Source organism: Leopardus geoffroyi, chromosome B1 (assembly GCF_018350155.1).
Source record: "Leopardus geoffroyi isolate Oge1 chromosome B1, O.geoffroyi_Oge1_pat1.0, whole genome shotgun sequence".
Lineage (NCBI taxonomy): Eukaryota > Metazoa > Chordata > Mammalia > Carnivora > Felidae > Leopardus > Leopardus geoffroyi.
Window position 1 is genome coordinate 161649583 of NC_059327.1, and position 144179 is coordinate 161793761.

The 144179-nt window shown below is 44.4% G+C and overlaps 1 protein-coding gene and 1 long non-coding RNA gene across 3 annotated transcripts; one reads left to right on the forward strand and one right to left on the reverse strand.

Annotated features, from left to right (window-relative positions):
* Positions 1-15021: 15021 nt before the first annotated feature.
* Positions 15022-103409, reverse strand: KIT (KIT proto-oncogene, receptor tyrosine kinase). Of its 2 annotated transcripts, none has more exons than XM_045474026.1 (21): positions 103004-103409; positions 65554-65823; positions 62188-62469; positions 60950-61086; positions 56199-56370; positions 50949-51138; positions 48642-48757; positions 32620-32734; positions 30899-31080; positions 29552-29658; positions 29328-29454; positions 28941-29045; positions 28741-28851; positions 27426-27576; positions 25511-25602; positions 24893-25020; positions 23707-23829; positions 19151-19262; positions 18940-19039; positions 18471-18576; positions 15022-17367 (listed from the first exon to the last, which is right to left on the reverse strand). In XM_045474026.1, the coding sequence occupies exons 1-21, from the start codon at positions 103392-103394 to the stop codon at positions 17236-17238; spliced, it is 3249 nt and encodes a 1082-aa protein (XP_045329982.1). In that variant the 5' UTR covers positions 103395-103409; the 3' UTR covers positions 15022-17235. The 2 variants fall into 2 exon arrangements, with proteins under 2 accessions (XP_045329982.1, XP_045329981.1); XM_045474025.1 differs by having other exon boundaries at positions 30887-31080.
* An 11779-nt stretch (positions 103410-115188) lies between these two features.
* LOC123595977 lies at positions 115189-117248 on the forward strand. The gene is made up of 2 exons (XR_006711457.1): positions 115189-115251; positions 116918-117248. It is a non-coding gene; the product is annotated as an uncharacterized LOC123595977 (long non-coding RNA).
* Positions 117249-144179: the final 26931 nt, after the last annotated feature.

The window sequence follows — 144179 nt, forward strand, 5'->3', positions numbered from 1 at the left end:
TGGGAAAACTGAGACCCAGAGAGGTGAGTAGCTTGCCGGAAGTCACACATCTGATGATCTGAGGAGCTGGGGTTCAATTCCAAGCAGTCTAGCTCCAGAGTCTATATTTCTCAACCATCCCTTCATTCAATAGTGAGGAGCTACTCTATTCTAAGCACCCTCACCTCCCTTCCACCTCCCCGGGCACAGCTAATTACCCCATTCCCTGTGCTCCCGAGGTGTTGTGTATTCCCCAGGTCCGGCGGTAATAAATTGTACCTGTGTGATCTGCCTCCCTCAGGAGCCCTGACATTGCTTGAGGGCACTCGTTAGACCTTCTTCCTCACTGTGGTGCGTGGGCCTCATACAGAGTAGGTCCTCAGAAAATGTTGGATAATAAGGAGTAAGTGATTGATTTATTGATGGTATCTGCCGTGAGTTTGGAGGTACTGCCTCAGATCCTAGAGCTGCAGGCTTCCCTCGGCTGGTATGGAGAATGCCAAAGCAGTGGTCAAGGCGTCCGAAAGGCAGTGTGCAATTGCCCGTCTGTGTCCTGATTCATTTACCTCAAACTTGCGCAGCCCAAGGTGAGACTGGGGCGGGGCGGGGGAAGCAAGGGAGAAAATCACCAAAGCTGGGGCGGGAGGCATCGCATTGGCAGGAGCTGAGCACCTCCCGGGACGGTTCAGTGCTGACGATGCGTCTCTGGGTTGCGAGCCGTTAGCGGGGGCTTCAGCTGTCGTTTGCTCACGTCTAAGAGAAGGCCTGGTGGGGGCGACATGCAAGAGAAAGGTTCCTCTGTTCTCAGCAGATCCGGCGGCATTCACAGAATCACAGACCCCAGAGATCAGCCAGTTCGGTGGTTTGTAACACCTCTTTCTTGCTATGAGTAGCGGGACTCTCTTCTAACCAGATATACGCACCAGATAAACGTCAGGTAGCTCCGGTTAAAGCAAAGGGTAAAGACTCAGAATCCCACCCACTCCTATCTTCACATCACTGAGCATTCTGAAAACCACTGAGATCTCATGACCCGCTCATTTCAAAGAAAGCTGGTGAATTCCACCCCCACAGAGCTTACGTGACCCATAGGAAGCGACCTAGGTGCTGTGTAGCTTCGAGGTAGGATTCACCAGATCTGAAGAAGAGTTTCCCCCATTTTGTCCCTCTGCTTCTTTTCTAGTAAATACAAATCCACTGAAAATAGTGATGAAGGGGCACCCGGCTGGCTCAGTCGGTTAAGCATCCGACTTTAGCTCAGGTCAAGATCTCACGGTCAGTGAGTTTGAGCCCCGAGTCGGGCTCTGTGCTGACAGCTCAGAGCCTGGAGCCTGCTTCGGATTCTGTGTCTCCCTCTCTCTCTGCCCCTCCCCTGCTCACGCTGTCTCTTTCTCTTTCTCTCTCTCTCTCAAAAACAAACATTAAAAAAGAAAAAAAAAAAAAAACAGTGATGAAAACGGTGCTCTGTATTTTTTAGTATGTCGTTTTCAGGCCACTCTCTGAAGCCTGGCATGCTGCTGCTTGTTACAACCAGCCTACAGCCAGACTAGACAAACGGGGAAGCCCTGACGTCTATTCCGTGCACTTGTGTAGCACTTGACAGAAAACTTTTTCGGATGTGGTGGCGTAATTTGTTGAAAGAGTAAGTTGTGTGACAGGCAAATGTTGCCAGAAGACAGCATCAGCACCCCCTCCCTTTTGTCTCTTGTTTTCTAAAGGCCGGGTTCACGGAAGGTGGAAGGCCTTATGCAGGTTTGCCCAGAAGGGGTGAGGCAGGGGCTGGGGATGTGTAGGGGAGCTAGGGGTATTTGGGGAGGCTCTCTGGGACTCGCAGGGCCTAGCAGCTTTGTGGGACGGCACATAGCTAGGACTCGTGCTCAACAGCACCACAGACTCCTGAGAGGAGGCAGGTCCTCAATGGACACAAGAGCCAGACCCAAGGTGAAGGTCAGTCCCCTAGTGGGCACCAAAGCAGCGAGAATGCCTGGCTTCCAGGGGACCGTGCGTGACTTTCTTTCCCCAGCTTTCCCGAGGTATAATTTACAAATAAAATTGTACTATATTTGAAGTATACAAGGTGACGATTTGATATAGGTACATATTGTGAAAGATTCTCACTATTGAACTAATTAACACATCTATCACCTCACATAGGCCCTTTCCCTTTTTTTTTTTTTTTTTTTTTTTTGGTGAGAACACTTAAGATTAATCCCTCGCCAGCTTGGTAGGATAGGGGTGGGGAGCAGATAAAATCTGATTTAGAAAAGTTCATTGTGACCTGTGTTTTAGAGACAAAAAGATCCTTGTCGTAGACAAACTTGAGGAGGCCAAATATGCTTCACGCATTATCTTCTTTGATCTCCGCACTGTCACGTAGGGTAATTAGAGCACATGTTGTTCCTATTCTCATTTTCTCAAGGAGAAAACTGGCTCTCGGGGTGGTTTAGTGTCCCACAGCTATTAAGAGGGGGAGCTTAGGGGCGCCTGGGTGGCTCAGTGGTTAAGCGTCCGACTTCAGCTCAGGTCGCGGTCTCGCGGTCCGCGGGTTCGAGCCCGTCGGGCTCTGGGCTGATGGCTTGGAGCCTGCTTCCGATTCTGTGTCTCCCTCTCTCTCTGCCCCTCCCCCGTTCATGCTGTGTCTCTCTCTGTCTCAAAAATAAATAAACGTTAAAAAAAATTTTTTTTTAATAAAAAAAAATAAAAAAAAAAGAGGGGGAGCTTGGAATCTTCTCTTTTTTCCTTTGAGTAGCACTTCCAAGATTGTCTCAGAAAGAGAAGGCATATCGGATACGATGTCATGGGAGAAACTGCTACTCTTATTTTTAAGAAAGGAAAGGGGTGGGAGTATTTTTCTAATTAGATTCCCTCAAGCTTGTACCGGGAAGGATGTATGGTGACTCACAAAAATATTTAAAGTGCAGTGTCGGGAATTGGCCCTCTGCATTCATTGCAACCTTCTTCAGTGATTTGCAGCCCTGCAGAGTACTTGGCTAAAAGTATTTCCTAGGCTCTCTTGAAGCTAGGGTTCTGGCTGGGAATTCGGTTCCACCTGTTTGAAGTACTGATGTGAGGTTAAGAAGGTGGAAGTGAGCAGGGCCACCTTTTCCCTCCTTCTCTGGCTGCTGCTGTTGGCTAACATGGGTACAGGACCATGTTTCTCTGCTGTAGTGTCCTTGTCTAGCCCCTAGCGGCATGGCTGTGAAAGTCAGTAGCAGCAATCCAGCAATAGCCATCTCCTCATCCCTGCACTGCCTCTCTGAGATGAGCTTTTGAAGTCAACAATTCCAGTGGTAGCCTCCTGAGTTTCATTTCCTGGCTGCTCCAGAGACCGCAGCTCCTTTGGTGGGTCAGTTCGGTAGTGTTTTACAGGAGGCATATTTGTAAGACGAGTCTAGAACCCACCTTCCATGCATAAGTGCCGAATCCCCTCTGCTTGAAATAGAATAGTTATAGGTTTTGTATCAGTACCTTGAATGACACATAAAGTTCCGTAAAATCACATAAACCTTGCAAAAACGTCCTGGAAAATGAAATGAGAGGGAAACAAGCCATGATATCGGTACAAAGTGTGTATCATCAAAGTGTCTCCATTTGCAGAGGGTAGATCACTAATTTGGTTTCTAACCTTTCTACGGGTGACTACAAAGAGGAAAAACAAATATTTGACTTACAAAATCCATTAAGCCAAAACATTCCGTTTCATGGAAAAGCACCACGTGTTCCAGGATGAGAAAGAAATTTCCCTCATGGGTCTTAAAAATGCTGTGAATGATAATGATATAGTAGAGGTGATCTGGGCACAGTAACTCACTAAATGATTTAAAAACAAAACAAAAAGCCAACACTGGTTAAAGTGGTTGCAATTCTTTACAAAAACATCATGATGCAGGCACATCTTACACCTTTTATTTAAATTAATCCTATGAATATGAGTTCCTTCCCCAATCTTTTGGTAGGGCAATGCTCTTTCTTTGATTCTAAAACCTGGTTTGAGTTATGCTGCCATTTCTCTCTTCTATAAATCACATCCACAATATATCATCTATGATTTGAAGTTAAATTGGAGTGTGAAATTAAACAAATTGTGAAACATTGTGAGTATGTATTTCTTCTAAGTTTTTTATAGGTTTTTCTCCCATTTTTTTTGTAGTGGTTATTATACCCTTACCTACTTTGAGAGCAATTTTTCTTGGCCACTCACCTTTATGAAGTTTTTCCAAATATTTCCCTTGATTTTTATTGAAATAACTCCAGTCATACATTTTTGGGGTAGTGAATATAAATATCAAAATATACTACTGTTATAAGTTCAACTGACATAAATATGTTTGCAACAAGACAACTTGGCTGGCATGAGCACAAGAGGGCAGACAGACTGGAGAATAGCCCTATTGAGTCAGAGTGTCCAGTGGGTCTGGACATCAGTCTCTACAATCCACAGAGGGTCTAGAGCACTCTGGTGAAAGTCATGTCAAGTAACACGAGAATTGAGTACTGTACTGCCAGAACTTAAAACGGATTATCTCATTTAATTCTACGAACAGCCTATGAGCTAGGAGCTCTTCTTACTTCTACTTAATAGATGAGGTAGCTGAGGCTCAGAGAAATTACATGACTGGACTAAAATCTTATAGTTAATTGATGGCAGGGCTGAGATTAAAACTAGAGTCTTCTTAACTCGAAACATCAGCCACAATAATGTTCTTTTTACAATATCCCTAATCTAAAGTGGAAACTGATGGGCTACCCCAAAGTATAATTCAGCAAAAGCATTTCTGGGGGTTATGATATAGTATCAACCTAGTCTGTGCACGCAGCTTTCTTCTGTTCATGGATAGAACTTGAGTTTCAAACAAGAGGCGAGATGAACTAATTATTCTTTAGACAATTGTGCATAAGCATGGTTTCTATCAACGAGGTTTTCAATGGATTCTGAATGTCAGGGAGTTGGAGGTTATACTGCCTGACAAGTACCCGGAGTGCAGCTATTTCCATCATTGGGTAAGAGCAGGCTAAAGCTTTACTAATCAGCCCAAAGAGGGGTAAGGATTGACATTCTTGGGGGTAGGGGAGTTGTAATCATTGGACAGCAGTCCGAAGAGAAAGTGACAGCCTATTTTATAGTCTGTATCTAATGTAACACTGGCGTGATTTGCCTTTATTTTAATCATAGGCAACTGAGCTATAGAAATGTGTATGATTGAGAAATAACTCCTTTCTCCCAATTTCCTTTAGACATCTAAGAAAAGCTAATAATCTTCTAAAATATATTGAGATGCCTGGGTGGCTCAGTCGGTTGAGCGCCCGACTTTGGCTCAGGTCATGATCTTGCAGTCCTTGGGTTCGAGCCCCGCATTGGGTTCTGCACTGATGGCTCGGAGCCTGGAGCCTGCTCTGGATTCTGTGTCTCCCTCTCTCTCTGTGCCCCTCCCCTGCTCATGCTCTGTGTGTCTCTCTCTCAAAAATAAACATAAAGAAAATTAAAATACATTGACTAAAAACCAATCCAGACCAATTAATATTCCTTCTACTTTCTTAGTCCTTTTTTAACTTACTGAAGTATATTATACTTTCAGACTTCATTAACCTTTAATGAACACATGTACCTGCCCAGCACTGCTCTGTACCCTCTCCGATGGATCATCTTTATTTAATACACTGACTAAGATCTATTATCACATACTTCCCCTTGATTTAGCTTCAAACTCTAACAAACAAATGCATGCCACCCTCTACATTTGTTATGAGTGGACCAGAAATGTTAGGTCTTAGACTTCCAGTAGCCAATGTGATAAGTTCTTATCTGAAAACATCAGGCTTTTGGTATGTCCATACTATAGGAAATCCTAAGTTCAGTTTATGTGTGATGCTCTGGAATGATCATCACAATACATGAGAATTTAAAAATGTAAGTTGCAGTTCCAATAATATTCCCATTTCTTTAAATAACAGAAATAGGTGGATAGACAAGTAGAAAGGCATGGGAGGAACCATACCAAACTTATTGATTACCGAAGGAGGAGTAACAGTTAAACAAATCTTTTCAAAATGGTAGTATATTACCTACAAATTAAAAAGAAAATTGGAAACAAATTGGTGCTGGAGAAGACTGGAAAACCTGCAGACAAGGAAGGTGTACTTCCTTCCTTATTTCCCTGTTAAGTCAAAAGAGGAGTCTGTGGTTAAGTGGCTGGGGACTGCCCCCAAAGTGCTTCAGGCCAGGAAGTCTTCCAGCAAGAGAAGGCATGAGCCATAGCCAACCCCAGCAGGCGGGATGGGATTTTAAGCTGCTGAAATGCAGGGGACTTTCAGTGCTTCAAAATGTGGTCTGTGTAAGACTAGAGAGTCTGGGGGTAGCCATGGAATGGGGGATGAGAGCCTGGCAGGTGGACTTCTGGGACCCCCCCCTTGCCACGGGTTTGCTTATTGGGATTCTCGTGTACCTTGGGCGGCAGCAGTGACAGCAACAAAAGAAGTCAAGAACTTCCAATTCCATTGAGAGGGACTTTGGAGTCAAAAACAATTTACTTAATCTCACTCTTACATAGCTTCCTCATTTGTGTAACGCAGATAAATTTATACCTTCTAGGACTGTTATGAGCATAAGATGAAATAATGCAGTTAGGCACTTAGTATTGAATACGTGGTCACTTAAAGGGAAAAAAAAAAGGGAGTCAGCCACATGGTAAATAGAGGCACAGGGCAATGGCGGGCTTGGAATGCCTTCCACTAGACCATTGTCTTCAACCTTCCCTGTCACCTTTAGACATTAAGCATTTCAGAGACCTGGGGTAAATGGTCACCAGCATGTGCTCTGAGCACCTATTCATCCTGGGGACTTCCTCTCTCCCTTTTTGAAAAAGCTGTCGCATTTTGCAAGGTTCCAACCTAATTGCTCATCAGCCCAGGAGGAAAGAAGGCCAACAGGACATGAAGCTCACTCATGTCTAGGGAGCGTTATGGGAAAGACCCCTTCTTTCATCCTAGACCAGGACAAAACACAAGGCCTTTACTGACCCAGGTAGTCTGTCTTGATGAAAACAGGATAATAAATACACAGCGAGGCAGTTTGACATAATGCTCAGAACCCAGACTCTGAAGCCAGACGCCCTGAATTCAAACCCTGCCTCTGCCACTCACCAGCTGCCTGACCTTGGTCGAGCTACCTGACCTCTCCGTGCCTTAGTTTCCTGATCCATAAAATAATAACTACTGCATATGGGTGTTGAGAGGATGAGATTAGTTAATGTATGCGAGCACTGAGAACATAAGAGCTAGGTAAGTGTGATCTGGAAGAATTAGCACACACGCTCCATTTCTCATACCCATGTCCCTACAGCCATAAGTCAGTGACAGCACTGTTTTTCACTGAATCTGTTTGAGGTCTCTGTATTTTTCTGAACAAAGCCACTTCACGTAGTTGTGAATTGATCAGCTCGCCAAACGAAAACTACCTTCACGTCCTATTGTAACGTCGACTGGAATATTTAGCGGTAGGCAGTAGAGACAGTCAGTTCACCCATACCAGTTTTCCCTACCAGACCCTCCCCCAAAGTAAAATGTGTTCTGATTAGGGGCAAACGATGCCATACGAGGGGGATTGGACACTCGGGCCGGGCAGCCTGTTGTGTGGACGCAAATGTTTTCAGCTGCCCCAGAATGCTTATTCACATCCTGAGGCAAGCAGCCATGAAAACGTCCTCTTTGCCTGTCTTCGTTCTTCATTTGCTATAGAATAAGAGAGGCTGCTAAGCCACAGACCACAAAGAAAAAGGTCAGTCTCATAAACTACACCACAGTCCTGCTGATGTGCTTGAAAAAGCACGCACACTTCAAAGCCAACCATGGACGGAGACACATAGGCAAGCCGCTCGAGAATGTTTATTTCAACTAGGAACATTTACCCTGAGGACCCAGCCCTTGTGAGGTTAAACCCCTCATAGAAGAACCCACATCATAAAAGCTGCATTTAACCAACAAAAGTGGAATCAACAGTGAAGGAGACATATGGGTAACAGCTTGTTAATTTATAACCAACAATAACAACTGTTGAAGCAAAGGCAAAGTGTTGTGTTCACCCCCACTCTCACTGAACCGAAATCCTTGGATTTGCCCTCTCTCTGATGCTCTTCTCTGCACTTCAGACCCCACTCCCTCTGCAAACCCAACATTTTGTTTTGTTTTTCTCACGAGGCTCAGATGAACAAGACTGTTCTTTGAAACACAGAGGGAAAAGGGGAAACGTTCCTGGAGGACGCGGGGGAAGTTCACATGGCATATAAGGAGGCGGACAGATCACGAAGCTGTGAGAGCGATAGATAATTCTGGAACTTCATTATTAATTTTTACTTCAACCATCATCCTCACCCAAATTTAGTAGCGTTGGTAATAAGTAGCAAAGTGGTTGATTTGATTTCTTTACCTTTTCTTCCATTTTTGAAGGTGAATAAAATGGCTAAAATATCATCCAAAGCCCAGAAAAAGACAATAAAGGGCTTGCCCATGTACCAACTAGAACAGTGACATTACTGTTTAAAATCCTAGGATTCAGGGGTCAAACAAACTAGTGTGTGCGTTTCAGCTCCACTGCTCTTAAACATGAGATTGAGGGCAAGACAGTGAGCCTGAGAGGTAAAGTTTTTTCATCTTCAGATGGAGATAGGTAATATCTACCTCCTGGTGTTATCTTGAGGCTCAAATAAGGAAATAAGTGTAAAATAGCCAATATACATCCAGGTACATAGTAGACATTCAATAAATGATAGTTACCACCATCATCGTTATCACCATCATCATCACTGATAATTATCCAAATAAGGTAACCTATTAGTTATATGACCAAAACATCTAGAAAGATCCCAGAGACAGTCAGACTCAGTGAGCATGTGTACACTCTCAGAGAGTCAGATATGTGGTGTCATCTTACAAGGGAAGAGTATTGAAAAGTAACTCATCAAAATTATCTGAATATCTATTAACTATAAACAGGTATGAGAGAAATTTGGGGGATGATAGCAATGTTCTAAAACTATATCAAAGGGATGGATGTGCAACTCTATAAAGTTAACAAAATAACTGAATTATACACGTACAGGGAATGGGTTTTATGATATGTTAATTGTACCTCAATAGAATTGCTGAAAAATATTCTCCACGGACAGGAGCTGAAGGGGAATTCAGAAAACAGGAAGAACAGAAACTACCTTGCATGTAGCATGGAAAGACAAAAAGATGAAAATATGAAAGCTGGATTAAAAGACACAAGGGCAGAGTGAGAGTCTCTATGGTGCACTGAATTGGACCTAGAAGGAGAAGAGAAACACAATGGACAGAGGCAATTTAAAAAGGGCTAAGAATGGTCCAATATTGATGAAAGACACAAATCCACAGATTCTAGAAGTCAAAGAATCCCTAATAAGATAAACAAAAATAATTTGAGCTTGGACATATCATAGTGAAACTACAAAGACCAAAGACAAAGAGACAATGTTAGAATCAACAAAGAAAGACAAATAACTATCTTCAAAAGAACAGACTGATCTGACTTCTCAACGTCAATGATGGAAATCAGAAGAGACTGGAAATAAATGTGCTGAAATGAATGAACCAAATAGAATTGCTGTCCTTGAATTTTATTTCCAGTGAAAACACTGTTCAAGAATAAAGGTGAAATAATCCCCTTAAGGCTTGCCACCTGCAGACCTTCCTGAAAATCAAATTCTTCCTGGTTTTTGGGGTTTTTTTTTTTTGGTTTTTGGTTTTTGGGTTGTTGGTGTGTGTGTGTGTGAGAGAGAGAGAGAGAGATCACTGAAATTCTACATTTCTTCCATGGGTTGGGCCTTGAATAGTCAACAATTAATTAGGTGCAGTCCCTAGCTTCAAGATGCCCCAAATCTAGACCAGGGTGATTAGATTTAGCAAACAGAATACAGGATACCCAATTTAATTTGCATTTAAGGTAAATAATATTTGGTATCTGTGAGTCCCAAATGGCACACAGAACATGTAACTGGGTGTCGTCTGTTTTACCTGGCCACCACAGTCTATCTGAGGGGATAGATGTCAGAGATATTGTTGGAAATTGTCAGCTGGTAGGTGACATCCACATCCCAGGGACTGGATGAGATAGACCAGAGCTTGGGGAGAGCATGTCAAATGAAAACAAAGGACCAGACCCAGCATTCCAGACTTTAAAGGGTGATGAAGGAAAACAGGTGGACCAGGGAGGGCAGGCCAGAAGGCAAGTTGCAACGAGGAGGTTTCCCATTTCATGAAGCTGCATTCATTCCATGAGTATTGAGTGTCTGCTACAGACCAGGTACTGTTCTAGACACTGTTATAAGCAATAGAAAAATGGAAAAGGATGCTTTGAAATTTTTACTTTGGAGATCACATTCTTAAAGCTTTTAGAGAGCCATTTTTCCTACTCTAGTGACGACCAGGCCACCTGCTACAATACAATCCCTTCTGGTATGGATTGATTACATCTCACCAAATTCATATGGAAGTCATAATGGTAACCAACTCTCACTACCTCAGAAAGTGACCTTATTTGGAAATAAAGTCATTGTAGATGCAATTAGTTAAGGTGAGGTCATACTGGAGTAGGGTAGACCCTTAATCTGACATGACCGGTATCCTTATAAAAAGAGGGGATTTGGACACAGACATACACACAGAAGGAGAACACCATGTGAAGAAGGCAGAGATCTACAAGCCAACGAATGCCAAAGACTGCCAGCAAACCACCCAAAGCTGGGAGAGAGGCATGAAACAAATTCTCTCGGCAGCCCTCGGAAGGAACCAACCCTACCAACACAGTGGTTCTCAGACAGCTGACCTCCAGAACAGTGAGACAACGCATCTCTGTTGTTTACGCCCAGCCCCGCTCCCAGTGCTCAGTGCTTTGTTCCAACAGCCCCGGTGGACTAGTACTTTGCTTCACAAAACTTCCCTAGAAGGCTGACCAGCTGGTACTTCCAGATACAGCCCAGGTAGCCCCAGGTCCCCTCCTGGACGGGGGGTGGGGGGGTGACTCTCCAGGCAGATGCTGCCCGCAACAACCTGCTCCCAAGATCAAGCCTTGATTGGGAGAGGTCTCCTGTCTGCAATTTCTGTACTTCCAGCCCAGAGACCTACTGGCAACTTTAGTGTCTCTCCCCACTCCGACTAAGGAAGAGAAGTTCTGTCACTTTCCCTTCCTCCCTACCCTTCCAAGTCACCCCTTTTGTCTACTTCTCGTGTCCTCCTTCCCACAAAGCAGGTGTGCATGCCTCAACAAGGCTGCCCAAAAGAACTTTCCTAGTTCCCCTTTCCCCTTCTCCCCCAAGCCTCACCCCCCAGTGAGTGTAAAATGAAGCTGCCTACCCAGGCCCCACTCTGGGTAAAAGTTGTGTTGTCTTGTATTTCCTGTCCTTCCTGGACCCATTTCTTCCCAGATGACTCTTCCTTGGCCCATGCTGATGGAATGTTGAAGTATTCATTAAAAGATATTAATTAATCACTCATGGGCACTGTGCTAGAAGCTTCAGGAGTATGTGAGACAGAGACCACTTGTGTGTTAATATGAACCGTGGTAATCATCTAAGGGTGATGGGTAAGTCTCGCCTGAGGCTAACTCCAGTGGATTTGTATGGGCTTCCTGGAGAAGATCGGGACTTCTAAGGCATTGTGGCTCTGTGAGAAGGAATGATAGATAGATGAGTGATGTCCATGTGGACATGGAATGGGGGACGCCAGCATGGGATGACCCATGATATTTGCCACCACGGAAGTACAGAGACTCCGATGTGGATTCAAATTCTGGCTCCATGTTGTACTAAGTGAACTTAGGCAAGTCTCAACCTCTCACGACCTTCTGAGCAATTTAACCCCTGAATGTTTGGGTAAATATTTTGACAAGTAGAGGATACCCAATAAAACTAGCGATCCTAGCACATACAGGGATTTTATGCTAATCGATTTTAAGACAGGAGAAAGGGGGTGTGGGGAGCAGATGTAAGAACCAAAATAATTACAGCATAAAGCAGAATAGAATTTTTTTTTTTTCAACGTTTATTTATTTTTGGGACAGAGAGAGACAGAGCATGAACGGGGGAGGGGCAGAGAGAGAGGGAGACACAGAATCGGAAACAGGCTCCAGGCTCTGAGCCATCAGCCCAGAGCCCGACGCGGGGCTCGAACTCACGGACCGCGAGATCGTGACCTGGCTGAAGTCGGACGCTTAACCGACTGCGCCACCCAGGCGCCCCAAGATTTTAAGAGCAGTAAGAAGTACAGGTACAGAATGCCATGGGAATTGAGAGGCAACTGCCAATTGAGATCGTTTCCTTGGTCTTGAAAGGTGGGAGCTGATTGGAAGGGAAGAGACCATATGAAGTCTGAATGGGTGAAGGCAGAAAGAATGGGGTGTGTTCACGGGTCTACGGTAATATGAGAGAAGCTGGGAAGGAAGGCTTGATCAGGGAACCTGCATTCCTGGCAAAAATCTACATGGGACACCAGCTGGGTTATGCTGGTTACAGGAGCATCTTCTTCGTTCCTAGTGAGTCAAATTAGTCATGACAAACGTTACCATTTGTGAGGACCATTTATGTGTTAGGCATATGAATGGGGTCTTGATAGCTTCATATTAGTATATTGAGTCAGATCCCACTATTATGGAAACAGATTTCCAGAGCCAATCTGCCCGATACCACACATCAGTAAGTAGTCGAGACAAGGCTGGAACCCGGATTTGAACCTAGTTTGAGCCAGGACAAACACCTGATACTCACTTTGTGACTAAAAGCTGGGCCAGTGAGGGAATAACTAGAGGCTAGTAATACAGGAGCCTTTGACAGCTTTTTTTTTTTCTTTTTTTAAAAGTTTACTTATTTACTTTGAGAGAGACAGAGACAGCGTGAGCCGGGGAGGGGCAGAGAGAAAGAGAGAGAGAGGGAGAGAGGGAAAGAATCCCAAGCAGGCTCCATGCTGTCAACGCAGAGCACGTCGTGGGGCTCGAACTCATGAAACTGTGAGGTCATGACCTGAGCCAGAACCAAGTCGGATGCTTAACCGACTGAGCCATCTAGGTTCCCTTGCCATTGACTGCTTTTAACTCAAGATTTCACACACATGAAAAAGTCTAAGTGACACTGAAAACATTCAGAAAGAAAGGACTCCTTTGTTCTGTGGTCAACCAGCTTTCATTCCTGTAATAGTGGAAAATGCTGGACAGAAATGTGGGTCTGTATTTCAGACTATTGATGTGTCCTAGCCACACAATTCCCCCCTGATTTTAAGAGGATTCCTCTTCTTCACAGTCACCTTTCAGCCCTCTCCCCTTTCCTTTCTGGAGGTTCTACTATAGGTATAGATGCCGTGTCAATAAAGAAAATCAAAACTGATGATCTTTTGTGTGCCTAACCCATTTTTAGTAAGATCGCGTGGTTAGTGGTCGTTCTTTGTTTCAGGCTGGGAGGACTCTCGGGCCCTGTGGAGGTTCTGGACGGAGCTTCCTGATCACAAAGGATGTTCTGGCCACAAGACAGTACCCAACCACCTGGCACAAATCAGCCACAAGACAGTACCCAACCACCTGGCACAAATCAGCTTCCTCCAAGCAAGTGACAGAACTTAATGTTCCAGAAGCAAGTGAGAATAAGGTCGAAGGGTGGAGCATGAACATCTCACAACGGAATAACCGCTCTTCAAAATCCAAGCCAACAAGAACACAAACCACTTTCTTGGGATGCCTCGTGTCAACCCTGTGAATTACTTTACAGTTCACGTTAATTTTTCGACAATCTCTTTTAGGAGGAAACAGGCCAGTTATATTAGACTGGACCACACAACACTGTTGCTGTTTCACCATCATTTTGCCTACAAAATGGGTCATTTCACATAAGTCAACCTAGTAATAATTGTAGCCATGTGTAGTATTCTCAAATTGTTTCATATACGTATTTTTCAATTTAAACGGAGACCGTGGGGTGTATGTGCCCCTTTGAAACGGCACACCTGTATCCCTTGGATATATACCTAGTAGTGCAAATGCAGGTAGCAGTGCTGACAACAACCAAAATATGGAAAGAGCCCAAATGTCCATCGGCAGATGAATGGATAAAGAAGATGTGGTATATATAGACAATGGAGTACTACTCAGGAATCAAAAAGAAGGAAATCTTGCCATTTGCAACTACGTGGATGAACTGGAGGGCATAATGCTAAGCAGAATTAGTCAGAGAAAGACAAATATCATAGGACTTCACTTAAGATAGAAAACAGATGAACATAAGGGAAGGGAAGCAAAAAATAATATAAAAACAAGTAGGGGGACAAAACATAAGAGACTCTTAAATACAGAGAACACACTGAGGGTTGCTGGAGGGGCTGTGGGTGGGGGGCACGGGCTAAATGGGTAAGGGGCATTAAGGGAGACACTTGTTGAGAGGAGCAGTGGGTGTTATACATAGGGGATGAATCACTGGAATCTACTCCTGAAATCATGATTGCGCTATATGCTAACTTGGATGTAAATTAAAATATAAATAAATAAAATAAAAATAAAAATAAAATAAAATAAAATAAAATAAAATAAAATAAAATAAAATAAAATAAAATAAAATAAAATAAAATAAATGGAGACCTTGGGTTGTAAAAATAAAATGAGAAAATATAGCACATTCTAAATTCTTAATAAGGGTTTGTGGAATCTTCAAGTATATAAACCCCAGTGATCTGATGGTCTTGGTTGTATCTTACGCACACTAGGTATAAACTTTTTTTTAATGTTTGTTTATTTTGAGAGAGAGATCAAGCACGAGAGAGGGGCAGAGAGAGAGAGAGAGGGAGAGAGAGAGAATCACAGAACCCAACACAGAGCTTGATCCCATGAACCGTGAGATTGTGACCTGAACCGAAATCAAGAGTCAGATGCTTAACCGACCGGGCCACCCAGGCACCCCTAGGTACAAATTTTCTAACGTCAGGCTGAATGCCCTTTAACGCTTTGAAGCTGAGTTTCACCAAGCTTGAAAAAATAATAAAAAAAAGTTCCACTTGATTTATATATGTACACTTTTATTAGAATTCTTCAGAACTGTCAATAGTTGGACAATACACCAGGAAAAAGACACATGGAACATCAACATCCTTTAAACTTGCACCGCGCACATATTTACACATAAAGTTACTGTATATATAAAAAATACTTTCAAGGACTCATGGGCTGGGGAATTATTCAAAAGACATTATTGCTACATTTCAATATTTACAAAAAAAAAAAAGCCATAAAATAATTTCAAACATTAAGCCACTGCAAAGAAACATCCAATGTGGGGGAAAAAAAAAAAAAAAAAACACAACTATAAAAATATAAACTTTCAAGAATATCCAAGACAAAACTCTCAGTGAAGTGCCCCTGAAGTACCTAGACACCCACAATCAACAGCCACGTATCTTACTATGGTCAAAGTCAATGGAAACACAAAGGAAATTCTCTGACAAAGTATGGCAAATAGCGACAATCTCTTACGCGATAACAAAACCCCAAAACCTGTTACCTTTGGAAAGGTGCGAGAGTATAGAACTCCAGTGCAAATGGTTACTTCCAGCTAAACGACCACAGTTCTCTAAATGTAGTCTAAGGGACCCAGGAGGGGGAACCGTGAGGGCGGCATACCTGAATCTCGCGAGACAACAAACATGGCCGCGTACACAGGGACCTCTGACGGTTGGGCAGGGAGTTATTAAAAAAAAAAAAAAAAAAAAAAAGTCAACTCTAAGAATAATATCCAGGCTACAGCCCAAAGGGTACAATTTAAATATGTTTCAGCGGGAGAGTAGCCTTACGTCTAAGGAACGGATACAGTATGTTGAGTATATAAACATCAGAGTGCTTTAAGTGTTGGTGGATTGCAAATAAATAAGTACTCAAGCACTCTGCTTCCTACATGGCTGCTATGTAAGCTTTCGGGAAGCTCCTCGGGACAGCTGGGTGAGGAGAAGCAAGAGTAGTACTGATGATGAAGGCCAAGCTGCTTCTTGAGTGTTGAAGGACCCTCTTGGGCTCAAGGCAAGAATACCCCCCAAAATATTTGTCTATAAGCATACACACACGCACACACACACACACACTTATATAGGTACTGGCCCGGTGTCCAGGATATGCCTGCAGAGGAGGCTGAATCTAAACTTAATGTCTGGCTACAGAAGGATCCAAACTAAAACAGCACTGTTTTGTCACTCCCGAGGGAGTCATGCAGTCAGTCAGTCACTTTCTCAAATGGCATCCAATCCATTGAGCACAATGCCATTCTGAAGCTGGTAGGCTTGTTCTGGAGCATCTGCAGAGCAAGTTCATAGGCTACAAAAGGAGATCTTTGTTAAGATTGTGCTTGGCAATTATGGTTTTTTTTTTTTTCTTAAAAAAAAAAAAAAAGCACTGTTTCCTTCAAATTTGTCTGGCCCTTAATCTATTTCTACACACAGCAGACTTGAGCCAGGGTCATATCCAGAAACTACATCTTGTGGGTTTTCTCTGCTCAATATATGAACATGTACAATTTATAGAGGAGTATATACAAATGCTGGCTGGGGAGGCCTTCTCTCCGATTCAGCGCCCTAATAGCGAACTCTATTTACAGATCAGGTCAGTAGTACAAAGGCTCATGCCCAGCAGCGAGTCTTATATTCCTGCTCGGGGAGCGTATTTCCATGGCCTATGTCTCATTCCTCAGCACGAAATCCTAGATTTCTTAAGCCCAGATATTCATAGACTTCTGCCCTTTGTTCCAATAACATTCCATTTTCCACATCAAGAGATCAGGTTTCAGCTTCTAATCTTGCTGCGTCATCGTATCATTATGGACGGTTATGAGGCCCAAAGGCGACTATTGCCAATGATTCAAATAAACTATCAACTCTGCTCTTCAAACAGAAAGTGGAGAAGCCTTGGAAAGGCCCCAGGGTGTGTGGCCCATCCCACCCTCCCTGGCTCCAAGTCTGCATTTTGTTTTTGTTTTGTTTGGTTTTCGTTAATGGGGGCTGCCTCGTTATCAGGGATATGTGCAGTTCGAACCCTTACAATAGCGTGGTGGCTGATGACAAAAATCATTGGCCACTAAAGTGTGCTTGTAAAGACGGGATTACAGCGGGGTGTCCTCTACCCTGGAACAGGAAGGATGCGAGTTGAAGGGGGAACGAAATAACCAGGATAGGAACCAAAAGAAGAGGGATCGTTCTCGCTGGGGAGACCCCGGCGTTCCTCCTGCTTCAGGCATCCTCGTGGACCAGCAGAGGCTGGGTAGAAGATGTGCTGCTGCCCACAGAATTGATCCGCACACAATGGTCCACCGCTGTGGGGCGCTCCCGGTTCGGGCTGCAGTTTGCTAGGTTGGAATAAATCTGAGGAAAACAAGCCCACAGTTAACATGCCAGTCCCTACACCACGAACACAACGACAAAGGGGCCCATTTGGGCTCCGGGATCGCAAATAACTTACAAGGCCTTTTAAAGGGAGGAGACTTACAAGACTTTCACGGCCAAAACCCCAATCCTATTGACAAAAGGAAACACAAGCTTTGTTTTAGCCCTCATTTCCCCCCAGGTCTGATACATAAAAAGTGATGGCAAAAAAATGTGCTGGGACGCATCTGGGAACAAGTATCATCTAACCTATTAAAAAGCTTTATAAACCTCTGCGGACAATGATGAACCCAATGGCTGATGTCATTTGCTGGGAAATCGGTGGCCCTTCCAGGGGTGGGAAATGCTGTTGTATTTGAAATCTGCTCAGACACCAGGAAAAGCAAGCTTTAACCCAAAAATATCAGTGGTGTGCTCTTAGAAAAGGTAGCTCCGAGCCACGATCCATTAAAAAAAGCAGCTTAAATAAATCCGAGTTATAGTAAGGATCACAAATTCTTCCTTAAGAGCAGGAGAAGAAATAATGGATTTGAGTTTTGAACGCCCCCCCTCCCCAAATCACTGGGAGGGATCTCCCAACTTCAAACAGCTCTTCATTCTATATGGCTTGTGGGCATGACAGCTAGCTACCATTTTCTGGCTATGCTTGTTTGAGCAGAAGGTCTATTTCACTGCAGTAACAAGCTGTCTTTTCTATGCCTTCATTCTAGTTCATATTACCCCCACTGTCCAAAGGCTGAAGGGCCATGACACGTGACACAGAGAACACGCCGACCCCATGACCGGCACTTGGGGTGGGGGAGGAAACACGGCACATCCTTATGGAACGTTCCGCTTCCACATTTCTGCATGCAAAGCCCTCCACTCTTTTTCCTTCTCATCTCATGTGTTTAGGCTCAGAAAGGGGAGCCGGGCAGAAAGAACTGTTTCCATTGCTTTACGTGGCTGCCCAAAGCCCAGTTTGCCACCTAAGCCAAGGAGAGAAGGGATGAATAAAGGTCTTCACCCCCAGAGCCTCAGAAGGATGCATCTGGAACCAAGAGAAAGGAAGGAGGTTCTACGCCTGGCCAGAGGGAACTCACATGATTGGTGCTATCTGAAATCTGCTTCTCGATTAGCTGCACGATCTGCTTGAATGTTGGCCTTTTCAGGGGATCAGCATCCCAGCAAGTCTTCATTATGTCATACCTGCAAAGCAGAAAGCCATTTTCTATCACCCCCCAATGCCGTTAACCTGGCTTCTCACGGCGTATGCCATGTGACAATCTCAAATTCCAGGGCCGTGCAAACGGACATACTGAATGGCACGTGCGTGATGAAATAAAACACCGTACATGTGAAAGGTGGCTGAAACTTTCCGCATATTTGGTGACAAGAGATTATGAAAATAAGCTACACAAATGACATTTGATCAAGATGTCATAAAAAGGAACCAGGTGACATTGACATTTCAAACCGTACCAGTGAAAACCCTTAACATCTGGGTTTCTATCTTCGTAAAGGAAAATAAAAGGGGAAGCACTATCTGAAAGAAAACGTGTCGGCCCTTACATTTCAGCAGGTGCGTGCTCAGGGCTGAGCATTCGGAACCCTTCCTTGATCATCTTGTAGAACTTAGAGTCGACTGGCATTCCAGGGTAGGGGCTGCTTCCTGAGGCACAAACGGTTTGCAAATCAGTGTTACTAATAAGCAAGCAGGACACTGACAAACCTTAAAGAAGATGCTGAGTCTAACCAAGGTGCCTTTGGCAAGGCATTTTACCTAAAGAGAACAGCTCCCACAGAAAAATCCCATAGGACCAGACATCACTTTCAAATGTGTACACACAGTTGAAAATGCTTTCAGGTGCCATCCACTTCACAGGTAGCCGAGCCTGTAATGGAAGCACAACAGATTCGGCCAGGTTAATTAAGAAACTAGGGGCGCCTGGGTGGCGCAGTCGGTTAAGCGTCCGACTTCAGCCAGGTCACGATCTCGCGGTCCGTGAGTTTGAGCCCCGTGTCGGGCTCTGGGCTGATGGCTCAGAGCCTGGAGCCTGTTTCCGATTCTGTGTCTCCCTCTCTCTCTGCCCCTCCCCCGTTCATGCTCTGTCTCTCTCTGTCCCAAAAATAAATAAACGTTGGAAAAAAAAAAAAAAATTTAAAGAAGCTAAAAAAAAAAAAAAATTCCTGTAGACATTGCTCCTGCTGAGGGGGTGAGGGTGAGAAGTTGACTGCCCGCCATCTCGCAAAAGCCTTTTCCCCTAGGACCTCAGATGACTCCTACTACCTCTGAAACTGGGGGCTCACACGATCCTATCCCCATTTTCAAAAGCGGGACATTGAGTCAATACAGCATGGTGGTTAAGAGCACAGCCGTCAGAGGCAGACACATGGGTTCAAATCCTGGCTCCGCCACTGGCCTTGAGTAACAGAGGTCTGTGAGTTACCACTCAATGTGTTTTCCCTTTTCCCTGATAAGAGAAACATGGCCTCCTACAATAGAAACGACATTTCCCAGCTCCTTTGCAGCTTGGTGTAGCCATGCGACTCAAGTCTGGACACTAGGTTGTAGGTATGATACGGCAACTATAGGAAGACCTTCTTAAAAGATGGCTGGCATGTGCCCTTTGCTCTTTTCCCTTCTCATCCCTCCTCCACCCTGCCTTCCGACTGTGGTGGCTGGCTATCCAGTGGCCACCTTGGGCCAAGAACAGGAGGGCTACACCAGAGATGTAAGAAAATGGAAGGATTTGGTCCTGAGTGCTTCACAGAACCTCTACACCAGCCGTGGCCTGCGGCTACCACACTTCTTTTACTTTTCTTTTGGGTTTTCTGTCCTATGAAACCCAAACCATCCTTCATGAATACACTGGGAAGGTCACAAGTATCTGTAATTAAAAGACAATCTCGGGGCGCCTGGGTGGCTCAGTCGGTTAGGCGTCCAACTTCGGCTCAGGTCGTGATCTCGCGGTCCGTGAGTTCGAGCCCCGCGTTGGGCTCTGTGCTGACAGCTCAGAGCCTGGAGCCCGTTTCGGATTCTGTGTCTCCCTCTCTCTCTGCCCCTCCCCTGTTCATGCTCTGTCTCTCTCTATCTCAAAAATAAATAAACGTTAAAAAAAAAAAATTTAAAAAGACAATCTCAATATAGTCTGCTAGAAAGCAAAAATAATACTTCATATTTCACGAGTTGTTTGGTGGGTTAAATAAGATCACGTAGGCAAAAGTGCTTACCACAGTACTGCCAACAGACCAATCTCTAAACGATTGCCTTGCACAAGCGAGCACACAATAAATAGGGGCGGCTCATGGTGACTAGGACTATTCCAAGGTGGCAAGAGGCAGATTGGTCTTTACATTCAACAGCTGAACTTCACATCCTGAACTCTCTCTGCTAAAATCGAGTCAGACTTGCTGGGACTATTGCTCTTACAGACATTCTGGATTCCTGGATCTTAATCTACCACAAAAAGCTAACTCAGTCCTTCTCTTAATCCATTCAGGATTGAAACTGGGAAGACAATTTTGTTTTTCTAGTGTTAAAATTATTTTAGCCAGTAGGAATGAGAAAAGAAAAGAAAAGAAAAGAAAAGAAAAGAAAAGAAAAGAGAAAAGAAAAGAAAAGGAAGAAAGAAATTAAGGAAGAAGAAAAGAAAGGAAGAAGGAAAGGAAAGGAAAGGAAAGGAAAGGAAAGGAAAGGAAAGGAAAGGAAAGGAGAAGAGAAGAAAAGAAAAAAGAGAAAAGAAAAGAAAATAAAAAAAAGAAAGAAGGAAGGAAGAAAGAGAAAGAAAAGAAAGAAAAAGGAAGGGAAGGAAGAAGGAAAGAAGAGGAAGAAAGGAAGAGAGAAAAACAAAAAGAGAGAAAAAGAGAAAAAAGAGACAGAGAAAAAGAGACAGAGAAAAAGAAAGAAAGGGAAGGAAGGATGGAAGGGAGGAAGGAAGGACACCTTCCAGTATCCCCTCCCAAATTCTATACCTAAGTTCCTACAGGGAGCTTTAACCTGAGATTGAAGGTGTCCTGAACTCAGGGGCCTGTCGACTTGGAAGGGGAAAAAAAATGCCACACATTCTTATTTTCACTAACTTCTTTTTTTTTTTTTTTTTTTCAACGTTTATTTATTTTTGGGACAGAGAGAGACACAGCATGAACGGGGGAGGGGCAGAGAGAGAGGGAGACACAGAATCGGAAACAGGCTCCAGGCTCTGAGCCATCAGCCCAGAGCCTGACGCGGGGCTCGAACTCCCGGACCGCGAGATCGTGACCTGGCTGAAGTCGGACGCTTAACCGACTGCGCCACCCAGGCGCCCCTATTTTCACTAACTTCTAAATGAAGTTTAGCATTTCCTTAAGTTCTCGATGAAAGCAATAAAGCCCAGTAATGTCAGCAGGTCCTGTGATTCCATCACCAACAGTCACTGCAGACACCTCCATCATGATTAGTGTTTACATTCATCACCACTTTGAAATCAGTTTTTAGACCCACGGCTAGAACAGGTTATTCTGTGTAACAAAGAAACACGCGTACTGATGTCAAAAAATATCCTTTTTTAATACTTTGATAACTATATTCCAATTTAACTGCTTTTCTTGGTAATCCTATAGATTTTATTTTATGCATTTAAGACAATGTTCTGACAAGGTATCCGCTGGCTTCACCCACAGAAAAATGACGAAGAACCTACGAGGAATGGAAGAACTTTCTGAGAAGCTGACACGGGGAGATGTCACATGACTATGATGTAGCAAATCTGAGGCAGTAACATGTTGTGGGAGTTTCCCTGCTTTTAACTTGTCCCATAAATCCTCCTTGCCCAGGAGCCTGGTGAAGAGAGATCTGTAATTGGTTCGTGCAACAGACTTGAGCTGGAGCCCACAATCTAGAAGCCTGGTGGGACCTAACCCATCCTTGTTCATTACAGGTCGCGAACCAATCACAAGCTATTAAGAAGCTGCAGCATAACCACTGTCATGATTATTTATATCCCACATAAGACATCTATAAAGAACAGTCAGAAGAACGAGCGCCATGTGCATATATTGGCTGCAACGCACCTGAACTCTGTAAAGTTCTAAGCACTTCACCTAGATTCACTCATTTAACCCTCCTAACCACTTGATGAGTCAGGTGACAGTATCATTTCTCAAGAAGAGAAAAAGAAGCAAGGTTGAGAGGCCCTGGGTAATTCTTGCCAAACATCACAGAGCCATTAAATGATGGAACCAGATTCGAGCTCGGCAACGGCAGTCCAGAAACTGCCGTCTGATCCTCCTCTTGCCCTTCTGTCAATATTCCAAGGCCTGGATCGGGGACTACCTCTCATTCTTTCTTCCAGTAGTGCATGCACCGGGATGGAGAGAACTTGGTTTCATTAACCCTCGTAACAATGAACTGCAGCGTCAGAAGAGATTTATTAGGAATACATGCCTTGATCAGGAAGGAAAGCCAGAAACACTTCTGTAAAACCAAGCCAAGTACAGCCTACCCACAGAGATGGCCATAGTAACGCAGGACAAGATATTACATTATCCTAAGGCACACACACAGCTACCATCAGGAATAAATCTGGACTGGGGAAACAGGCCTAGGAAAGAGATGCAGAGGAATATATACACGGGACTATATGGCTTCCCACACTAATGGGATGCTGCTTTGTAGATCATGGGCTCTGGATTCAGCCTTTAACCGACCCGTGTCATCTCAGAATCAGTGATGCTTATTACTAAAACATATAAAACACACTGAGCTTTAGTTTCTCCAACCCTGAAAGAGTGAAGACATTGCATTCTAACACCCAGGGGTTGTTCTCAGGATACAATGAAAACTGGCAACGAAATAAAGCACTCTGAAGTAAAATCACTATGTTCTATAAGCCCATGATTACTTACGAAACTATTTAATATGCTCTCTATTGGTTATAAGATCCGACATTCTACATACCTAATTCTGAACATAACCTTAGATTTTAATCTTTTTCACATAGCATGTCAATCTCCAGATAAAATTCCCCTGCTGTGACCTTCAGGCCCACATTTGTTTCACTTGAACAAAACAGAGTTCATTGCTATTCTCAGGCTATAATGAAAATTAAGGCTATTTCTGTTTCCTTCACATGCCCCATAATTACACAATTAGAATTAGGAATTCTATTATCGGAATGTTAGTTGTAGTAATGTTCAGCATACCATGCAAATTTTGCTGAAGGACACTTAATTTGACTGCTAAAGTGCATGCTATCTCAAAGGTAGGATTTGCATTACGAAACTCATAAAAAGCAATTCTTAGAAAAACTTGCGACTAACATCCTTCATTGGACTGTCAAGCAGAGAGCGGGTACTTACGTTTCCTTTGACCACATAATTAGAATCATTCTTGATGTCTCTGGCTAGACCAAAATCACAAATCTTTGTGATTCGACCATGAGTAAGGAGGATATTTCTAGCAGCCAAGTCTCTGTGAATACACTATTAGGAGAGTGGGAGAGAAAAGAAAACCATTTACATTTATTTTAAACTCCTCAAGAATGAAAACTACGTGCAACGTTAGGATGCTGCTTCTGTCACACAGGTCCAGTAACTTGGCTTCGCACTGAAACTATTCGGTGTACCAAAAATAAACATCTAAATTACGCTCTGAATGATGTGTGTTTCGCATCGTTAGGACCTTAATTACTACAATCGCTTTCAAAACCAACTCGAATACATTTTCCTCCTCTTAGGACTGCTTTCATTCACAGGAAAATACATTATAAATAGTCACATCATACTTTTTAAACTGAAAACTCATTTTGCATGCTTCTTTTTGAATGTCCTTTTATAGAGTTTCTGAAATGTGTTTGCAACTTCAATTTGATGTCTCCCAAGGACACAGGGAAGAGGCTCTTTATTTCAGCCATCCTGCATCCTCTTTTAGTTTGGTAATTGTTTGGAAATGTCACCAGTGACACTTACGGGGAGGATCTGTTACCTCCTCCTAGTCTGCCAGTCCCATTTGCTAGGGCACCCCCTCACCCTTCCAGAGACTCTGTTCCTTGTTTTGATTCTATCATTCTCTTCCCATCCCCATCTTTTCCCCAAATGCTTATCATTCTGACTCCTTTATTCCCCCACACTTCATAAACCATACGATATTTGAGGTCCAACTTCAATAAAGCCCAAGTATGTGCTTCACCAAGCATTGCAACTGCATGAGGTACCCCTTCCTTTTGCTGATGAAATCATTCTCTCTATTTTCTAAGAGCAGCTCCCATATCCTAAAAGCCAAAGTTTTTAAATGAATTCAATGCATAAAAAAAAAATATTCATAGAAAGCTCATTTAGACAGGCTTGCACTTTAAAGCTTATAAATGAGACCAGGAATTCCAAAAAGACAGCAGTTGGAATATGAAGAAACTAAATCTCCTCTGTTTTTGGTTACTGCACGTCAAAATGACACTGTGCATTCGAACTATGGCTCCAAAGTGCTCGGTGGGGTTGGGGCTGGGGGGGTTGGTGTGGGAGTGCTTTCCCGGGAACCACGCCCACTCACATTCTTCGAGGCGAGGAATGCCATGCCCTTGGCCACCTGGTACGAGAAGCTCAGCAAGTCCTCCAGGTCTAGAGCCAACTCATCGTCCTCCATGATGGCGGGAGTCACATCTCTTTCTATGTATGAGCCTGTTAGGAGGAGAAGGACTTTGTTAGCAATTAAATCTCAAAGCAAGGAAAACAGAAGATGGTGACAACAGGGATACCAAAGGGCTGGTAACGAAGGGACTGATGTGAACGCGCAGGCAGGTCATCTCCCTGGTGCTGAGGAAACGGAAGTGCTCAAGCACAAAGTTAATATTCATCACCTGGGGCCTCAGGGGAGCAGGATCATGAATTAATGCAAAAATCTCATGTTTTTGATATGTAAAACATGTATCTGATACATTTTGATATGCAAAATACATATTTGACACACACATATTTTCATACATGCAGTGAGATGCGCATACACAGTAACAAATGCTCTGACCCCAAAACCCACTTGGAACCCTTAACTGCCACTCAACATGGGCACTGTTATTGGGGGCTACTATAACGGGGAACCAGTCGCTATGGGGCATGGTATTATATTTCATAGCAGTATGAGAAATCCTCTCGAAATGAAAAAGGTACCTACCTATCCTGGCAGATCTCCTTTTGTCTGCCTTGGTTGGCACGACATAAGAAACTCCGGGTTTCATGTCCATGTATTCATTAGTACTATCGTTGCTGGGAGAGAGGAAATAGCCATCCATCAAATCATGACTGAACAAAATGGGAAAAAGGGGAGTACCCATGGGGCAGGCTCTATCCCCTCATTCCCTTCTTTACAGAACAGGCTGATTTTGTTCAAAGAAAGTACTGCCAAGTCTGAGTGAAGAAAATCTTGTCCTTAAGATAGGAGATTTTAATATTCAACATTAGGGTCCAATCCCCAGGAATGAGACGGCATGTTTTATGTTCAATCGTAGATGGGATTCGGATTAGAAATTCCCCATCTCTTGACACCAGGGATTTAATGGGGAAACAGAGAGTAAAAAAAAATTAACCCCCATCCCCTTAAACTCTCTAAATTAGCCCCAAGAGACAAGACACAAAGGGCAAGAACTTCTGAGATGTGTTATGGGGGGAAGGCAGGGATCGTTAACATATAGCGACTGATGGAAGAAGGTTTTAAAAAAACCAAGTTTAGTTCAGATAAACACCAATAATTTGGATGATTTTCTGAACCATCTGGACCTCTTGAATCTGCAACATTTGGCTGGAAAGTCTTCAAGATTTCTAGTACTTCCTGCTTCTGATTAGCATAGAAACACTGCGACAACAATCTCCTTCAGATTATGCTGGTGGTTCCAGTCCCATATGGGTTCCCAGTGCACAAAGAACACCACGTCGGATTGAACAATTTAGGCCATTATTTCAGAAAGTTGAAAAATATCTATGGGGCCAAGGTTTTTAGAAATAAGGCAAAGTGGCTCATTTATTTATACAAAGAGCATATGTTCTGGAGAAACTAACCAAAGGTGGTTTGTACTGTATTTTACTATCACCTGACACTACCCAAATTTACTGGGCTAAGAAAAAATAAAACAAAAAGCCTTCGCCTGGGGTTTAAAACTTTAGCCAGGGCAGGTACAGAAAAGGGCTTTAAGAGGTAACCGTCTACCAATAATATTTGCTCTTCTTGAGGGCCTGGAGTCAAGTTCGAAAGACAACGTCTTGCCATCTCAAAATGCAGGGGGACAGAGTGAGTAAAAGGCAGAGGAGAAATGCAATACACAATTTCAGAAATATAAAGCATAAAGGAGGAGTATGATTTCTGCTGGCCTCTGGGTGAATCTAGGAAACCTTCATAAATGGTGGATCTCAACCTTTGGAAAGAACGGGCAAGGTATGGCAGAGAAGAATCCTATTCTGGTTGGTAAGCCACATTCGTCCTCCTTAAAGGAATTTGAAGCTCCTTACACATCATTCAAATTCAGAACTATATTAAGTATAAAACAGATGAAAATAAGGTATAGAACTTTTAAAAATGTGCTAGTCTTTGTGCCTTTTTATAGCATGATGAGTTTTTTACAAAAGGGCAAGGTATACAGAAATAATTCTGTAGAGGTAGATGGTGAGAAACCTACATGCGGAGATACGTTCAGAGCTCTCTGCCACTCTGTTAAAGGTTTTCAAGAAGTTTACTGAGCCAACTCAACAATACAGTAGCAAGCCCGACAGGGTGAATGAAATGACACACAAGAACAGAGTCATAAGAGAAACAGGTACAGAATTCATTCAACTGAACGGAACCAATGCCTTGAAACAAACTAAAGATGCATTTTAAAAAATCAACGGAAATCTAAGTTTAACACTCTTCAAATCTTTACAAACACTATTCGAACTTTCTAAATTGTTGGTGACATCTAAATGATTTAATAATTCTGATTTTGTGCCTCGAAGTATCTCTGTTCAGTTTTTTTTTTTTTTAACAATCGGCCTTGATTGCAAACCCTTATGACCCCTCGAACTGCCTGTCAACAGCTATTTATGTAAATCAGCCTTACCAGGAAGACTCCTTTGACTGCAGAAGGTTCTTATAAAGTGCCACTTCTGCATGATCTTCCTGCTTTGAGCAAATAAATGAATCACGTTTTCTTCTCAAAAAATTCAAAAGATCACCATAGCAACAATACTCAGTAATGACCAGGGTGGGCCCTACAGGCATATAAGAGAAGGTTAAATAAAGAGAGATGAGATATATAGACAATGCTGCCCACCCCCCCCATAATTACACTCAGGAGTGATCATAACCATTAACATTCAGGTTCGTTTGACAAGCCCACTTAGTACCAATACAATCCTACCTATTGACACCGCTGGCAAAAAATAGCATTCTGTGGGGTCAAACTGAACAAGCAAGCCCCCTTTACCAGACTTTCTAAGTGATGTCAGTATGTCAGTGCTTGGAGCCAGGCATGACTGCTGGCTTTACAAAGAGTTACCGCTTTCAATGTTGTACGACTATCAAATTTCCTCCATGAATCCTTTGATTCACTTCTGTTTGCAGGGCCTCCACACCCTCTCCCACCGTTATTGTGGAAATGACGCAGAGAACAAACTGCATAATAAGAAAAAGCAACCACACGGAACAGCCAGCTGATATGTGACCGTGCCTACGACTGCAGCCCTGAAGTTAACAGGCAACTAATTCACTTGGGCAGACATGTTGGTGAACCATGCATGATGTGGATGCCACCTTCACGGGGGCTGTTTTAAGAAATTATGGAGGCCGTCAAGTTGACCGCGAATCTCTGTACGTCTTGAGGGAGATGGCTCATCTGGTCCTTTGGACCAACATGTTTTCTGGAAACATCACAGAAATCCTTGATGGAAGGCTCTACCTCAGAACTGCTTCAGACGGGAAATTTATTTTCTTGCAGAAGTGAAGTGCCTGCCTCATTTGGTGCATTATTTGAGAACTGGCAGGCTTCGAAGTCTATCTTTAATTATGACGTGCAAATGAATGTTAACCCTTTAGTGACTACAAATGATCCAGCAAAGTATAAAGCCTGCAAGATCGGGAGACGTGCTGGATGAGAGGAGACATTCTCAAGATACTCAGGAGGTCAATGTCGAGGCAACGTATGTGACAGTAACTAGGGTATGTCCTGGGCTGTCCCACCCATGACGATAAAACTCAAATACACACTCTGAAGAACAACACTTTTGGGAGCAGAGGCGTGAAATCAAGCAAGAGGTAACAACCTGGGCAAAAATCTTGCAAGAGGCTTGTAATCGAGCATTGTCGAAATCGTATTAAAATTTCCCCTTTTTTGATCATTTGAAAGATAATAAAAGGTAATTTGGTCATGGCTTTACCTCCAACGGTGCATGCTCCGAGAAGATTCACAATATTCATGTGATTGCCGAGGTAACTCAAGACTTTGAGCTCGGACATGAGGGCTTCTCGTTCGGTTAAATGGGCACTTGCTAAAATTAGAGAGATCTCATTTTAGCAAAAAGTACATCTGGCAAGCCAATGTTGAGGGCATGCAGCAGCCTACAGGAGAAAAACTTACGTTTGAGCATCTTAACAGCAACGGTCATGGCCGCATCTGACTTAATCAGGCCATATGCAGTGGCCTCAACCACCTTCCCGAAGGCACCGGCACCCAAGGTTTTCCCTGCAGAAAGGAAGAGAAGAGAGTACGTGGTGGTGTTGGGACCAACGGACCCCCTGCGTAATCTCAAACTCAACAATTAAGGAACTGTTACAGAATTAAGGACAAATCTGTCCATGACATCTCCCTATAATGTGCAGTAGGCCAACTCTATCAAAGGTGGTGACATTTCACAGAAAACGCGGTTTCAGGTGCAACAGAACAAAGGAAGTTATTGGGGTTCCCTAAAGCCTTTGTTATGCGCACCCAAAGAGGTTACACGGAAAGCCCCGGCTTCATACTGACCAAAACTCAGCCTGTTTCTGGGAAACTCCCATTTGTGATCGTAAGGAAGCTGTGTTGGGTCTATGTAAACATAATTGTTTCCATTTATCTCCTCGACAACCTTCCACTGCACTTCATACATGGGTTTCTGGTCGGGGGAGAAAGGGAAAGGTATATCGTCTTTTAATGATGAACATTTCAATCATTACAGTGCTTATTAGGGGAGAGAGCAAAGGAAGGATTACCTGTAAATATTTGTAGGTAAGTATCATCACGATAATACACATCATACCAGCTGCGATCACAAAACCAATCAGCAAAGGTGTGAACAGGGTGTGAGGATGCATTTGTTCTAAAATGAAAGGGGAATGTGGAATCACAATCTATTAGCAGGGACGGGTCTTTACCACAACACCTGACCCCAAACTCGCCCATCTCCCATTTTACAGCCCATGGCAGGGTTCAAAGCCATGGGCATTCTCCGCTCCTTGCCTCGCTTATTATCTTACGCTTGTTATTCAAAGGAATCTTTTCAAATAACAACTTAAACCAGGCTCCTGTGGAGGTTGAGATTTCTGTAGCACAAGAATAATTTTATGCCGCTTGTCAACAGAAAACAACATACGAATGAGTTTTGTACTTCAACCAAATTGCTGCTTTGGACAGCTTTAAGAAGTTTCCTTTCTGGAGGGTCTAAACTTTCTTCTTTATGCTTCCCTGCATTTTCCAAATTTTCTACATTGAGCAAGAATTTCTTTTACAACCAAGAAAACATTGTAAGAAAACATTTTTAAAATGTTCTTTCATTGCCTGAGTAAAAAAAAAAAAAAAAAATCTATGATGAAGAACAATGGAAGGTTCTTCCTTCATTACTCAAAACTGAAAACACACGACTTTTTGGCCCACATCTTTGCCAACTCAAGAAAACAAAAACTAAGCCCGAAGAATGTAGGCGCCCGGTTTCTTTGTCTTCTAACTTCATACCAATTCATCAATTTGTCCACAAGGATCATTTAACTTCTGTTAGCAGAGGTAGTCAGTCACTCATGATTCAAATTTTGCAGACATTAAAGAAATAGTTCACTGACGTGACTTCATAAAAGGCAGTGTTAGCTTTCTGATATAGTGCCTGGCGATGTATTAAAATGTGATTTTAAATAACTAAAATTTTAAATTAAATTTAAATTTCTAAATTGCCCTAATTCTGGTTATGTTTGGCTATACGGTAAATATACTCCCCTATTTTTTTCTCTACCCCCTTTAAATGGAAATGATTGGAAATATGCGATTCATTTTATACACACACACACACACACACACACACACACACACACACGTGTGCATGCATGCATACATACGTGCACAGACACATGTAAATATAAAGTGTGCAGTTAAAAATCACTACATACGTGTTATTAACAAATGGTGCAGAATGAAACTTAGTGAGTTTGATGACGGCATGGTGCAATGTAGAAATTACCAGAAATGACATGGCCATTGGTGGAATGGACTGAAAATCATGATTGATATGGCAGGCAGAGCCTAAACATCCCCTTAAATTGGATTAAAAAGAAATATACCTTTGCTGTTACCTTTAAATGCAAAGTTAAAAAAGGCAGAAGTCTTGCCCACATTGTTGGAAGCCCTACACTCGACTGTGCCGTTGTGTTTGAAAGCACTGTAATCGATGGAACTTTGAACCACTAGTTTTCCAGACGGCGATACAGAGGAGTTTTGCATCTGCACATCCAGTGGCCCAACAGGAACAGGACATCTAGAGGGAAGAAAAATAACAACCCGATTTACTCCAGAAAGATCAACCATCATGAAATACAACGGGTTTGGCATACTTTTCAAACTAAGTTAGCAGGTCATAATCAGGAATTTCCTTTTACAACCAACAGCTGGAGGACAGATGGGCACTAGGTTCCCTGGCACAGTGAGAAAGAACAGCATGGTGGACAAGAAGATCCAGGGAGTGAGACAGGAGTTCGAATCCCGATTCAAACACCTATTCCGTTGAGCGGTTTCATGACCGGTTTCAATGGTACATGAGCGTTGAAAAAGAAGAGCCTAGAGGAGGAAAGAGTTAAAGTCTACAAGGATGAAGACAGGGCGGCCCCCAAATCCCCAGCGGCTGAGACCCTGCAGCTCCAGGTTTCATGTAGGGAGACAGAAGCTGTACCATCGGCTCATACTCCAGGCAGCAAAGCCCATCAGGGGCTAGACCCAGACGACCCTATTTTAAATTATGTCCTCCATACGCCCAATACCTTTCTGTTCCCTCACCTCGTTTTATTTTTCCCCTTAGCACTTAACACCCGATTACGGTAGCTGTTCATTTCATCTTTCGCGGACCTCTACCCATTAGACATAAACTCACAAAGCTGGGACTCAGGTGTGTTTTGCTCACCAGACCGGCGTCTAGCATACAGCTGCCCTCCAGAAACATTTGTTGCACACATCACAGTAACTGCTGGGGTTACTGCCACTGCCGGGGCATTTCCAGGGGTCTCGAGCCCTCCTTATTGTTCCCCAAAGAAAACATTCCACTAAAACTCCACTGAAAACAACAATCCTACGTAACCTCTTCCAACTCGTCGTGATAAAGAGGTCTATTCTGTGAAAAATAAAATTCCTATTATTATCCTGACTATTCAATGGTGATGTTACACTGGGCTTTTAAAGCCTGAGCACAAAATAGCGTTTGATGGATAAAAACAGCAACGTTGACCCCATTTTCATCTTCAGGTAATGTGAAAGGACAATTTAAGGCTTAAGTGCAGATTGCGAGGGAGAGGAAAACACAATGCCAGATGTGCTCTGCTCAGGGGCTGGGCACCTAATCAAGGAGAAAACCTTTTAAAAACACGCAGCTTACAAATGCCATATGTATGTTGTAACTGCACGATCATTACTTTTTGGTAACTTGGCAATTAACTTCTGAGGTAATTTTTTTCATGGTAACTGCAGCCACGTTTCCCACACACATTACCTCCTGTGTAGAGAATGGAAATCTAATTACTCTGTCCTGGAAAATTGCTTTATCTACCTGCAGGCTAGAAATTGCGTGATAAATCCAAAAGATAACCACCAAAATAGAGAAGTCGCTCAGTAATCATTTTTCAGCAAACAAAATTAATGTCTCCCACGAAAAATATAGCAATTGTTTCCCCTACAAAGCCACGTGGAGAGAAGAACAAAATAAACAAAGCTTCCAAAAAAAAAAAAATCTGAAAACATATCTGAAATTCAACTAAATTACAGTCCTTCCCTTACGCATGTCAAGTGGTACCCAAAATCATCACCTCACCTCTGCTCAGTTCCTGGACAAAAATACCAATCTACTGTGGGCTCCGGGAATCCAGCTACCAAACACTGTAGTATGCCACTCACGAGACTTTCATGAGTCAGGATTTCTGGTTTTGCTGCAGGAAAAGAGAGACGGTCATACGTCAGACTGCTGGAAAACCTCACCAAGACTTCCTCCCTCCCTTGCTTTCAAGTCCTTAGAACTTTCTTGAGGTTTGAAGAGGACCCGAAGGGAACACATTCAAAGGGGAGAATCTGAAGCAGGGAGGGAGGCAGAAGTGAGGATCAGACCAGGAGGGGCTTACAAAGAGCTGCCCAACCCCAGCGTGGACTGTCCACACTGCAGACGTGGGGGTCCCCGAGAGCTCCCTGTTCGGGGATGACTGAAGTGGGGTTTGCAGGACCACCTGGCAGGGTTTCTGTGTCCTGTGAGGGGCAATCGGAAAGATGGTTTCTAATCCGAACGTTAGGATGCCAGACTGTTGGGAAGGTGGAAATCGCGTTTAAGATCCCTGCCACCAGAATTTCACATCACTGAACCTGCCATAGGAATTTCCAGTTATGGCACGGACTGGAATGGATGAAATTAAGAGGAGTCCCAGGAAAAGAAGATGTCCCCTCTGCCCATCTCAGGAAGGTCCTCTTTTGGGGGTGGGGGGGGGGGGTTGGGACAGAAGGGAATGGCTGCGAGTGAAAGAACGGAATCACTATTTACAGAGAAACCCAAACAGAAGAGTAGAATACAATACGGGCTTTGAACTCCGAAGTTTTATTTCAAATGCAAAATATGGACAGAAAATTGTAACAGGAAGCCAGCCCGAGAGTTTTATTCATACATACACCTAAACCTGTGTACGATCACTGAAAAAGTAAATTGTATCAGCAGGCATGCTCTAATTTGACATTTCTGGGTAACTACAATAATCAACTGGTATTCAATCAAGAGTGCCCTAAAGCACTGCAAACTCTTGAGATTATTTCGAAAGTGAAAGGAAAATGAACTTATTACGTTCAGTTGTTCTCCTGGAGATACGTTGGAAGACTGCTAACCCTTTGAGAACGAGCAGGCCAGACTGTGAGCATCCGACAGCAGGGACGAGGGGATGCTCACCCTGAATCCTTAGCACAGCATCAGGCACAGAACTATGGGAGGCCGCACACGTGGCGGCCGGGCCTGCAGAAGGGCGCCCACACTTACCAGGAACCCGCCCCCCATCAGGCCTCCTGGTGCGTAACGTGGGAATAATGACAGTACCCATTTCACAGCGATGCTATGACAATTAAATGAGATAGAGCACACCAAGAAGGAAGAATGATATGCACAGAAATGAAATAGATTTATTTGTTATTAGTTTGTTAATGATTCAGTTATCGTTTTCGATTCAGAGTACCTACCCTCCTTGGTGAATCAAGTTTGCCACCGCCTAATTTAACTGTATTTGCCACTCTAAATACTCTCTTCAGTGACGTACAAATTGCTTGAGATAACGTGATAATGTGTATGTGTTGTAACTCAATGCACTGGGAATCTGACATCTATTATGTTGCAAGTGACTGGGAAAATAAACATGGTGAGAAGGTTAAGACGGACAGATCGGAAGCTTAGGAGCTAACTCCCTCAAAGGAAGGGAATGTTATAGAACCACCTCTCGGCACCTCACCTCCTTGCAGGCAAAACAGCTTGGCAGGGATCGGAGTGTCCGCATGCATGGCACACCCACCTGCCACTCAGCCTGGCCCCGCGGATGGGCAGGCCATTTGGCTAATATGCACGAAAGAGCGGCACTCCAAAGCGATCTCAAGGTAGGGGCCTCCTTGAGAGTTTGGATCCAATGCCAGCTTTCACAAATAGAGCAAGAAGACGAGCCATCGTCTTGCAAAAGCATCCATCTGGCAAGTCTCATTTAATTATCATGGGCAACTGTGTGATTGGGCTGAAAAGTAGGACAGAACACAAAAAAACAGTGGAACTTTAGGAGAATGCTATTTGCTGGAGACGGGAGGCGCCATACGGCAGGTCTCTCTGGACTCCATTCAAGTGTCATCTCCTTTTTCAAGCCATGCTCAACTCTCCAAAGCCAAGTTGGTTGGTCTCTCCTCCCTGTTCCTGCAGCATGTTAGGGTACCTGACACTCTTATACGACATCCTGGTCTGCCTCTTCCATCAGACTCTATGTACTCAAGGGCAGAACCACGTCTTCCTGACTGTACCTCGGATGTGGAGCAGGGGCAGAGCTGCGTGGACAATTAATTCCCCTCCAAAAGAACAAGGTCCCCAGAGTCAAAGGAATTCGATTAGAATCACAAGAAGGGACCTAGAAGAAGAGACTAATGGGGACTTCCCTGTGTGGGGGGCACCATTTCCACTATTTTGCAATAGCGGGCCGGAAGATAGCCACACATCTACCTGTTCATGTGAATTTTTGTTTAGCGCAGAGATTCAAGGGGAGGGGGGAGGGTCTACACAGAGATGGGAAAGATAACTGGATAGGACTTAGACGGGAATCGAGATTCTAAGACAGATGCCTTTATACCAACATTCTTTTTGTCACCCATCCTTCCGAATGCCACACGATTGATTCTTTCAGTAGAATTAAATATAAATCCAGTGGGGGGGGGGGGTGGAACCCCTGAAAGGATACTTCAGATGTGAACAATGGTTATCCCTGGGTTACGGAGAGTTTCAATTTCATTCTTTTGACTTACCTTCTCATTTTTTTTTTTTTTTTTTACAATGAACATGGAGCTAATAATGAACCAATAAACCATTTTTTTAATTAAAAAAAATTGGAACAGCTCAAAATTACATAATCAGTTACATTTAGCTCTGGCTACAATCAAGATCCAAGCCTTCCAGCGTGACACCTGGTAGCAGTTACACAACGGCCAGGCCTGGCAAGTGGCGCGGTCCGGCTGGCCTACTTGTTCTTGTGTGCTGGTTAATTGGGCAGATTTCTAAGTTACTGTCTCAGGCCAGTTGTAACCTAAGGCTAGCAGGGAGCTTTCATCCAGCTGGTCCTTAGCCTGGCCAACCAAGCTCAGAAGGCCTCCAAACTTCAATGTGCATTTGAAGCACTAAGAAGTTAAATGTAGATTCCTGCCCCCTCCCCCACCCCCCAACCCAATCCCAGAGATTCAGTAAGTTGAGGATCTGACCCAGCAATGTGCCTTCTTCAAGTACCTACGAAAGACCCTGATCAGGGCCGGGACTAGGGTGAGGCCAGAAAAACACATAGGGTGTGGATTTTAAGAAGGCACTCACCCTCCTCAAGGTTTGTAAATATAGGGCTGGCACAGTCAGCGAGCACCTCCTTAAATTTTGCACCCAAGGCGCCTCACCCTAATCCCAGCCCTGTCCTAACATTGGTGATGACAGACCTCGTTTTGAAAAGGCTAAATTACATGAGTACAGTTTCAGCTCTACATGGCAAGTTGCACTATGAAAATGTTTAATGCATAAAGAATGAGCTAGGTATAAATCTGATTCCTAAAAATGAAAATCTGGGCTCATCTGCATTTTGTAAGTGCCTCGATGCACTGTGTAAGGCATTAAATATGCATTTTGCTTTTAAAGATACATAACTCTGCAATTCTCCAGGTTAAATCTGAGCTGTGGTTTCTGAGATATTCGGCAATCAGCAGTATACCAAATGACACATTCCCTAATTCCTCCCAAGTTGGAGGTTTAGATAAGCCTAAGAGGTGTATGAGTTATGTATTTCCTGCGGAGATTAAGAAAATAGCCTTTTCTCCTTTCAAAGCTTCATGGACCTGAGTCATTCCAGTGTCTCCAACAACACTGATCAGCTTGTAGGCTGATTTCAGAGTGCTTAATGACTCTGCTGAGAATTTATGGCTCATGCAATTAAAAATCCTAACCATTTGCTGATTTACCCCAGAAATATGTGATCTTGAAAAATATTCCTTGTTACCACCATCAGGCCCATACGGAAAGCAAGAACAAAACAAATTTTTAAGAACACAGCACAGATAATAGGAGCTGGGGTGGGGGTGAAAGGAGACACACAAGTAACCGGCGCAGAAGCAGTTTGAAGTTGAACTCCTCTCGCCCCCGACCACCTCGACCGGCTCCTGCTACGCATGCACATTTACCCACGCTCTATAATCAGCAAAGAACATGAACTTAGGTCCCCAAACAATAAAGAAACTAAATGAAGAGGGCTCATAAGGATGCATTTTGTTTTTATGACTGTAGGTCTGCTGGTATTTAATGGCAACACAGCAACGCTTTGTAGCAATCTGTCACTATTTGTGCCTGGGTCAAATCTATATTCCTGCCATCACACTGTTACGATAAAGGAACTTAAGTCAGCTAAAATAGGAGTAGAAAACAATTCAGGTTAACTTTTACTTCTGCTTAAAAATATCCCCAGAATAGACATATTGAAAATATATTTTGTTTTACACATTCTTAAAGATGGCCGGAAACTGGCAGATGGGCACTTTGATAGAAGTTTGTTTAACAAATGAAATAAAACTTCAACTATAGGTGCCTGTATCATCCAGGTATCTTTAACAGAGTGTCTACCATTAACACACACACACACACACACACACACACACACACACACACACAGTGGCACCTGGGTGGCTCAGTCGGTTAAGCTTCCAGCTCTTGGTTTTGGCTCAGGTCATGCTCTCACAGTTCATGAATTCGAGCCCCGTGTCGGGCTCTGCACTGACAATGAAGAGACTGCTTGGGATTCTCTCTCCCTCTCTCTCTCTCTCTCTGCCCCTCCTTAACACACTCTCTCTTTCTCTCTCTCTCTCAAAATAAATAAAATTAAAAACAGAAATCAAAACAAACAAGCAAAAACACCCTCCTAACAAAGTGATGTTCTACACTAGGGGTAAGCTAACTTTCAATGAAAGGGTGAGGCAATAAATATTTGAGGCTCGGATTTTTTTTCTACCATTCAAAAAAAAAAAAAAAGTCTTAGTGTATGGGCCCTTCAAAAAATAGGCTGCAGACTGAATCTGGCCCCAGGTCTTATAGTCTGCCAATCTGTGTTCTAAACAGCCATTAAAGATCTTCCAATCCTGAGATTGGGATTAACAAAGATTAAGTTAAAATAATTAAAGAGTAATAAAACTGCCTGCAGAAAGTCTTCCTCAACCAGAACCCCCAGGCTCAATTTACAGGGGTACCACTGCCATGTGACCCAGACATGGGGCAGGAGGATGTGGACACACGCGTGGAGTGCGGGCATGTGATAAAATTGTTAGTACAAGCATTGAATTCATTTTGCCACATAATTCAGAAGTGGAGGAGAACGGTTACTGACATCTAACTCATGGGAAAAACATGCACCTCTTCGTGGGTTTGCTTAAATTTACACTAAGCTATAGGTGAACCTGTAAATACATGTATAACTGAAGGCGGCTAATTTGATGTAAAAACATCCCTGGCTCAACTGGAAAGGAAGTTTCCATAGAAGAGAAGTTCCACCAATATGAAGAGGAATTCATGCTGTTTTTAGAATAGTGTGCCCCAAGTTCAGGGTCAATTCTGGCAGTTTACATGGTTACATAACTTAAACCTGTTTCTCCTGCTTTTCTACCATAAACATGAAAGAATGGCCAGATCGTATGAACAAAGGGCCTTAACAGTCTAGAAGGTTGCCTGTTCTCAAGCAGGCTGTGTTTAACTAGATCCCCCAAATGAGCAACACACCCCACCAGACCAACTTTCTTATACGACATGAAGGAAAAATGATACCAACGCATATCCTAAATTTTTTTAGAATATAAGAGAATCCAATTCTACTTTATTATTTTTTTTTTAACGTTTTATTTATTTTTGAGACAGAGAGAGACAGAGCATGAACGGGGGAGGGGCAGAGAGAGAGGGAGACACAGAATCGGAAACAGGCTCCAGGCTCTGAGCCATCAGCCCAGAGCCCGACGCGGGGCTCAAACTCACGGACCGCGAGATCGTGACCTGAGCTGAAGTCGGACGCTTAACCGACTGAGCCACCCAGGCGCCCCTCCAATTCTACTTTAAAAGGAGGTTGCCATGATATTCCTTTTTTCTTTCCACTTAAGTGTCTCCAGCAATTCTTGAAGCCACAGAGATCCTCTTAATTGGGAAAAGGAGATATTAAAGTGTCACATCAAAAACAACACTCGTAACTCCCAAGCAATTTAACAACAAAAACTCATTTCAAATTCGGGAAGAGAAAATAAAAACAGGGCTCAGACACTGTCAGATATTGCAAATGAATACACACTACCTATAAAAAGATTAATGTAAAAAGACAAGCGACTGTTTTTACACGGATTAGCAACCACGCTAAGAACATCTGAAAATTATTCCTTAATTTAGAACTGTCCCAAAAGCCAGCACAGTGCATCTTCTGTGACATATGTTTAAGACATGGGAGCATGAAAGATAATGACAGATGATAACCTTATTTACTCCCAGGCACTTAGGCAAGGTCGCTCATTTGAGATTAAACAAGATAATTATAAACCTTAAATAAGCATTTGATGGGTTTCTTTAAAACCCCAGTCACATCATCCGTGTCCCATCCCCCATTCTACACAAAGTCTCAAAATCGCACCAGACATAGACATGAGTTAAAAAAAAATTACGCACTATCCATGCAATGAGATACCAAAATAAGGTTGCGGAAGAGTATCTCATGACGTGGAAAGATGTGTACAATGCATTCACTATTCAGCACCAAAACACAAGCTTACGAAGCAGTAGGACCTCAGTTTTATTTAAAAAACAAAAAAAAAAGTCTAAAAAAATGGTCACGAAGAACATATACACACTAAGGGATACATTAGCAATGGTAAGTAAATGAACTTTAAAAGGTATAATTAAAACGTGCTTCTTATTTTTGCTTATTCACGTTTTCTAGTTTTTCTAGAACTATGCTTCACACAATATTTTATAATTAAAAAAATTGTTTTAATTTCAAAACACACGTACACAAATGTCTGCACGAGCCATGCTACATTTCTGGTTACTGGGATAGCCTTACAGCAAATCCTCAAAAGCAAATAAATAAATCAAGAAAGACTTCTATTCAGCACTGGCTTTATTTAATGTTTAAGAATTCTAATAATTTAGGGGCGCCTGGGTGGCTCAGTCGGTTAAGCGTCCGATTTCGGCTCAGGTCACGATCTCGCGGTCCGTGAGTTTGAGCCCCGCGTCGGGCTCTGTGCTGACTGCTCAGAGCCTGGAGCCTATTTCAAATTCTGTGTCTCCCTCTCTCTCTGACCCTCCCCCGTTCATGCTCTGTCTCTCTCTGTCTCAAAAATAAATAAATGTTATGGGGCGCCTGGGTGGCGCAGTCGGTTAAGCGTCCGATTTCATTTTTTTTTTTTTTTTAAATTTTTTTTTCAACGTTTTTTATTTATTTTTGGGACAGAGAGAGACAGAGCATGAACGGGGGAGGGGCAGAGAGAGAGGGAGACACAGAATCGGAAACAGGCTCCAGGCTCCGAGCCATCAGCCCAGAGCCCGACGCGGGGCTCGAACTCACGGACCGCGAGATCGTGACCTGGCCGAAGTCGGACGCTTAACCGACTGCGCCACCCAGGCGCCCCAGCCAGGTCACGATCTCGCGGTCCGTGAGTTCGAGCCCCGCGTCAGGCTCTGGGCTGATGGCTCAGAGCCTGGAGCCTGTTTCCGATTCTGTGTCTCCCTCTCTCTCTGCCCCTCCCCCATTCATGCTCTGTCTCTCTCTGTCCCAAAAATAAATAAACATTGAAAAAAAAAAATTTAAAAAAAAAAAAATAATAAATAAATAAATAAATAAATGTTAAAAAAAAAAAAAATTTAAAAGAAGAATTCTAATAGAAGACCTAATAGAATCTATCTAATAGGAAAAACAAAACAGAACAAAACAAAACACTAAAGACCAAAGCCGCTCAAGGCTTTGCCTTAAAATGGTTAGCCTCTAACATAAGTATGGCCTGGACACCCAAATGTTTGGAAGGTCATCTCAATCCTTAAAAAATGGCTGACAGTTTTGGGGCGCCTGGGTGGCGCAGTCGGTTAAGCGTCCGACTTCAGCCAGGTCACGATCTCGCGGTCCGTGAGTTCGAGCCCCGCGTCGGGCTCTGGGCTGATGGCTCAGAGCCTGGAGCCTGTTTCCGATTCTGTGTCTCCCTCTCTCTCTGCCCCTCCCCCGTTCATGCTCTGTCTCTCTCTGTCCCAAAAATAAATAAATGTTGAAAAAAAAAAAAAAAATGGCTGACAGTTTAGAAGGCAGAAAAACATTTCCACCTTCCAAAGAGGCAAAGTTCTAGTAACTGCTCGTCTCCTGGGGATCTTGAAAGGCACAGACCCAAAGTCCCCCAAATGAGCAACCCTTGAAGGCCACCCCATATTACCATTTCATCCTGGGGGAAGGTTCTTGAGACCTCCCACTGGGTGGGTGACCCAGAGGTCTTGCTGGCAGGCAGTCTAAGCCATCTATCTACATGGCCAACTTGACAGGTCTGCCCTCGCCTTTGGCGAACGTGCTGGCATGTACCTTGTTTGCAGGGAGTTACCCTTAGAGTGGCTTCCCCTAGAAGAAGGATAGTTTAGCCATTCATAAGTAGACTTAACCATAACCAGGGGTGCCTGGGCGGTTCAGTTGGTTGAGTGTCCAACTTAGGCTCCGGTCACGATCTCGCGGTTCAGGAGTTCGAGCCCCGCATCGGGCTCTGTGCTGACAGCTCAGAACCTGGAGCCTGCTTCGGATTCTGTGTCTCCCTCTCTCTCTGCCCCTCCCTCACTCACACTCTACGTCTCAAAAATAAATAAACATTAAAAAAAATTTTAAAAACTATAACCAAAAACACATAAAAGGCAGCCCAGATTTTGCAAATGTGGTCAAAGAGAAACTTTCTCTTCAAGAGGCCTTATTCCAGATGATTTACTACTTTGACTGATACAGGTACACTGTATGATCTATAAATAATTGCTCATGCCAGACAGGATGTTAATTACATGATACGGTGATGTGAAAATAATGCATTATTTAGCATTTCCTTAAATTGTTTCAAGCCCCGTTAACACTCTGCTGTAAATAATGTAGAGTTGGAAACTTTGAGAGTTGACTTGGTACAGTTTGGCGGTCATTTGGATAGCCAATCTAGCTTAACTTTCCACGTGTTCCACGTATGCCCACTGGTGAAGGGCAAGCCCCAGAGTTCTCCATAGCTCACTTGTCCTGTCTGCCTTACTTTACCTCCACCTGAGTACCACAGTACTCTGACTCCACTGGCTAGGTTTGTCCTGAAAGGGGAGACCTTTAAGACTGGAGAGAGATCTATCTATGGCCCCTAGATATCATTTACCACACATTTTAGAATCATAATGCTGGTCCAGAAATGTCATCAGATAATGTGCTAGAGAGGCATTTGAAGGTTACTGGCATATCAAAACCAAAATGAAAGTCTCACTCAAACGGTTAGCACATCTATTGTCAAAAAGAGAAGAGATAACAAATGTTGACAAGGGCACGGAGACAAGGGAAGCCTCACACACTGCTGGTGGGAATGCAAACTGGTGCAGCCACTCTGGAAAGCAGCATGGAGGTTCCCTAAGACATTAAAAATAGAACTACCAGGGGTGCCTGGGTGGCGCAGTCGGTTGGGTGTCCGACTTCGGCTCAGGTCATGATCTCACTGTTCGTGGGTTGGAGCCCCGTATCAGGCTCTGTGCTGATGGCTCAGAGCCTGGAGCCTGCTTCCGATTCTGTGTCTCCCTCTCTCTCTGCCCCTCCCCCACTTGAGCTCTGTCTCTGTCTCTCAAAAATAAAAAAATTAAAAACAAAAAAAATTAAAAAAACAAAAAAAATAGAACTACCGTAAGATCCAGCAATCCCACTTCTTGGGATATACCCCAAAGAAACAAAACCATTACCTTCAAGAGATATCTGCCCTCCGGTGCTCAGTGGATCCACGCCAGTGGATAAATGGATAAATAAAATGTGTACCCCACACACAGGAATATTACTCAGCCTTAAAAAAGAAGGAAATCCTGCCATCTGTGACAACGTGGATAAACCCAGAGGGCATTATATTATATGAAATAAGTCAGACATGGAAAGACAAATATTGCAAGGGATCACTTAAATGGAGTCTTTAAACAAAAATGAAGTTCATCAAAAAAGAGTAGCAAAAGGGTTGTCAGGGCCTAAGGGATGAAGGAATTAGGAAGAAGTATTAAAGGAGTACAAAGGGTGAGGTATAAGATGAATAAGGTCTGAGAATCTAACGAGTTATATGGTGATCATAGTTGACAACACCATATTATATAATCAAAATTTGTCAAGAAAGTAGAACTTCAATGTTCTCACCAAAAAACAAAACAAATTACCCTCCCCCCACCCCCAAAATCCAGAAAACCGAAAATAAAAAGGGTAAATATGTAAGGGGATGAATATGTTAATTAAGTGGATAGGGGAATCTTCTCAAAATGTTTACATTCATCAAAATCATCATATATACACTTTGAATGTCTCACAATTTTGTCAATGATGCCTCAATAAAGCTGGAAAAAAAGTTACTGGACCTTCTTAAAATCATTCCAGAGGTTTGAAAACCAACTGCTGATCATATGATCATATCATAACTGATATGATCATAACTGATACATAACTGATGATCACATCAATCATACTTTCTTTCCACAGTTGTGTAGGTTACTTCAGGACTCACCTGGGATATTTGAAAGTGTATGCCAAGATAAACATAAAAAATATGTACATTACTGATTAACACTTAAGGCTGCTATAAGGTTCGAAATATTCAAGAATATTGGGTGGTGACGGAAAAGAGAAGTGGATAATTTAGAGTTAAATGTACATTTGGCCTTTTATTTGTGCTGGATCTGTGTGACATTTATTGTAGGCAAGGAGACCAGAAGTTTCCAATGGAGTATCACAGGCCATGTATAGAATCTCAGTGGTGTCATCTTTCTTAAACCTTCAGGAATTTTGGAAAGAGTAGTACCTATTAAGAAAGCACTTCTGGGGGGCACCTGGGTGGCTCAGTGGTTAAGCATCCGACCTCCGCTCAGTCCGTGAGTTCGAGCCCCACGTCCGGCTCTGTGCTGACAGCGCAGAGCCTGGAGACTGCTTCAGAATCTGTGTCTTCCTCTCTCTCTACCCCTCCCTGCTCACACACACTCTCTCTCTCTCTCTCAAAAATAAATAAATGTTGAAAAAATTTAAAAAAAATAAGAAATCACTTTTGGGGCACCTGGGTGGTTCAGTCAGTTAAGCATCCAACTCTTGGTTTGGGCTCAGGTCATGATCTCATGGTTCGTGAGATCAAGTCCCGTGTTGGGCTCTGCACTGACAGCACGGAGCCTGCTTGGGATTCTCTCTCTCTCTCCCTCTCTCCCCCCCCCCCCCCGACCCCCGCTCTCTCCTCTCTCTCTCAAAATAAATAAACTTAAAAAAAAGAGAAAGCACTTTATTTGTCATTGTATCTGAATACAATGACATAATAAAGTGCTTTCTCTTTTTTATATGTATATATATGTGCTTTCTCTTCATATATATATATATACATATACATACATACATACATGTATATATACATACATATACGTACATGTATACATACATGTATATATACATACATATATATATACATATACACATATAGACATACATATATGTATATACACATACATATATACATATACACATATACACATACATATATGTATATATACACACACACATATATACGTATATATGTACGTATATGTGTGTGTGTGTGTGTGTGTGTATATATATATATATATATACACACACACACATATATATATATATATATATATATATATATATATACACACATATACGTATATATATAAGAAAACACGTTTGGATAGTTCTATACATTTTAGAATGCTACTTTCCTCCCAATTTTAATCGACAAAGGAAACAAACGGACATTTAACTCACCCAAGATATCAAACTTCTTTAGAGAACTAAGAATCTGATTTCTGGATGCATCTTCAATTAGCAGTTAAAGGGTGATTATAGTAATGCAAATTCAATGCAAAGAGTCACCGGCCTTTCTTGTGTGTGTGTGTGTGTGTGTGTGTGTGTGTGTGTTTAAGTTTATTTATTTATTTTGAGAGAGACAGAGAGAGAGCGCACTAGTGGGGAAGGGGCAGAGAGAGGGAAAGACAGAATCCCAAGCAGACCCTGTACTGCAGAGCTTGATGTGGGGCCTGAGCTCACAAAAGGCGAGATCATGACCTGAACCGAAGTCAGACGCTTAATGGACCGAGCCACCCAGGCGCCCCTCTTCTGTTGTGTCTTAGCGAAAACTCCCATCAGTTTCCACTGGAAGTTCTGCTCAAAAATGGCAAACATGTTATAGCTCTTGCCTGGCCTTTATAAACCACTTTTAATACCACAGAGCCAACAGTCAACAGAACAGACCCATGTAAATCATGGCTTGGTTAGAGAAGTTAAAAACAGACTTAAAACATTTTCAAATTTAATATGCTACATATTTTTCTCTAACACAAACTGACAGAACATGGTATTTTTTAAAGCCTCCCACATAAGCAATTAAAACATACACACATGCACACACTCAGGGTACTCAAATCTACATGTGGAGTTTTTAAAACAAGTGAATTTTTCAACCATCAAACATTGAACCATTCAAAATCATGGATTTTCATAAGCATTTCAGCTGAATCTATTACGCAATTATGCATTAATGCCACTGAGTAAAAGTCACTGAATTTCTGCACTAATATCATGCATTTATTATTCTGATTTCTATCAATTCTAATTTCTGCAGAGCACAATTCCTTTCATCCTTGGGGCTAAGCTTATTTACAGAATAAATCACACAGTAGATCTTCATATGGATTTGGCTCAGCTAAAGTGTTATGTCAAAATGGACACAACTCTCCAATTTAAACTTTCAAAACTATTTTTAGCGTTTGCCTTTAAAATTTCACATTAAAAAATCTTTTTCAAAGAAGAAAAAAATCAACAAAGAAATTAGCTAACTTGATCTGTGAACAGCAACCGAACATACTTCACAAGAGGTCTGATGTTTTTGAGTTTCACACAAAAATACTACCTCTGTCAGGGGCAGCTGAGTGGCTTGGTTGGTTAAGCACCCGACTCTTGATTTTGGCTCAGGTCATAATCTGGTAGTTTGTGGGATCGAGCCCTGCTGACAGTGTGGGACTTGCTTGGGATTCTCTCTCTCTCCCTCTCTCTTGGCCCCTCTCCTGCTCACACACACACTCCCTCTCTCTCAAAATAAATAAACTTAAAAACAAATACTACCTCTGTCAAAGCATTGGGAGATAAGGAAATCCAATGTGGAAGGTCATTGAAAAGAAATGGCTACTGTTAGTTAAGTGTTTGTAATGAACTGACATCAATGAAAGAATTCTTGAAGAACCTTAACCCACGGGGTCAGACAACACTCTTGTCTGTGTGCCCAGTGTCATGAAGCAGAAGCTCTGGAAATGTTAGGTGCATGTCTGTGACCCAGGCCCCAGCAGAAACAAAAGGCCTTCTGCACCAACGGGGAATCCGAGAAAAAATTCATTTGCGAAGCTTAATGCCGTTTCTTATCCAGTTTCAAAACAAGCATGAGTTCACCAGCAGAGGTGACTAACACTGATCCTGCTGGATGACAAATTAGCCTGGTAAGTAAAATGGCAGCAATTTTGTCACCAGAGAAAAGTAAGGGTGACTTGAGGGACATCTTTCTAAGGTCAATGACTCACGGCTAACCGGCAGACCAGACTAGCAAATGGAAGCATGAAAAAGGGGAAAGAGACAGATCTCAATGTCTCCTTGACCTTGAAGCCAGGGAAAGAGACGCAAAACACACTTCATTTTATAAAATTCCCAACTACTGAGCTTCTCAAAATGAGGTCTGTGGGGCAGGCCATGGCCATGATCCGCTGTTCCTGGTCAACGAGAGTTAAGTACACAACCTGATAATAAGCATTTACAAGGAGCAATCTGACAGAGTAATTTTTCTATCTATTGAATCTCATAATTTAAAAAAATTTTGCATATGTCTGTTCTTTTTCATTTCACTTTCCTAGTGACTGGCTCTTACCATATTTTTTTTAAGTTTCTTTATTTTGAGAGAGAGAGAGAGAGAGAGAACGAACCAGCAGGGGAGGAGCAGAGACAGAGAGAGAGAGCAGAGGGACAGAGGACCCGAAATGGGCTCTGCACTGGCAGCAGAGAGCCCTACACGGGGCTCAAATCCATGAACCATGAGATCATGACCTGAGCCGAAGTCGGATGCTTAACCGACTGAGCCACCCAGGCATCCTGGCTCTTACTGTATTTTATAGAAAGTACTGGGCCAGAATAAACTGGAAAAAAAAAGGAAAGGTCCTTTACCACAGATAGTTGGGAAACACTGCACCAGAACACCCAAAAATTGAGTTTTGTGTGGACAATGTGCATATTAGCCTGTAAGGATATTGATTTACCTGCAACCGTCTCTTAAATTACTCGAATATTGAGATTTTGCAGAAGCAGATCATTTTGCCCATGTGTAATATGCTAAACTCCTCTGATTAACACCTGAATTAATCTGGAGACGTCTGGAATGCAGGCCAATGAGATACCATATAATCAAAGCTGTTCAGAGGAACTGAGATGTTAACACGATTTCCTCCAAAAAAGAGGCAAGTTCTGTGGTCCAACAAGCTTGGGCTGCACACAGCATCTACCCGCCCTCCTGAGGAGGCATAACACACACCAGCACAGTAAGGATCCCGAGAAGGCCTGTAGTTCAGAAACTTGTTTAGCTCTACAGACGTGACGCTCTTGATGTAAACACGCAAGAACATCTTGTGCTTGGAAATGAAGGTCTAGTTAAAAGACTCCAGAAGAGCAATCAGAAACCTGCCCTAAATGGCAATTACTAGCTGTTTCCTGTCTACCCTTGAAATGGATCATGCTACCTGCCGCATACCGCGGAGCTTCGGCATCAATGAACTTGTAAACTCACTTCTGAGCAGGCAAGCTCCTTCAGGACAAGAAACCGGCGCCCATTCTTTGTTCTCACCAGCATACAGGAAGTGCCCAGCACAGTGACTAAGTTGTCTCCTAGGGAATGTTCCGGGTTGTCTCCTTATCCCCCCCGCACCCCCTACCCCACCAACACACACCCAGGACGGCTAATTCCGATGGGTCATTTTGTTGGCCACTCCTTGGAATTCTGTGTCTTTGGAGCCCTCCTGTGCCCTGGTGCCCTGGCTGGTGCGGTATGGCAGGCACCTGCTATCCTTCCTTGGAAATGCAGATAGGCCCCCAGAGTAGAGCCAGGGGAAAAGCCCAGCACACAGCAAAAGCCCCAGCTGGTGAGCATGCTCCCTTGGCCTCAACCTCTGGGCAAAGGCATTTCTCCAAGATGTTGTGGGGGCCACAGCGGGGCAGGACTCAGGTGTTCTGGTTCCCATGTCCAAAGCCAGCCTCCCATCCTAAACCACCTGCTTCCTCTCCTTAGTACCCATGTGCTACGCAGGAGAGTCCTATGGAGCTGGATCGATATTGCCTTTGTCTTAGTAGGAGAACGATCAAAACACAAATAATCTCACAACCCCGAAAAAGAAAGCACTGTCACAAAGAAACCATGTCAGAGCTTGATAGCATCTCTTACCTAACTAACACCATAATCCAGGTCTCATTCAACCTCTGCCTCCCCATTTCAACAATCAATAATAATACGTTTTCCCTCAAACGACAGTTATTTTTAACTTCTAGGGCTCCTCTGTTTGCCTCAAAGGCGGAACCCAGAATCTGAGCGCCCTCCACAAGGTCGTGCGGTCAGTGAGATGTAGGACAAGGAATTGGCTTTCATACACATTCTTCCAACCACCAAACCACGGGGTCTTTGTTAAGGTCAAAATTATCATGAAACATTATTTACACAGCACACAATGAGCTCAGTTCTGCAGCTGTTACAAACACGAGCCACAACTTAAAATAATAAAAAATAAAAAGATAAGGACCCATTTGTTTTACTCACTGTTCACGTAAACATTCAATGTCACGGAAGAATTGACATCGGAATTGGACACTTGAAACGTGTAAGTGCCTCCTTCGTTCCCTTTTAATCTGGTTAGATGAAGTTCACTCACATATCTACATACACACACACACAGGGGAAAAAAAAAAGGCAATAAATCAATCACTTGTGAAGGGCCTGCCTCAAGTGAGTGTCTTATCCACCATTTCTGTCTGGAAATACACACCTGTTTGAGGAAAAATAAGACTCACTTAACGCAGTATTAACAAGATCCACATTAGCAAATATAAACATATACACCTATATTTACCTTGGGACAAAATGGCTGCCCAGTGAGGGTGCTGAGTGGGGAGAGGCAATGCAGCCTCCTCCCGGTCCCTGGCTGGCCTCTTGTCCGTGGTCCCTCTCTGCCCACAGTCCTTCACTCAGTCTCCTCCCCACCGGTGTCCTGAGCTCACCTGCCCCGCTGTGCTTTCACAACACTCACCTGGAAGGACCCAAGCCTGGCAGGCATCTACACGGAGTTGTCTCCATGCAGAGAGCAAAGTCGACACTGTGGGCCCTCACCTTCCTTCTTGCAACTCCATAATCTCCTGGTTTTCCTCCCATGCCCAGCACCTCTTCCTAGAGTCCTTCGTAGTACTTGCCATTGAAGCTTCTCTTTTATGGCAGGGCCGGCAGATATGGCTATGTAGACAGAGTGCGGAGTTCTGCCAGAAGCCCTGGACACGACCGTCTTGACGTGACCCTGAGCAATCTACTCTCGCGCCGAACTACTCGCTGTTTGCTCACAACTTTCAAATCTTTACCTCCAGTTCAGACTTCTCAGTCCTACGCCTCCTCTACAGAGGTCTTTTCAAGCCCCCAACCCCTGCCCTGTGGGTATAGCTAATGATGACTCACACCTGTGACGTCCTCCCAAGTCTTGCCCTTGGACACTTAGGCCCACTTGAAAGTTGACTGCCGATCCAGGTCTACAGCAATGAGTGACCGCCCATGGAGAGGGACAAAAAGCCAGCTCCAGAGGACCCCTGAGATCAGCCTACTGCTCACCCATATCCTTTTTTTCCTCCTTTATCCTCCCCGCCCTGCTCTCCTACTCCCTGGAAGGTCTCTCTTCCCCTTAATGAAGCCCTTGACCCAGAATCCCTGTCTCAGGCTCTGCTTGGAGGGAACCTGACCTAGGATACTTCCTACCTGAACATCTCTACTTGAGAGCCCACGGTCAACCTCAATTTCAACAAACACCAAGCCAAACTCACAGTATTTGCCCCTACCAACCTTTCCTCCTCCTTGAATGGCATCATCCCTTGCCATCCAACGTGGCTGATGGACACAGGATCCGAAGGGACATCTTCAGCAGCTACCTCTCTCTCCCACCCCCTCGACCACTGAGTATTCCTGCGGAGGTGGCCTGGATGCCTCCCAAATCCATTCCCTTCCTTCCCACCCTTCCATCTTGGCCCAGGACAACATCATCTCTCACCCACATTGCTGTTACAGCCCATAGTTTCTGACTGGAAAAAAAATACAAATTCTAAGTGGGCATCTACCTCTGGTAGCCATTTTGATCTTGGTCAATTTACTTAACTCATTTGTGTCTGTTTCCTCTTCTACAGAAATAATGAAAATAAGAGTGCCTGATCATGGGGCTTGTGGAGGACTAAAATTATTGACTCACTATACGTCAGGTACTTAGTGCAGCACAGTCAAAAGCACCTGCAGCTTACAAGAAGGAAGCTACTTTGCCTAGTTTACTCTTTTAATTTTTAAAATCACTTTTATTGTATTGATTTTTCTTTACTAGTTTTCTTTTACTTGTTACTATTTTATGATTGCTTCTATTTTCATCATAAATCTGTTGAGGATCAAATGAGAGGGGTGTGTGTTATGACAGAACTTGGGTTCACTACCTGGCCCAGAGCTACCGAATGAGGCTTTAGTTACCTTACATTTTTAAAAAAAAGGATTCAAGGCACTAACTCTCCTCTTTCTGTGGAAAAAAAAAAAAAAAAAAGATTTCAATGTGTCTCTAGCACATGCCAGTCACTGCTCGGAACTAGCCTCAGAACTCTGGGAGCAAACGATCTTCCATTTCACAAATGAGAAAACTGAGGCACGGACTTCCGTGCGTGCTCTAATCACAAAGCGAAAGGAAATACTGGTCTAAAGATTCAGGAAGCAGGCCCAAACTTCTTTCCACACCAGGTGTCTTCTCATACATCTATGGGTCACAGACACAGGCCCTGGTAAGCCAAGGAGAGACAGGGAAAACATCTGATCCTCAGCGTAAGGCTCTTTTCTTACCTGATATTACTTTCGTTGTCAGACTTGGGATAATCTTCCCATTTATCAGTGAGGGTTCTGTTCATATAGACCCACCGTTGGTGCTCAGGCTTGGGATATGCCTCGTATTCGACAATCAGGTCCACATTCTCTCCATCATTCACGAATATTGTGGTATTCATCATAGGGAAGATGTTAATGAATCCTTTAGCTGATTATAACAAAATAGAACAGGAAGAAACTATTATTCACAGACATCCAACGGAAAACCCAACTTCACCTTTGGCTCACAAAAATAACTGGCTGGTTTCAGAAAGGACGCGCTTGAAATGTTTACTCTCCCTTCTCTGTCTCTTAAGGAACTCTCTTCAAGAGCTAGCACCACCCTGTAAGTCTTCTAGAACTACTTCTTAGGTTAGAAAGTGTTGGGACTAAATGGTTAGCCCACACCCAGACCCAGTACAATTGTATATGTGACAAGAAGGTGTCAAAAGTCAAGAGGGGGAAGAGAGCTCAAATTGTCAATAAAGGTGTTGAAAGAACGCCATTTAGCATTTGAAGAAAAATAAACCTGTTACCTCCTCATCACGTAATATATCACAGAGGAAATCAAGTACAGCATTTTATTTAAAAAAAAAAAAAAATTTTTTTTTAATGTTTATTTTTGAGACAGAGAGAGACAGAGCATGAACGGGGGAGGGCCAGAGAGAGAGGGAGACACAGAATGTGAAGCAGGCTCCAGGCTCTGAGCTGTCAGCACAGAGCCTGACGCGGGGCTCAAACTCACGGACCGTGAGATCATGACCTGAGCCGAAGTCGGACACTTAACCGACTGAGCCACCCAGGCGCCCCCCAAGTACAGCATTTTAATAATCAAACCGTATCTTTGACAACAGAATTAACTCCTATCAAACTTCTACAGAGGGGGCAGTTTTCTAGACGTTTTAGAAACAACAGAAGAGGGGAGCCTGGGTGGCTCAGTCGGTTAAACATCCAACTTCAGCTCAGGTCATGATCTCGTGGTTCCTGAGTTCGAGCTCCATCAGGCTCTGTGCTAACAGCTCAGAGCCTGGAGCCTGCTTTGAATTCTTTGTCTCGCTCTCTCTCTGCCCCTCCCCTGCTCCCGCTCTGTCTCTCTCCCTCTCAGAAATAAATTAACATTAAAAAAAAAAGAAAAGAAAAAAAAAAAAAAAGAAACAGAAGAAACAAAATCAAATCATGAAAAGTCCTAAGAATCTGAAAACATAGAATTTTTAAATGTCTATACTGTAACATTAAGGTAATAGGAAAAAGAACATGAAAATCAATAGATGGAAAATATTTAAAATAGTAAATCAATTTTTTTTTTAATTTGAGAAAGAGCCCAATAGGGAGGGTGGAAAGGGAGAGGGAGAGGGGGAGGGAGAGGGAGGGAGGGAGGGAGGAAGAGAGAGAGAGAGAGAGAGAGAGAGAGAGAGAGGATCCCAAGCAGTCTCCACACTCAGCATGGAGCCCAACATGGGGCTCGATCTCACAACCTGAGCCAAAATCAAGAAGAGTTGGACACTCAACCGACTAAGCCACCCAGGCACCCCTAAACTGGTAATTAAAAATAAGGCATCACTTTTCACTTCTTAAAAATAGCAAAACTTCAATAAAGCTGTTAAAAAATAAAGTCTATCCATCCTATGGAAAAATAGCAAAACTAATTTGAAAGAAACTCAATAATTCTGCAAGTGTGGTAAAAGTAGCGTGCTGAATTACACACTGTAAATTGGCACAACTCTTTCAGAAAGCATTTAGCAATATAGATTTTCTATAATTATCTATTCTCCAATTTAACCCTGTAATTTCCGTTGGAGAACTCTTCTTAGTGGGTAGCTACATGCAAAAAGAACGGCTCTCTACCTTGGATATAATAATTTTAAAAATCAGGGCACTGGTTAGAAATGGTTCTATGACAACAACATAAGAAAGAGCTTGAAAAACACGTAATAAAATAATTGCCAATATTATTTTTATAGCCACCATTTATGGAATGCTTGCTATGTGCCAAGAACTGCCTTAAGTAGCTTGGCATTACATTTTAACAATTATGACAAATATTTAATTCCATAACAATACTAGGGGAGAAAGCTTCTAACTCCTAATGTATAGATGAAAGATATCCAGTCCTGGAAAGTTTAAGAGCTAGCTGCCCAAGGGCAGGGACAGGTTTGTGAGACGCCAGGCTTGGCTTTTCTCACTGTTAACATATCCCTAGATTCTCCATATAATACTTTCAGTTAGAGAGAGAGAATAAGCTTGCATGCATCACTGAAACCCTGCTGCATACAAAAATACAAGCAATATACCAAATCTTAAAAATGGTTATGTCACATTTAGTGGGATTATGGAAGAGTTTTCATTTTATTCTTCTAATTCTTTTTCCAAATTTAGTAATTATAAACTTTTAAATACATTTTTCATTATTTTTGGCACGATTTGGCTACATATATTAAGGTCTCCCAGGAGTTGTCATTACAGCATTGGCTGCCTCTTCGTTTTCCTATAGATTCAGAAGAAAAAGTGGAGTCCAACTCTCCTTTGCAGTAATGGAAAAGGATCTGTCATAGGTGAGAATAAAAACTCGGGGCGCCTGGGTGGCGCAGTCGGTTAAGCGTCCGACTTCACCCAGGTCACGATCTCGCGGTCCGTGAGTTCGAGCCCCGCGTCGGGCTCTGGGCTGATGGCTCAGAGCCTGGAGCCTGTTTCCGATTCTGTGTCTCCCTCTCTCTCTGCCCCTCCCCCGTTCATGCTCTGTCTCTCTCTGTCCCAAAAATAAATAAACGTTGAAAAAAAAAAAAACAACTCATCCAAGTCAAAGTTGGAGATGGAAACCACCATCTTGTTCTAATACCTAAATCATAAATTAAAACCTCCTGTCATTTTTAAAGCAAATTTAGGTTAATTCTGAGGGAACAAATGTTTCATTGTAACTATGTTACAGTTTCCAGTTCTTTTTTTTTTTTTTTTTTTTCCAACGTTTATTTTTTTATTTTTGGGACAGAGAGAGACAGAGCATGAACGGGAGAGGGGCAGAGAGAGAGGGAGACACAGAATCAGAAACAGGCTCCAGGCTCTGAGCCATCAGCCCAGAGCCCGACGTGGGGCTCGAACTCACGGACCGCGAGATCGTGACCTGGCTGAAGTCGGACGCCTAACCGACTGCGCCACCCAGGCGCCCCAACAGTTTCCAGTTCTTAAGGTCATCCATTCAAACACACCCAAAGCAAAACACTCAAATATTCCAGACAATAATTGCACTGAAGTGAGTTCTCTCATTATCACCACATATGTATACTACCGAAGTTTTCCTGAGTTTTCTAGAGTTCTTTACAGGCTCAATATGGTTTTATGTCCTATAGTGGAATAGAGCTTCAAATTCATGAAGTATAAGAGTTATTAGAATCAAAGAACTCTATCAGCGTTGTTATAACAGAAAGTATGATTTTTTTCAGGTACTTCTCCATTAAGAAGTTGGTGACGCATTAACGTTTCATCAAGTGCAAACTCTATGCCAGGCACTTCTATGAAATCTATTGCCTTTTCTCCTCTCTGCAGCCTTTGGAGTTGGAGGCTGTGTTTCTCAGAAGAGGAAATGCAGGCAGAGGGAAAGTAGGGTGCATTCAAAAGTCAGGGGGCACAGCTCCAATTCAAAACCAGGTGGGGACTATCCCAAAGCCACTGCACGTCATATGCACACTTGATCTTAGCTGAAAGGCCAAGAAGGGATCCACATCATATTCAAATCCGACCTCCAGCCCCAAAAGAAATGACTTTTCTCTTTGTCTCCCTCTTTCTTGTCCCATCCCAACCCATCCCGAAACAATACAAAACCAGATTCAGATTTCACAGCCACAAGCCCTTCCAGTTATACAGTTATATTCTTGGAAATTGATGAATGGATTTTAAAAATCTGATTACATACAATAATATGCTCAAAACATCCTTACTAATTGCTTTCTGGAGCTGAAGCTGATATATCAACATGCTCCCTAATCAACTTAGCAAATTAGCACTTATGGAGTTTAATATTTTAAAAGCATAGCTTTCTATTCAAATTAATAAATGGTTCACAATCACGTTTAGGGAAAAAGTAATAATACTCTTTCTGCACATTGACTCTATAATTGCAAGTAAAGGGTCTTTTCCACAGTTAGTGTGTAATGCTTTCCATTACAACATGGGCAGAAACACCAAAATTATATGAGATTATTGTAGAATAAATCACAGACCTCTAACATTGCTTCATAAATTATTGAAGAAACATGGGGGAAAGAGGAGAAATGAAAACAAATATCACATCGCTTTATTACTGCTCATGAGGAAGTTTCACCACCATGCAAGTACTTAATCAAAGTCAAGCGCCAAGAACATAACTGCACTAAAAAGACAAGAAAATAGATTAAATTCAAACAATACTCAAAAGACCAAAGGAAAAAAAAAGTGTAAATAAAGTAATTTAAAAATTATTATTATTTCCAGGAAATCAAGAACAGTACTTCACTGCATTCTGCTCTCATTAAGTAGATCTTGGAAAATAAAGATTTGGTGAGCTTTCCAGAGGAGGGAAGAAAAGGTTAAACCTTTACATAGTATGTACTATAGCTAGATGCGCTTAGGACCATAGGTACCATGATCCAGTTTATGCTAGATAAAACCAAGGACCTAACTAACCCCAGTGGGGTTCCTTCCTGAAGGTTTATGCTACGGCCTATGAGGCTACAAGACAGGGTGAAGTGAGGGGCATACTAGGAAGAAAAAGCCCAATTCAGCCCTTCCTGCAACAAATAAACCAGACCCCTGGGCGGTAAAAAAGATAAACCAAAGACTGAGGCGCCTCCCTAAAAGATGCAGAAAAATACTGTAGGCTCTCAGCACTTGCTCTCCTCCATAGAGAAAGTCTACACCCACTTCCAAACTCAAGTCATTCAGCAAGGACCAGAAGTTTTGAAAAAGCTCCAGTTCACACTCTGTGTGGTGGGGAGGGGAGGGCGGATGGCAGAAAATGGCCCACTGAAACAACTTCAGTTACATCTTTCCTCTTCCCCTCTATTAAACTGGTAGGATCTGCTCTTGGGCTCTAGTTGGAAAAAGGCTACCGTGATCATTTTCATTCATTCATTCATTCCGTGATCATAAAATTTCTAAGAATCGCTTCAACATTCTATTAACATAAAAAGGAAACTCTCTAGCAATGTCTTCTTTCACTACTGCCGGTAATTTATACGTTCGCATAGAGATATTTACCTACGACTTCCAAGGTTGTTGTGACATTTGCCGATCCAAAAGTATTATTGGCATAACACATGAACACTCCAGAATCGTTAACTCTTGCTGAGCTGATCGTCAACCTTTCCTGACGTACAAAATTGAAGTCACCTTGGTGCCAGCTATTACTCTGTGGCTGTGCGTTAGTTTGCTGGTTACAGAAGGAGAGGAAAAAAAAAAAAAAATCAAAGATTACCATAAAATTTATATTCAGGATCTTTCCTAGCTAGATAAATTAAAAATAGCAGCAATTAACTTCTCCATATTAACATTCATTATACACTACTTAAGTAAGAATAATAAAGCATCATGACAAGTCTGTCATTGGAACACTTCATATTCCTGGATTATATTGAAAGATAGTCACTATTAGAAAAAACATGAAAATTCATTTTTTTAATAACCATGGCATACCTGATTCCAAATTCTCTGCAGCACTAAATATTTGTTTAGCAGTGCCAAATTTTAGAAGTTACTATATAAGAAATACCACATTTTACAATGCTGATATTTTACTCTATTTTACAATGAGTCAGCACAGTTAGATCATATCAGTATTTCCTGTTACGTGTATTTTTTTTAATTTTATATCCTAGCGATCGAAAGAAAACACATCTCTAATAATCATGTTCTATTAATATTTATACTATTTTCATGAATAAAAGTAGAATCCCAATGTCTAAAGCTAGCTCGGAAATTCATCCTACAGTTCTTACCCCGCAGAATTTTGGCAACTATTAAAAGGGGTCCCAAAGTAGGCAAAACATGTAAGACCAAACCCAAATTACTTAAGCATGAGCTGAAGAGAAAAAGTTACAAATTTACTCTTGTGATATCACCATTCACACATGGAGAGATTTCTGGTATGGAAAATATCATGGGAATAAAGTAAAATATAAACTATAGCTCCTCTCTGAAAAGATTAAAAGGAGTACCAAAGAGCTTTCTTCATCTTCCAAATTTTCTGTAATATGAACACATTCCAATTGAAAAAATAACAACTGAAAAAAGAAAATAAAGGAGCTGATATTGACATGGAGCGAGATCAAGGGTTTTTGCTGGCCAGGCCATGGTGAGTCTATTAGCATTAGACCATTCTGACGGCATTGTAAATCAGAACAATCCTTGTGGAAAGCAGCTTGGCAGTATGTTCATATCCCCTGATCGATTTCAGCAAATTTATCTTAAGGAAATAACTCAATTAAAGAAAAAAAAAAAAGCTCAAAAATATTTACTGCAGTGAAATCTCAGAGATGACCTAAATGTCTACCAAGGGTCAAAATCATGAATGTGAAAATAAGAAAAATGTTTATATTACTTAAAACACCTGAATCGAGTGTACCTTAGAACGGCAACCATGTGATAATACAGATGCATGGGGGCAGAGAGAAAAGAAATATGAAAAAAAAAAAAAAAAGTGGGCTATACAGTGTTTATAAAGACCAGTCACACAGTCGGTTCAGCATCCAACTTCGGATTTCAACTCAGGTCATGATCCCTGGATCATGGGATTGAGCTCCACGTTGGGCTCCGCAGGGAGTGTAGAGACTGCTTAAGATTCCTCTCTTCCTCCCTCCCTCTCTCCTTCTCTCCCCAACCCCACCCCCTCCACTGCCCACATGCTCTCTCTCAATTCAAATAAATAAATAAAAATAAATTTCAAACAAAAAAACCCAGCCAACATAAACACTACCGGAGCTCTTGAGATGCTTGAGGTCCAAACTGAGTTGGGTTGTAAACATAAAATATGTCCCCGATTTGGAAGACTTGATATCAAAAAAGTCATGTAAAATAACCCATTGATACTTTTTGTTAATTACACGGTAATATGTTAGCTATCCAAGGTTAAATAAAATATATTACAATCAGTTTTACTTTTTTTACTCTCTGTCATGTGCCTACTAGACAATTTTAAATTACATAGGAGGTTCACATTATATTTCCACTGCATAGCACTGCTACATGCAGTGGTAGAATTATCTGTTTCTCTTTTTTTCCTCATGTTATTATATTTTTGGAAAAAAAAATTTTACATTAAAATGAGCATACATAAGAGCAGACTGCCAAAGCTGAATGTTTTGAAATAAAAAGAAGAGAAACCTGCTTTGTTAACTAACTGTGAGATCTTGAGCAAGTCAAGGATACGAGCAGTCATAGCTTTTGTTTCTTTTCTTTTTTTTTTTTTTTTAAGACAGAGAGAGACAGAGCATGAACGGGGGAGGGTCAGAGAGGGAGACACAGAATCCAAAGCAGGCTCCAGGCTCCGAGCTGTCAGCACAGAGCCCGACACGGGGCTCGAAGTCACAGACCGTGAGATCATGACCTGAGCAGAAGTGGGACGCTTAACCAACTGAGCCACCCAGGCGTCCCACCCAGCTTTTGTTTCTGAAAGGGAAGGAGAGAAGGTCTTTAAAGAAAGGTCTTGAAACGCCTTTCCAATTTGAAGCACTAGGCAGATTTGAAGATACTCCCTTCCCAGAGATTTCTTCTAGTAATTGGCAGAAATCTGCCATTTTGCTGCAGAAGATCAATCAAGAAGATGCAATAGCAAGGTGAGGTGACATTGTTCTGTCCTCTCCCGGTCCATCATGTCATAGACTTCTCTGCAAAGGCAGAGTGACGATGGACAGGTAATATCACACATTCTAGATTTATGGTATCTCTTCCTTCTAGTTCTCCCAAGAGCCCAAAGGTCTTCTAACAGGGAGTTAAACCTGAACAATGAACATGTCAATGCGGGAAGGAAAAGCTTGGACCTCAGTAGTGAATGGAGACCCAACACCCAAACCTGAAGACCATTTTTAGGACACTGTCAAATATCCTAATTAAAAGTAAAAAATACAAGGGTTTAAAAGCATCAGAAAAGCTAACCAAGATTCACAAGTGTTGAATAAACGCCAAGACTCTCTTACGTTTTAAAACACACAACAGCAAAAACTCTAGGACAGTCATCTTATCCTAGATTTCATTGTGAGTTAGTTATTCCAAAGGGTCAGAGTCAAATACCATGGATTTTTAAAATAATTTGATAGTGCTAAGAGTGCTAAGTATTTCAAATTAAGCCAAAGGATATCAACAAAAGATTCATGGATGAACCTTGGCGGAGAGCCATGAGCCCCATCTGCAAGTCACATATTACATATTGTTTGCATGTGATTTGGTTTTCCTTAACCCTTGAGATGCACACTGGGATTTCCCCAAAGAGCTCCCAATACCAAAGGCTTATCTTCCAATGCCAGTGGATTAATTGGGAATGGCATGTAGGACTCCAGGGAAAAACGGTTCAGAACAAAACTGCCTGGGACAATATAATTCCTCATAGAAAAAAAAGCTAATTTTCAAGTTATAGGGAGGCTCAAATAGACACATGGTATAAACTGTTCTCTCATCTGAAATCAAGGATTATAGAAAGCCAATTTATATAGGATTGCGTTCTATAAGGTCAGTCAAAAATCCATACATAAACTATCGTTTTTATTAAATTCTATGATACGGAAACGAAAACTTGTTTCTCTGAGCCATTGGTTTGAAAGAACAAGTCTAATACAATCCATTCTCCTAGTCAGTGGTGATAGGCTTCACCAGCAAGGGATCATCCATCACAAGCCTATGTGAATACCATCATACTACTTTGCATTACACTAATCACCATGGTTACTTATCTAGCAAAGCATTCTTTAAACAGGCATGAAATCACCAATGTTGAATACAGAGTAACGGGAGGGAGGACAGGAAGAGGAGGAGAAGGAAACTATATTATAGCTTTCCTCCAATGTAATGCACACATGTATACGAAGAAAAACCACTGCAAAAGCTAGTTAACTAGATGGCCAACATTATGCAAATAAAAATTACTGAAACTTCAGTCGACGGGAATTTGAAAACAAAATATTTGGGAATTTAGACATTTTAAAGACCTTGCTATTAAGGAGTATTTAGAGAGGGAAAAAAAAAAAACAAAAAAACTTCCTATAACTGGCTAAAATTTACTTAAGATATGCCTAACACAGTACCTGACATATAGTAGACATTCAATACGCATTTGTTAAATGAATGAGAACTTAAACATGTCCAAATGTTTCAGATTAAAGATAACCATTTTATTAATAGTGACTAAAACAAACAGAAAACCATTAGCAACTTGATCTCAGGTAACCAGCCTCAGAGGGGAGAGTCAGATCAATACAAAAAAGAAACCCAGCTCTCAAATGGATAGGCCACTTTGTGGGAAAGCAAAGAGCTCTCTAGTTAGTATCTGAGACCATTTACTCTTTTTCAACGTGAAAGGAAAAAAAAAAAACCATTGACAACTTTTCCCAATATTTCAAATAATCTGCCCTGGATAGCTTTGATAATAGTCTGAAAAACATCAAGGTGCATACGCAATCATTAGTTTTCTTAAAATTTCCCCAGGAAAGTCAAAGAAACAGTGTACAGTAACAAAAGGAGTCTCAAGTCCTCTCTTTGATTTTCTCAACGTAAATTTACCAAATGACATGCATGTGTCACTAATAATGAAGATACACACCCACATATGGTGTCACGAAAGGGGGAAATCTGCATCTCGACTCACGCCCAGACAGTCCCACCTCAGACAGACATACCAGCTGAGCCTCCCCAGGACAATTAATAGACCCTTTTAAGGAAAAAAAAAAAAAAAAAACCTTAAAATCTCCCACAAAGAGAAAACCATCGATTGGGGGGGGGGTGGGGGAGAACAAGCCACTTACCGGGCTGTTTTCCTTGATCCACATCGAGTCCACGGAACTAGACACATCTTTTATCAAGCACATCACGGAGAATTCTTCCCCTTCCCTAAGAAGATGGCTTGCTTTGGACACAGACACAACTGGGACAGCTCTGATGGCTAGAATAAAAAGAAATGGGACCCTCAAATAATCTGTTCTATTATATGCCATTTTCACTTGCCACTTTTCCTCAAATGCGCACAACTTACTCGGTGGCCTGTTAAATAAAATATCAGGTATGCTACTGACTGCTCTGTGGTACTTGCACATCAGCAGGCATCAGCAATGAAATCTTGTATCCTTCAAGCAAATTCATTAATACCGGGTGAAAAAGATAGGACCGTCTGCTTTGAGATTATAACGCTCCTTGACAATGCTATTTTGAAACGGGCAGGCCTGGCATTAATCTTTACCTCACACAACCTTGATGGTTTCATGAGGATGTGACCCGGGACCTAGTTAAATTCTTTTAACCGAACAGGCATCTTTCCCGTAGGCCGTAAAAATAATACGTTGTCCGTCTCTGAAAACCCCCATTTTAAATAACCAGACTTTCCTTAACGCCAATGAGCACACTTTTTCAAAAGCCTTAAAAAAAGCCCCCCAGTTGCTAAATGTCAACTGGTGTCGAATTTGATGATCTGAGATACAAAATCTAGACATCTTCCAGCTACCAAAATAATCTACATAACGCCAGGATAACAACAACGTCTGTACTCAGTTGGTACTTGCCTCCTCAGATTGTGAAGAGTTTGGGAATGCATGAAAATTAAACAGCCGAGGAGAAAGTCAATCCCTCTGTCAATACTAAATCAAGGAGTGAATAATGTGTATGCTAATCTTTTCAAATAGTGTAACTGAAGCTTCCCAGTGAGTTTCTCTCGGAAGGAACACCTCGTGCGGTTACAAAACTTGGGGTGTCCCGATGTCGGTAGGTCTCACGGCAGTCCCCTCCTCCTACTGCCCCCTGTACGGTCTAAATGCCAATCGTTGGTCAACGCGCCCCGCTGGAGGCAGTCGTGGGCGGTTGTGTGGGGTGGGGACTATGCAACAAAGAGTTCACAAGCAGTGACAGTAGTCTGAAGCCAGGGGAGTGAGGAAGAGCCAGCTGCCTGACGGCCGATCAAAAGATGGACCAGCGAGAAGAGAGAAGTCGTGTACCAATCAACATCAATAGCTGCTCCGCCTCCCAGAAGAAAGCGAGAAGGGCCCCCCCTTACCTGCCCTCACTTTCAGGGTGAATTTCTTCGACAGCACGGACTTGCCCTTCAGGTCCGCAGAGCAATGCAGGCACAGCCGATGGTACTCGCGCTTCACGTTCCTGATTGTGATGCCAGCCTTGGGATCGGTGACGAAAGTCAAGTCCTTGGGAAGAGGCTTCCCCTCACACCCCCGGAGGGAGTAATTGGTCACCTCTGGGTCTGTCAGAGGACAGCGGACCAGCGTATCATGGTCTTCTTTCCCATACAAGGGAAGGTCAACGAGGAAAAGCTTTGCGGGATCTATAGCGTGTCAAAAATCAGTAGTTTGAATGGTTGAAAACATTTTTGAAAAATCTCAAATGACTCCGACGTTTCTCTTTGCGAGCAAAAGTAGAATTTACCCAAACACTGCTAATTAAGTAACAGTTAACATTTGTCCCTTTCCATGTGTCAGACACCAAGCTTGGACCATTACGCTTTCTCTCATTTAACCCTCAAAACAGCCCTCAGTGGGGGCGCCTGGGTGGCTCAGTCGGTTAAGCGTCCGACTTCGGCTCAGGTCACGATCTCACGGTCCGTGAGTTCGAGCCCCGCGTCGGGCTCCGGGCTGATGGCTCGGAGCCTGGAGCCTGCTTCCGATTCTGTGTCTCCCTCTCTCTCTGCCCCTCCCCCGTTCATGCTCTGTCTCTGTCTCAAAAATAAATAAAAACGTTAAAAAAAAAAAAATTAAAAAAAAAAAAAAAACAGCCCTCAGTGAAGGGCACTATCATCATCGCCCTTTTATACATGAAGAAAGTGAAGTCTCAAAAAAGTGACTCTCCTAGGGGCACCTGGGAGGCTCAGTCGGTTAGGCGTCCGACTTCGGCTCAGGTCATGATCTTGTGGTCCGTGGGTGCAGGCTGTCTGTGCTGACAGCTCGGAGCCTAGAGCCTGCTTTAGATTCTGTGTCTCCCTCTCTCTTTACTCCCCCATCTCCTTTGCACTCTGTCTGTCTCTCTCTCAAATAAACATTAAAAAAAAATTATTTTTTTTTAAAGGGACTCTCCTAAAGTGACATGGTCCAGAAACGGCTGGGCAGAACTCGAACTGCAGTCCGACTAATACCACAACTTGGGCTCTTAAAAATCTGGGGATATTTTATTACAAAACTTACTCTTTTTCCACAACAGAGGATACTCTAAGGAGCATGAGCCAAGACTAAGCCGGTCTGAAAATACCTATCAGGATCAGAGAGGAGAGGTATTCTTCCTCTTAACTGTTCTGTGGGGACCCCCTTCCAGAGTCCCCAATCTCCAGAATCTTTTGGCTTCTGCATAGAATCTGCGAAAACTATTAGCAGGCCACCCCATACGAATGTCACGTGGGTCCCGCTCTATCCATACTCTCTTGAAAGACGCATATTAATACAAACTTGTGTAAATCAACTGAAGCCATATTCTCAAGGGGAGCTCATGAGTTTCAGGAATGCGGTGGCAAACACTTTATCATCCAAACCAGGACGCTTGTGAGTGAAGGGGAGTGCTATTAACAATTACGCCAGGACACCAGGTGTGGACTGGAAAAGCCTCAGGCAGACTGGGACCTCATATAAGCAAAGACAAACCTCATTCTGTATACACAATACGCTGCCACCTCTCCTGTGTAAAGAGAATACAGATACACAGTTGGGCCAACAGATTATGTTTAAAATGTTTCTTACTTGTCCTTTCTACCTGGAATTCAGGTGTTCCACAAAAATCAACTTGGCATCATTGAAATATATACTGACCAATTTTGAAAGGTAATTTTCCAGAACGAATTATGCACCTCCCAGCCTTACTAATTAGTTCTATGAATAAAGTACTTCATGATGGCTGAATTATGGTCTGAGGCCATAGCTGATTTGTTTGGTTTATTTTTTGTACATCTACTCTTGCTCGGTGGCTTAGTCTAGCTCCTACAACGCCCCAATTTCTTTCATTGCTGTAACATGAATCACTTAAGTATCCAAACATCTTAAATCAGTAATAATTCAGCATAGGGCTAAGTTACTAGGGAAGACTTTCCCTTTAAAGAAAACCATGAAGTCTGCCAGACCGACCTGGCAAATTCAGTCGTCCCCATTTATTCAGTGGTTTACCCATTGCGTTAATGTGCAGAATGATACTTCATTAGCACCTGAAAATTAAAGAGTACCTTCCTGAATGTCAAAGAACAGCACACAGGTTAGCTCGACAATTACGGAATCATACCCAGAGGCTAAGCTGCGCCTTATCACTGTGTATTTTTCAGCTACCCACCTAGGAAAGAATAACAGATAAACTAAGGAGAGGCAGAGTGAATTTCATGGCAACCTTCTCTACAGTGAACACTAGGTGAGTCAACTGTATTAACCCTTGCTAGAGCTAGAATTTGCACAATGCGGTCTCCTCAAAGACAATTACATCAGGACGACAGAGCAGGTGATCTTATCTGAAGGTTGCAATGAAAACCTGAAGCTCTTAAGGTTGCCCAGATCTACGATCTAGGACAAATTTACTCATTATTCCTCCACAATAACCACGTGTGAGGCCTCCTACGCAGCCTCTTTCAATGGTAGCCCCAGTCTAGGTACAGACGCAGGACCAGAACTAGGACTCTCTTTGTCCTGCTAGAACCTGGGTGTATCTCTTAAGCTTTAAGTACTTGTTTTTACATCAACAAGAAGATTCTCCTGCCTACCCCCCTTCAGCAAACCTCCTCTTAAGAAGGAGGTGAAAAGCACAAATACAGATGAATCATGGAGGTTGTCATGGGAAATGAGGTACAGAAATCCAACCATCATATTTTTCTTCTAAGAGGTCACAGTTTGTTTGTTTTATCTGTCCTTCGGGTTTTGGGTTTGTTTTTTTACATGAATCCACTGACAACTATTAAGAACCTAAGAGGGACAGGGGTTGATTAGCTGACTGGGTGATTTTTCCAGAATTTGCTCCCTAAAAGTGGATCAATTCTTTTGAAGTGTTGGCCTGTTCAGGCCTTTAGAGGCCTTTAGTTCCCAGAAGTGTTTTTACTAAGTGGGAGTATCTAGGATCTCAAGGCATTAAAATGCAGCTTTCCCAAAGGGCCCAATTTATTCTCAGGGTTTACTCAGAGCTTCCAGAACAAATGGGCTCACCATATTGTAACCTCATTAGGAAGAGCATCACAGCCTTGCAGACCTTCAGCTGGAGTCATAACCACAGCCACCACGTGTCAAAAGATGGGGGGGGGTGGGGGGGAACTAACTAAGAATAATTTGTTTTAGGTTTTCTAGACCCAGCCAGTAACATTTTATCTATGGCTGGCCATGTACATGTCATCCATAATTAAGAACAAGATCTTAAGTTCTCCAAAACATTGCATGAAAGAAAGCCACACGTTTACCTCTAACAAACACGTAAATGGAACTGCTTAAGCCGCCTCCGTTGGTGCACGTGTAATTGCCTGTGTTGGTGGCCTCTGCTTTCTCCGTGATCCATTCATTGTGTGTGATCTCACTCGACTGGCCCAGGGTCTTAAAAGTCCATTTGACAAATCCTGGATCGGTGCACAACAGCCTAATCTCGTCGCCAACACTGACTATTAACTCTGACGTTGCTGGATGGATGGATGGTAGAGACCATTCCCCTGGACTCACAGATGGTTGAGAAGAGCCTGCCAAGAAAAGTCAGAATCGTGTTGAGTATGATCTTTTTCCTTGGCGAAATAAAGCATTTCTTCCAATATTGATTTCCATCTTCTGTGTGCTCTACAATAAAAATAGGACAGAGCTGCCCGGCTATTTATAGTTAGAAAGAGTTCTGTTTAAAGTTTAAGTTCATCTACTGAATTATTTTCTGCAACTCTCAACTAGAGGGTCGCACTTGGTATGCAACCAACTCACTGGATGCCATGGCCTTCTCTGGGCTAAACACCCCAGCTGGGTCAAGTTTCCACTCTGAATAGGGGCCATCGCCGTGGTACTGACTTACTGACACCCAGCCTAGAAACAACAAAAACAAAACCTCGCACTATAAAAACACACACACAAAAACTCCTGACCTGTTACTCTTGTGGCAAAACGTACATGATCATGACACAGCTTGCCTGTGAACTGTTATTTGTATGCAGTGCTCCTTACATGGTGATGTTCATCAAAAGGAGAACTATTTATGAGTTCCAAGCAATAGGGCAGAAAATGAAAATCCCATTTGAAAGATCAGACCATGAGAGGTTTCACGACATTTGTCGGGTTGCAGCCTAATCAAACTAATGCCTAGACAGGCGTCCTAGTTTAAAGATGCAAACTTTAGACTCTGAATATGAAACTTGAACCTTAGAAAATTCGCAGCAGTCAACTCATTCATCCATCTGTCGCATAAATGCATGAATTACGATCTGCAAAAGCTTTGGGCATAAATGCATTAATTGTGATCTGCAAAAGTCCACGTGAAGTGCAACACGTGGTTCTTACACACACTCCAGAGTTTACAGAACACACTGCTTCCATGTCAGAATAAGTGAAACATAGCTCCGAGTTCTAGCTTTAAGCTGAAGAAGTAGGAGGTGGGCTGGGCCCGAAAAGGCCAAAGACGAGACACGTGCCATGGACATATACCACAGAGACCACGCGCAGAGGCACCATACGGTTTTCAGTAGAAAGGTGACATGCAGAGTAAGATACTAGAGATCAATTGGAGTCAAGGAAATCGGTGAAAAGCCCTGGTTCTCAGGTAGGCAGAAGCGATAAGACTTACAGTAAGGATTTGAGACTAAGGATGCCGCGTACGCCAGAGGAAAAACACATCAATGGTTATAGTGCAATGAAAGCTACAAAGATGGACTCACCTACAGCCTGGGTGAGGGAGATGGAAGAAAGAGTCCCTGGACGAGGTGGGCTAGAGCATCAGGGGAACAGAACTCCCTGGGGTGCTTTCAATCACTTCTGCAAGGTCATGGGCGAAATGGGATACCTACCCCACACCAGGAAACTCTCTACACGTTTGGCATGGTCGGGGGTGGGGAGATGGGGACAGAATCATAAAGGGATGGGGACAGGAGGGGCGAGAGCCCTGCAATAACATGTGGGGTTAAAAGACGGGATCAGACAGTCAAGGGTAAGAGATTGTGGAAAAAAGAGGAACACACAGTACGAATCATGGAGAGCCCTCCCAGCTAAGATTTAAAACTCAAACAAACAACAAAAACAACAAAAAGGCACAACCAGGAAGGAAGGGGAGTTGCTAAAGAGGGGAGGGAAGGCAACACATCAGACGGTTCCAAAGAAAAGGTGGTGGGTCCTAAGGCAGGTGCTGAGCAAGGTCAAGGGCAATGAACAAAAGTCCCTGCATTTGGTGGGAAAGAGATCACAGGAAATCTGAGAGTACAATTTCAGGTGAGTGGGAGTGTCTGTATGCTCCAAGGTTAAAGTCTAAGTGTAGACCTCTTGCTGAGGAGCTACAGCAAGAGAAGGCAGAGAAATAGATCTGTAGTCAAACGAGGCTAAAAGTTACAGAAGGGATCCCTTAACATGTGAGCATAGAAGGAAGAGAGTCTGTGGAGAGGCACGGACAAAAGATGCTCCGAAGAAGCACTCAAACTGTCTGCTGCAGGTGCACATAGATGACCAGCCTCGATTCCAATTTGTCATCCAGACAAACGATCTCATCCGGGCACCTTTCAACCATGGCTTCAATTGCAGCTCCACGAGATCATGCCAAGTACACCCCAGATTAAAGACACTCAGCAACTTGGATTCGCAGACGGTAATAACAAGGTCAATTATAATCATCAAATGTTATTAAGCACCAACAACATAAGAAGTGCTATAGGCCAAGACCACCTATACCTGCTGGCCTCAGCATCTAGATGGAGGAGACGGGATATAAAAACAAAGTACTTGGGATTATTTTTTTTTAAATTTTTTTTTCAACGTTTATTTATTTTTGGGACAGAGAGAGACAGAGCATGAACGGGGGAGGGGCAGACAGAGAGGGAGACACAGAATCGGAAACAGGCTCCAGGCTCTGAGCCATCAGCCCAGAGCCTGATGCGGGGCTCGAACTCACGGACCGCGAGATCGTGACCTGGCTGAAGTCGGATGCTTAACCGACTGCGCCACCCAGGTGCCCCTGGGATTATTTTTAAAGTTATACAGCACGCTAAATAATGAAAATGGGCACAACAATAAATGAAGACACTATCACTTCACTTATTTATCCCCTGGTGAAAAGGGAGTAGTTCCAAGTAAATAGCAGTGACGTGGACAGTAAATTTAATCCAAAAATTCTTAAAGAATTTGTATTGCTATATATTTCGATCAATTCAGTTTTCTCAGGAGTGGATCTTAAGGGTATATGTAGATATTACAATCCAGTTGAATAAATATTGCTGACTTCCAGAGACCTACCATGCCAATGTATGCTAAGCCTCACTGTGTGACCCTAAGGCAGGCCACTCAACTTCTCTGTGCCCAAGTTTCCCCATCTGGAAAACGATAAAAAAAAAAAATACCCTCATCTCAGAGTTCTTATGGGAATCAAATGCGGCAAATACACGTAAGGAGCTTAACACAGGACTGGGCACCTTTAATAAACATTGGCTATTACAGCAAAGCCGTAAAGTATACTTGGTAAGACCTTGGACTGAAAACAGTCTAAATGTCCATCCTGGCTCTGCCATTAGTCAGTGTGTGATCCTTAGGCCGGTTCCTCATCAACTGGGTCTCAGTTTGCTCATTTGCAAAGGGGGGACAGTAACAGAACCTATTTCATAAGGCCATTATATAAAGCCCTCAGAACCATCTGGGGGCACCTAGACAATACTAGTAAATATTGGACATGATTATTCTAAAAACAGAACCTCTTGGGGTGCCTGGGTGGCTCAGTCGGTTGAGCGTCCGACTTCAGCTCAGGTCATGATCTCGCAGTCTGTGAGTTCGAGCCCCACGTCAGGCTCTGTGCTGACAGCTCAGAGCCTGGAGCCTGCTTCTGATTCTGTGTCTCCCTCTCTCTTCGCCCCTCCCTGACTCATGCTCTCTCTCTGTCTCAGAAATAAACATTAAAAAAAAAAAAAATTAAAAAAAAAAACAAAAACAAACAGAACCTCTTATCATTCCTCCAATCGGTCCTGACTTATTCACTTTCTATGAATGTAAACGGTTCTGTCATTTCCCAAGCAGGTTCCTGCCTGACTTCTGCCTCCTTGGCAGCAAATCCTAGCAATCTTTCTGCCACTCCTCCTTGTCTGTCTTTCCATGCCTGCTGCCCCGCCCCCAGACTGGCCACTTACTATCTCACAGAGAGACAGCCTCCTCTCCTAAAAGATCTCCATGGCTCCGGCCACCCCACTCACAGCTCCTCAAACCTCATAACCCTGAGATCTATCAGCCTAAAGCACCACCTCTCAACAACCCCACTCCCAGCCTCAAAAACCCTAACAGAGGCCGCAGCAGCTAACTCTGACATCATGTATGGTTTGCCAAGCACTTTTCATGGGACTAATTTATAGCTGCTTCCTCTGGACCTTTACCTGCCTCTCCAATAAGACAGATCCTTAGGCTGGCTGGGTAAGGAGGCTGTAAACCACTCTATTCCTTGCTCGGCCCATCTTTCCGCCCATGTGCCCAGAACACACCAACTCCACAATTCACCTTCATGCCACGTAGAAAGCCCTGTTTTCATGGGTGTTAGTCCCTCACCATGATCACCTGACCTCACTAAATCTGTCCAACATGTCCAGCCCCATCACCCATTTGGTTTGTACTGATGCTTACACGTGGTCCACGTCTACGTCTTACCTCCTCCTAATCCTAAATTGTGTTTTTCCCCTGGCACAGTCATGAAAACATTCCCTTCGATCCCTGAACATGTGAAAGATCGGAGGAAGGACAGGTTCCTAAACACCCAGCCCCTGTAACAGGTGTCAACAGCCCACCGATCTACCCCCAAAAGAGGACAGATGTCATTTCTGCGGCTCCACTAAGGGAGTGGCTCCACTCATCCATTAAACTGCTACAGATACCTCCAAGAAAGAAGCCTCCAAATTTGAGATCACTGGTGTAGGCTTTCCTTCTAGAGATTTAAAAAACAAATTTTAAAATAATTGCCACCAGAAGCATTAAGGATTTTATTTTCAAAATACATTATTTGTAAGTTCAACCCTCTAACTCACCCTGTAAAAGGAAAATAGAGCTTATACTACAGTGGGACTCTGTGTATTATTTATTCTCTTTTTTCCAAACTATCTTGAATGTTATTATAATGTTCTCACAATAGAAAAAAAACAGAGATACATGTTAAAGGTTTGCAAGGGGCACCTGACAAGTTGGAAGAACATGCATCTCTTGATCCCAGGGCTATGAGTTCGAGCCCCGTGTTGGGTGTAGAGATTACTAAAAAAATAATAATAATAAACTTCAAAAAAAGTGTATATACACATGTACCTGCCTTTATTATATTTTAAATTCAAGACCAATAAGGTATTCCAACTGAGCTTTGAAATTGTTCTGAAATCACACATTATTGAAAGTGTTTGGCACATAGCAAGTTCTCAACAAATGTTTGTTGAATTGGGTTTTATCTACCTCAGGACTCTTTGCATTAGAAAATGTGCTTCCTTAATTGTGTTTGGCTAAGGCTAATTTATGAGTTGTTTTCTATTCCCTGAACACATGTTAATCAATGAGCCAAAAAAAAGAAATGGCAAATCCTACCATTGTGGGGACCAACTACTAGAGGGATTGATGGCTCTGGGCCATCATAGTCAATAATGTTGCAAGACTTTAACAATATCAAGATAAATGCCAAAAAAAAAAAAAAAAAAGATAAATGGCAACATACCTTCAATAACCTCTTTCACTAGTGTAAAATTCAACCATACCCAAAAGAATTGAAAGCAGGGATACAAACAGATACTTGCAAACACATGTTCACAGCAGCATTACTTACAACAGCCAAGACGTAGAAACAACCCAAGTGCCCATCAACAGATAGACAAAATATGGTATGTGCATACAAGGGACTATTATTCAGCCATGAAAAGGAAATTCTGACACCTGTTACCACATCGATGAACTTCACAAACATCATGCTATGTGAGACAAGCCAGAAACAAAAGGATAAATGTTGTATGATTCCATTACATGACGTACCTACAGTAGGCAAATTCAGAGACAGAAAGTAGAATAGAGACTACCAAGGGCCGGGGGATGGGGAATGGAGCGTTAATGGGTTTCATGGGTACAGAATTTCCATTTGGAATGATAAAAAAAGAAAAAAAAAGTTCTGGAAACGGATAGTGGTGATGGTTGCACAACATTGTGAATGTGAACGGCACTGAATTGGACGCTTAAAAAAAAATGGTACTGGGGCGCCTGGGTGGCGCAGTCGGTTAAGCGTCCGACTTCAGCCAGGTCACGATCTCGCGGTCCGTGAGTTCGAGCCCCGCGTCGGGCTCTGGGCTGATGGCTCAGAGCCTGGAGCCTGTTTCCGATTCTGTGTCTCCCTCTCTCTCTGCACCTCCCCCGTTCATGCTCTGTCTCTCTCTGTCCCAAAAATAAATAAACGTTGAAAAAAAAAAAAAATTTAAAAAAAAAATGGTACATTTTATATCATGTGTATTTTACCACAATAAGAAAAATGTCTAAAATTAAAAACAAAAAACAAAAAACAAAAAAAAACAGAAAACAAAACAAAACAAAAAAATTCTTTAAAGGCCCTGGCTGGTGAAGCCTCAAACCTTCTCAGCTACCCTGGATCTTTCTTAGCTGACCACTGGTATCAGCCCCTGTGAGCCCCCTGACTTTGTTTTAAATCATATCATTAAAAAAAATAATTAATTGTTGTCATTATTTTTATTCGTTCCACACAGTTGTGCCTGAGGGTCCGAATAGCATCTTGACTACCATCTCTCTACGACCTTACACAAAGCAGGCATTCATAAAAGGTCTTTTAACCTTCTGGGTTGAATAGGCTATATGTTTTAAATGATGCGGACTCCTGGGGCGCCTGGGTGGTGCAGTCGGTTAAGCATCCGACTCCTGACCTCGGCTCAGGTCATGATCTCATAGCTTGTGAGTTCGAGCCCCACGTCAGGCTCTGTGCTGACAGCTCAGTCTGGAGCCTGCTTTGGATTCTGTGTCTTCCTCTCTCTGCTCCTGCCCTACTCACACTCTGTCTCTTTCTCAAAAATAAACATTAAAAAAAATAAAAAATAAAAAAACCATGTGGACTCCTACCCAGGAGACTCTGAGCACTCAAGACCATTAGGTTCTTTTCTGCACCTCTGCTCTCCTACTCACACTATCAGAGTCACTTGGTCTACTTCTCAAACCTGTTTACGGAAGTTAGACTTGTGGTGTATCATATATATAAATTAAGTGCATGTTATGAAAATTGAAATGTATGTGGAGGCGGGGGCAGGGGGCAGGGCTGTTGATTCTCTGATAACTAAGAAACACTCTAAAGGCGGCTCAACTAAAGGGAGTGTCAAATTCAATGTGGCTAAGATAGGAGACGATTGGAGGAGGGCCTCCAAGTCACAAACAGGGTTGGGGGGGAGTGGATCTGCATCCTAACAGTTTCACGAGCACTACATTTAAGGAAACTGAAGTTAGAAACCGCAGACCTTGCTTGCATCTTGGGTGTGGTGTATGCGGAGAACCCCCGCCAGTCATCCCGAACTCAAAGTCAACCAAAACTCAAAGACAAGGTTCTGCTTCTCCACCAAAAAGAATTTGGTCGCCCATCTTTCTTAAGAGAAAAGAAAATATTCAAGGTATACCTGAATTAAAAGACTAATTGAGGGTGCCTGGGTGGCTCAGGTCATGATCTCACAGTTTGTGAGTTCGAATCCCACATCGGTGAGCTTGAGCCCCGCTTTGGGTACAACACGAGCCCCGCTTTGGGTAAAACATGAGCTCCGGGTGAGCTTCGCTTCGCTTCTCTTCTCTTCTCTTCTCTTCTCTTCTCTTCTCTTCTCTTCTCTCTCTGCCCCTCGCTCACTTGCACCCCCCTCTCTCAAAAAAATAATAATAAAATAAAACAAAATACTAATTGAGAGTCCAGGTTGCACTTCCACTGGAGAAGGTTCTCAATGATCAGTGTAAGTGAGAGCCACTTGCTTGAGCACAAGGTTCTCCCCAGGCCCGCCAGCAGCGGCTGGACCCCTCCCACCATTGCTACAAACCTATTCTCCAAGATCCTCCTGAGGGCTTTGCACCCTTCACAGACGTCTAAGCTGCAAAGCCTGGATTTACAGCTGGGGTTAAAAGTAAGGAAGTCATTTCAAAACCTTTTCTTTGGACACAAATATAAGGAACCAGGTAAAATAACGGCAGGGAGGAAAACCCACATAGAGAGGCCTATTCTAGTTTTGAGGAAGTAGGGCAGGAGGAGTCGCAACTAAGGCAAAGCTCAAAGCCCCATTGTAGTCTAACTACTCATTAGTTCAAGTACTATTTAACCACAGTTTGTAATAAAAAAAAGGGGGGAGGGGGCTAATGATTTGTATATCCTACTCTTTCTGACATACTTTTGTATCCCCACAGGAATAAACTGGATGAAAACCAAGTTGGAAGGATCCTAGTAATTGCCCGCAACACCCATGAGGCTTTAAAAACAAGTAGATGATACTGGAAATAGAATAAAGCGGGAGGGAGGGGGAGCATGAGCTCAGTGAAAACCAAACAAACCTTATAAAAATGCTCCGGCCCAGTGGCAGGGAGACTGTAAATCCATCCTGGATCACCCAGAGTGAAGGAAGCCATGCCACGGGGGATCCCAGCATGGCCCCCACTTTACTGTTGGGTTCAAGCTACCCATACGTATCCAAGTCTTTTGCTTCAACACTGCGTAACTATTACAATGGTAGTGAAGTAGATGCTGATGGAGACCTCGGGGACAAACCCAACACAAATGAAATAAAAATACTGAAAGGTGATAAACACGTCCCAGGACTCCAAGGGAGCAGCTACTGTTCTCCCCAAAAGCACCATGAAAAAAGTTCCAGAGGAAGGGGCCGTGAGGGCTGAGCCAGTAAGACCTTGTCCATTGGCACGTGTCGCTGTTTATATGTGTGTTCAAGGAAAGGCAAGGCAAAGTTCTCAGAGTATGAAGGTGTGTGTGGTAGTCAGGAAAAGCTCATCCTACAAGGACCTCGCCCCTACCTTACTCCCACACAAGCTCTCAGAACCCAAAGCAAAGTCTGTAGCTCTCTCTGGGCTCAAAGCCTCACAGAGCACCAGGAATACAGAAGGTGACAAAAAATGCACGGTGAAGGGATCACTACACGTATTAAACGTGGAGGTGCCGGACAGGGAAGGTAATTGGAGACATCATCCTACACAGCAGCGTGTCTCTGACCTAGAGTGCTTTTTAACCAGTCTTCCTGCAGGTCAATTTCTTTCAGTGACGGATAATTTTATACATTCTTTTATATGACAGATCATGAAACAGAAAGTAAAATAAATTCACTTTTCAGGTGGAAAATCACGAGCCTTCAAAGAAACCAAACCACCTTACAACGACATACTCCCAAACATACCATCCAAATCCCTACTGCCCCCAACCTTCAACGGCACCTCCATGGGCAAGTTTGAGAACGGTCCTAATGGATCACATGATGCCAGATTCACAACTCTGCTATTTCCAAAGCACTTTCTGGGTAAGAGAGAGTTCAGCTGTATCTTTCACCTTGTAATTCCGAGATTAAAGCACTTACCGGGATAGAGCTCATTATTAAAATCTACTCAGGTTAGACACAAGATAAATAACAAGTAATTGACACAATCTCACTGTCTTAGGTCTTCCACGGCGATATTCCTGTGGCCGTGGCCTCAAAACCAATCCCTTGGCACAGTGCACATTTGTACTTAGTTCTTAAAAATGACAGAAATTCTCTATCTGCACGCCCAGCCTTGGTACTACATCAGACACAGGATTTGCAGTGATTATACAAAATTTGTTTCCGTATTTGAGACAGTTTACGGTTTCCAGCCATAGCAATACACCACTGTAAAACGATCAGCCGTTTGAAAGTCGGTTTAAAATCGTAAAGTAACAAAGACTTCACTGCAGCATAGTTTTTGAAAACAGCAGCTCCTTAAGTATATTGCAACGTTGGTCTAAAGATTATGAACTATATGAACTAATTGACAGAAGGGAACTAATGGGCAGAAAAACAAAAGCCGGAGCCTTAGTCATTAGTGGCAGCGAGGGATGGGAACAAAGCAGGTACTTCTGAAAGGGTCTTCATTGATGAAATGGTACTAGAGCTCCTACTATTTGTCCTGGGTGGGGCTGGGGCCCAGGAGAATACGGAGCCTTAGAATGAAGCCAGCAGAGCAAGAAGGGAAACGGGGCGGGGCAAGAAGAGGATTCCCAAAGCTCAGAATAAAGAGTGTGACCTGGCTGTGTGACCTGGCCAGGCCCCGGGGTAGAGGAGGGGAAAGGTCTATTAGGAGCGGGGAACACAAGAGCAAATATGGCAGACCTAGGAAGGTGTGTGCAACATCACGGTGTGAGGCCATAGGTCCTGAGGGGCAGGATCATCACAGGGCCCCCTTTGGGATCATCACAGGCCCCCTTCGTCACAGGAAGGGGGTGAGCCCAGCCTGACGGGGAGCGACTAATGTGTGCTGGTCAGACCTCAGAGGGAGCAGTGAAGGATAGTATTGATGGGTGAGTAAAGGTCCTGGGGTGGGCTGCATCTGAGCAGCGAAAAAGCGAGAGGAAGAAGACAGGACACCTGTGTTTGGCTTAGGTGATGGGGAGATGCGGTGCTGACAGCCTGGAGGAGGAAGAAGATTTAGAAGTATTTGGACCAGTGGGTGGCACTGGAATGTCCGGGAAGTTTGCTGGGGGGAGGGCTGGCGGTGGGGGGGGAGGCTGTGTCAGGGCCACAAACACACTCACCAGCACACAGCAAGTGACTGGGGGAGGGGGGCTAACCAGCCGGGTCCCTAGAATCATCCAGGGAGGAAGAATACAGAGGGGCCAAAAAGGAGATGACAGACACAAGGTGGCTAGAGTAGGGTAGAGATGGCATGGCTAGGTTGGTAAAGGAGAACCAAGAAATTCCAGATAAGGTGGTGTAGAGGACCTTCTAGATGGATGCCAGAATCTCTGAGGGCATGCAGCCGGTGGGGGACCAGAAGTGGACAGAGAACGAGCCCCTCAATTATCAGCACACAAGACTGGTCACTAACAGACACATCCTAGCCTCTATCACTCATTACAACGCTGGCCACATGCCAGAATCGCCAACGTCCCAGTCCCACCCTATGCCAATTTGCACCAGAATCTCCAATGGTCGTGGTGTGGGAGAAAAGGAACCTTGACTGCACGTGCTGTTGAAGGCCGGCAACCTCGGGGCCACGGGGGTGGGGGTGGGGGTGGGGGCAGGAGGACTCTTGGAGCTCGACAGCATGGGAGGCAGCGGCTCCTAGAGGGCTGAGTTATAATGTGGGGAAGGGGAGCCACAGAGGCGGGAGAACAAAGAAGGAAAGAAAAGGAAACAGGGACAGAGAGAGGAGTGATTGGCAGAGAAGGTCAGTACAGACCTGCCGCAGGCTCCTGGGCTGTTGCTGCCTGACCTCAGGGGCTGATGAATGTGGCCATAAGGTGCAGGAGCCTTATGTGGGGGTCAATAGCACCAAAGCCAAGGTGAAAACGCTTATTGTCCAGGTCCTTTTCTTTTTTTTTTTTTTTTAATGTTTATTGGGGGTGGGGGGTGGAGAGAGCAGAGAGGGGATGGGAGAGGGAGAGGGAGGGAGAGGGAGAGGGAGAGGGAGAGGGAGAGGGAGAGGGAGAGGGAGAGGGAGAGGGAGAGGGAGAGGGAGAGGGAGGGAGAGGGAGAGGGAGAGGGAGAGAGAGAGAGAGAGAGAGAAAGAGAGAGAATATGAATCTCAAGCAGGCTCCGTGCTGTCAGCACAGAGCCCCATGCAGGGCTCAATCCCGCGAACCATGAGATCATGACCTGAGCCAAAATCAAGAGTCGGACACTTCACTGAGCCACCCAGGCGCCCCTCCAGGTCTTTTTTCTTTGGACCTGCTCTTTCCAGGAAAGGGGTACAAAGGGGCCAGTGGTACCACATGTGGGTCCTGCCTTCTCATGGACGTCCAGGGAAGAGAGGTTCATCAGGCCCCCCAGTGCCCAGTGCTAGAAACGGATGTCCCACCATAAACAGGGGTGCTCATCTCTCGGAAGGCAGGGCCAGGCTGCATTTCCACCCCCCCCCCCATTCTACCTTCTCACCCACCACCTTTCTGTGGGTTTTCAGCCTAGGTGGATTCACCTGTGGTTTGGGCCCTTCCTGCCTCTGCCACGGAGAGTGGTTTCCTCCTGGGGGCCAAGTCAGCTCCTCCATTTTCTGCCTTAACCACAGAACCAGTAAGGTGCGTGCTTGGACAAACCCAGAACTACTGAATCACCTGTGTTGATCACACCTTATCTGCAGTCCTTGCATTTCCTGCTCTCATGGCTGTTATTGGGATCCCTGGTGAAAGAACGTACATCTCATCCTCTGCTGTAAAGCACCTCCCCAGATTCCTCAACCTGGTACAACTGGGAGCTTCTCTGTGGCTGTAACTTCAATTCCTTCATTCTACTGCTTCTTGATTCACAAGCATGCCATCTGGTGGCAGGAGAAGACCCCCCCCCCCCCGCCACCCTCCCCCCCACCTCGAGCAAAGCAGACCCAAGATCAAGGAGGTGTTAAATATTCTGCTTTCTTCTCAGGAAACTTACAAAGAGGACCGAGCAGCAAAGATTCAAGCTTCCAATAAATGCCTTTTAAAGACAGGACACCTGTCAAAGCTTTTCTCAGGTTGGGGGGAATAAGCAAAATTATTAATTGTTTGGTTTCTGCTAAGATAAATAATATTTATATACTTTAGATAAAATGTATAACTGCCTTTTTTTTTCTTTTTTTTTTTTTCCTCTTCAGCAGTTAGGGAAGGGCGTGAGGAAAAAAACGCAACGGTAGGGAATACAGAAGTTCTGGATTCGAAATCTTGAGCAAGTCACTTAGGTTCTCTAGGCCTCAGTTTCCTCTTCTGAAAAACTATAAAGAGGCCATCAAAAGCTCTCGGAGTTTAGGATCCGTAATCAAGTACTTAGGCCATAAAAGGGTCAAGATCCAGTGGCTGGACATAAAAGGTACTCGACTAATTGTGGCAAGAATGAATAGCAATGATTCTCTTAGGATATAAATAATATCTAATCACTTTGTTTTAGAACTCCTGTGTGAACTGGGGGTTGATGGGGGGGGTGGTGGGGGAGAGGGGAAAGTGGGTGATGGGTACTGAGGAGGGCACGTGTTGGGATGAGCACTGGGTGTTGTATGGAAACCACTCTGACAATAAATTATATTTAATATAAAATAAATAAATAAATAAATAAATAAACAAAACTCATGTGTGAACATAGAATAAGGGCCTAAATGTGGAATCTGATCCCTGGCTCTTAACTTCTTATAATGTGAACAGAGGTGTGGAGAAGTGAGGATCACTCAACACTGAAAGGACCCTTCTCAGCTGATTATTTTGCAAGATTCCTTCTAGATTTGCATACCTCACCAGCAGCAGAAACTTTCATGGGACTACTAAATAGATTTCCTACTCACTCGTCCCGAAGAAAAATACAACCCAGTGTTTGAGGAAGCAGGACTTCCTCTTTTGATCTCAGACAAAGACACACAGGGAGAGGAAACCCTTCTCCGCCATTATGAGGTCGGTCTTTGGGGAATCAGATAAGGTCTGGATTTGACAAGCACAATATATTAGGATCCATCCCTGCAACAGAAAAGAGGAACTTTCTCATTTCCAGGGGGTTTTCCCCAGCAGCCCAGTACAGCTCCTGTTGTAAATACATACATTTCCGTGTTTCTGAGTTCTGGAAAGCACTTACTGAAATCTGAACCTGATAAGAAGCATTAAGGATTTGAATACAATAACCACCACGAGACCCTCACCATCTGTGAAGTTTGGGGTGGGGGAGGAGGAGCTCTTGACTTCTTTCAACTTTAACTTCCTTTAACTTAAAGAAGGATTGGGAACAAAGTGAAAAGAGCAAAAAAGAGCTTGGGGAAGGTCAGCCGTACTAGCCAGAGGCCGGTGTTACCCCAAGTCCTGCCAAGCACCAAGGCAGAGTGCCATGTGTAGCTCACCTTCAGGCTGCATGCTCCAGAGACAGAGGCCGGATCCTTGCAAGATTTTGCACAAGGACCTGTCGGGCATCAGCTACCCTCACATTAGTGTTGCCCTGCGCGGCTGTGGCAGTGCCTGCCGGTGAGGACCCAGGATGCACCCATGCTAACTAATCACCATCCCATTTCCTCCTCCTGGGAACTAAGAATTCCTCAAAATGCCAACTCCCAGGTTTAGGAGGGGAAATGAGGTTGCGCGCGCAGCACATGAAAACTTTAATAATAATACATGCCAACCATAAGCGTTAGTCCTACTTCCACAGCATCTAATTCTAATGACATCAAATAAAATGCCAGTAAGTGAGGGGCCAGCTTGTCCGTATTTATATATACACACAAATCTACGCCAACTGGGGCATTTCAACTTGGTTTTCATGGAGACAAAACATCCAGGACATAAAATCTACCATTTTAACCATTTTTCATTTTACACTTGATTGGCATTACAATGTTGTGCAAACACCACCACTGGGCACCTCCAGAACTTTTTTTTATCATTGAAACTTTGTACTCACTGAACGGAAACTGCCCCTTCCACCGCCACTTGCCCCATAGCCCCTGGCGACCACCATTCTACTCTCTGTCTCTATGAATGGGCTATTCTAGAAACCTCATATATGTGGAACCATCAAATATCGGTCCTTTTATGTTTATATGAGCAGAATGTCTCCAAGGCTCTTCCTTCCATGTGGTAGCATGTGTCAAAATCTCATTTTTGAAAACTGAGTAATATTCCATTGTATGCACAGAAGCCATCTGTATATATCCATTCATCCTGACATGTGGGTTGTTTTCCTAAGGCATCTTTGAAACCTTGCCTTCAAAGGTCTTTTTTGAAAGACCGCTCGGATTTTCTAGTTCTAAAAAATGCTAGGCATTATGCTTGGCTTAAGTAGACATTGAAGCTAATTTTCACCATAATGGGTAAATCAATACATTTGACTAGTGAATAGATTTTAAATCCTGTTTTTTTAAAAAAAAAATTATGTTTATTTATTCTTGAGAGAGAGAGAGAGAGACAGAGTGTGAGTGAGGGAGGGGCAGAGGGAGAGGGAGACACAGAATCTGAAGTAGGCTCCAGGCTCTGAGCTGTCAACACAGAGCTGGACGTGGGGCTCGAACTCACGAACCGTGAGATCATGACCTGAGCAGAAGTCAGATGCTTAACCGACTGAGCCACCCAGGCGTCCCTGTAAATCCTGCTTTTAATGGCTCTATCAGATAAGGGAAATTGTACCTTCCCATCCATCCCATACACAGAGCAGACAGAACCTTTTCTCCTTCTGTTTCCACTTTCAAAATGTCACTTTATAGCCACAGAGCTGGTTTATACCAAAGGAAGTAAAAACAAAAGTATTAATTTTTTAAAAAAGGGAATTTTATCTGAGGCAGTTACCAGAAAAAAAAGGTTACCAGCATTGATAACTGTCTTGCAAACAGACTTGAATTAGCTGCAGCTTTGGATAACAAGCAGAGGGGGAATCCCCTCTCTCCTCCTTTTACAGAATAGGTAGAAATGTTCAGAAAGCTCCCTTTTATTTGCCTTTGTGTTACCTTGCCGAGAAGAGATTCCTTTTTTTTTTTTTTTTTTTTTTTTTTTTAAAGGTGCTAGAGAGAACCAATATCCGGGAAGGCAGAGGAGTTGTGGGGTCTGAGTTGAATTTGAAGAGCTCAGACTAAGGTTGAGGGCAAAAGCCCAGAGTGTCCCTCCCTGGCCCAGGGTCCCACCCTAGAGGAAAGGGGGAAAGATCACACTTGGGTGGAGGGCAGAAGAAGGAATTCATTCTGGGTGGCCTCTGTGCTCTCATAAAATACAGGAGGCAGGGTCTCCTTCAGATGAGTTTGGCGGGGGAGGGAGGGGGGAAGGAGGGGAGGGGAAGGGGTGCATAGTAGCAACTTACTCTCAAAGGGTTCAGAAACAATAGTATGTATATACACAACATAAAAGTGTCGAAATGTTAACAAATCAGAGAGTCTAGGTAAAGGGTATCCAGGGGCTCTTTGTACCAGTCTTGCAACTTCCGTAACTTTATGTAGCAATATTTTAAAGTCTAGAAGCAAGCTCAGAGCCTGGAAATGGTGGTGCTTCTCTGAGCCTGGGTGAGCAAATGAAGCAACAGGAATGAAAAAAGGTGTTCGTTTCAGAGGCAGAGAACCACGGATCGCAATCCAAGCTATGTGAGACTTGGGGGAAGTTACTTGACCTTTCCAAGCCTCGGTTTTCACATCTCTAGCAGGGGGTACAATATTTCAGGATTCCTCTTTCACCTCCAAATCCTGCATGTACCTTGCTGCAGTAAATGGTCTTGCTTTTACTACCGCTACAATTACTGTGCATGACAGCAGCGAAGGAGGATAAGAGAGTACCCAAGAAAGCATTAGAGCCACGCTGGGATCCATCCCTCCAGGATGGGCAGGAAAGCGCGGGGGGGGGGGGGGGGGGGGGAATATGGATGGACTGCAGTTATGAGGGAAAATGGCATCTGATAAACAAAGGACACAGGCACCAAAACATAAAATTACAGCCATGTGTGCCATCCATGGTCCTGGCCAGCTCCACAGATCATAGCTCTTCTGATTGTAGCTATTTGAACGGGCATTTGTGTTTATGACTTTTGTTCCAAAATATATTGTGTTTATTACACTCACTTAATCTAAAAGGGGTTTACAATAAGTATGAGAGGGTATGTTGTGTCTCAAATGTAAAGAAAGAAAGAAAGAAAGAAAGAAAGAAAGAAAGAAAGAAAGAAAGAAAGAAAGGAGAAAGAAAGAAAGAACCACAGCAATCCACTAATTTATAAATAGGCAACAGATCAGTTCTATTAAAAGATTCCCATAAGCATGTCAGCACCTTTACCCGCTACGTCTTGAAAACTGTGTCTTCACAAAACCCTGAGCCCTCATTCTCAATATATGTAGTTTTATAAACACGTGCATGCTGTTGGCAATCCTATGCAGTATCAGCACAGCTCACTTAGTGTCTTATTTGAGACACATGTCCCCACCTTGAAGCTGTTGCCTCTGGGAAGTAAATGCCATGCTTTCTCCTTCTGGAACAGGAATGAAAAATTCTACTTTATCCAGGTCAAGACAAACAGGCTAAAATAAGGCAAAGGAGGGGATGCCTGGGTGGTTCCGTCGGTTGAGCGTCCGACTTCAGCTCAGGCCATGATCTCATGGTTCATGGGTTTGAACCCTGCGTCAGGCTCTGTGCTGGAGCCTGCTTCAGATTGTGTGTCTCCCTCTCTCTCTCTCTTGCACCCTGTCTCTCTCTAAAAAATAAATAAACATTAAAAATTAAAATAATAATAATAATAATAATAAGGCAAAGGAGGGTACCTCTGCTGTTCTATCAAGTGGATTTGGAAGTGGGTGGGAGACACACACAGTGCCCCAGCATCAGATCCTGTAAGCAAAGCAGGCAGCCCCTCTTGGACACTCTAAGGGGAGTGGGGACAACAGCCATTTCCCTGAAAACGTCTCAGATGCCACCTTGACCACTCCAGCTGCTGGTTTCTGGCACATGTATTATGAATGTGTCCAAGAGCAGAGGACTTCTCTCCTTTCCCATATGCCTGGATAATAACTCTCAAGAACCTCTTCTCTTGGGTGTCCCCAAAACTAGACCCCCAAATGAGAATCAGCTTATGAGATTCTGCTGCCACCATGCAAGGGACTGGCCCTTCTGGCACTAGGATTTGATGGTGATGGCAACTGCTCCCGTGAATAAAACTTTCTGGTGACACCTCTCTCCAACTGCATACATTAACCAGCCCCGTGACCCAGGGATAAAAAGGGGATGCCCCCCCCCACCACTATTCATGCATGCATGCATTCATTCATTCATTCATTCGCCTAAAAATATTTACTAAATGCTTGCTGCTTCTGGGACCTTGGGCAGCAGGGAATAAGCAAGGTCTTTCCCCCTCATGGCATTTATATTTAGCTCCACCGATGAGCAATGAACCAATAATTATACAATTGTATAATTACAATGTGATGAATATGACGAAGCACATTGTACTGTGGGAGCTGACCTGACCCACCCTGGGGGGTCGAAAAGGATTGCAAAGGAAACAAGCCGGTTGCGACCTGAAGTGCACTAGACCAGGGAGCAACATGGTCCCCTGGCAGTGGGCAGAGGGGCGGCTCCTGCAGAAGCCACAGCTCGAAGGAGCAGGACACCTGTAAGGAGTGAAGAAAGCACCACGGTGAAGCATGAGGCACGTGATGTGTGCAAAACGGAGATCCAAAGGAGACACTGGATGCCCTGAGTGGGATCTACCTGAGTTAATCAGAGAAGGGTAAGTACTTTTCAAACACTACCTCTAGGGGCGCCTGGGTGTCTCAGTCTGTTAGCGTCTGAGGGGCTCAGGTCATGATCTCCCCATTCGGTTCGTGAGTTCGAGCCCTGCTTCAGGCTCTGTGCTGACAGCTCAGAGGCCGCTTCAGATCCTGTCCCCTTCTCTCTCTGCCTCTGCCCCGTGTCCTCGCTCACTCATGCTCTATCTAAAATAAATAAACATAAAAAAAAAATGTTAAATACCACCTCTAAAGGGGCCTTCCCGTTCCCTCCCCCAGCACATGCACATGCTCTAAAGGCCCCTTGCAGTCTCTACTGAGGCCCCAGCCCACGGCACTGCAATTGTCTGTTTTCCTGTCTGGACTAACCGAAATTCATATCTGTCTTTTTAAGCGCAACAGAAAGAGAAGGGAGAATTGCACCCTGGTCTGACATTCAAGGGGCCACACAAGCTTTAACTTTTCAATTATCACTGTCTGACGCTGTGGCAAAGCCCGAGAACTAGACCACCGGTGTGCAAACCTCAGCTTATACCAGCGTCACCTAGAAAGCTGTGAAAATGGGCCGCGGGGCCCTGCTCTGAGTTTCCCCTTTCAGCAGGTCTGGGGCAGGGCGGGGAGTCTGCCTTTCTGAGAAGTCCCAGGTGATGCCCCTGCTGTGGTCCGGGACCACACTTACAGAAGCAGTTACTCCCCAACCCCACAAGACGGTCAGCTACCAGAAGAAACTCATAGCACTCATGCAGCAGAGGAAAAGCAAGCAAGCAAGCAAGCAAGCAAGCAAGCAAGCAAGCAAGCAAGAAAGAGAAAGAAAAGAAAAGAAAAGAAAAGAAAAGAAAAGAAAAGAAAAGAAAAGAAAAGAAAAGAAAAGAAACAAAGAAAGAAAAGAAAAGAAATTTTACCAGTATCTGTATATTGGAAGTCAAAGCAAACCTACAAAAACAGATTTTCTTGAGTGAGCAAATCTGCCTGGCTTTTACACCTAGAAATCGGCCTCGCGCCGGGTCCCCCTGACAAGCTTTGGCAGCCGCTCGGGCACAGATTTCTCGAATCCCCAAGCTTTAGAAGTGGGAAATGTTGCAGAATTCACCAGTCACAGCTACGGGACTCCAGAATAGTGACACTGGGTGGCAAATACAACTTCTGCAGCACATCAGACCTCAATCTGGTGCACTCCATCTGAGGGCCCAGAGCCCAAGCCCACAGCCCAGGCTAATCCAGCGCAGGCCTCTGAGCTCCCATTTGCAGGGGGGTGGAAAGCAGAGCAAACAGCAGTGCAGGCTTCCCCCAGGACGATCAGTGTTCTTGCACACAGCCCTATCGCGGAACAGACATCGCTTGGTGAGGAGCTCACATACACCATTCACCAATTTGCTAAACTGCTGATCAGAAAACCGCTGCAAAATTCTGCAGCCATTCTACATTTGAATACACAAAATAAAAAATAATTAGACCAAAACAATCACACTGGTCTAAAAGCACAGTAATGGACAAAATTAGTGTATTCAAATTTGTTGCGACATTCATCAGAACACTTGCTGGTCAATTTGCTTAATGAGTGTTCACTTTTCCCTTAATTTTTCTTGGGTGACACTCACTTAGAACAATACATTAGGCCTGCTATCCTTTTGCAAAAAATTCGTACTGACCAGCTCTGTTTTCAAAATGATTTCTTCTCAATCTTTTTTGTAGAAAATTAGAGGAAATGTCTGAAAATGACTTTGTTTTCCAGAATTTAAAAAAAAAAAAAATGTTTTAGGTTTATTTATTTATCTTGAGAGAGACAGACAGAGTGAGCAGGGGAAGGGCAGAGAGAGAGGGAGAGGGAATCCCAAGCAAGCTCCACACTGTCAGCATGGAGCCTGATGTGGGGCTCGAACTCAAAAACCATGAGATCATGACCTGAGCTGAAACCAAGAGCTGGACGCTTAACCAACTGAGCCAACCCAGGCACCCCTGTTTTCCAGAATTTTTTTTTTTAAGTTTCCAACACGTCCACTGAGAAAGTTTTACTTCTTCCTTATATGACTTTAGAATAATGACTCCTTTAAAAAGGTGGGTGGAGGGAGAGGCCAATTCTGAAATCATCACCTTTTAGCATATCATTTAAATCAATAGCCAATTGAAGGAAACTCACATTGGAGGAAGGATATTTAGTATTTCTGGAAATCTAAATTAATATTATGTCAAGTCCTGGTAGCATTTTTTTCAAATGACTATAATTAGAGATATGCAAATTTTTCATGGGGGGAAAAAAGCCGACAGTGAAAAATGCACCGAATTAACTAATGATTTTATCTTTATTAGACGATATTAAAAGTTTAAATGTGGTCTAATGCTCTTAAAACCATAAAATAGCATGATCTCCTTTAGAACTCAAGGAATATTACAGCAAACAATGGCAGAGTCTGTCACTTTTTATACATTTTCCTCAGAAACAATAGCTCAGATACGAGCTTCCTGGTAGTCTGATAACTTCAACCATTACATTTTGTCATAAACAACAATAAGTTTAGAAAGCTAATGCTAGGTATACCATAAAATGTTCAGTTCCAGTCTTTCGGATAGTTACAACCACTAACTTTTCTCTCTGCAACACATTTTTAGTAACTTATTTTGGAAGAAAATGATTTATAAAGTCAGCTACCGATGATGTAATGTTTCAAGGCTTTGCTACTTTGGTCCCAGTTTGGTAGACGGAAAGGTTACCAAATCTCATGTTAAAAAGTCTACGGATGGGGCGCCTGGGTGGCTCAGTCGGTTAAGCGTCCAACTTCGGCTCAGGTCATGATCTCGTGGTCCGTGAGTTCGAGCCCCACGTCGGGCTCTGTGCTGACTGCTCAGAGCCTGGAGCCTGTTTCAGATTCTGTGTCTCCCTCTCTCTTTGACCCTCCCCCGTTCATGCTCTGTCTCTCTCTGTCTCAAAGATAAATAAACGTTAAAAAAAAAAAAGTCTACAGACAGGGGCACCTGGGGGGCTCAATCAGTTAAGCATTTGACTCTGGGTTTCAGCTCAGGTCACAATTTCACAGTCTGTGAGTTCGAGCCCCGCATCAGGCTCCTTGCTGACAGCACAGAGCCTGCTTGGAATTCTCTCTCTCACCCTCTCTCTCTGCCCCTCCCCTGCTTGTACCATCCCTCTCTCTCTAAAAATAAATAAACTTAAAAAAAGAAAGTCTACGGAGATTCTGGCAAAGGTGCTGCAGTGACAGCAGCATAATTACTGAATCTCCCCCACCCACACCCATACTAACCATAAAAACAGACAAACAGAGCAGAACCAGAAACCTAGGGACAGCGTCGACAACAAAACCAGGAGACAAGGTATTCCCTGTATACGTGAAGGTGAGGACAACCAACCAACAGCTTCAAGAATTGCCATTAGATGCTCACTAGAATGTTCAGAGGGCCATTCTGAGAACACCCACACAAACTGGCAAAGGGCTTTGCGAGGTCCAATTTCACCAGTAAGTGCAGAGGGAATTGTGACCCACGTAGTGTCTAATGTCCTGGAATGTTCTGGGGTGGGGGACATCTGATTCTTATGAATTAACAAGAAAGGAGAAAGCTTCATAGAGAGGAGAAACTGCTGGGGATGAATCTAAGATGAGCAAAACAGGGGCAAAGGTTGGGGTGGGCAGGTGGGAATGGGAACCAAAAATGTAAGACCTTAGACTTCAGAAAAGTAGACCCCTCCTTGAAAACAGTGTAAGTGGTACTCTAGAATTGTGAAGCCAGAAATGCTACAGGAAATACAGGAAAACTCATGGTGAACAACAGAAAAGAACCACAGCGGAATTCCAAATAGTTCAAGACACAACAAGGCACAGAATGACATCCCTAGTATAGACAATGAAAATCATGCCAGAAGGAAAGAGAACAGATGAAAACTATAACCCAGTAGTTTCAAACTAAGCTGAAATACATGAAATCAAAGAAGCTATAAAGAACCATACAAACCAGGATTTTGAAAACCCCAAAATGACTTGATTGGAGAAAATGGAAGATTTGAAACTGGAGGTAAAGAACTAAGAAAAGAATTAGAAGTACAAGAAAAAAAAGAAAAAGAAGGGTAAATTAAAAAAAGGAAAAGCACAAGAACAAATAAAATGAATACTGCCTTAACCAGAATATGGAGAGGAACGAAATTCTTTTTTTTTTTTTTTAATTTTTTTTCAACGTTTATTCATTTTTGGGACAGAGAGAGACAGAGCATGAACGGGGGAGGGGCAGAGAGAGAGGGAGACACAGAATCGGAAACAGGCTCCAGGCTCTGAGCCGTCAGCCCAGAGCCTGATGCGGGGCTCGAACTCACGGACCGCGAGATCGTGACCTGGCTGAAGTCGGACGCCTAACCGACTGCGCCACCCAGGCGCCCCGACGAAATTCTTACATTTACATGAATCATGAAGACACTAAAAGGATTTAGGAGAAAGTGATTAACATAGAAGACAGGCAAAGAAGATCTAACATACACATAATGGGGGTTCCTAAAGCCAACGGAAAAGAATAGAATAAATAGCAAAAGCTTTGCCCCAAGGAAACTTCCTGGGTAAGTACATATTTAAGTGGTGCACCGTGTCCCTAGAAAAATCAATGCAAAGCACCCAACACTGTAAAATCCTTCTGGGCTTCAAAGAACAAAAGTAAAATACACTCCTTTGGATATCTCGGCAAACATACCAAGTGAAACATGAGGGAAAGAAAATCAGATTGTCAGCAGACTTTGACAACACTTTATGGCAAAAGACGCTACCGTAAAATATTAAAGATACTTGAGCAAAGAAAGATGAGCCAAGGATTTTATATCAGCCAACCTGACTCTGAAGTATAAAAGCGACAGACAAGCTGTTATGAACATAGAATTCAGGAAATACTTCCCAGGAGTGCTTCCTGAGGCATCTAGTGAAAGATGAGCTTCAGAAAACCAAAGTGCCAGGGAAGACAGGACATAAGGACCAGTGGCCAGGATCAAAACATACATTTATTTACCAGTAGAACAAAGAGTGGTAACAAAGGAAATAGAAGGTAGGATTGCTATGTATTATGATAAAGCAATTTCAGTACAGCTGTCAGCAAAATTAGGGGAGGGAGGACTATCTGAAAAGTAGCATATGCTTGCTGATTGTACAGATAGTAACCGGGGTGAAAGAATATTACTTCAGATGCCAAGCTAGGGGGAGAAAAGGGAGAGGAAAGAACAGGCTTCTAGATAATTTAAATGTTACTCACAGCAGGAAACCAAGAGAGAATAACCTCCACCCCACCCCATACCCGAAAGAGCAAAACAAGGGTATTATATGAAAGGTATCAGTACAGGGGTGCCTGGGTGGTTCAGTTGGTTAAGCATCCGACTTCGGCTCAGGTCATGATCTCACGATTTGTGGGTTCGATATGAATATGATCAAACCTCTAAATCATAAATTTACAGGAAATACAGGGAACAGACAGCATGTTGACCACATGAGAGACTGAAAAATTGCATAGGGTAAGCACTCCGTTTCTTCAACAAAAATGGGGGACTAGGATCTATAATAAATAAGAAATGACTGAAAGGCCACATCAACCAACTGCAATATGTGAATCTTGTTTGGATTCTATCAAACGTTGACGTTATTTGCATAGATCTTTATATGTATTATATTTCAGTAGGGGAAATGTGAATGCTGGATCATCAACAACATTGTGGAATTATACTGACGTGGGAGGCTGTGACACTGGCATTACCATTACGTTTAGGGGAAGGGAATCTTTGTACCTTAGAACTACATGCTGAGAACATTTGTAGGCGAAATTCCGCAAGGCCTGAGATATGCTTCAAAATAATGGCAGGATGAGATGGACAGAGATAAAGCAAAAAGACTAGTTGTTGATCCAGCTGTTGAAGCTGGATGATAGGCATATGAAAGTTCGTTACACTATTAGCTATGTCTCAAATGTCCCCATAATTTATTTATATATATATTTTTTATTTTTTTTAATGTGTATTTATTTTTTAGAGAGAGAGAGAGACAGAGTGCAAGCAGGGGAGGAGCAGAGAGAGAGGGAGACACAGAATCCGAAGCAGGCTCCAGGCTGTGAGCTGTCAGCCCAGAGCCTGATGTGGGGCTCAAACTCACTAACCGCAAGATCATGACCTGAGCCCAAGTTGGCTGCCCAACCGACTGAGCCACCCAGGTGCCCCATATATATACTTATTTTAAAGTTAATGTGAGGTTGGATTGTTCCATCTTAAAATGGCTACCACTGGGTTTTCAAACAATCCAAGGAATTCATCTAAGTCATAGGCCCCCTGCTTTTTTTTTTTTTTTTTTTTTTTTAACCCTTCTCTAGTTAACTGATCGCAAACTTAAACAGGGTCTATTTAAACCATGCCCTGAAGGAGCGCCTGGGTGGCTTGGTCGGTTAAGCTTCCAACTTCGGCTCAGGTCATGATCTCATGGTCCGTGAGTTCGAGCCCCGCGTCGGGCTCTGTGCTGACAGCTCAGAGCCTGGAGCCTGTTTCAGATTCTGTGTTTCCCTCTCTTTCTGCCCCTCCCCTGTTCATGCTCTGTCTCTCTCTCTCTCAAAAATAAATAAACGTTAATAAATAAATAAATAAATAAATAAATAAATAAATAAATAAACTAGGCCCTGAAATTCTCACCCGGAACAGTCAGTACTAACCAATGATGACCACACTGGGTAAGAAGAATTCTCTGGCTCGCAAACACTAGTCTCGTCACCCTAGAGCAAGCATATTACAGCAACTGATCTCCTAATTACTTAAGTACCCACGCTTGTATTCCTGAAGCAGGGGTGTTTCATCAAAATTGTTACGTGACATCCTACCAAGCACCTGAGGAATCCTTATGGGCTTCTACCGAAGCTGTCTGTGGTCAGTGGGGATGCCTTCTTGCCCTTATAACTCAAGGGAGTACCACTTTCCATCGCTAGGCAGATTGTATCCTGGATTCCTTCCTAAGGATCAACACTAACAATGCCAAAGGCAACAAGAGTCCTACCAGATGCCCAAGAATCGACAGAAGAACTTTACGGTCCTCAGTAATTCACCAGGGTCAAACCTCACCGGGACAGTGCTTGATTTGAAACCGGAGAGCTTATCATACCATGGATCTCTGAAAGGCCACTCTCAGGCTAAGATGCAAAAAAATCAGATGAAGCCAGCGTGCTGTCCCCTCACCCAGGCCACCTACAGGAACAGGAGAGTGGGATAACTCACAGAACACCTGTCAGTGGCTGAAAGGCACTGAGTCAGACCCAAAGTGCCATCCATGGATCGTACTTATTATTAAACCCAAAGGCAGCCAGATTTGAACAAGAAAACGATGAAAGAATTTAGAAAGGAGGTGAAGGGCGCCTGGGCGGCTCAGTCGGTTAAGCGGTCGACTTCGGCTCAGGTCGTGATCTCGCGGTCCGTGAGTTCGAGCCCCGCGTCGGGCTCTGTGCTGACAGCTCAGAGCCCGGAGCCTGCTTCAGATTCTGTGTCTCCCTCTCTCTGACCCTCCCCCGTTCATGCTCTGTCTCTCTCTGTCTCAAAAATAAATAAACGTTAAAAAAAAATTTTTTTTTTAAAAGGAGGTGAAGAGCCTCTAATCCCCGGAGACACACTGAAGCGCACTCAGCCTGGACCCCTGAAGCATCTCTCTCAGCTGTGAAAAAGCATTCTGGTACATTCTGAGAAAAACGGTTCCAAGCCTGCAGACTGACAACGCACTTTGGCACAGGAAAGGCTCCACGATGTCCTGAAAGTGAAGACACCTGTCTGTGTTCACATGCTTTGTTCAGCCCCCTTCGGTGAGTCCTTCCAGGAATTGCTCAAGTGGCTCTGAAGTTATGGAGACTGTTCTGTTCTAGCGAAGAAAAGCTAGGACAGAAGTGAGAGCTCAGCCCTTCGGAAGGCAGGACCTGTGGCAGATGGGACTCAAGGGACTAATACCATAAAAAGCTCTCCCTGAGTCAGTCCCTCCTTCCCCATGAACTTAGTCCCCCAGACCCTCTGAGAAACCTTACCTGTCTCTGCTTCCTTCCTTCATTGACCAAAATGCGGAACCGAAAGAAATCTAAATTAATAAATCTAAATAAATCTAAATTAAGCTTTCTATGAGAGACCCCTAGACTTTTCTTTCTGGGTTCTTTGTGGGCCTGGGCTCAGGAGACCAAAAAGAATTCTCTGGAACAGGAGCACCAACACGACAAGGATTTTTGCTTCGTGTGTTCACGGTTACACCCTCCTCTCTTCAGGAGGCAGTCATTCTGAAACTAAGGTGATCATTTTAAATAATATCCCTTGAAAATGCAGAAATGTAAATTAGGCTACACATTCAGATCTACTAAAAAATTCATAAGCCCTTCTACATATGCTAGTTTATTTCAAAAAGCAGAAGGGGGGGTTCTTTTTTTTTTTTTTTTTTTTATGAAAGTGATGCATTTTGGTTGAACTGGGAACGTGTCTACTATTTCCCTGCAGTAAATATCCTGACAATATTATCATTAAGTAGAAAACACATCTCAACCTCCCAATTAACCATTTTCAAGTGGCTGTTCCAGTGACATATTTTTCGGTTAAGAATCCGGGTTTAATTCAACAATGACAAGAAGCCTCAAGGCCAGTCCGCGTGGTCTTACCAGGCCCTTTCTTAAAATGAAGATCTTCCCAAGGTACACTGACTCAACATCACCCATTAAAAAAGAAATCTGGGAAAGTCGGAATGGAAATGCATTTAAAATATTTTACAAACTAAAATCCCGAGTCACTTTAAAAGTACCCACAGTCTACCCAAGTAGAATAATTCTCAATTTTTTTAAACACGGTCTTGTTTTCTTTTAAACATGCACTAGCCAAGTAGAGTAACAGAGAGCCAATGCCCCTCCCCTCCACTCCCCTTGGCACTTCCAAAATCGCCAGTGTTTTCCCCAGAAGCCAAATCTATATTAGATTCCTTTCTATAAATACTTCCTTCCAATAAAAAGACAATACCAAATAATTTCCAAAGTTCTTTGTGATAATCCCTCTTTTGTTCTGAGTCTTGCTAAGCAATTCTGCTTACTGACCAACCTGCATAGGTCATTCTATTTAAATTACTGACAGCCTGGGATTGTTTTTGAAGAATTTTTTAACACCCTTTGAAATAACCTGAGTCACCTGGGGTAAACCCAAAGGAAGCTAGGTGTTTTGCCTCACTCAAGAACTTTAAGATAACAAGAAAAGGAGTAAGGGTTTCTCCTCTTTTAGTTTTTCCTATTATTTTTTTCCGCTTGGTTAGGAACAAGACATTGCCTGGCAGGTGCCATCATATATACCTTTTCCTTTTTAAAAACCTTTTTTTAATGTTTTTATTTATTTTTGAGACAGAGAGAGACAGAGCATGAGCAGGGGAGGGGGAGAGAGAGAGGGAGACACAGAATCCGAAGCAGGCTCCAGGCTCTGAGCTGTCAGCACAGAGCCCGACGCGGGGCTCGAGCTCACAGACCGGGAGATCATGACCTGAGCCGAAGTCGGACGCTCAACTGACTGAGCCACCCAGGCGCCCCACAATATACCTTTTCCTTAAGTGATTGACTTTTCCTCCCACAAACAGCCACCTTCCCCCCACCCCAACTGCTCATTGCTTTGGGAAGGGTAGTAACCAGTGTCCCTAATTACCTTCTAATTACCCTATAAAGCAGGGCTGTAGAACCCAGAGCAGAATCTCAACATGTCCTAAACCATCCAGGACCCTTATCAAGGCTGGGGGGTTTTGCTTGTTATTGTTTTGGATTTGGTTTTTTTTTTTTTTTTTAACAAATGAATTTATGCAGACGGCTACAAGCCTGGATTATCATCTTACTCGACATTTAAAATCTGCTAATAAGCAAAGAACCAAAAATCATCTATGGCCACTATTGGAATTTGAGCCTACAAAATCTGTAATCTTGCTGGCGGTGATGAGGCAGGCAGGGGAGGGAGGGTAATCAGCCCCGGACTTGAAAGCAACTCAAAGTACATATCCGTGGACCTCCTCTGGATTTGCATTGTACATATAGTATGTGTAATACATGCAGAAGTGAGGTCTGTACTTTTCCATTTTGGAAAGTTAATGTCTCTGAATAAGTAACTGCTTGACCAGATTACACTTAACAAAAATCTCATCACATACGGCATTATAGGAAATACGGCAATTGCTGAAGAATAAAAATCCTAAGAAATTACCCTATCTCACCTTCCAGCGGATTCTTTCCATGGGAGTCTTCTGGCTAACTATAACCCTTTCCTTTTGGATTCATACCTTAACCAGTTCCTTAACCAAGATTTAACTCAGGCCCCAGATCTTCCTCTGAATCAGCCACTCTCCCCCAGAAGTGATGCCTCTTCCTCTAATCCAGTGGTAATGAATATGCATCCTGGCTTCCGGACCAGGGCTGTTCTTTAAATCTTATTACAAATCGTATTACATTAGCACACACCCCAGCCCTTATCTTCCCACAGCTCCTAGGCTCCTTAAACACAGGGATCACATCTCAGACATCATCACATATTTCGGCATGACAAGTGAAATGGTGTGATCAACGGGAAGCTGCTGAACTGCAATTTCATTTCTACCGCCTTCCCCTACCGGACGGCGGGCTGACCTGATACGTACATCGAGCCATGACCATGAAATGACCAAAGGGAAAGGACAGGTGGGAAGGGAAGTCCGGCTGGTGGGTAAACCACAGAGCCAACAATCCACCCCTGAGTAATCAAGGGAGAAGGACTACCCCTCGTCCTTACAGATCTCTCCGCCTACACGCAGCACCGCTGGCTTTCTCTCAAAAGTATCCGTCAGTTGGGAGATCAAATAGCAACTTTCTTAGGTGAGGGTTAATTATGATCGATTCCAGTTTCTCTAGACCTCGAACTTCCTTTCGTTCCTCTTACTTTGGCGCTCGGCTAAAGTTATCTCGCCGCACGATCCATCTGTGGCTAGATACCCCCAACCCCCAACAGATCAACAACCCGCTTTGAAGCTGCGAGCTCTTTATTGGCTATTTTCGGCATAGCCAAAACTGGTGAAGAGTGGTGGATCATGTTCGAGTCGAACCAGAATTTAGGGAAGACTCAACGCAAAGCCAAAGCAGTGAAGAAGGAAAAACGGCTATTTTATTCAGAAAAGATTCCAGGCAGGCCCGGAAAGGGGTCCTCAAACCAGCTGAGGTCAGCAGGGCCTGACCATTTCAAAATGACAATTATTTGGCTTTCTTCATATTTGCAGCCAAGACCCTATGACTAGCTCTGGTAATGCAATAAAGAATTTTCCAAACCTCAATCAAAGAATTTTCCCTAAAAAAAAAAAAAAAAAAAAAAGCTCAATTTCCTTCTGGGGCAATTTAAACTATTTTCATTGTGCCATTCTTCACTCACATATTACAAATATTTGAAGACTGTCATTCACTAAAACTTCTTCACCTTATCTTCTCTGGCCTAATAAATCCAATTTCTTTAAGTTGCCTTCAAAGGGCCAATTTCCCAAAGCTTTATTCAACTCTGTGTCCTCTTCTAAGCCCAAAATGTCCATTCTGTTCTCTGAGAAAACCAATAAACATCCTTTAAAAATGGCTTAATGCCAGGGCACCTAGGTGGCTCAGTCTGTTAAGCATCTTACACTTGATTTCGGCTTACGTCATGACCTCATGGTTCGTGGGTTCTAGCCCCGTATCTGGCTCCATGCTGAAGGTGGAAAGCCTGCTTGGGATTCTCTCTCTCTCCCCCTATCTGTCGCTTGTGCAATTGTTTCTCTCTCAAAAATAAACTTTTTGATAAAGGTGTAACCCAAAGAATGAATACAGACTTATCCTCCTGCTATGTATTTCTTTTCACGAAAATTTACTTTTCATCATATGGCTGATACACAACGCACAATTCTTCATAATCCCCATATCCCACCATTGATATTACACAGCTAAGTTCTGTTGATTTTTGGGGTTTAGTTTTGCTCTCACATGGACCTGACCGCCTAAGAAGAATCTCATTTGTATCTACCATCATGTCTGGGAAATGGAGTTTCAAGTTCATGCAGCCTGTAAATAGTCAATAGACAAACATAACAGTGTCCAACATATTCCTCCCCTCAAACGGGATGCTCCTCCTCTGACTTTATTTCCATCAATTCCATGGTCCCACCAGTTCTCCCAGTCACCCACGCCTATAATAACTCCCGCTCCCCTTCGCCTCAACCTCATCAACGTCTGACACACCCAAGATGCCTATAAATTTGCCAAGTGAATTCAGTCGGTTACCTTTATCTTCTTCGTGTCTCGTAAGTATTTTCCCTTCTTTCCAGAGCACGCACCCTAACACCCAGGCCCTCACCCCTTCACCCAGAGGCCATCTAAAGAGTCTGACTGTCCCTCTATCCAGCTCCCCTCCCCATCAGCACAAAGCTTAGCCATGACACGAACCATCCTGGAAGAGGCCCCTGAGAAACTCTCCTTGAGGTATTTGTACACCCGTGTTCATATCAGCATTATTCAGAACAGCCAGAAGGCGGAAGCAACCCAGTGTCCATTGGTGGATGAATGGAGAAACAAAATATGGCAGAAAATTATACATGTGCATATGCATATGCATACATACATACACATATACATACATTTCCCTCCTTAAGAAGGAAGGAAATTCTGACATATGTTACAACATGGATGAACCTTGACGACATTATGTTAAGTGAAATCAGCCAGTCACAAAGACAAATACCGAATGATTCCCTAGCGTAGTCAAATTCACAGATACAGAAGATAGAATGATGGCTGCCAGGGGCTGGGGGAGGGGATAACAGGGAGCTGGTGTTTCATGGGCGCAGAGTTTCAGTTTTGCAGGATGGAAAGTGGTCTGGGGACGGGGTTCCACAACAATGTGAATGTACTTAACGCGGCTGAACTGGACACCTAAAAATGATCCAGATAGTAAATATTAATGTGTGTCTTTTACTAAAGGGTAAACACACACACACCTCCTTCAGTCTTCATTACCTACAAGCAAGGTGGCCCAAGTTTTTCGGAGCAGGTTGGGGACTGGACGGCAAGGTGGAACAAGCGGTCCTGGCCTAGTAAGCAAAGCCCAGAGAGCCACTACTGGCTCAGATCCACCTTGGCCCTGACCTCTAAGCTCTTTTCAGAATCTGGACCAAACGCACCATTAAATATCCCCTCCCTACAGTGCTCCTTGTGGCGAATCAAAGAGGCCACCTTTCCAGCCTCTTCCCCTCCCTGTCCCCTCCCCCCGGCAACCATCACACCAAGTGCAAGGACTGACAATCCTCAAATGAGATCTTAATGTCTTATCCCCTATTTCCACATCCCCCATTTTCCCAATCGAAGCCTCACCTACAGACACTCTACCCTCTAACGCGCAGAAATGAATCTCAAATATTATCTCCCACATGGACACTTTGAAAGATCTCTGATCGCTATCATCTGCCCACCAAGACATAAACGTCTCTCTTTTGAAATCCTGCCTGAGCATTTTGCACTTCTTTGGACACCAAATGCGACTCTGGTCAGACGCTGTTCTCTTACTCCATCCCTCCCCCACCTCTAGCCCACACCTACAGTCCCTGCAAGGACCAAGGCCTAGGGAATCATAGATCTTTGTTAAACGGAGTCTGACGTGTTTATTGAGCATTTCTTATGTTCAACGCACCCTATAAGTGCTAGAGAACAGGAGATATTAAACCCAGGAGCACCACTGTGTGTCTAGCCTGGGGCAACAGCCAAGTTCAGCAGGGGGGTCCCTCACTCTTAGGGAAGGAAGGCAGTCACAGTAAAGCCCCTCACTCTTCAGGTGCTTTCAATGCTGCATCACACAGCGTTCATGGACCCTATGTGAGCTACCCTTACTTACTCACCTTGAGAAAATGGCCATTTTACAGAGCTTTCCCCTCCTCAGCTTGCGTCCAGAAATGTAATCTGTATCCACTGAAACGGGCTAAGAACAAGGCAAAACAAAGGACCAGGGAGGAAAGTAGGCATTGCTTACTAATGGTGGACTTAAAAAAACAAACAAAAACTAGACATTAAATGTATACATTTCATCTTTATACCATAAAAACTCCTCTACATAATCTGGTTTTAAACTATATCCAATTTTTTTTTTTTCCTGAGAGACAAACCTACAAGAGGAACAATAAAATAAGCCTAATAGTGAAGTCCCTGTGCTGTCCCCATCAAGGACACCATACTAGGCATGTTATGTGGGTGACCTCACTCACTCTCTTCGGGAGCCCATGCCATCATCTCTGAGTCCCATAAAAAGAACTGAAGCTTATGGAGAAGTGAAGAGTCTCTTCCCAGATCACACGGCCAGCAAGGGGCCAAATGCGTAAAAACCCAGGCTGTCCCTTTCGAACCCCGAGCTCTTAACTCTGATGCCACCTGTGCTGGCTAACAATTTAGCTTCAAGTTTGCAAGCGTCCAAAACCTAGCTGTCAGAAAGATATGCACTGGAGATACCTAACAGTGTGTCGTAAGCAAAATGTTAAGGCTAAAGCATAAGGTGAATGGAAAAATCAGCAGATGTGAATGCTTTCATTGGAGAAATCCTCTGGGTTGTTTGTCTTTCTGGGAGGAAGGAGAAAAAAAAAAAAAAAGGCCAAGATCTGTTCAGTCCCTGAGTAGTGATTCCGAATTGTTAGGTCAAAAGCCATATAAAACTCAAAAATTAAAGTTTATTTCACATTAAAAGCTGTCACGTTAGTACTTACTGGTACCTACTTGCAAAGATTACAGACAGAAACCGGCAAATTCTACATAGTCACAGAGGTTACTCGTTTATTAGGTGCCGTCCCATCCCAGACCCTGTGCCACACATCTGTACAAGAATCTCTTCCTAATCTTTAGGACAATCATATTAGAGTAGGCATTATTTCCATTTCTGGAATGACAATAATTCCTATTTTATAGATAATAATTATGACTGACACGTATTATGTTTGTACTTAAAGTGTGCCAGGCAGCACGATCCTAAAAATTTATTATGTAGAAGCACATATACTGGCACAGAGAGGTGAAGTAATTTGCCAAAGTCACACAGCTGAAACGAGGATGAAAAAGTAAGTTCAGCAGGGCAGCCGACTTGCTCCAAGGTCCGAAATGTGTCAGCCATGGGGCCAGCAGACTACCACAAGGCTGTCTTCATTCCCCAGGCCTGTGCTCTGTCCGCTAGGTACCAGCATGGTCCCATCTGCACTCACCAGGGCCTAAGGCTAAATGCCTAAATGTCTAAGGGCAGTAGAGAGTGGTATTGCCTAGTGCCTCCTAAAGAGGACTGGTCCCTCAGTTCAAGAGCACAGAGAAATCGAGTTCTTGACATAAATTCTCCAGATTCTTAAGTATTGCCTTGATGTTTCCTTAATAAAGCATCACTTGGGGGTGGGGGGGTACCAAACAGGTTCATGGATTATCAGCTTGTAAGCTCTACTTATCCAGAATCTGAGGTCAAAAGATGGGCTGTTTCATGTCCAAAATGTCCAAAACCAGAGGTACTACAGGCCAGGCTTACTCGGTCCCTTCACTTTCAACAAAGATTTACACTGGCTTTGCCCTGGATTCACACTGGTACCTCTGCTAACTCCCCAGTAGGCCCTCCTCACTCTGGATTTGCAGCCCCCGAAGCTCTCTATTCAGGTTACAGAAACTGCATATGAAATTTTGCATCTTTAAGGTCCCTTCAAATGTCTTTCAAGCCCCTGTTTTGAAAGCTAACACACAGGAATGCGGCGAAATAAAGCACTTCCCACGTCCCAGTCTGTCAACTGTTAAACTAAATTCATTCTGGATCATGCTGCTGTAGCCTTGACCACAGCCTTTCAGGGGTTCCCATCCTGCAAGGCCAGCTCCAAGAATTCCGCTCAGGGCACCGCAGCTCATTTCCTGGTGTCCTTCTTTAATCAGCTGGGGGAGACTTGAGGAAATGAGTCAAAATCCTAAGAGCAGCTTCTAGCGGCTGTCAACAACAGCAGCAAAATCCATCATCAAAACAACACCTGTACTCAAATGCTCTACAAGGGAGCCCACAAAAACACTTGGCCCATTTCCGACGATCTGTCTGGGTGGTAAATCTCTACGAGGTAAACTGCCCTTCTATCTCATGGTGCCCATCCGGGGTGAATGACCAGTGGTGTTAACTCATTCCTGGGAGTTTTCGCTTTCACAAAGCATGCCCCAAGTATATGATGCGAAGGCCATTTTTATTTTTTGGAAAGGTGGATGGCAAAATATCTCAACTGACTTTTCCACCATCGTTTTAGAGACAGTTTATCTTCATTTCTGAGGGCTTCTGGAATGGCACATCTAACACATACAGCCCTCATGCCCAGGGTCGAGTGCCAGCATACCCCCCAGACAAGCTACATTTAATGACTCCCCTTCCTGGTGAATACTTCCCTCAAATTGAGAACACTTTCACCCACACATCCTAAGAAAGGCAATTCTAGGTAATGACCTTGACCCTCCTGTATTCCCAGAATCTCCAACGATACCTGGCATATAATATGTGCTCATCAAATAGTTTCCAATGAATCTCACAACTGATTCTGTTAAGGCATGTGAATGGTATACAGTTGGGCATATGGGGCTAATCTCAGGCTTTACCACTGACTATTTGGGTAACTGACTCATCCTCAGCCAGTTTCTCCGGCTATGAAATGGTAGGAATGGTACCAGCACTACCTCTAGGGCTTGTTGAGAGGACTAGAAACACCATGTAAAGGCCCCAACATGGGCCTGGCCCAGTTTTGAATAAAGAACAACTATGTACAACAGACACATAAAGGGAAAGTTAAGGCATGTCAGAAAAATGTGTTGTAATAACACAGCATACATAATTTATCAAGTCATAAGAAAAAAATGTGTGGATGAGTGGGAAAGACGAGAATGGGGATGTGACTTTTCTGGGATCCCTTTCCAAGACCATCATGTTATTCCCAACAGGATCACATCCAAAATGTCCCGTGTCCAGCTTCTGGCTCTGACTCTGGCCTCACACCTGCAGGAACGAGGGGAAAGTATGATTCACTATTCCTTACAGGCTTATCTTGCTGGGCACAGGTGTTGTAAACACTGAGGGGAGCATGTAATGGGGGGTCCTACAGAGCCTGCACCGCCTTGATTGAATTCAAAGGGAAACCAGGCACACATGTGGATTGAAGAAGACTCAGGATAAACCACACCTCCCCGCTTCAGCGGGGGCAGGGGACCAGGAGGCTACCCCCGTGGTCCCTGTGACCAGAAAAGGCAGAGGAATTTCAGGGAGACAGAAAGGAATCGGGGAAGGAATTCAGAAAAATTGTAGTCTACACTCAGAACACTGGAAGAGGAGAATGTGGGACCCAAAGGGTCGTTCCTGATGCAGATGCTTCACTGTCCTCTTGAGGAAATTGGGATCTCCAGAATTGAAACGACCTGCCAAGGGCACACAGCTAATAAATGGCTGGAAAAGGAGAACCAGAAGGGCAGCACTAGGCTTTGTCACTATACCATACTGCCCCCCAGGAGCCAGACCTTTAAATTCCCTTTGCCAAAAATCTGTTCGAGGAAGCCGGATAATTAGGAGGAGGAAGGAAGCAACTGATTCTTTTAATTTTAAAAACGGGAAACTATTCTGCCCTTGTCTTTCTAGTGCCCTATTCGGGTCCACGCGCATAACTGAAATTAAAAATGCCAAGGCACAAAGAAGTAAGGACCAAATGTGTCATTTGAGCTTAGAGCGGTCAAATCCGCCACGGAATCTGGGCACTCACTTATAATCTCTCTCCCGCCTCCCCCCCCCCCCCCCCCCCCCCCCCCCCCCCCCCGGTCCAGATGCAAGGCTTCTCTTCCTCCACCGGAAAGCCCTCACAATGCCGTTCAAGCCCGTGAATGAAGAGGCTACACCTTAAGACTTTATGGGAAACTGACCGGTAGTTAATATAGTACCACAATAGTACAAAGCGATGCTTCCTTTTGTAGCCCGTGAATCCCAGTTCAGACTCACTTTCTGCCCACTGCATCAGCGAGGTAAGCCTTGAAGGTCTTTAAAAAATGACCTGGGAGAGAGCAGGGTTTCAGGGGTTACCTGGGCGATCTGCACTCGCTCGCGCACTAGCGACGCCCAGAAAAAAAAAAGGGAAGAAGGGGCAGGAATCGGAGGGCTTTCAGGAGCCTGCAAATCCTCCTCCTCCACCTTCAGACCTAAGTTCCCGCGCAGATAAAACCGGATTTTCACCACAGCTTTAGGATCCAAGTAAGATTTTGCAGAAAGTTCCACTCCATCTCCCACCCCCGCCCCAGGCGGCCCTTAAGTAGTGTAGCTATCACGTGGGAAGGGGTGTTGCAGATCTCAAAATTCCCAAAGAAAACGGGGACCCGCAATTACGGGTCGCAGACACCTATTCCAGCGACTTGCAGAGGCCGGCCAGCCTGTCTGGGCATTCTGGCCAGACCCGGGAGGAGACCAGGTCGAAGACCTGAGCGTTCCAGCGCACGGTCCCTGCCTCCTCTCGGTGCAGGCGGCAAACGCGGCCACCAGCCGCTCGGAGGCGCGTGGCAGGAAAGAAACGGCACCGCGGCGGAAAGGGGCGAGCCTTTGGCATGGGATTTACAAAAGCAAAAAGTCTGCAACCTAGCGGCTGCTTTCCACACGCCCAGCCCAAGTTGTCCCTGTAGCCGCCACCTCTAGTCTAGGTTCGCGGGGTCCGGCTCCAGAGCCGCACACAGCGCGCTTCCCAGGCAAAATGCCTAACGGGAGGGCCCGAGGACACAGCGAGCAGAGGCGGCAGCGGGTCGGTCCCCAGCTCTGGGGCACAAAGAGCGCCCGCGGTTTGGAAAGCGGCAGCCACAGAGCAAAGAAAAGGCTCTCCAACTTTGCCCTCGGCGCGGCAGAGAACCTGCGGGCTGCTCCTCCAGTGCACCGGTCACACACGCGCAACTTTTAACAAAAGGAAGCAGTGGCCGCGCCTCGCACCGCGGAGATAACGCGCAGGGTGCGGACCCGGGACCCGCCCGCCAGTGCCCCCGCGCACCCCCGGCACAAAAGCAACCCCGAACTCGAACGCAGCCTGCGGCCGCGCCTCACCCACTCTTGAGCCCCCTAGCTGCCCTCCTTCCCGGAAGACCCCCAGCTCAGCGCCCCCGCCACCAGCGGCAGGGGCTCCTTGCACAGGTGAGCGAGGCAGGGCGCAGGAGAGTCCCGGGGACGCCTCGAATCTTCCCGGAGGCTGAAAAGCAAGGGCACCGGAGGGCCGTCAGCCACCTCTGCCGACGAACCCCTGCGGGTTCGAGCCCTGGGGGGCACAGGCTGCTCCGGGGTTGGGGGGAGGGGGCGCGGCCCCACTGTCCGCGGCGCTCTCCCACCTGTCTGGACGCGGAGCAGGAGGAGCAGGACGCAGAGAAAATCCCAGGCGCCGCGAGCGCCTCTCATCGCGGTGGCTGCGCTGGGATCGGAGGTCCGTTCCACGTTCCAGCTCTCGCCCAAGTGCACGGAGCGCGGCAAAGCCGAGCCCCCAGAGCCGCGAGCGCGGAGCAGCGGCCCCTCCTCCCAGCGCCCTCCCCCTGCGCGCCGGCCACGCCCCTTCTCCGCGCCCCTCCTTTCCTCCCCTCCTTCCCTCCCTCCTGGGTCTAGCTCCCTCCTGGCGGCGTCTGGCTTCTGCTCTTTCGACGTGCTAATCCCCGGGGGCTGAGCCGGCGGGGAGGAGGAGGGCACGCTGGCCCTCGCCGCCAGTTCCTGACCCCGGAGCCCCTTCATCTCTCCACCTCTCCTGCTCCCCTGTGATGTGGTCTGGCGATCAGAGGCGGTTCCCGGACGAGGGAGGTGCTGCCCCGCGCGCTTTGTGAAGCCCGGCACCCAGTGCACACTAGGGCACGAGCCCGCCACCTGGCAGGTGCTCCCCAGACAATAAAGGTCCAACGCAAGGCCCTCGAGCACGCTCCCGAGGGAAGAGAAGGGACGCCGCTGGTGGCGGAGGTGGTGCGGAAACCCACCGGAATTGGGGCGCGGGGATTACGAATTAGGCCCCCACGTTCTCCATTTCTGTTAATCGAGTGGCCCAAGAGAGGCGCCTGGCACCATGGTAAAATGCTGAGCCGGACTGTAGGTAATTCTTTATGCTCAGTTTCTCCACCTGCTCTTAACCGTAACAACACAATTGGTTTCTATTGGTCGGCGTGGTCTCCGCCAAAGAAGCTCCTGCTGAGACTTTCCTGGAGAACCGGCCTTGGCATTCGAGTGGGGAAGAGAGCCTAGTGAAGTTTGCTCTGGGAGCTCGAGTTTTTTAAAAACCCATTTGCGCCAGAATCGTTGTGCTAAGCCCTCTGGGAACGTACCCACCCCCACCCCCTCTGTAAGGTTTCTCTTCCCCTGTATCAGGGAACAGTACGGGGGCGGGGAGGCGGCGGTAGGGTCTCGGCCGTCCTCTTAGCTGCCCTAGCCTGTACCAGGAGCAAAATAATAGGAAAATTATTCTCTTAAACCAGGTTCCACTCCGTGGGAAGTGCTTTATCCAAGGTAACAACAGTATCTGTATAGGGTTTTATAGTTATTCCTTACTCTGAATATTATTTCATGCTCACAACAGCAGCTTTGTGCAGTAGGTAGAGCCTAATGTGTATTGTTTGAGTTTTAAAAGTGGCCCAAGATAGCACAGCAAATAGAGGGGAGAGCCAGTCATTTTAAGACTGACTCCAGGTATGATGACCTTTCCCTATGCATTCTAATAAACCACTAAAACACCTTACCAGAGAGCTTAAGAGTGGAAAATAAATAGGAGGAGCCCATCAGAAAAAGCAGTGGAATAATATAGATACACCTCGACTCTTCTCTAAAATTGCATTCAAAATTTATAATTAATCAGCTCCGATACTCCGCTTTATTTAATATTGAAAGCTCCCCTATTTAATATTGACCTATTAGGACCTAAGTTAGTTTTTTAAATTATTTTTAAAGCCGGTCACTTAGATCAATACGTATGATTGCCTCTCCTTAAATTTATGTATTCATTCAACAAGCGTTTAAGTATCTACTCTAGGGACTGGGAGTACCATTGCTAATAGACAGATATGGGCCCTGCCACAATCCTTATGGTCAAGTGGGAACCCCCACCCAAATGTCCTAGGAAATGTGTCAAGTCATATAGCTGTGGGAAAACTGAAATTCAAAGGTCTCTGTGCTCTGGGCCATCAGACCATGTCTTTTTCTTAGGATGACAGAGATAAAAGCTACTACCACTCAGAGCAATCATAAGTTTCTAGGATCTTGATTTATTTCTAAAATCCATTTTGTAGTAAGAAAAAAAAATCACTGTGAGTTAAAATATCAACATTATGCCTGGGAGAAAATTTACAATTTTCTTCTTCAATCAACTGATATTGGAGAGGATAACAAGTCTTCAGGAGAGTGGGTGAAAAGAGACCATATTGCAATTTAATTCTAGGCAGGAAACTTCTTAAAAAAAAAAAAAAAAGGCAGAATAGAGAATTCCATAATGCTGGACTGTCAGTCATGTTTACCATCCAACAAATAAATATCTGCTGAGCACCTTGGTAGGCACAAGACCTACAAAAATCATAAAGACGAAGTCCTTGCCTAGGCGGATTCACAGTCTGCGAGGGTAAGCAGATACCCAAAAAGATACTCTAATATTTCCTAACAGGATTTGTGTTCAACCAATACACGTCAAGTTGGCCATGCTGGTTGATAGAATATTGAAATCCTTCTGTACTGATTGGAAAAAAAGCCACTCCCCTAAACACCTAAGTGCCCCTTCACTCCAGTTCCTTTCTTGAGATACCCCCAAATCTCCTCAGATCCAGCAACTAAAGGCTTAATGTCGGGCATAGTAAAGAGCCTCCAGTCCCTGTGCCTCCAGGGCTACCTATTTTTAGTAATACCTCATGTACAAGACCAGCCATGTACTAAAAGGAGGCACGTAGAAGGGGCTCTAAGTGATGTGCAATGGGAATAAACTGTATTTCTTAGATCACGTCCAGTAGAAACACAGCAATGGAAATGCTTAACCTTGTCAGGTAGGATACATAGGACCGATTCTGTACTCTTTTTTTGTGACAGCCCTGGAGCCTCTTATAAATTATACTTTACGTATTTTATTGTTTTCATAACTGTATTAGTGAGGACTCTGGATTGCAACTTGTAGAAACCCAACTCCAACTGACCTAAGCAAAAAACAAAGAAACCTAAACCTTAATGGTTCTTATAACTGCAAAGTCCAGTGACAATAGCTTCTTAGACTTTGCTGGAGTCAAGAATTCAGAGTCATCAACTTGAAGGTGGTGTGGAGTATGTGCGTGTGTGTGCATACACACGCGTTTTCCTCCGTATCCATCCATCAGCAGTACTGTCCGTGCACTCGGGCCTACAGCTTATTATTTCCAATGTGAGCAGAGCTTCTCTGCCCCCATGAAACCCTCCTATGAAAGGTCTGCCCCGACTTAAGTCACATGCCGATCTGGAACCAGTTGCTGAGGCCTGACGAATAGAATATGATGATTGGCCAGGTCTGGATCACGTGCCCACCCCTGGAGCCAGGGGTTGGAAGTGGATTTCATCCACATTATGAGGTCTAAGAATGAAGAAGGATGTGTCCCCAAAGGAAAACTGAGCTATTCTCACGGGAAAAAGTACTAACACTGCACAAATAGAACAAAAGATGTTTGTTATAGTTACACAGTCAAAATCTCTAACTTGAAAATTTTTATATTTCTGATTGTAAAAGTAAAGATGTCTATCCTAGGAAATTTAGGAAATACCAGTGGTGCCTGAGTGGCTCAGTCGGTTGAGCATCCGGCTCAGGTCATGATCTCATGGTTTGTGGGTTCGAGCCCTGTGTCGGGCTCTGTGCTGACAGCTCAGAGCCTGGAGCCTGCTCCAGATTCTGTGTCTCCCTCTCTCTCTGACCCTCCCCCATTCATGCTCTGTCTCTCTCTGTCTCAAAAATAAATAAACATTAAAAAAAATTAGTTAAAAAAAATTTTTTTAAAAAGAAAATTTAGGAAATACAAAAGACCATAAAAAACAAAAATCACCCGATATATAATTACTGAAGAGTTCATTTTGTTATGTTTCCTTTAAGTCTTTTTTCTCTGTTCTTTATAAAATTTTTTTTCCTTTATGCAATTTAAGATTTTACAATGTTTGTTAGTTTTCTGTCCATCTTTTTTACTAATCATAACATAAGCACTGTCCCAGATGATTAAAAATTCTTTGGAAAGTGTATAATGGCAGTATAATTTTAATTGTATTATCCACCACAGTTCTGGGTGTTTCATTATGTCTCTTTTTTCCATTTTTTGTTTCTGTCACAAATAGATTACTTGGCGATGAGCATCTTGGTAAATAAAGCTTTTCTGCCTCTGACTATTTCGGAGGGACTCCTAGATGTGGATTATACCCACGGGGTATAATCCTTTTTGAGGTTGCTACTTAATAGTCCTTGCTTTTCCAGTAACTATTTAGAAGTCTTTTGTCCATAAAGTAGAAGAAATGAACATACGATCCTCATTGGTCAACTCTATTCTAACAGTAACCACCCCGTAGTTTATGAAACCTGAAGAAAATAATATATGTTGTTGGCTCAGCTTTCATTGAGTGTTTATTGAACACCCTCAGGGTGCAAGATGTGCGACAGAGGCACTAGGAATGCAAAGTTAGAGAAGACACAGATGTGGCCCTCATGGGACTTGGAGAGAAAGGAGGGACAAGCACTGTAAAGGGGTCAAAGATGAACCGTTATTCGTACTCTAAGGGAGGTATGCACAGAGTGAGGTTTGAACACAGATGAGCATCTACCTCATGTCGTAGAGTGAGGCTCCCCCAAAGAGGTAGCTCTTAGATCCTTTTTTTTTTTTTTTATAAATTTTTTTTTTCAATGTTTATTTATTTTTGGGACAGAGAGAGACAGAGCATGAACGGGGGAGGGGCAGAGAGAGAGGGAGACACAGAATCGGAAACAGGCTCCAGGCTCTGAGCCATCAGCCCAGAGCCTGACGCGGGGCTCGAACTCACGGACCGCGAGATCGTGACCTGGCTGAAGTCGGACGCTTAACCGACTGCGCCACCCAGGCGCCCCGATCCTTTTTTTTTTTAATGTTTAAATGTTTATTCATTTTTGAGACGGAGAGAGGGCACGTGCACATGAGTGGGGGAGGGGCAGAGACAGAGGAAGACAGACAATCCCAAGCAGGCTCCGCACGTCAATGCAGAGCCCGATGTGGGGCTTGAAGCCATCAGCCGTGAGATCATGACCTGAAATCAAGAGTCCGTGGCTGAGCCAACTGAGCCACCCAGGCGCCCAGGTAGCACTTGGATTCTGAGGCATCAGAAGGAGAGCAAGACAAAGCAGAGAGGGGAGAAGTTTCCAACAGTAGAAAGCACAGGTGGGAAAGGGGCCGGAGGTGTGAAAGAGTGCCCGGAATCTGAAGAACCCCAAGTCACGCGGCCCAGCACAGCTTGTTTAAGAGATAAAGACCCATCCATGCCGAGAAACGAGAAACGTGAACTTCATCCTCTGAACTATGAAGAGTCGTGATAAAGTGAGCTGGATCAAATTTGTGGAAGGGAGAATGTGAGAGGGGACAGGGACGAGGGAGAAGGAAAGTAAGAGACCCCATCAGAGTGCTGAGGAAAGTGAGTGCAGTTTCCCGTGTCAGCTATAGTGTGCTTCCTGGAAGCAGCTTTGAATGGCAGGTGAAGGTCTGGTGGTTGAGCCCATCGGGTTCAAGGTGCTTGCAGACTTCCTGAAAGCTAGAGATGCAGGCCTGGAGCTCAGACGGGACCAGGCTGTAGGGAGGTGGCTGCATCCAAGGACTAGATGAGGCCCCCCTAGACGGTATACCCCACCAGGAAAGCAGAGGGCTGAGGTCAGCCCCTGGGGAACCACCCACATTTAAGAGACAGGCAGAAAAAGAGGATTCCACAAAGGGACCTGATAAGCAGGGGTCGGAAAGGCCAGACCAGAGAGGGCAGTGGCAAAAGGAGATTTTCAGGAAAGTAGGAGCATTCGGGGGTAATCTGTCCCTTCGGGAGGTTAAGTAAGATAAGGACAGAAAAGTCTCCAGTGGCGTTTGTAACCAAAATAGGAACTGACAATGCCTAGCCAGTTCTGAATTCTTTGTATACACTAAATCACTACCAGACAAGACCTTCCCACTATACAGTTGAGGAAACCAAGGCACAAGGAAGTTAGATAACTTGCACCAGGATTTGAACCTGTGGTTGGCTGAGTCCATAGTCCCTGTGCTTAATCACCGTGATAACTCGCTTTTCTGGTTAACCTAGAGGTCTTTGGTGACTAAATACATACTCTCACACTCACTCACACATGCACTCACAGACACACGGAGTTTGTGGGGCCAGAATCCAGGCTGCAGTGAATGGAGCAATTCATTTAAAGTAAAGAGGGGCGCCTGGGTGGCGCAGTTGGTTAAGCGTCCAACTTCAGCCAGGTCACGATCTCGCGGTCCGGGAGTTCGAGCCCCGCGTCGGGCTCTGGGCTGATGGCTCAGAGCCTGGAGCCTGTTTCCGATTCTGTGTCTCCCTCTCTCTCTGCCCCTCCCCCGTTCATGCTCTGTCTCTCTCTGTCCCAAAAATAAAATAAACGTTGAAGTAAAGAGGTGCAGGGGCGCCTGGGTAGCTCAGTGGTGAGCATCCGACTTTGGGTCAGGTCGCGATCTCCAGGTTTGTGAGCTCGGCCCCACATCAACCCTGAGGATCGTGAGTTCAAGCCCCGTGTCAGGCTCTGTGCTGACAGCTCAGGGCCTGGAGCCTGCCTGGGATCCTGTGTCTCCCTCATTCTCTGCCCCTCCCCTGCTCACAGTCTCTGTCTTTCCCTCTCAAAAATAAGTAAACATTAAAATAAATAAATAAATAAATATAAATAAAGAGGCGGATGTAATGGTGGGGTGCTTGGGTATCTCAGTTGGTTAAGCATAGGACTCTTGGTTTTGGCTCAGGTCATGATCTCAAGGTTCCTGACTTTGAGCCCCCATCCGGCTTTGCACTGACAGCAGGAAGTCTGCTTGGGATTCTCTCCCTCTCTTACCCCCACGAGTGAGTGCAAGCCTGCGCGCTCTCTCTCAAAATAAGTTAACCTAAAACAATAGAAATGAAATGGTATAAGAAAGGAGGGGGTGGGGTGAGAGACTGAGGGGGAGACTGGGGGCCTGGAGCTGTTCCTAGGCTGAGATGAAAGCACCAGAAGGGAAAGATATTGAAGATTCAGCTGGCAGGGGAGGATGATTAGAAAGGGGAAGTAGAAACAAATTAAAGCCAAGGAGGTGTGTGTATATATATATATATATATATATATATATATATATATATATGTATATGTATATATATGTATATATGTGAGGGAGACAGAGAGGAGGGTTATTGGGTAGGACGACTTCCACTATCACTAACAGAATCACTGCTATCTGTTGGCTCAATGGAATCTTTTTCTTTTCGCGCAACTTTAACAAGGAACCTATCCAATGACCCAGAAGAAAGTAGAACATTCCTAAGCTTACTCTTGTATGGAAAAGTAAAGGACTGTCCATAGGTGCTCTGAAGTGACAAAAAATACACGAGTGCCAGTCGCAGTCACCTTCCAACGTTCTGAAACATCACTGATTTCTGCCGAACACCGAGCATCCGTGCATAGGAGATGATCACCCACAATCCCACAGAGAGAGAGAGAGGGAGGGAGGGAGAGGGAGAGGAAGAAGAACCATAGGCTCAGTTGTGATCATGTGACGTTCAGGATCTCGTACTACTGGTATTTCAAGACATCACTCATTTATCAAGTTAAAATTAATACTAGAAATGTTTGCCGGTCTTGCAGAATGCTCACAGAACAAGTTACTCACGATCCAAGGTTTTCTGTATATATATTTATATAGCACCTAATACCTTATACATACTATATATACAAGAATATATATATGCATATACATAATGTATAATATATATTATATGTACATGTATTACACGTATGTGTATAACTTATATGACTCTACATATAGTACTTAAAATACGACACCACAAGATTACTTTACTGTAATTATCAACAACCGCTGCTGAGAACTTCCTAGGCCTGGGCCACTGTACAAAAATAAAGAAACAGAAAAACAACACGGTAGGACCTCTTATCTAAATCCATGCTACTTCCCAGAATTAGGAGTATTTCTAAACTTCAGAGTCCCGTCTGTATTCCATAAATCCCCCCAGCCCACGGTTCAGACAACTCTTAAGTCATATATCTTTCATCGCTTTGTAACAGGATCATTTGTAACCTTGCCACAGTCTCTCCACTCGATAACACATTCTTTAAGGAACCGTGCGACAATTCCACTGTGGAGCTCGCCGAAGGGCTTGCCCCACGCAAAGCCACGGTGCACACATTAGACACTGCATGTCTACAAAATGGAATTACTGACAAATTATGCACCTGGGTGCTTTTTCCTATGATTTTTATTTTATCGGGATTTGTTCTGGTTCCAAGAAATTCAACTTAAAAAAAAAAAACCTTATTATGGTTGTCATAAATGTGGAACTCCAGATCTGCCTTACCCTCATACTGAGTACCATGACCTTTTCACCTTTTCTACATTTTCCAAAGGATCTGATAAAGAAGTCCAGTTGCAGAGTAAGAAAAACTTGCTTTAAGATTAAAAGTATTAGAATAAATAAACATTTAAAAAATGTGTTTTAAAGAGAAAGATTAAAAGTATTAGGGGCGCCTGCATTGCTCAGTCAGTTAAGCATCAGATTCTTGATTTCAGCTCAGGTCATGATCTCACACGTTTCTGAATTTGAGCCCGGCTTGGGCTCTGTGCTGACAGCACCTGCTTGAGATTCTTTCTCTCCCTCTCTCTCTGCCCCTCCCGTGCTCGCGCTCTCTCTCCCTTCCTCAAAAAAAAAAAAATAAATAAATAAGAAAATAAAAAATAAAAGTAAATGAAGATTAAAAGCATTAAATGGTTTAGTCAATACAAGGAGTAAAAAAAGTGCTTGACACACAGTACATATGAATCAATTCTCTTGATTGGTAAGGGAGGGGGAAACAGGATTTTCTCAATCTGCTTGCGACTCCTAAAATTTGCAACTAAATGACCTCATAGGGACCCACCCCTCACCCTTGGTTGATAGAAACTATTTCCATAATTGAAAGGATAGCAGAAGCATGGCCCCAAACTGTAGCACAAACCATTCCCAGTGATAGGACAAAGTTGCTCTGGTCATAGCTTGTCCGCAGGCCTCCAGGGGTTAAGGTGACGGCGGAGACCAGGGCACACACGCAGGGCAGGGTGGGGATGGCAGGTGCACTGGGCAGGGGCGGGGGCAGAGAGCAAGGAGGTGAATAGGAGAAGGTTGACTTCAAACCATATGTTCTTTAAAATACGCCTGATGTTCTGCTTTAGGTATAGGTGGGGTGATCGTATAATTTATCATCCGAACTGAGCCGGTTTGGGGACTGCAAGGGGACAACAGGCACAAACCAGGCAATCCAGGATGAATGGTTATCCTGACCACAGGGATTATGGCAACCTCTTTGCTGCTACCCCATCCCAGTTAGGAATCAGATCTTTTGTATACCTTAGGCCCTTTAGGGAAGAAATGCCTTGGAGATGGGGCTTCGGGGATGGACCTTACGACCTCAACTTGGAGGAAGGTGTGAACAGAGAGAGAGCGAGAGAAAGAGAGAGGGAGTATGAGTGCAAAAACACTCGAACATTACTTGTAATTGACAGTTAAAGTCAATTAACTTTAATTGACTTGCACATTAAAAAAATAAATCCTGGCCAAAATCATCATCATCACCATCATCATCATCATCATCATCATCCACAATAATTATTATTACGTATTATTATTCACGGCATAATTGCCAAACTATCCACCCTGCTACTACAAAGTGCCTTTAAGACCTAGTGCGTCGTAACCATGGTGGGATATCATAATAATATCTAGTGTTTAGTGCATAATCATGATGTCTCATGTGCTGACGTAAGTATTTGCCTGTACAGTTGCGTTTCTTCTCCAAACAGCGCTTTGAGGTCGGTCTATTATCAGCCCCATCTAACAGGTAAGGAGAGGTGGGCATCGATAGGCCATGTGCCTTACCTGGTGAAGAGGTGGTGAAGGTGGGCTTAGGCCCAGGCAGCCGATCCTGTACCACTTTCTCTGGCACCCCAGTGCACATTGGTTCCCCCTTAGTAGGTTTTCAGATTCATTCCTGACTATTCAGACCCCAAGGGTGGGCATTTTTTACACCATCCCTGTGTCCCCTACAGTGTCTCGCACTTGCTAACGAGTTCGAAGCTTGGGGTGCCTGGGTGGCTCAGTCAGGTTGAGCATCTGCCTCTTCGTTTTGGCTCAGGTCATGGTCTCCTGGTTCGTGAGTTCGAGCCCTACTTGGACAGCACAGAGCCTGCCTGGGATTCCTCTCTCTCCCTCTCTCTCTGCCCCTACCCTGCTCTCTCTCTCTCAAAATAAATAAACTTTAAAAGAAAAAAAGTTCAAAGCTTGCTTGCTGCAGACCAACTATAAAAACAAAGTGTGTGGTAAAGGGAGCAATTTAAACACTGCCAAGCTATTTGATGATATTAAGCAATATTGTTATTTTTGAGATGTGACGATAGTACCGTGCTGATATTAAAAAGAGAGCCCTTACAGTTTAGATTTATACTGAGTATGATACCTCTAAGTCCCTTCAAAATTATCCAGAGGGGGGTTGGAAAGCAAGGAGTGGGCAGGAACATAGAAAAAGCTAGATCGGCCGAGTGGTTGATTGTTGTTGAAGCTGGAAGGTGGGACAAGGAGTTCCCCTCCATTATTGTTGACGTATAACCTTATCCACAATAAACAGTTTTTAAAACTTGCTTGCAATATTTAACCCAATGGGAAAACCATGGGAATGACTGAGGGTAGTAGGCAAAATCTATGCCCCCTCATGCTCATTAGCTCGAACTTTGCCCAACTCCCTTAGATGCTCTGGGCCTATGTCTTCCTCTCTTGAAAGGAAAAGTTTGCCCTTGACAATTTAAAAAAAAATTTTTTTTAAGTTTTTATTTCTTTATTTTGAGAGAGAGAGAGAGAGAGAGAAAGTGTGAGCAGGGTAGGGACAGAGAGAGAGGGAGAGAGAATCCCAAGCAGGCTCCATGCTGTCAATGCAGAGCCTGACACGGGGGCTCGAACTCATGAACTGTGAGATCGTGACCCGAGCCAAAATCAAGAGTCGGATGCTTAACTGACTGAGCCACCCAGGTGCCCCATGCCCTCGACAATTTCTGAGGTTCCGCTCCAGCTCCAAAATGTTTACAGAGTCTCTGATTCGGAGGCAATAGTGGAAGGAAAAAAAGTCACCAACTTCTTGCCCTGGTGGCCACACAGAGATGCCCAAACCATTCATTCCTCTTTAACCTTCAAGCACGGTGCCTCTTGCTTCCATTCGTCTTCCTCCCTGGCTGGGTGACTTTGGGGAAGTCATTTAACGTCTGCACCTCAGTTTCCTCGCCTATAAAATGGGTTAAGAATGGGGTCACCCCCCAGGGCTGCGATGACAATTGCATGAGTTAATATATGGAAAGTGCTAAAAGCAGTGCCCAGGACATAGTAAGCACCCAACAAACGGTAAGATATTTTTTATTATTTTAATTTTATAGCCATTAAAACGGATTGTGGTCCAGTGAGGAGAAGTGATTTAGTCAGCGCCTCGGTTTTCATAAACAACGGAGCAGACATTTACAAAGGCAAGTTTTCTGACCGTAAATCCAACGCCGCTCCCCCGCTTTTCAAATTGCCCTCCGAGGCCATTATTATGAAAAATAGCAATTATGAAAAATTATACTAAACAACAATCTGGGCGGATCAGGTACTACCCGAAGACTCCAGCAGTCATCAGAAACTAAGTTAACATTTATTGTTAACACAGAAACTTAGCGTGAGTTGCAGCCCGCGGCCTCTGGGTCTTGGAGCCAGCCAGCGGCTTCTCCCAGACAGCCTGGAGCCCAGCACAGGGCCGTCGGAGAGGCTGGGTGGCTGAGAGGTAAATTGAAGCAGCAGGAGTCAGGCAGCACACAGTGAATGGTGGGGGGGGGGGGGGGGGGGGGGGGTGGTCTCGAGGGAGCTTCTGTTTGCCACCATGTACACAGCCCCCCTTGGAAAGAATCTAGCCTTCTGGGCAGGCTGACCTGAAGTGACCAGTTTCTTTTCCAAACGACAGCATAGGATGAGTAATTTTTCCAGCAGCTCTCCCATCGTCAGCCTCTCCACTTCTCTGGGGCGTTAATTTATCTTCTCGAGATTATTTTCTTAATGCTTTTAGAAAGGTTACGTGCCAAAAAAGTAAAAGCGATCTCCACGTGCGCACGTGGAGAGGAAAGATCTGGGGTTAAAGAGGGAGTCGCGGAATGATGTGTGTGGGATCCGCAAAGCACATCAAATATTAGGTGGAAACATACAAAGGTGGTGCACATTTGACCATTGTGACCCGTAAAACCAGCGGTTTCACGTGGTTTATAATACGTATAACTGTTATCTCTTCAAGGATGCACACCAAACCATCAAGTGTCTTTGGCAAGGGGGGTGGATTTGGGAAAGAGAGAGGGTAAGTGGGCGAGTTCACTCCCTCGTCCCTTTTCTTTCCGTGCCGCTGGGACTTTTCTCCAAGTATGCTCATGTATTACTTTTATAAGTTAAACATGAAACAAGGGGCACCTGGGTGGCTCAGTCCGTTAAGCATGTGACTTTGGCTCAGGCCATGAGCTCACGGTTGGTGAGTTCCAGACCCACCACGGGCTTGCGGCTGTCCGCACAGAGCCCGCTTCAGATCCTCTGTCCCCCTCTTGCTCTGCCCCTTCCCTGCCCATGCTCTCTCTCTCTCTCTCAAAAATAAACATAAAAATGGGGCGCCTGGGTGGCGCAGTCGGTTAAGCGTCCGACTTCAGCCAGGTCACGATCTCGCGGTCGGTGAGTTCGAGCCCCGCGTCAGGCTCTGGGCTGATAGCTCAGAGCCTGGAGCCTGTTTCCGATTCTGTGTCTCCCTCTCTCTCTGCCCCTCCCCCGTTCATGCTCTGTCTCTCTCTGTCCCAAAAAATAAATAAGCGTTGAAAAAAAATAAATAAATAAAATAAAATAAACATAAAAAAATAAAATGAAATTAAAATAAAAATGAAAGAAGGTGGGGTTTTTTGGCCACATTTAGCTACGTCAAGTAACTTCTGGAATGAATTTACGAATTAATAAATATTATGTCAGGGTAAACATTCCTATTCTCAAATATTTTTGGATTTTGCATAGATCAGGGCTGCACCCTTCAGATGTCACAAACTTCCAGTTTTCCCGCCTTGACTGAATTTTGTCTTTTTCTCACTGGTGTGACTTCATTTAGGAGGAAAGGATAGTGGGGATAATTTTCTTTTCATATGTTTTTAACGTTTATTTTATTTTTGAGACAGAGAGAGACAGAGCATGAATGGGGGGAGGGTCAGAGAGACAGGGAGACCCAGAATCGGAAGCAGGCTCCAGGTTCTGAGCTGTCAGCACAGAGCCCGATGCGGGGCTCAAACCCGTGAACCATGAGATCATGACCCGAGCCAAAGTCAGACACTTAACCGACTGAGCCACCCAGGTGCCCCTTTTCATATGTTTTTAAATGGAGGCCACATTTCTAACCCCTGAAGACTAAGTTCGGGGCCCCACCACGTGCTTTCATCGGTGACACGTCTGTGTCCCCACACTTCTCACTCTCTGTGAATACCTGTGTCTCCCAGCATTCCGCTCCCTGCCTTCACCACCATAAAGAACAAGAACACAACCACCACCTCTGTTCGTGAGCCCTCCCTCCCTCGCGCACAGTGGTCGGCACATGGGGGGCTCATCAACATTCGTTGAACGGATGAAAGCTTGCATGCATCCGGGGGATAAACTTTCATAAATTGTTCATTTGTATCTCAAAGAAAATCCATGCCACCGTTATAGCAATGGCAGAGCAGAGCTTTAAAGAATTACTCATGTAACGGTTCAAGGGCAGAGAGCTAAAAGCAAGTCAGAAACTTCTTCATGTTTTGTTCAAAGCCCACTAACACTTCAACATGTATTAAATGTTAATAAGCAGCTATCTGGGTCAGTGGGTTAAGTAATAGCGACGCTGGAAGGCAAGAGGTGAAGAAATATATGGAAATTACTTTCGGGGACAGCACCAGAGCTCAACTCATATAATAGCATGCTAGTGACTTAACCATATTATCTTTTTCCCTTTTCTCATACGGCAGGCCTCGGTAAAGTGACAGCGTTCTCTTTACTCAAGCATCTGATAAAATCTGGAAAATATCACGGAGGATCCGAGGGTTCCGTCACCTTCTTCTCCTTAGTGGCAGAAAAAAAAAAAAAAAAAAAAAAAAGGAAAAGAAAAAAAAGAAAATCACTGCATTTAACAAAACTGTCAGGAGCTGATTATATAGTTTGTAGCCCATCCTTTCCGACTCCTTGCATTTGACCGTTTTTCTGCACATTGTCACGGAGCCCAAAGAAACAAACAAAGAGATGTTGTAAGCCAAAGTTGCTGCTCCTTAAAAGCAATACAAAATGATAATAATAATAATAGAGAATGTCTTTTGAGCCCTTGCTATGCGTCAAGTACTTTACCAAGATCATTGGTTGAGGGGTGAGGGTGGTTCTGCCCAACAGGGAACATTTGGCAATGCCTGGAGATATTCACTGTCACAACCGAGGGAGGGGGGGGGGGCAAGAGAAGTGATATCGGCAGTTGGTGGATGGAGGTCAGGAATGCTGCTAAACATCTCGCGCTGCACAGGACTACCTTCCCATGACAAAGAGTTATCCAGCTCAAAATATCAACAGGGCTAAGGTTAATAAACTGTTCATAAACTGCTTTAGATGAGTTATCTCATCTAACATTCAAAAACAGCCCTAGGACAGTCCAGTCTCCATTTTACAGATGGGGAAACTGAGGCACGGACAGGTTAGGTAGCTCTTTCTAGCCACGCAGCTTTGTAAGCAGCAGGGCGACTGTTCAGCCCAAGCCTGTCTGACTCTGGAGGACCTCACCTTGGCACTGTATATTGGTGGGAAAGCAGCAGAAAATGTCGGATTCGCTGTGGATTTTACGATTGCATAACAGATCCATCACTGACGCTCCTTAGGAACACCGAAGCTCCAACTCTTCTCTTGGCCCAAAATGTGAACTCTGTGAGTGTACTTACTCTCTTCACCATCTTTCGACTGAAACATTCTGACATTGTATTATTTTTTATGAAGATAATGAGTTATCGTTAGTAATAACGCTAGTTAATAAAAACATTAAGAAAGCGAATAGTTCTCTAAAATAATAGAAGGGCTGGCAAAATAATGAAATATTAAATTCAAGGGTGCCGGGGGGCGGAGGGGGGGGGCTCAGTCGGTTGAACATCTGATGCTTGATTTCAGCTCAGGTCGTGATCTCACAGTTTGTGGGTTTGAGCCCCCATGTAGGGCTCTGTGCTGACAGTGCAGAGCCTGCTTGGGATTCTCTCTCTCCCTCTCTCTCTCTCTCTCTGCCCCTCCCATGTGCTCTCTCTCTCTCTCAAAATAAATAAATAAATTAAAAAAAAAATCGGAAATGTTAAATTCAGCCTTTCCTCATTCCATGGGATTTTTCTTCAGCCATGCATATCAGTGGGCAGAATGTGTCCCAAGTTATGTGAAATTCATGAAATGGCCTTATAGTCCTTATCAGCTGTCATTTTCCATATTTTACGAGAATTGAACATTAAAGTATGTCTCTACTAGTGCAGGGTAATAATACCAGACCCAGCAATAAGGTATTTCACACGGTTGTAATTGTATTTTATACGGGAGGGCTCCCTTTTCTCTTCAAAACCCCCAAAGGCCTGTCCTTGGTGGACTCCACCGAAAATCATCCATTTTCCATGAGGCCGAAACAGGTTCCATACATAATAGACCAATATAAAACATATTAGAAATATTAGTATGTGTGTTATGTTTTTCCCCTTCTCAGCAGGCTATGCTCCTTTTTCATTCCTCCTTCTTGTCATAATCTGACTTCTTATTTATTGGCTCACTCCCTCGTTTGATTTGATAGTTTCCATCCCATACACCTCATGATGCTCTCCCCTCTCTGTAGCAAACGAGAACAGGGACACTGAGGGCCATTCAGACACCCAAACTGTATGTGAAACATGACCCTCCCTGCTTCAGTGCCCAGGCTTTGCTGTACTACCCCAGAGAAACCACAAAACTGAGTAGAACACAGCGAAGGGGGAAAGAGGGGGAAGCGGTAAAGACCCTAGAAAAGTCGTGAAGAAGAAGGGATAACTCTCAATAACTGAACTGTAGTTCGGCTTTCCACGTACAGCACTTTTTCATGAAAGAGTGTAGTGGAACAAAATAATGCGTGTATCCTTGAACAAAATAATTCAGTTCGCTAGGGCTTTCACGCAAACACAACGTTCAATTGCCATTAAGTCACAGCACTGAACAAGTGTAAATTAGTACGTGTTTTCTCTTTTATTTTTTTATTTTTTCAATGTTTATTTATTTTTGGGACAGAGAGAGACAGAGCATGAACGGGGGAGGGGCAGAGAGAGAGAGAGACACAGAATCGGAAACAGGCTCCAGGCTCTGAGCCATCAGCCCAGAGCCTGACGCGGGGCTCGAACTCCCGGACCGCGAGATCGTGACCTGGCTGAAGTCGGATGCTTAACCGACTGCGCCACCCAGGCGCCCCGAGTTATTTTTTTCTAAAATAAAAGGGATCATATGATCCCTCCCATGCCCATCTCAGAAAGCTTTCACCATTTCACCATTACCACATTAAAAATCATGATCCAAGGCTTCAGCATGCCCTTCTCGATCTGACTGCCTGATAGCTTTCTAGCCTTATTTCCGGCCAGTTCTCATGTCTTTTTATCTCATCATTCAGGAAGTTTCCCCTCCAGTTGTAGCAGACCCCCTGGGGTTCCCCAGACACGTGTTCCTATTGACAGGCCCTTTGCCTAAATGCTCCTTGTCCCTTCACCACCCAACTCAACCCAACCTCTGAGGCGGAACCTAAATGCTGCCCTCCTCCCTGTTGCTCTTTTCCCAGCAATAGAGTCCTCTAAAACAGCCAATAGGAATTTTTCTCACTTGCACAGCTACCTGTAACATACAACGCCTTCCCGGTTTAAGTGAGATGCATCCCTTGTAACCTAGAATCATGTGCATAATGTGAATTGAGCCAAGTGACCGTAGGCAGTATGCTTTTGGCACTAATTTGCCTTGGCAAGCTGAGAATGAGATCTATACCGGCCACTCTTTTTTTTTTTTTTCTTTTTCTTAAAAGGGTATTTATTTATTGAGAGAGAGAGAGAGAGAGAGAGAGAACGAGTGAGGGAAGGGCAGACAGGGAGAAACAGGAAGGATCCCAAGCAGGCTGTGTCAGCACAGGGGCTTGAACTCACCAACCATGAGATGTTGACCTGAACGGAAACCAAGAGCCAGATGCTTACCTGAGCCACCCAGGCGCCCCGACACTGGCCATTGTTCACATTTGGTGTATTTTGAAAGGATTTAGGTAGAAGCGGTGGGAAAACCACATAGCAAATAGGGCGGTCCCTCCGATAACTAAGTAATCCATAATCACGTTTATTTCTGTTCAAAGGCCTCTGCTGAGACCCCCAATCCCAGCTGCCCACCTTTAGGCTGAAGATGCTTCTGTGAAACCTAAAAGAATTTTTCCCACTTGTGTTTTCCCAGAAAAGCCACTTCCTTTCAGTAATTCCAGTCTTCCAGTAATTATTATATTGATACAAGGATTTTGGACTCAGTGCCATACAATTTTCATTACAATTTGCAAAAACCTGGCAATTTAGCAATGTCTTTACTCTTGCTGGAACTGCACATAACCAGTGATACAAACATTTGGCCTAAATTAAGGCCCACTTGGGTATATTGTACTTAGGAATTTGTAAACACGGAGATTTTAGCTCTTCGGATCCTTTCTGGAGAAGCAGTCACCACATTCCTTCAAGGCTCCTACTCCCTTGCTCCTTCCTTAAAGACTCCCTGTGCCCCAAAACTGGAATAGCAGAAACTGCTTTCCTGACTCAAAAATTAGGGGGGAGTGAGCGGCTGCTGAGGTGTCAGGCAGGCACAGGCCTGGATAAAGGATCCACCCCTACGACGTAACCTAGAGAATCGAAGGATGGTAGTGTGGCAAATGACCTTTGCAAGAGCCACCTGTGAGACCATCACTGGGTGTCAGGCAGAAACATCAATATAGGAGCAGGCTGGTCAGTAGGAAACGTGGCTACTGTAGGAATACAAGAGCTGGTGGCCCTTTTAAAAGGAACAAACCGTGGGGCGTCTGGGTGGCTCAGTCGGTTAAGCTTAAGCGTCCGACTTTGGCTCAGGTCACGATCTCACAGTTTGTGAGTTCACGCCCCGCGTTGGGCTCTGTGCTGACTGCTCAGAGCCTGGAGCCTGCTTGGGATTCTGTCTCCTTTTCTCTCTGCCCCTCCCCACTTGTGCTCTCTCTGTCTCTGAAAAATAAATGGAAAAAAAATTTTTTTAAGGAACAAACCCTACTTTTCCCAGTGACAGCTGCTGGGTAAGATTGAAGGGACCCCTTGATGCCCAGATTTTCCAATTTTCCAAGAGAAGCTGAAAATCTAGATTTGGAGGGAAATCTCCCTATTGGGAAACTAACTGAAATTTATTTTCAAACATCACGTAGGTCAGAGTAAAATCAGTCTGCAGGCTAGATGTGGCCTGTGGCCCCTGGATGGTAATCCTCGTCTTAGAGACCATTGAGCCCACCTCCCTCATTTTACGGATGGTAATGCTACAAGAGAGAGAAATTTCATGCGGCTGGTTGGGAGCGAAAGGATGACTAGAACCCCAGCCCTCTGATTGTCAATCCCCCTACATCATTCACCTCTGATCAGTCACTTCAATCTGAGACAATTGCAGTGTAAGGATCAAATCAGCCTGGAGGGTTCTTGCCTGGTTCAGAACTTGGTTCAGAATTCACTCAGTTTGAAAGACAACAGGATGACTGATCCATTTCAGGCCCCTCTATTGTCTCTCAAATCCTCTGGAACTAGACCAGTGCTTCCCTAATGTGGCCGACCATCAGATAGACCCAGCGAATCTTCAGAATGATTGATTTGCAGGTTCCTAGAACTGAGTGATCAGAAGCTCTGGGGACGTGCATATCTTTACTAAGCTCCATTGGTGATTTTCAAGGAGTCTAAAGCTTGGCCACACTAGGAGGGGAGTCAACTGTGAACCAGACCAGGAATTCCAGATTAATCCCATTCCCAGCCTGTAGCCCTTGAGCCTGGAGCAGCGTGACTCTTTCAATGAATGACTACACACTCATTTCTTGCATGTTTTAACGTTTATTTATTTTTGAGAGAGACAGAGACAGAGCACAAGCGGGGGAGGGGCAGAGAGAGAGGGAGACACAGAATCCGAAGCAGCCTCCAGGCTCCAAGCTGTCAGCGCAGAGCCCGACGCGGGGCGCGAACTCACGATCTGTGAGATCATGACCTGAGCCGAAGTCAAATGCTTAACCAACTGAGCCACCCAGGCACCCCTCTTGCATGTTTTAAAAAGCGTTCTTTTCCAATTTCCTAGATTCTTGTGTCTTACACTTTTAGGAAGAAAAAGAAAAGCTAGTTCGGTTGTGGTAAAACTTTCGGTTTTCAATAGTACTTCTGGGTGCAAGATATTTTTAATCCAGCGTGAACCTGAACAGCTGTGATGAACTACTTAATTAAATCATAAATGATAGATTCCTCATAAATTATACGTACACATTTTATAATTTTAATAGTTCTTTTTTTTTTAAAACCATAATCTGTAAACATTTGAGTGGAAGCTGTGAATTAGATTTCAAAATAGATGAGTAATTTTAGACTGCAACATCCATTTTCATAGCATTCCAGTTTATTTTAAGGGACAATTAGTAGCACTCGTAAAAATCTATCTAATTGCTAGACTAAATCAAACTCCATGGTACTTGGATGTTTTGGCCCTCATCAGGCCTATTTTTTTTTTCCCCAGAGTGACCAAAACGATAAGGGAATAGAGGCAAAAAATTAAATTCCAAAGACAAAATGCTTATAATTAACTTAATTATCACTTGGAAAATCAGCCCAGATTGACTTCGGCCAATTGCTCCTTTCTAGGTCTCAAAAATCATTTGCTGTTTTGACCCTTATTGCCAGCACAGCCCGAGTGTTTACTGATGAAATGTAACTTGAGCCTCTTTATAGCGAGTTCAAACAGTTGCTCGTATTGTATGGGGGCTTTGCTTGTTTCCAAATTCCAGATAAACGCTCAGATTTCATTGGTGAGGATCTGATGATGTCAGTACTCTGCTGCTGCTAACTCATCATCAATTGATAAAATATGCACTTTGACTTATCTTCTCCAGGCACCAGCTGCTGGCCAGTTTTCAACGCCTGTGGCCCAGTAACAGATTTAAATAATGCCTATAGTCATTTCCTCCTTTCTATGCAGGTTGGAGGCATGACGTCCTTGAATAATTTCTATGAACTGAGTTAGCTGGGTCCTAAGATAGAGAAACCAGTTTAGCTTCTTACTCCATGCCCAGAATTTAACAACAGAGAAGATCTCAAGGGCAAATCATTTCTATGCCAGCCACTACCTACTACCCCACTTACAGAGAGCTTTGAACAAACCTCTGAAGGACTAATCAGGCCTAACTCCATCGCAATCTTGCACAAATATTCCCTAAGTTGGGGCTTTGTTTCCGGTGGGCTTTCTGATGAAACCCTGTATTTACCTACTTTGAAAACCCCCCACTATTATTTTCAGGGTAATGGTAATGGGGCAGGACCCTTGCATCAACACAAACTGGTAGAAAAAAGCAGACACAGGGGATGTGTACCTCCATAAGAGGCAGCTGCTGTGCAGCTTCTGCCCCCTATGCCATGTGGCAAAAAAAGCCCCTGTGTGGCTAGATCGTCTGGTTTTTCCAGAAAAGTTGACGTTGGGATGTTGATATGAAATCCCAGTTTCAAGACATAGGCAACTGGCTTAAAATAATTTAAAATACTATCCGAGTCAAAGAATATGCTTCTCTAAGACACCTCTAGCTAATATATTGCCACTTTGCAAATTCTCTATTACAAGAACCATTGCTCTGTGGATTTATGGTCTTAATGCTAAATCAGCTTATAGATTGCAGCCTGGATGGCTCTTAAGTAACAGCTGTACGTATATAATGCCTACTACGTGCCAAACACTGTTGACCATACAAGCAGTGAACAAAACAGACAAAAGGAAGCTTACATTCTAGCATACATTCATCTTCATGGAACTCATAAAGGACAAGACAACGAAACGTGAGAAATGGAATGACGGAGACAGTCGAAATGGGATTTAGAATTAGGTGATTTTATCAGAGACTTTAGCACGTCATATAGAGTTCAATAAGATTAAAACTCTAAAAGCAAACTACTGCATGGAAAATGCAGCCAGGTTTAAAACCCCCTATCAGTATAAAGTATCTCTTCATTCAACAGGTATCTGTGGGGTCCCTACTTTGTGCCAAGTGCCTTGCTGGACAGAAAGGGTGCAATGGTGAACGAGAGAAACATGGCTTTAGCCATCTATGGTCAACTGTCAGAAGCAGAAAATAAATCGGAAAAAAGAAAAATAATTAGTAATAATAAGTAAAAATAATGACAAATCGTGATAAATGCTATGATAAAATAGAGACCAATGACCAGAGTGAGAAGCCTTGTTTAGAGAAGACAGTCAGGGAAATTCTGCCTGAGGAAGTAACATTAAGGTGAGGTCTGAAGAATGAGAAGAGAAAGTCACTTGAAAGGAGAGGGTAGGGTGAAGATTTCTAAATAGCGAAAACGGCATGTGCAAAGGTCCTGCGGCTTGAAAGAGCTTACTCAAAGAACTGAAGTCTAGTGAGGCTAGCAGATAGGGGGTTGAACCTGGAGGAAAAAGCAGGGCCATGTATCTTCAATAAGAACTTCAAGTTTACTCTAAGTGCAAGGGAAATTACTCTACAGTTTTGGCTGGGGGAGTGACATGATCTGATTTACACGTTTTGAAAATCACCATGGCCATTGTGTGCGCAAAAAACACACAGAAGTTGGGCAAACACCGACACAGGGAGATCAATTAGGAGGCCATTGTAAGTAGTAGTCTCTGTTAGAGATAATGGTTGAGCGCCCTAAGATAGTGTCATTGGACACAGAAGGACACCGATTTCAGATACATTTGGTTTAAGGGGGTTCCCCTTAAGTCCCAAGACTCTCTCTGCCTGTTCTTATTTTCTTCCGAGAAATAAAAAAAGCTTAAAGTCAACTATGCTTTCTGATATGAAAAGCTAGTGCAGGAAATGGATGGTCCATTCTGGCCTAGCAATGACATCTCTGTGAACTGAGTTGCCCCGCCTTCAAGTCCACAAAGATAAAAATCAAGGGCATGATCCTCTCTAAATATCTCCCTTGAAGCCAAAAACTTGGGTCATTAGGAGTTCTTGGGATTCTGAAAGATACAAACAGCCTGATTATCTCTCGTCTCAAGATATTTTATGTGTTTGTTTTATTGCTTACTTGTTTAAAAAATATCTGACACCATAATTGCAGAAGAAACTTCACTGTGACTCTTAACCAAACGAAAGGAATGGGGAATTCGCCCTGGAGAAAGTTTAAGTCCATCAGACTGGTTCACTCTGGGACTTGGGATTCCCATGGCTTATTTTTTTTACTCCATGTGCTAAGAACTCAGTCAAGCCAGCCTGGCCCGGTATTCCCAGCAAGGTGGGCTTGAAAATCAATCACAATTGAAAGATAAATCAAAGTAAATATCTGGTGGTTTTTTTTTTCCAACTTGATACGAGGAAGGGGAGGATGGCTTGGAGCCTGGAGCCTGGAGCCCAGGCCTTCGGCGTGGGGAATGTTCTCGTAAACCCAATCTCTCTGCCTCCAAACCCCACTTCATCCTGACCATTCCCATCGTCTGCAACCCCTCCCAGCACAAGTGTCAGCTGGGGAGAAGGAAAACGGGGGAGTGTCTGGGAGGCTTGGGTGGCTCAGTCTGTGAAGCGTCCAACTCTTGATTTTGGCTCAGGTCATAATCTCACAGTTCATGAGTTCGAGCCCCGCCCTGGGCTCTGTGCTGACAGTGGGGAGCCTGTTTGGGATGCTGTATCTCCCGTTCTCTCTGCCCCTTCCCCTCCCCCACTCATGCTCATGCTCATGCTTTCTCTCTCTCTCTCTCTCTCTCTCTCTCTCAAAAATAAACTTAAAGAAATTTTTAAAAAAAGAAAATTGGGGAGTATCTGATGCAAAAGAACATGACAGATTTATTAGGGTTGAGATGTTTGAAATTCCTCAAGTTTTTAACTTCTCCAGTGAAGGAAAGAATGAAGAAAAGGTTGTAAATGCATAAAGAGTGCAGCCTAGCTTACCATCCCTTGTGTTATCTTGCAGGGAGTCCCACGATTCTCAAAGAACACCACTTCCTTTAGCCGATCTCCGGAGTCCTTGGTCCCAAAGCTCTTTTCTCCAGCCAATCCCACCTCAGACCAAAGAAAACACCACCAGCCCCTCTGACCATCCTGCTACAACTGTAAATGATGCAACGCTTAATCCTGGGAATCCAGGCTAGTATACGGCTAACCTCCTAACAGTTGAAACAGTGCGTAGCCAACTTTAGGAATTCAACTTGTACGTTCCCCGGTGTTTTACACATCCTGGGAAACCTGTAAGGTCTGAATCAACGGCTTCTTCCCTCAGTGTTGCCTCTGTGGACATGACAGTTTAAGGATGAGAATCGCAAAAGCATAACATGCCTATGGTGGCCAGCAGCTTCCTGACACTCTGTCTTTTAGTTCTCACAATGGCCCTGCAACGTCAAACAGCTGGTTTAGTGCTGCTCGCTTAAGCAGCAAGCCTGCAGGTGTCTGCCTTTAACGCCCCTCCTCCTACCCTCTACCCCCCTCAATCCCTGCCCCACGCTGGCTTTCCTGACATGTATGTTAAGGCGTGGTGAGTATTATTATAGGATTCTTCCCTCTCTTTTCCAGCTCACGCCTTACACCTTTGGGTTTGTGTCAAAGGGATGATGTAGGGATGAGATCGTGAGAATAGTATTCACCACAACATCTAACAGGTAGGGGACCCATCAGATGTGCTAAGAATTCTGCATTTCCTCTCCGTTCAATCCTTGTGACAATTCTCAGGGATCGATGGCATGACCCTCAACTGAGACATGAGGGAGCTGAGACACCGCGAGGTTAAGTAACGTCTCCAAATCACTGGACACGAAGAAGCAGATCCCGGATTGGAAGTCAGGCTGACTTTCTTGGGAGCACCAGCTGTCAGTCTCTTAGCCTGCGAGCTACACGCCCCATGAGGACTCATCATCTGTTTCCTCTCTGGTCTTCACTCATTAAGACAAGAGGGTTAGCTGCTGTAGCGGATGCCGTGATACACTCCCTGGGTCCCTACTGCAGGATTTGGATCTGTCCTCCCCGCTGCTGGACCGGTTGGTGACTACCAATATCTCTTCCTTGGTGGGAGAGAGAGCCACCTAGGCCAATGTCATGCCCCTTCCCAGACAACCCATTTACAAGGATGTAAAGTAATGAAAGTTTCGGGGGCCCCTGGGGTGGCTCAGTCGGTTGAGTGTCCGACTTCGGCTCAGGTCACGATCTCGCGGTTCGTGAGTTCGAGCCCCGCGTCGGGCTCCGTGCTCACAGCTCGGAGCCTGGAGCCTGCTTTGGATTCTGTGTCTCCCTCTCTCTCTGCCCCTCCCAGGCTCACACTCACTCTCTCTCTCTCTGTCTGTCAAAAATAAATAAACTTAAAAAAAAAAAAAAGATATGAAAGTTCCTACCTTGAGTCAACCGTGAGTCCCCCAGGGGGTAGGCTGAGGCCTTTGCTGCATCTGCAATCACAGTTCACCTCCTCCTCGTCCTGCTTCCTGCCCCCATCACGCCCCCACAGGTGTTGATCCTGAGACCCCTTCCCAATGGACTTCCTGCACTCAAATCTCAAAGTCTGTCTTCCCAGGAATCCAACCCGTGATGGCCACAAAGTGTCCCACCCCCCTCTCCCAACCCTTACCCCCTAATGCCTGTCCTGCGTGTGCTGAGAATGGGGAGGGAGTGACACCACCTGTGTTCTCAGGTCATGCAGGGCACAGCAGTGGCCATCGTTAGCCCTCAGTCCAGCAGGTCAGCTAGGTGCTCCTACACCAGGCCCTACCCAGGGTGGAGGTGAGGACATGGGACTGAGGAGGGCACATTCCGATCATGACTTTTCTAGTGGAGCCCGACTGCATTCCCCTGGGGAGCCAGGTGGTCACCTCTGATCTGGGGGCGCTTGGTTTGCTGCTTTCCACCATGTCCCCCCCCCCCCCCACCGCCTCTCTGGGATCAGGGTCAAGCTCTTTGAGAAGCCAAAAGCAACTTGAAAGGAAAAACAGGGCAGGTATGACATCCTTATCCCTCTTTAAGATCAGAGCGTTTCATCATGGCTAAGAGTTAATGGAGTATTGACTTTCTTAGGTTTGGGGTGAAGCTGGGAAGAGAAGCAATTGTGGCCTGCCGGAAGGGAAAGGAACACTTATGGAGTCTCTGCTCGGTGTTAGTCCGAGCTCCGTTTTATCAAGGAGAAGAGGAAGGCACTTACTCAGGATCTGCTAAAAGGTGGCAGAGGCGGATACAAACCCACACTGGTTTCATTCCAAGCGCTCCGGCTTACGATTTACGTGCTGCCCTCACTGTAAGACTTGTACTTTAAAAATGATACAGTTGGGGGCGCCTGGGTGGCGCAGTCGGTTGAGCGTCCGACTTCAGCCAGGTCACGATCTCGCGGTCCGGGAGTTCGAGCCCCGCGTCGGGCTCTGGGCTGATGGCTCAGAGCCTGGAGCCTGTTTCCGATTCTGTGTCTCCCTCTCTCTCTGCCCCTCCCCCGTTCATGCTCTGTCTCTCTCTGTCCCAAAAATAAATAAACGTTGAAAAAAAAATTAAAAAAAAAAAATGATACAGTTGTAATTTCTTGTCCTTTTCCAGTATATGTCCAAATTCACAAAACGCCAAGGCCAATATGTGTGTGTGTGTATATATATATATATATATATATATATGTATGTATATTTAAAAACCATATGCCCACCTCCTTCTACAGGTGACTACCCCAGGGCCCCTGTATACCACGTCTACACCCCACATCGGCTCTCACTTTTCCTGGACTCACACCACCATTCTCTTGCCAAGTGCTTTTATCTCCTGTGGGTCTCGCCAGCACCTCTGGATTCAAGTGTCCCAGGGCTCCTGAGTAAAACCCAAGCTTTCACAGACTTCCTGTCTCTTTTCAAATTCCTAAAACCTCAATGTCGGCCATCCACTTGCTCCTGAAGCTGCAGTGACTGTGCTCCAGACCCCTATTAAGAAGCGCAGACAGGGGCGCCTGGGTGGCTCAGTCGGTTGAGCGTCCGACTTCGGCTCAGGTCACGATCTCGCGGTCCGTGAGTTCGAGCCCCGCATCGGGCTGTGTGCCGACAGCTCAGAGCCTGGAGCCTGTTTTGGATTCTGTGTCTCCCTCTCTCTCTCTGACCCTCCCCCGTTCATGCTCTGTCTCTCTCTGTCTCAAAAATAAATAAACGTTAAAAAAATTTTTTTTAAAGAAGCGCAGACATTGAAAGTCTTATGGGCTGTGAAGAACGTGAAGAATTCCAGGGCTGGCAGACACCGAGGCCCAAGATCGCACAAGTCTACTCCTTGGGTCCTTGGTAGGATTCTACAAGCTGCTCTACACTTTCAGTCATTGACCGGGCTCCTCATTGGTGAAGAACGCAGACTCTGGATCCAGACTGCCCAGAGTTCAAAGCCAGCCTCTGCCACTCGCTAACTGCGTGACCATGCACGGGCTTCTCTACATCTCCGTGTTTCATTCATAAGCTGGGAATGATACAAGTACCAACTTCACAGGGCTGACGTGAGCGTTAAGTGGTTTAATATATGTAATTATCCAAGGTCATTGTTCAAGACATGTCAATTATTCATTATTATTTTCATCCAATGCAACTGAAGATTTTAACGAAACAGAATTACCAAACTTTTCTACGGTGGTTTGAGAGACTTCCAGACACAGGTGGGTATTACAGCCGAGTAAGCAAGAGGACCCATGCAAGTGAAATGTCGGAGTCCATACCTTGGTTCTGGCTTTTTCTGCCTGCAAGACTTGGGAAATTATTTAACTTCTTTGGGCCTCAGGGTCCTCATCGCTAAAATGGGGGAAATTAAAGTGCTGATCAGCAAGGGTTGTCGGGGAAACTAAGAGATCATCTAAGCTCAGCACCTGGTACATAAAGACTTAAGATTTGTTAGCTCTTACCATATGATAAGGTATTTATTATATATATTATACATTTTGTATATTATTCTAGAACAACGTGGACCTCCCTCCATTGTTTTCAGCCCAGGCAACTTGGTAAGTCATGCCCAAGAATTACTTAGTATATAGAAAGCTTTGTATTTGCAAAATGATTTGTAATCACTGCACTACTTAACCAGTTAATGTGTATTACTCAAAACAGCCCCGGGAAGTTATCTGAGGTTCTCTGGAGTTGTGATAAGTCTTAGAAACGGGAGGTCACAGAAGAAGTTGACGATGGAATTAAGAGAGGAATTTGCACTCCCTGAAATTTGCTTTTTCTATCCATCCTGATCATTTAACCCCATCGAACACGGACATAGTGCTTGTTTACCTGGGCATCGATGGGTGACTGGACCGGGCACGTGCTTTGAGGGACTCGGTCCACAAGATTCCCAAAACCCCTTACATCCTCGCTAAGAGGAAGTGGGGCTCCGACGGAAACTGAGGACTCCGGTGGGTAGAAGACTCTGCTCTGGGGCTTATGGGTAAGATGGGCAACAGGGTAAAAGCTGGGAAGTTAGACGAATGAGCTCAGGATACCTGAAAGAGTGCAAAAGAGAGTCATTTCTATGATTGAGGTCAAGGGGAAAGAGTGATTTTGGAGAAAGGCTCTGTATATCTGAAGAAATTCAACATCACTTAAATATTACACACGTTGTGTCTTAACTGAGCTGTCCCTGTATTCAGAGCCCACACCTTCCCAAGGACAGAGTCACCTGGCAGGAGAACCAGCCACAGGCAAGTTTCTGGAGGCTGGAGCCAACCTCCCAGAGGAAAACAAAAGAAGCCTAACCCAGGAGTCTTACCAGAAACCGGCCCCACCCCCGCCCCCCACCTGCGGGTGCAGAGGACTCCCCGGGCGGTCTCCCAACGTCCCGGGCAATAGCCACACCTCATTACAGCTGAATGGGTCACTTCACAGGCAAATGCACCCGATAGGAATCAGGTCAAATCAGTTTTATATCCTGAAATCCCTGTTCGCTATTCCGCGCAGGGATGAGCCAATTTCCCCTACTAATGTCCTTGTGCAAATGGGTGGCTAGAGTTTCCTTGTACGCACCAGCGAGGAACCAGGTGGCAAAAATGAAAAAAATAAAAATAAAAACAAAAACCTGGTGGTAAATCAAATTGTAAGTGAGAGAGCGTGTGCATACCCATTGGTGCAAACTGAATTGTTTTAAATACAATAGGAGAGCCTGCAGCTTCCAAGACTCCCCTCTCGGGATAAAGGACTTAGGTTCGGGTTTTTGTTTGGTTTCGTTTGGTTTTAGAATGAATTTTTGCCTCTTGTTTCCTGGAGTGAAACAGACCCTCACCGCTGCTAAGTGCTCTGCTTCTAGGAGAAAAAAAAACGATGCTAACAAAACACAGCGAATAATTGTTGCAAAACAATATTGAGAGGTAACTGCCCTTCTTTCTTGACCTCTGACTGAAAACAAGGCCCTCCAGTAAAAGGTCCCCCCCCCCACTTTGTTGTAAAACAGGTTTATTTACATAACACAGCACAGTTTCAGGAAACTCACTCCAAGGACGCTTTTTCGTTCCAAGGAAAGCAAGGAGTCTGGAAGAATGTATGGCAAGTCCAGGGACTTTGTGGAGACGTCCCAAAGACCCGAGACTACAAAACAGCCTTCCTGTGTGATTCGGTGGCTTTGCTTTCAATTTGGGCCTCATGTTTTCCCCCGCCTGTTTTGTTACTGCATACTGGCTGAAGAGAATTCAGGTTCCATACATAAAATGTTCCCTACCCCTCTGTTGCCAAGGGATGAAGGGTGAACTAGATGCTGGTGCCCAGCTGTTCCCCAGCAGAACAAAAAAGAACATTTCAGATCGGGATGGGGGAGGGCAGGTCATTTAGAGACGAGAACAAAAAGTGTTTAGGAACTGGAAGCTTCCAAAGAGAAGGTGCTCTATATGTATCAAAAGCTTGGATGGATGGATGGATGGATGGAAGGATGGATGGATGAATGGGGTTGTGGAGTCCTCTGTCTTAAATGTATTGGGTTCACTCCTGAATATATTTGAGGGATGTACGCATGTTACCTTGGGGAGCAGCTCTACCCATTGGTTCTTTCAATCCCTAAGCTGTTACGGTCCCACAGACATTTTACTCGGGGTCAACCCCTGTGCCAGACGCTCAGAATTCCTCTCAGGAGCTTCAGTCTAGTGGACAGAACGAGATCTGAACAGAGTCATACCGACCGGGAGGCATTTGTGATGGGAAGCTACATAGAATTTTTAATGCAGAACATGAACTTCTGCTTCCGAATTCAACCTGTAGATTGAATACATGCACTTATTGACAATTTCAAATTAATTCTTTCCGCCATCAAATATTTATTGAGCGCTGACCGTATTCCAGGCACTCTGCACAATGGAGATACAGTAGTACCTATCAAGATAATCCCTGCCTTCCAAGGAGAAGACAATAGGCAATAAACAAATAAATATATAATGTGTCAGGTGACAATAATACCATGCAAAAGTAAAGCAAGATACGGAGTAGAGTAGGGTATTGATTTCTACAGGCTGATCAGGCATCGCCACCCCAATAAGGTGACATTGGAGCAGGAAAGACACTAGAGAAGTAAAGGAGCAAGCCATGCTGCTATGTGGGAGCAAAGCATTCTAGGTGTGGAAACAGCAAGTGCAAAGGCCCTGAGGTTATAGGCTGAACTTAGAGGGTTCAATGTACGTCAAGGAAGCCAATAGTGATGGAACAGAGTAAGTAGGGAAAGACTGAAGGAAGATGAGGTCAAAGACATAGCAGGGCCAGGTCTTTTTTTCTTTTATGTTTATTTTTGAGAGAGAGAATGTGTGTGTGCACGTGAGCAGGGGAGGAGCAGAGAGAGAGAATCCCAAGCAGGCTCCGAGCCAATAGCAGTGAGCCCAATGTGGGGAGCGAACTCATGAATTGGAAGGTCATGACCTGAGCCGAAGTCGGACACTCAACCGACTGGCGCCCCAGGGCCAGGTCTTATAGTACCTTTTTTTCAACGTTTATTTATTTTTGGGACAGAGAGAGACAGAGCATGAACGGGGGAGGGGCAGAGAGAGAGGGAGACACAGAATCGGAAACAGGCTCCAGGCTCTGAGCCATCAGCCCAGAGCCCGACGCGGGGCTCGAACTCACGGACCGCGAGATCGTGACCTGGCTGAAGTCGGACGCTTAACCGACTGCGCCACCCAGGCGCCCCATAGTACCTTTTTATCTGAGTGAGATAGGAAACCACTGGAGAGATCTGAGCGGCGACATAACAGGATAGGACTCACGTTCGAAAAGGACAATTCCAGCTGCTGTTTGGACAATTTACTGTGTGATTGAATGGTAGCAGGGAGACCAGTCAGGAGGTTACTGTGGCCGAGAGACGATGGCATCCTGTACCTGGGGTGGTAGGAACAGAGCCCGTGAGAAGCGGGTGGATTTCGGATCAATTTCGATGGACGAGTTGACCAGATTTTCTGTGGGTTGGATATAGGGCATGAAAGAGGAAGAGAGAGGGATAATTCCAAGATGTGGGGCCTAACCAGCTGGAAGAACAAAGTGCCATTTCCCGAGACGGGGGTGGTCGTGGCTCCAGAGGAGGGGAAGGGGGGAGGTTCTGTTTCGGACAAGTTAAGTATATGGCGCCTGCTGGATATCCAAGTAGAAATCTCAAGTCAGCAGCGGATGACAGGAGTCTAGAATTTCTTGAAGACAAGGCTGGCCATATAAGTTTGGGAGTCACAGCGACTGGGTAACATTTAGAGCCACGGGGATGGCTCGGAAATAGGCGTAAATAGATGCCAAAAGTGCCCCAAGGCCCCAGGGCCCTGGGGCACTGCAGCAGGGGAAGATCAGAAAGAGAGCTGATTCTGCTGGTTCAGAAAAGGAAAAGTGATGATGGTATAATTCTTGGCTCAGCGGGTGAATGGTATTTTACATGGTCACAAGAATCTGCTCACTCTCGGTTTCACCAATAACTGTCCGTGTAACCATATTAAGGGAAAGGAAGAAGGAAGACTAGGTATGTGTGGGGTTATCAAAGTGACACGTGATCATCTTCCAAAGTTGGAATAGAATAAATATCTCAAATTATAAAGATGATATATGGAAACAGGAAGGCACATACCACGAGAAATAACTGTAAGGGTAGAAAATGGCCTCTTTGCGGGCGGCGTGGGTAGGAGGGTGCAGAAGGAAAAAATGGAGCCAACCATCCCTCTTCATTTAAATTCTATACAGTTGAGGGGCACCTGGGTGGCTCAGTCGGTTGAGCGTCCGACTTCGGCTCAGGTCAGGATCACGGTTTGTGAGTTCGAGCCCCGCGTCGGGCTCTGTGCTGGCAGCTCGGAGCCCGGAGCCTGCTTGGGATTCTGTGTCTCCCTCTCTCTCTCCCCCTCCCCCACTTGTGCTCTGTCTCTATTAAAAATAAATAAACGTAAAAAAATTAAATTCTATACAGTTGACCTTTGAACAACATGGAGGGTCAGGATACCCGACTCCCCGAGCAGCTGAAAATCCGCGTACAACTTTGGACTTCCCCAAAACTTAACTACGAAGAGCCTGCTGTTGACCGGAAGCCTTACTGCTGACATACACAGTCAAACGAACACAACTTTGATTGTTATATGTGTTATATGCTGGATTCTTAGCCTGAAGCAAGCTAGAGAAAAGCGTTGTCAAGAACATCATAAGTACAGCACTGTACTGTTTTTACTGAAATAAATCCGTGTATAAGTGGACACGTGCTGTTCAAACCCGTGCTGTTCGAGGCTCAATCGTACTTCAAAGGATGAGTAGATGAACAAAAGGCGGCATACCCATAGAATGAAATATTATTCAGCCATAAAAAGGAATGATGCGGGGCGCCTGGGTGGTGCAGTCGGTTGAGCGTCCGACTTCAGCCAGGTCACGATCTCGCGGTCCGTGAGTTCGAGCCCCACGTCAGGCTCTGGGCTGATGGCTCAGAGCCTGGAGCCTGTTTCCGATTCTGTGTCTCCCTCTCTCTCTGCCCCTCCCCCGTTCATGCTCTGTCTCTCTCTGTCCCAAAAATAAATAAACGTTGAAAAAAAAAAAAAAGGAATGATGTGCTGCCCCAAATAGAAGCCTTGACACATTATGGTAAGTGAAAGAGGCCAGACACAAAAGGTCACATGTTGTATGATTCCGTTTATATAAAATACGCAGAGTAAGCAAAGCCAGAGACAGAAAGCAGATTAGTGGTTGCCGGGGCTTAGGGAAGAAAGAAATATGGAGGGACGGCCAATAAGAGGTACAGGATTTCTTTTTGAGGTGATGAAAATATCCTGGAATTAGACAGTTGATGGTTGTACAACCTCGTGACACTAAAACTATTGAATTGTACACTTCGAAAAGGTGAATTTTATGGCAGGCAAATTATTTACACATAATTTTTAAAACCATACACTCTTTGAAATATTAACTTATACACATGTATTGCCTCAGTAAGAATTAAAATTATTTATTTTTAAAAAATTTTTTTTAACGTTTATTTATTTTTGAGACAGGGAGAGACAGAGCATGAATGGGGGAGGGTCAGAGAGAGAGGGAGACACAGAATCTGAAAGCAGGCTCCAGGCTCTGAGCTGTCAGCACAGAGCCCGTCGCGGGGCTCGAACTCACGGACCGCGAGATCGTGACCTGGCTGAAGTCGGACGCTTAACCGACTGCGCCACCCAGGCGCCCCTTATTTCACTTTTTGATACGCACATACCCCACCTATATTCTGAGCCTTCAGCTTGCTGATGAACGAGGAAGAACAGAAAAAGAAAGGAACTTCGGGCTGCCCTGCCCTTCCCCTTCCTTCCATGTCTTCATTTTCAGCATAAGTGGTTGGCTAAATACAGGGAATTTAAAAATATGCAAGTAAAAAAAAGATATGATGAAGGTACCTTGGGGTTTCATGGTTTTAAAAATGTCTTTACTTTCTGTCTGTGTTCTAAGAAAGGTTCTGTCTCAAGTGGGAAGTGTGGTCTCTCGGGGCTGCACTCTGTATTCAGTCGTACAGATAGCATACTTACCGTGTACTAGTTTAAAAGAAAAAGTTTTTCCAATGTTTATTTTTGAGAGACAGAGACAGAGCGTGGGGCCGAGAGAGAGGGAGACACAGAATCTGAAGCAGGCTCCAAGCTCCGAGCTGTCAGCACAGAGCCTGACATGGGGCTCGAACTCACAGACGGTTTGATCGTGACCAGAGCCAAAGTCAGAAGTTCAACCGACTGAGCCACCCAGGCGCACCCCCCCCCCCTGCTAGTTTTGAGTTTTGTTGAGCTCCCACGCGTGGATGTTTGTCCTACGGGATTCTGTGCTTGTGGGGTGCCCACACGGGAGTGGGGTGGCAAGGAACAGCAGCAGACCCTCCTATCGTGGGTGTCTCCTCTGCTCATGCACCTGCCCCATCATCCCATCGGGCTTCACTTACAAAACACAAACTCAAAGCGAAAATTATTCAGGGTCTCAAGACTGCAACCGAAGAGCATGAAACCAAACCTGGGGGCCTTCTGAGCGAGGGATGTAGGCAAGGGCACGGGTTCCAGACCCAGAAGCTGGCCCGGCTGGTGGAGCCCCGTCCACATCCACAACCGTGCCTTCCAGAAAAGGGAAAATGTGTGGGAATGTTGGTCTTGGCGCCCAGCTGCTGCTGTACCGCGCGTCTGGTAGGAGGCAACAAACATGAATTCTGACTGCCGGTCAAGGGTAGATGCAGCAGACCCTTGTCTCCTTTCCCCTTCTAGGTTCCCTCTCCTGACCTTCTCTCCCTTCTCTCGGCGGCTGCTATCACAGAAGAAATGTTGATTCGTCGAACCAGTTCCCGCTGTCTTTTAATAAAGCCTGTTCATTTCTGCCTTTTCTACTGTCTGGCTCATCATTTTCCTCTTTGACAGATGTAACCCTGCCACCCTCCTGTCCCCACTGAAAACAGCAACAACAACAAACCCTGTCTTGATTTCTGAGACCAAGTTCCACCTTCTTTTTTGCAAAACGCCTTTGACAGGCCAGCTCACGTGTGTGGGGGGCACGCGGAACTCCTCGGGCACTTCTCTGACCCGGGGTACCAGGCACTTAATCCCTCCGACTTGGTTTGTTGTTACTTTTTGCTTTTGCTGTGTTGGTTTTGTCCCTCCAACTAGAGCATAATCCTCGACTCCAAGAATTGTCTTCTGTCTCTCTGGCGTCCTCCAGAACCCCTGTGTGCGTCGGATGCGATGAATGAATGAAAAAGTCAGAGAGTGACTGAGTGCATGAACCAGTAAATGAGTCAGAAACTACAGAAGGGAAGTCAGAAAATCTGAGTCTTGTGTTATGGCTTTTCAACACATAATATTTGATAAACTACAAAAATCTTTTGGGCTTTAGGTTTTTCATTTATGAAGGTGAGATAGTTTGGATATCGGCTCACTTTGTCCAGGACAAGCTGCGTTATGAGCGCAATTCTTAGAATCCACTGGGAGAAAGGCACTGTGTTAGTATAGCAGCCTTATCATACCCTTTCCTCTCAATTCCCACTAGGATGTCTGAGGATGTGAAAATAATATTTAAAGTATTTATTTGTATTCCTATTCAATCAGTGCTATATATTGAATACGAAAACAAATAATAATCACTGACCCCACAAGTGCAAAAAAGCAATTATCCGGAATTTTGTCCTATCTTGGGAAATAAGAATATATCTCTAGTTCATGGTATTTCACCAGCTGCGTGGATTTTCCCACGCATAATCCTGTTCCCCAAAACCATGGCCTGCATCGTACCTGAATTTAAGAACTGACTGAAACACAAAATGAGTCTAAATTCAGATAGACCACCAGTGGCTTGGAAAATGGCAAAACGTATATATAAAAGGTATAGAAACATTTGTCCTTCAACGAACTTTCAAGGAGAGATAGATGACTGGCTGAAATGGCCCTATTCAAATGTGACACTCGGACCATGTGTTTCAGTTAGCCTTCCTCCCCCTCCCCCGACACCAGCCCCAAAACAGAGCGCCGGTCAATCTGTGTGAATAATCCCAACTCATCCCTGAATCAAATCCTCCAAGAAGGAGTGCCGTATGCACGTGTATGAGAAATGACAGAGGAGACATCTATACCTTCTGGGACCAGGCATCTTGGTGGAACTGATACGTGCATTTTCAGTTTGCAGTTCAGGGACACGAGGGCTCCGAGTGGTTCGCTGAGCTGCTCTAGGTCATACAGCTAGGAAGTGGAAGGGTTTGAACCCAAACCTTCTGTCTGTTACACCAGCAGGCTTTCTAGTATCTAGCACTTACCTTTCATTCACAAAATGGAGGGGAAGGAAGAGGGGCTATTGGAACCTAGAAGGCTTTGAAGTTTACTCTCAGCTTTTACCAGTTTTGATCCTAAATACCAACCAGCCTGCCAGAAACACTAGGAAGTGAAAAAAAGGAAAAGACACCAAGGAAACCAGTTGTCTTCCTTCTCTGTAACTCGCACTTACACATGGGAAAGCTGATATCTTAAATCCCCGCGCTTCATAAGTTCATGGGACGACGAGGGTCAAAGATTCTGTTCACCAAAATACCTTCCTTCCCTTTCTCTGTTTCACAGCTGAACTTCACTTCCCAGCCTCTCTAGTGACCATGTAACTGAGCTCTGGCCAATGGGAGTGGAGCGAAAGTGATGTGTACTCCTCCCAATCTAGTTCATAAGTTTCTGCGTGTCTCCTCCAACGCCCTGAGATGAAAGTCCTCTGAATAGCCTTAGAAGGTATATGCTAAAGGTAGCAGAACTGGCACCAGGTTCTAGGTTCCTGAATAATTGAAGCGTCCCTGGTGCCACCCTCTGCTTCCCCAAACTAGACCACTCTGGACTGTGTGAGCAAGAAACAAGCTTCTGTTGTATTGGCCCATGACCTGTTTGGGTCTATTTATTACTGCAGCTTATGCTAACTAATACACGTCCAAAGAGTTCCTTCTTCCATCCTCAGGCAATGTCCAGATGCTACGGTCTTATTCCAAAGTACAGCATTTATGCTCAACTGGAGACCAAAAGCAGACGGTAGGTGGGGAGGGGGGCAAGAAGGAAGAGAGCAGTGTTTGACGACGTTGGTCGCGCGTATCTGGCAGTGATTCACTCCCTGCATTTCACAGAGTAACGGCTGGTGTGCCCCACCATTAGGGGGTTGGGGTTTCAGCCCCGACTATGCTACCAACCAGCCATTAATTTCCTCTCCTGTGCAAGAAGGAATTTGTCAAAGGCCCCTTCCAGTTCTATTAAGAGACGAATCTCAAGTCCAAGGCCAGAATTAAATATAGTCTGAGAAGCCACGCAGGATTTTGTAGGACTGATATTCAGCTTGATTGCTCTGGGTTCACAGTTACTCACTCTCATTTACTGGAGAGCATGCTGGACTTCTTAGGTATTTTGAATATCATCCTTGCTTCTTCCTGCCAGAAGTTAAATTTAGCACTTTCTCAAGCTCCCCGCTTTAGTCAGATTATGTGAAAGGGGAATGAGTAAGACAGGGGTGTTCCCAAATGTGGATCGGAGGAATACTAGTTCTGAGATGTTAATAGTGTTGTAAGAAAAAATAGGGTTTGGGCCAATAAACATGGGGAGTCCTGGATGAAACGGATAGAACCCCCCACCCCCCCCATCTTCATAAACTGATACCATGTCAACTCCACACCTAGTGGCATTCACCTCTTCACCGTTTTCCACAAGACATTTCAAATACATGCAGCCAGTTTGCGATTTCATCCCTTTCAGTCCTTGCTGGGGTTTTCTTGGGGAAAATGGAGAAGGTTTATCCCTCTACCCATAGCAAGCGATCTTGAAACACTCATGAAATATACCTCATTTCCAAGATCGCCTTTTCTTGGCGCACATGGAAGTCTTCTTTGTCCTTCCCTCATTCACATCCAGCTTCTTCACTGTCCTGAAAATGTTGGCCCCAAACCTGCGTAGCCTTCAGTAAAACAAAAGTCCTGTAGTTAACTGCCCACCCCCCCCCCCCACCGTCCACAGAGGGCATTTAGAGACCATCTGTTATTTCTTTTTTTTTTTTTAATTTTTATTTATTTTTGAGACAGAGAGAGAGACACAGCATGAGCAGGGAAGGGGCAGAGAGAGAGGGAGACACAGAATGTGAGGCAGGCTCCAGGCTCTGAGCTGTCAGCACAGAGCCTGACGCGGGGCTCGAACTCACGAACGGTGAGATCGTGACCTGGGCCAAAGTCGGATGCTTAACCGACTGAGCCACCCAGGCCATCTGTTATTTCTTAAGCAGTCCCTTACAGACTCACTGCCACTTCCATCTTTATTTAGCAGATGATAAAATATTCCTTTCAACCACATGTAGGGTTTTCCCAGAGAGCAATTATATTAAAGTGCATTTAAAAAAATTGCTTACTGCCATTTCTTTACTGCAGGACTTCTCAGAGCCTTTAATGTGCTGATTTGTAATATAAATCCTCTGTGGAGAATACAGCGTGCAATACTTCTTAGTTTATTTGACCATGAGAAATACATTTTGAGAACTATGGGGGAATAAGTCAAGCTTTCTCTGCTTTGGGTCAGGACAGGATCCACTCCCCTGCCTTCCCATTTTTTACCGTAGAATCCTACAAGGCGTTGGTTTTCCAGTGTGTCCCCCTTGCGAAGCCCTCCCGTGTTCTGGTTCTCTGGATCATTCCGTGGAGCTAGAGAGTCATCCAGGTGTACTGGGAGAATTTGCCCAACCTAATCTCAGCTCTGTTTTAGGCTGCTCAGCATTCCTTTTATTTTTTTATTTTTATTTATTTTTTTTTTCAACGTTTATTTATTTTTGGGACAGAGAGAGACAGAGCATGAACGGGGGAGGGGCAGAGAGAGAGGGAGACACAGAATCGGAAACAGGCTCCAGGCTCTGAGCCATCAGCCCAGAGCCTGACGCGGGGCTCGAACTCACGGACCGCGAGATCGTGACCTGGCTGAAGTCGGACGCTTAACCGACTGCGCCACCCAGGCGCCCCAAGCATTCCTTTTATTTAGCCCTGGTTGGGTTAGGACTACATTTTTGAATCCCAAATTGGGCATCCATAAGGTCGGACAAGTATCCGTGTCCATATGTGCTTATGAAGGGGATTAGGGGAGAGGATGCTGATATCAGGGCTGAGCCAGAAAATCTGGGGTGTGTGATTGCCCTGGTGAGGGGTCCTCATGGATGCCATGCCCACCTCTTCCCTGGTCTCCACCCTCCCCAGCCCCTCTCCTTCTCTCCTCACCGTCAGCAGCAGCTCTTTCTCCACTTGGGCTGGGATCACGTCAAACCTTAGTCCCTCGATTTTCTTCCTTCCACGGGAAAATATGCTGCTATCTTCCACCCATTCTCTTCTTTCCCCCGTTTCAGGGGGGGGGAAAGCATCTTTCCCCCTTCCCAGGGCCGAACTTCCCATCTGGGCTCCTGATGCCCTTCTTCTCGGACCGGGAGGCGTTCTCCGTCGACTAGCGCCCTTTCTCTTTGCGCCGCCAGCCTCTCCTCTTCCGTTTTGGTTCTCGGCTTAGTCTGCTCAGGCTGTTACAACAGAACACCACAGACTGGGTGGCTGAAACAGCAGACATTGGTTTCTCACAGTTCTGGAAGCTGGGACATCCAAGATCAAGGTGCCGGCACATTCCGTGTGCGGCGGGATCCCTCTTCCTGGCTTGCAGACTGCCATGTTCTTGCTGTGTCGTTGGTTGGCGAAAAGAGGGAGAGACCTCTCTCATGCCTCGTTTTAATTTTTTTTATTATTTTTTTAAAATGTTTATTTACTTTTGAGAAAGTGCAAGTGGGGGAGGGACAGAGAGAGAGAGAGAGAGAGAGAGAGAGGCAGAGAGAATCCCAAGCAGGCTCCGTGGTGTCAGTGCAAAGCCCAACATAGAGCTCAAACTCAGGAACCGTGAGATCATGACCTGAGCTGAAGTCGGACGCCTAACCGACTAAGCCACCGAGGTACCCCTCTCGTGCCTCTTTTTAGAAGGATACTAAGAGGTTAGAGAGGGAGGGAGCCGAAACATAAGAGACTCGTAAAAACTGAGAACAAACTGAGGGTTGATGGGGGGAAGGGTGGGTGATGGGTATCGAGGAGGGCACCTGTTGGGATGAGCACTGGGTGTTGTATGGAAACCAAATTGACAATAAATTTCATATTAAAAAAAAAAAAGAAGGATACTACTCCCATCGTGAAGTCTCTACTCCGATGACCTGATTACCCCCCCAAGGCCCCACCTCTAAATACCCATCACATTGGGGGTCAGGGCTTCAACATATGAATGGGGGGGCACCATACAGTCCACAGAAGTCATGATCAATTAGCTTTCTCTTTTTTTTAATGTTCATTTATTTTTGAGACAGAGAGAGACAGAGCATGAATGGGGGAGGGGCAGAGAGAGAGGGAGACACAGAATCCAAAACAGGCTCCAGGCTCTGAGCTGTCAGCACAGAGCCTGACATGGGGTTCGAACTCACAGACCTTGATCATGACCTGAGCCGAAGTCGGAGGCTCAACCGACTGAGCCACCCAGGCGTCCAATTAGCTTTCTTATAAACAAACTTGAACATCAAACTTTTCCAAAGAGCAGTCTACACCTACTCCCTGCCCTCCTTCCCTCTCTGTCATTTGTACTGCCATCTGTCCCTGTCCCTCCTCCTATCTATCCCCTTACAGTCTTTGGGAACCTTCTGAATACAGATCCAGATGCTTCTATTAACAATAACAACCATTAGTCACCCTTGTTGGGCAGGTCAGGGTGTTAAGTGCTTATCATCTCATTTAATCTCCACACCTTTGGAAAGACGGGCTGGAGTTAATGATGGGAGGGCACAGCATGCAAAGGTCCCTGGAGGAGAGTGGAGGTGCTGGCTGCTATTATGATTATTCCGAATCGACTTCAGTTTCAGTTCTTCCAGTTACTATGAGCTCTCTGACATGGGAGGAGTCAGGTTCTCACTCCGTGCCTCAGTTTCCTCATTTGTAAAATAGAGATGATAAGCATCAGCTACCTTATAAAGATGCTGCGAGTGCTAATGAAAGCAGTCGTCATACATGAAACGCCCGCAGGGCCCGGAACACAGAAGGTACTCAACGCGTTGATGCTCCCAACCTTCCCTTGTGTGTGATATCCCCTCTCCTTTCACCCGAAGACAACATCATCAGCCCACCGTGTAAAGGACACAAGTTTTGGGGCGCCTGCGTGGCTCAGTCGGTTGAGCGAATGACTTCAGCTCAGGTCACGATCTCGCCGTCCGTGAGTTCGAGCCCCGTGTCGGGCTCTGTGCTGACGGCTCAGAGCCTGGAGCCTGTTTCGGATGCTGCGTCTCCCTCTCTCTGCCCCTCCCCCATTCATGCTCTGTCTCTCTCGGTCTCAAAAATAAATAAACGTGAAAAAAATAAAAAATAAAGAAAATAAAGGACACAAGTTTTAACAGTAGTGAGAGAGGGGAGTTGGGCCAGGAATCGCCCGTAATCGAGTCACGGCTAAACAGGTTTGTGTGGGTCAGCCTGGCCTCCTTCGAAAGCACAGCCCCATTTCTTGCAATCCTGAGACAGATGGGCTGGCTCTTTCCATCACTTGGAATTTTTATTTATTCTCACCTTTTTCTGACCTCATTTCCCTCTTCTGGTATAAACCGGAAGCAATTTCTTTTTTAAGCTTCGTGTATTCCTAAAGAAGAGAGATTTTTCGTTTTTGTTTTGTTTTGTTTTGTTTTTCCCGAGCGGCTGGGAGTATATCAGGCTCCAACACAGGTACCTGTATCCTGGGGCAACACGTGTCCCTGGACCCTGACCAGACAATTTTCCCGAAGAAGACAGGCCTTTCCGTTATTCCGTGTCTTCGTAGTCTCCTTTGTTTTGAGGCTGTTTGAGTTTTCCCACCTGTCTTCCTCTCACGCATTATCTGAGGCCCTCACGCCCCACCACGGGTGCAATGTCTTCGATTACTCTGACCTTGTGCTCAAATCCAGCTGGAGGCACAAATCTGGCCCAGCGAGGTGTTTTGTTTGGAATGCACAATATTCTAAATTTGATTTAGTTGCGAATACTTGAAATGTGCTGGTTTCACAGAAAATGACAGATCTTGCGATGCCGAATCCCAGTACATTAAA

Coding starts and splice junctions, on each gene's coding strand:
- KIT (XM_045474025.1), bottom strand. CDS start 103,394: ATGAAGGGGCTCCGGGGTCAGGAACTGGCGGCGAGGGCCAGCGTGCCC. Junction 56,371..60,949: donor GGATCAAGGAAAACAGCCCG/GTAAGTGGCTTG, acceptor TTCTGTAACCAG/CAAACTAACGCACAGCCACA. Junction 28,852..28,940: donor TGCTGTTAAGATGCTCAAAC/GTAAGTTTTTCT, acceptor CTCTAATTTTAG/CAAGTGCCCATTTAACCGAA.